The sequence below is a fragment of the Zootoca vivipara genome, chromosome 8 (assembly GCF_965207765.1).
Source record: "Zootoca vivipara chromosome 8, rZooViv2.hap1.1, whole genome shotgun sequence".
Taxonomy (NCBI): Eukaryota; Metazoa; Chordata; class Lepidosauria; order Squamata; family Lacertidae; genus Zootoca; species Zootoca vivipara.
Window position 1 is genome coordinate 53,822,643 of NC_142591.1, and position 144,179 is coordinate 53,966,821.

At 42.6% G+C, this 144,179-nt stretch overlaps 2 protein-coding genes across 2 annotated transcripts; one reads left to right on the forward strand and one right to left on the reverse strand.

Annotated features, from left to right (window-relative positions):
- The first annotated feature begins 1,280 nt into the window (after window positions 1-1,280).
- On the forward strand, window positions 1,281-4,305 carry BHLHE22 (basic helix-loop-helix family member e22). Its single transcript, XM_035126298.3, has one exon. The coding sequence runs from the start codon at window positions 1,281-1,283 to the stop codon at window positions 2,205-2,207; it is 927 nt and encodes a 308-aa protein (XP_034982189.1). The 3' UTR covers window positions 2,208-4,305.
- Window positions 4,306-15,170: 10,865 nt separating this feature from the next.
- Window positions 15,171-112,606, reverse strand: CYP7B1 (cytochrome P450 family 7 subfamily B member 1). Its single transcript, XM_035124415.3, has 6 exons — window positions 110,965-112,606; window positions 41,295-41,431; window positions 30,164-30,760; window positions 29,492-29,698; window positions 21,704-21,882; window positions 15,171-16,730 (listed from the first exon to the last, which is right to left on the reverse strand). Exons 1-6 carry the CDS (start codon window positions 111,429-111,431, stop codon window positions 16,443-16,445), a joined length of 1,875 nt encoding a protein of 624 aa, XP_034980306.2. The 5' UTR covers window positions 111,432-112,606; the 3' UTR covers window positions 15,171-16,442.
- Between the last annotated feature and the right edge of the window lie 31,573 nt (window positions 112,607-144,179).

Below are 144,179 nucleotides of genomic sequence, written 5' to 3' on the forward strand. Positions count from 1 at the left end.
TAGATAGGAAACATCACTTTGCCAAAACTGCGAGTAAGACTAGGGAGCGTGTGCTCAAAAGTGAACGGCAGTTGCGAGAAATGGGTTGAGCCCAAGGTGAAGTTCGAGGGCCAATAAACAAGCAAGCGGCTCCTTCCCGCTTCCCCACCCCCCTCCGCCTTCGCCACGAGCTGGACGTAAACAGCGCTGGCGTGGAGAGCGTCATTCTGGCTTGGGCGCAAAGTTCGCAGAAGTCCGCTGGCAGCCCTGGCAGGAAAAGTGTGCAGCCCGCCCGCCCACCGACCCCCTTTCTCCCCCCACCTCGGCCTCGCCGCTCTATAATTTGCTGAAGGAGGCTAAGAGCATTATTCGCCCTAAGTAGGGCTTTTAAGAGTGCTCATTGAGGAGTGAAAGTCGCCACACATGTCAAGCTTTAAAGGCAGTTGTTGGCTTCCTAATAGGACACAACGCCTTGCAAACATATGCGTGAAGCTGTGCCTACAGATGGCAGCGAGAAGAATGGAGCAGGCGCCTTTTATAAAGCGCGAGCTGCTGCCTGTCGTCTTCTCCTCCAGACCTGTGTGTGAAATGAAAACTCCTCCGACTCAGGGCCAAGCCTAGCGCCTGGGCTCGTTTGTTACCGTTTTAATCCTATTAATTAAAACGTTAACCTGATTGGGTAGAAAGCTCTGTCCCAACAGGCGAGGCTTCTTCATAATAACCTTCTCGGCGAGATAATGAGGTAAAAGACTCCCCCGTCTGTGGCGGCGGCGGCGGCAGCAGCAGCAGTAGTGGTGACGGGCGGGTGGCGGCAGAAGCAGCAGCAGCGAGCTAGCGAGAGCTGCTCCTTTCCCCCCCCCTCCCTCCCCTGCCTTTCTCCCCTCCCTTGATGGGTCCCGGAAATCTCTTGAAGGTGAATCCAAGCAAGATAAACGGTGCGAGAGGCTCGCTGGCAGCTCACAATGCCTGAGCCCTTCACAGGGTGAGAGGAGAGAGGCGCGCAGAGCGAGCGAGACCGAGAGCGAGCGACGCGCGCTGAGGGGAGAGGAAGAACGCGCGCCAAAGAGGCCGGCCGAGCTGCCTCGCCTCAGAAACACGCGAACGGCGGGAAGAAGAAGAAGAAGAAGAGGGAGCAGGCGGCGAAAGAGCCGCTTTCTGGGGGAAAGGGAAGCCACCTCAGAGCCCGCCGCAGCCCGACCCCCGGCCCGGCGCCTCGGCGGAGAGGAGAGGGGGGAGGGGGCCTGGGAGGGCGACAGCGGCACGAGGAGTTGGAGGAGGGGAGCCCGGCGGCGGCGGGGACCATGGAGCGGGCTCTGAACCTGCCCACCGATGAGGACATATTCCACAAGAGTTACAGCGCGTCGGCCAAGAGGATGGAGTCCGCCTTTCGCTCGCCGCCGGGGCTCGAGCTGGTCGCCCACCAGGCGCCTCTGCCGCGCGAGCCCCGCCAGGCGCCGCCGTCTCCCCTCGGCTGCTACGAGCCGGGCGACTCCGAGGTGCTGCTGAGGGAAGGCGCGGGGGCCGGCGACCCTCTGGGCGGCTCGGTGTGCGTCAAGTACGGGCCGGGTCCGACGACGAGCCGCAGCTCGGTGGCCGAGAGCAGCGGCGGCGAGCAGAGCCCCGACGACGACAGCGACGGGCGCTGCGAGTTGCTGCTGCGGGGCCCCGGCGGAGGCAGCGGCGCCGGCGTGGTGGTGGGCGCGGGGGGCGCCCTGCTCAAGGCGCCCGAGGGCGGCGCCTGCTCCAACAGCCACCACGGCCCGGGCGGCGGCGGCGGCAAGAAGTCCAAGGAGCAGAAGGCGCTGCGCCTCAACATCAACGCCCGCGAGCGGCGGCGCATGCACGACCTGAACGACGCGCTCGACGAGCTGCGGGCCGTCATCCCGTACGCGCACAGCCCCTCGGTAAGGAAGCTCTCCAAGATCGCCACGCTGCTGCTGGCCAAGAACTACATCCTCATGCAGGCGCAGGCCCTCGACGAGATGCGCCGCCTCGTCGCCTATCTCAACCAGGGCCAGGCCATCTCGGCTGCTTCGCTGCCCAGCTCGGCGGCGGCTGCGGCGGCTGCGGCGGCCGCCTTGCACCCGGCGCTCGGGGCCTACGAGCAGGCGGCGGCGGGCTACCCTTTCAGCGCCGGCCTGCCGCCCGCCACCTCGTGCCCGGATAAATGTGCCCTTTTCAACAGCGTCTCGTCCAGCCTCTGCAAACAGTGCACGGAGAAGCCTTAAAAAGAAAGAGACATGTCGCGGACTCCACAGCCCGATCCCTCTCCGTGGTGCTTCCTTCCCTCTGGGCAGGACTTTCGCTGCAGCAGCAGCCTTGATAGGGGGAGGAGGATCTGGGGGCAAAAGGGGGACTTGAGTGCAACCGAGACCTCAGCGAAATTTAGACACACGCACGCAAAATCGCAATTTTTGAGGGGTGTATGTTTTTGGGTGAGTGTGCGCAAAGAGAAATAGCAGATCGGGAGAAAAAACAAATCCTCTGTCCTCCACATGGTTTCTTAAAAACTTCCGAGTACTGTACTGGGAACTTTTTCGATAAGCAGCCAAGGGCGGGGAGTGGGGATTGATTGGGCTTGGGCAAGGGATAGATGTGGTGGAAGCAAGTTGGATTGTAAACTCAGACAAATCAAGAAGGGCACTTAAAAAGTTTTTTTTAATGTTGTTTTATTTTATTGCTTCTGAGCCAGGAAACAAGCAAACTTGAAATGTAGACTAATTGAGATTAGACGCGCGCAAAATTGCTCTGAAAATACTTGTATTTTTTTATTTTCTCTGAACTTTTGAACTTGTGAAAATGCACAAAGTTTGGGCGGGGAGTGAGCTTAAAATGATGCAACAAAACTGTTCGTGTGGCTGAAGTATTGCAGGTTTATTTTATTTTTTAAAAGACGTGCACCTTGTTTCTTTTCACTTTGCAATCCTGTGTACAAGAGGACACGCTATTTATTTCAATGGCCCTTTCACGCCAACAGTATCCATCCTGTGTTGAGGTCATGGGTCTTCTGTGAATTTTCTTTTAAATGCTTCTTAAAATTCCCATTAACTTAAAACTTTGTGCCAAGTGTTATAAAACGTTGATTTGCCAAGGACATGTGAACCAGAAATCTTGATGTATCGGAGCTGCTGAGGCTTATGAAAAGGTCATTCTGGGTTTTAAGTTGCATCATCCCTGTATTTATAAATTGAGCTTTAATAAATTGCTTCAGTCCAAAAATGAGAGGAGAGGTGTATTCTTAATTGCTTAATGAACTGGACTGTTGGTGACTAGAAATTCTTTGCAGCATGAAGGGATTTGTTTCTAGTTATTTACTGTGATAACAAGGCATCAGACAATAGTTCCTGTCAGGAATTTGCAAAACATGGTTTTGTTTTGTTTTTCAGATGGTAGTGTTTGGTTTCTCAAAAGGAGTGGATAAGGCGAATTTTTGACTATTGCTTATGAAAGTTATTTAAGCTGAAGGTGGTCATCTACCTTAGCTGTTGTTTCACATGCATTTCACCCAGAATGATGATATAAGGCCCAGGAGTAAATGAATTTCTGTTTCCCTCAAATGTGGAATTCAAAATGAGTTTGTACATGGGTGGCTTCCTTAACCAGCCCACAACCCTTTCAAGTTGACGTACTGGGGGTGAAGGTGCTTAACAGAACAACTCAGTTAAGTGGAAGTCTGTTTTTCCACAGTTTGCACCCTAACTCTAACCACACTTACCTGGAGGAGAATCCCAATAGTTCAGTAGATTTTTCTTTTGCCTAAGAGTGCTCAACATTGCAGAGTGAAACAGGTTTAAATCTGTTCTAGCCAGACGGGGTTGGAGTAGACGGGGGGGGGCAACCAGCCTCTGCAGAGGCTGTACAATCTTGCTTTAAACACACTGTCTTGAAAGTCAATCCCTTCGGAAGTCAAATAAACTTATTTCTAAGGAAAATGTGTAGTTTGGAGTCTGGGCCTTAATATCAGCATTTAAACTTCTGCATTGTGGGTAGGATGAGCATCAATAGGACTTGAGACGCCTTATCTCTTAACTTTGACAAAACTGGCTTGTGAATCATGGTGCCAATCAAGCGTAGATCCCGAAAATCTTTATTTTCCCCTCCCCACGCTTTCTTCCCACCTCGACGGGGCTTGGTATTTTCCACTACTTGCTGATAATCCAAATTCAGTCTGTCAGCTCTGGATGGCAAAACGAGAGCCGTGTTGGATCTGTTGGCAGGTCATGGATGTGTAAAGAGTGATATATGTTAAATAGGTCAATCAGATGATGACAGCGATGTATGATGGTTTGTATGTGTATCTATGTCGGAAAGAATCTTTATTAAAATATTTTGAACAAATCCTTACCTCCCTGTGCTTTGTAAGAGGGGCGAAAGAATACACCCCCCATTCAGCCCTCTTCCTATTTGCTTTGTGCAGATCAAAAAAGGGGGAGACCCCTGTTGTATGAAGGCATAAGGCGTCGAGGTGACCTTGTTGTTTGCCTATTTTTGGTCCATATTTAGAAGGGAGGTAAGGCTTCTTGTCAGGACGCATTCAGGAGCAGGGGATAAAGGCCGTCAGTTTCTTGCTTTTAGGAAGATTGAAGGCTGTCCTCACACTACCTATGGGAAGGAGACTCTCTGGGGTGGAAAAACTCCACCTTTTTTTGTATGGTCCTCAAATGCCCGTAGATAATACGGCTAAGATCTCGAATCAGGTACAGGTATTAAAAGGCACCTCCAAAACGCTCTAGGTGGTGGCTCTGCCCTACCTGTAGCTCGCAGGTGCTTGACCCCCCCCCAAACGCCAGCAAGCCTTCCCCTTTCCCACAGAGCAGCTAATACATCTCTTCTGTCGGGGAGGCTGCTCTGGCAGTGTGAACGTCCCGCATGTGTTGGTGCCTGCGGGGCACAGATTCCGGATTGCAGCTGCGCTGGGTGCCCGGTGCCACTGCCCGCTCCTAAGTGCAGGTCTCTGTTTGTGGCGCCCTTCTGTTGTCTCCCCGCGAATGCCCTCAGATGGCGCGACAGGCGAAGGCGCGCGGGGGGTAGGTGGGCAGCGGATAAATATTTTCTGCCCCACTTGGCCTCGAGAGAGAGAGAGATTAATCAGAACCTGTAACTTTTCAGGATTCATAACTGTCCAGCGCGGTTAAGGCAGGCCAGACAGGGTAGGCAGGCAGCTCCCTCGCCCCCAGGCGCCGGGAGGAACCGTCTCTCAGTATTTACTAGACAAAGCCTGGGTGCGTCTAATTATGATTATTAAAACAATTTCCATGACGATGTCTAATATTATGTTAATTTGAAAACAACTGTGTATGAAAACTGTCGACTATAATACCTAAATTCATTTAATGAAACACATCGTTAAGGCAATTAGACCTCCTGGATGTGATTAAGGAACATAATTACGACACTGTTCTGCGCCATAATTGGGTGTCTTTAATCAAGGGGTAAAGTGATCAGCAACACAGCCATTAGTTTGTATTGTTCTGTCTCTGCTGTCCATCATCCTGATTAGGAATTAAGCACAGCCAGAAACCAGACTATCCCTCCTTCTCCTCCTCCTCCACCACCACCAACACCACCATCAGTTCCCCACGCACACTTCTTTCTAGATGTGCGAGTGTGAGCATCGCCAGGCTCCTTGGATGAGAGCACCGCGCAGGCTTTCCCCTTCGCACAAAAAGGGTGCCCTCCAAAGGAGCAGGCAGCCTTTTCCTTCCCTTCTTGCCAGGGACAGGAAGGAGGACAATATTAGGCAAAGGATGGGGGTTTGATAAACGTGCAACCTGATCAGGCAAAAATGACTCCGGGGTGTTTTAATTCAGCGGCGCGTAAATGTGTCCAGTGACGCTGCTTGACGCGCGGCTGGAGTCCTCATCAGCACACTTTCAAGAAAGTGAGTCCCACTTTGGGATTTGCTCCCAAAGAAAGTCGGATTAGGAGCGGGGTATATCTTATACCCCAAATAAGGAAGCAACCATCCCTATCCCATTTCCCCTGAATCCCATTACGAAGGGAATTTGGACAGCGTTAGATCACCAGCTTTTACTTCGAAGCCTGCAGCTAAGCGTTTACACTGCTTGGCACTGACTGCCTGAGTTGCTGCGCTTCTCGATTCAAACAAGGGAAGTGTAGCCCAACCAGTTCAGGACTTTGGGCTTCGACTTTCACGCGGTGCAGATCGCACCTGTGGCGGAAGCAGGATGGGCGAAATTCCCCCTGGCTTTGGCTTTTTCTAACAGCAGCTGGACAGCCAAAGTCTGAGATGTTGGTGGGAACAGTTCGGCGTGTTGCTTCTTGGAATAAACGATCGTTTCTTCCTTTCTTCGCTAAAAAAGTGCTCCAACCACTTGTTTGGCCTCCCCTTGGCGATGGTGGAGCCCTCTGGCTTTTGACATTTCGGCGACGGAGTTTGTCAGCTGAGATAAGGAAGAGCCCCCTCTCTGACAAATGTCACCGACCTTAAGTAACTCGGCTTAGGCGTCGCCGAATTCCAGTAAGTTTCGATGAAGAGTGGAATGGGCCGAGGAGAATTCCCCTTTCCGGTCGCACCTTTTGCTGCGCGTCAACTTTTAGCCCTTACTCCGGTTGATCTACCTAGAGAGCGAAAGTATTCTCTAGGATTCGGGTCTCTTCCCCAGGGCCAGCCAGGGTTGAAGACTCTCCCCACCCACAATAACCCTCGTGTAATTATTTGCGTTTTACTTCCCTTGTGTGCGAGAGAGACAGCGAGAGAAAGAGGAACCCGAGACTGTTGCAGAGACTCTGGTGCGTTTTAACACTTCGCTCCTATTACTTTGTATAATCAGCAGCGTCGCTGGGAATTGACAGGGAACCAAAGGCTCGTCGATGCACTCACTGAACCGGGAGCGAGCATTGAGAATTGCGTGGCGCATCTGATCTCTCTCCTCCCTCCCTCTCCACGCGTCTCTCTCTGCGTGTGGCTCCTGCTGCCCCCTCCCATTTCTTGCTTGATGGATCACTTAATCAGAAATGAATATTCCCCTCGAAGAGCTTTTGTTTCATTTCAAGCCACCCCTCCAAACCAGGACCGTTTAGTCCGTCCAAGCGTCGCCCCCGCTACTTCTTCTTCTTCTTCCTTTTTCACCTTGGTTGCCAAGGCAAGCTTCCCCTCCCTCCCTCCTTCTCTCCCCCTCCCTCCTTAGCCCCAGTTCTAATCCTGCGATTGTCCCAGCATGAGTGACATTGACTTTCCTAATGTAATGACTTATGAAAGATATAATCATGTGTTAAATTGAATCCTCCGTTTAACTGTTAATGGTGTGCTCTGGGCACATTTACGTATTAGATGCTATGGTAACTAATTACCACTAGAAAAAGGGATAATACACTTTGCAGACTTTGACAAATAATTATGAGTGTTCACATCCCTGCTAGCAGTCAGTTGCGGCGGATCTGCTGGAATGAGTAAGTGAATAAATGAACGGATGGGTAAGTGAACTAGTGCGCGTAGAAGGGATGAGATAATGAATAGCGGTCGAGCTTTCTTATTAAGAAATCCTTTAATGAAAATGTGATTTAGGATACGGGGAGGGGGGCCGTTTGGGAGAAGAGAACGAGACCCGCGGAATGCTGCCTCTAAACATAATTAAAAGTGCAATATAAGCAGCAGAACATAAATATAGATGCTTTAATTTAAAAAATAAAGAAAGCCAGCAAAAGGCAGTAAGGTGAATTATCCACGTGCCAGGCCACCTCGCAGCAATTAGCAGCAATCCTGTCCCTGCCCCCGGGAAAAGGAAGGAGAGTGAGGTGGATGGTTTCTGGGCATAATATGAGGGCGATCCGAATCCTCGTGCTTTTGCAAGGTTCGACTGCTATAGTAAATTTCGCCGATTTTGCACCTTTGGTCTTGAAAGGCCTTTTGGAACCAGGAAGCCTAGCAACGCCCAGACAAGAAGAAACTTTACAGACACCTTTCACTTTCTATTGATACCATCATTTTTTGACTTCTTATGGGCATCAGGAGGCTGTTAGGAGGTGGCGAAGCAGTTTTCATTAACTCCTCGGCTTCCGATCTCCTGCTTTCCATGGAGGCGTGTTAGGCACGGTCCGTGTGGATCCGCACCTGCAGAAGAAGCGCTGCGCCAGCGAGCGGAGCCCATTGCGGCTCCCCAGGAAGCGATTAGTGGCCGCTTCCTTCCCCGCTGGCGGCGCTGCTAATTGCCCTGGGATTCGGAGATTCCCCTCGGGCTCCTCCTCCTCCTCCAATGAGGGGCCGGAAAGCGCCTCCTTCCCGCCCCTTGGAACGCTCGCCGAGCCACCCTTTCGCTCCCGTCGCCTTGGCGCACGGCTCGTCCATTATTTCCCTCTTGGGCTGGATAGCTGAGGGGTGCGTTTTTCCTTTTCTTTCCAGCGCCGCCTACGAGACTTGCCAGCCTAGCAAAGGCCAGGCCAAAAGGGCAGCTCTCTTCGTTGCTGTAGATCTTCCTAACTTTCCCCCTCTAAGCTTCGCGTTCAGCTCACAGCTCCCACTTTGCAAAGCGCAGGGGATCTCACTTTCGTTCTTGCAACGATGAGTCTATTCTCCTCTCTCGGGCCCCGTCCTCTAATAAGTACAGTATAAGTAACCCCGCGCTAGCAGGCTTAACACGTGGGACACCGACTTACCCCCCGCGACGACCCCCCAAGTGCCTTGCACCGGACTAAGCACAGCTGATTCCAATGGAATTCATGCCTAAACCTAAAGGAAAGGAAACCCCAACACTGAAGGAGCCACATTGGCTTCCCAGTCCAGGCCAGCTACGCCCTCCTTTACTTCGGTGGGTTGGAAATGGTCACTGTATAGTTTACTTTACTTTCTTGTCCCCCACAGCCTTACTTCTTGCATTGTTTTGCAAACTCTATTGACGCTCGCTGCCAGAAGCCAAAGTATTAAAAACGTGACGTTACTGAAATCAGGAGGACTAGTAACCAGGTTCAGGGCAAGGACCGCAACTGAACTTGGTTAGGGTGGTAGTAAAGGAAGAGGTGGCGAAGTGTAAGCCAGAGATCAGCTCAATTGCAAAGTGCCATTAGGAGAAAGCGTCTCTTAATGGGCTTAGCTTTCCTGAGAAACGCCCTGCCTCGGAAGGAGTTAAATCCCCCCCCAATAGCCCTACGGTTGCCCTTGTCGGCTCAACACGATTCAGAGCTATGCAGTAAAATAGCAAGTAAATTTATGATGTGTTCCAAGCACTTTTATTGCTGCATTTTAAAATTCATACACACACACACACATAAGAACTAAGATGTGTGAATAATTTGAAATGGTAGGTGGCAGGGGGAAATAGTTTAGCTGAAAGGGAAGCATGTCTCATGTAATTGTTTAAAATGTTTAAAAACACATTTCGAAAAAGGTCACAAACATTAAGCAAGTTGGAGGCTGCAATTCTGTGCTCACTCGCTGGAGAGCCAGACACATTGAGCTCCATAGGATTTACTTTTGAGGAAAAGGACATAGAATTGGGCTGTAGATTTGCTAGTCATCTGCCAACCAAATATTAAGAAAGGATCAAGCACTTAAGAGCTATTTTGTTATTGGGGTTATGGCAATAGGGTCCTCTAGGTGGGGCAGGGGAAATATTTCCTACTATTGTCATTTTAACTCACCCACTTCTCATCCATGTCAGTTTTTAAAATTTAGGAATTCAGGGATAACATTCTGGAAGGTCAAGTCTGTTAAAATTATTCCATGCTACTAAATAAAAGTGGTATGTTTTGGAATGACTGACAATGTATCCTAATATTGCAGTATACAACAATACGCAAAGTATTGGAGAAAACATTGAGCTTGCATAACTGGAAAACATGCTATACCTTGAGATGCAAGTGCTGTTTTGCTACATAGCAATTTATAGGAGTAAATTATCATTTAACTATTAGTTCCTAGAACTGAGAGTAAATTTATCAGAATGTTGCATTGCAAGTTATGACATTTCCTCTGTAAAAAGGAGACAGGGAAGCGCTGCTGAAAATCTCATAAAGGTTATTAAGACACTTTCATGTTACATTTTAAACAAATCATACATGTCCGTTCCGTATATAATTCACTTTTAGAAATCAACTGGGGCCAAATTGATGGTGTTGAGTGGATATTAGGGTAGTTCATAAGGCAAGAAATAGCAAAAGTATTGACTTCCTGTCTACTTGAGATTAAAACAGCAATTATTTGGTGAAGTGATAAGAGCAAGTGCTGAAAATATATCACCCATAGCGGTGTGATATACTTACCAATCTGTATCTGACCTGTTCTCACTCCTGTTCCAGAAAGGAGGCCAAGCATCTACACCCATTTTAAAATAGATTGACATTCTAAATGAGAGCTGTGGTTTCAAAAGACATTTCTTTCATGTACTTGCACCACAAGTTAGAAATGAAGTTTGTTTTTTAGGTACTACAAAATATGCAGGCACAAACAGATCTGCTATCATAGAGACCAGATTAATGTTTGAACATGCAGAGACTTCACAGTGAGAGATGTGATCCATAGTAAAATATGGATAGAATTGTTTTAATATGATTGCCTAATTATGACCACATTGCCTTCTCCATATTTTTACCCAGTCATTCCTGGCATAGAATAAATGGTAAGCTAGAAATTATAAAGCCTTTAAAAAGTGAAAAATGATTTTTACCTGCTTATATGACACATTTGACGAATGCTTATGTAAAGCCATCATTTTGAGGGGAAATATCCTATAACTAGGAAACTTCCAACTCTTAAATATAAATGCACCCAGTGTAAATTTTTTATTCGTGGTATTGTAAGCTATTTAGACCTTTAGTTTCAGTGAATGAAAGTAAAGCTATCTTGCGCATAACATATACTTTACTACACTTTGTAAACATGATGTCAAGGCAAATATTAGCTATGAATATCATACAGGGAAATTACTATTATGTTTATTTCTGCCTTGGCTGTATGATTAGGATCTTGGCTGTATGATTAAGACCAAAATACATTGGCTATATGAATAGGACCAAAATATGCAGTTTGTTAAGAATTCACTAGCATTTCATGCTTTAGTATAAAGTTACAGTGGTAGCTTAATGACTTGCTTAGCATGAAATCATTTTCAAAATGTAAGTCCATCTATTAATTGTTGCAAAGTTATGCATGGTGTTTGGCAAACAAATAATTTTTCTATCAGCTCACCTGGCATACACAAATGGTATATTTTTAAATGGCTAAGTGATATCTAGTCCTGCGTGCCTTGATCAGTAAAGGCTATATTTTATTACGGAGGCCACAAGATTACAGGCATGGGAGAGATTATGGAATGGCTCATCAATAGCTGGATTCTCACCATTTATTGTATGAGGCTACCTGGATTTAAGTAATCAGTCTATTAAAGTCAATGGGATTAAGCAGGCTGGAGTCACAACTATTCCCAACTAAACTAGTTTGTGGATTGTACAGGTATATATGTATGCTTATGGTATAAGAACTGCAAGTAAATGTTATTTTTTATTTTACTGACTTATATGGCAGAATGTAACACATGTACCATCAACAGCAAAATGTCCACAGGTAAAGGATGCAGAAAGATAACCTTTATATTGAAGTGATCCCTGGAAGGCAGAAGCACATATATGCCCCCATTGAGATTTCTCTAAGTGGAAGATCGCTCAGCCAGCAGCCTTGGACCCTGCTCCTCCACCCAAATGGAGTACTTTTTTCCTCATCCAAGGGCATACCAGTTGTTTATTTTTCAAAGTATCTTTTAATCTCCTCCTTGCATCATATTCTCAGGGTAATTCACAAGTCTCCAGCCATTTTTGGACTACAACTCCCATCTTCCCTAGCTAGCAGGAACAATGGTCAGGGGTGATGGGAATTGTAGTCCAAATACAGCTGGAGCCCAAAGTTTGGGAAACTATGTGCTAGAGTATGATCACCATCACTACTACCTCCAGAAACTGGTTATATTTCATGCTATCTGCCTATATATTGCTGCATATAAATATTATATTGACACATTAATAGTGGTATGGAGGAATTGGTCAGTCGGCTGGCATTTTAAAATAGATAATTAGCATCTCAGATGTGTATGTCAGTTTCAGCCTAGTTTGTCAGAAATGTTCAAGTATACCTTTTTGTCATGATACCAATGAAAAGTAAAATCAAATGGCATTGTTTAGAAATGCCGGTTTGTGATGGGGTCTACTAATGGCAGAACAGTTAATAATAATGAGGCAAACTTTTTATGAGGTCAGAGATACTTTATTAGTAGAAAAAACAGTAAGCCATTGATTGATTTAGCTTTAAAGATTTGATACAACTTATGTCAGTTTGTAAGAACATTCTGCTAGAGATGTGGCGAACATAAACACATAAAACTCTAGAGGAAGATGCAGTCAAAGGAAGGCACTATTGAGTCCAATGAAAACTAAGCCAAAGCATATATTTGCTACATTCTCCTACTGAAATAAATGACTTAATACGTACTCCGCATTTTGTGCCTTTCATTTTCATAAGACTAAGCAAATATCCCAAAATAAGTTTGGGCTGTAATCCTATGCTCGCATATCTGGGAGTAAGTCCTGATAAACACAGTGGGTCTCCAGAGTAGATGTGCTTAGAGTTACACTGCCTATGAAAAGTTTTAGGACAACTGTTTTGCTAGCATCTGTACATTCTTACTGTTTCAAAAAGTTTTACTTTCCCTTACACTGGACTTCTTGATTTTTGTGAATGCTCAAGGGAATGTTAATAATAATAAATTTCTGTCATTTAGCTTCATTGCTCTGCGAGGCTGGCAGATGCTCACCTGGAATGTGTTCCTGTATCCTTAAGAGGACACACATGCCAGGGAATAGGAAAGACCCTCCCAAAAAATTCCTCTCGTGAAACTCCTCTCCCTTACCACCCCTTCATTCTGTCAAAGGACAGGCTCTTGCCATAAACTGGCTGCCATGGAAAACAACAACAACAGAAGACCAGTCCTGGAATTTAAGTTACAGAGCATGGGCGTAGGCAGGGGGGGCAGGAGGGGGCAATTGCCCCCCCTAGAAGCAAAGGCTGAGGGGCGCAGTGTAGCAGCCCCAGGCTCCTGCTCCTGGCGCGAAGCTCCAGAGTCGCGCAGGGAACGCGAGCCTGTGGCTGCCTCCTCCGCGCCTCCCAGGTCTTCGGAGGAGGCGGCCCCAGGCTACCGCTCCCGACGCGAAGCTCCAGAGTCACGCAGGGAATGCGAGCCTGGGGCCGCATCCTCCAAAGACCTGGGAGGCACGGAGGAGGCAGCCACAGGCTCGCGTTCCCTGCGCGACTCTGGAGCTTTGCGCCGGGAGCGGGAGCCTGGGGCTGCCTCCTCTGAAGACCTGGGAGGCGCAGGGCACGTGGCCCCGCCCACATTTCCGCTGTGGCCCCTCCCCTCCCGCCCCTTGCCCCCGCCCCTTGCCCCCTCTAATTTTGATCCTGGCTACGCCCCTGTTACAGAGAAAGGTTGTTGAAAGAATTTCCACAAACTTAGTAATTCATGAGCTGGCAAACTGGTAGCAGTTATAAAAATACAAGACTCAGCCATAAGCACTTCAGCAAAATCTATTTTGAGATCTGATGAGTCTATTCTGTAGGGTTGGGGCTCTGTCTAGCACTTCCCAGTATGTTTCTATGTGCAGAGAGGGTTTGAATGGCAGCTGGGCACCTAGCAGCCAATTGTGCTTTCAGAGATCTCTTCTCTAGTTTTCATTTGCACATTTACAAATGCTCTACTATTGGTTCCCACAGAGGCACTTCAGATTCAGAGCAGTGATTAATCTGATGTATGCTTTGCCTTTGACAAAGTGCCATAACATCCTATCATATTATATTATATTAAAATTCAAAATCCTAAAAGCACAGCATGAATCAAAATACAGGTTGTGCTGAAAACAAATACCTGCTTTCATTTTTCACAGTTGCTAACAAAAAGGATGCCAAAGAAGGATTGATCATAACTCTAGTAAGAGACATCTTAGAGCCCACACTGACACAACAGTGTCTGTGCTCAACATAATAGGGTGTAACAGATGTGAGCTATTATTGGATATGTAGTGGTAGAACTTATTTGTCCATAGACTTACAACACCATCAGTGTCTAATATGATCATGAAAGTTATATGAAAAAAGCAAAGCCTATTTCATAGTGCAAGTGTCTCAAAAGCCACAGATAGATTTTCCATCAATTCAGAAGTTCCCCAATCTTGTGTTGACGATTGCTTTTTAGACAACAAAAGTTTCTAATGTTACTCCCCACAAGGAAGAGCCATTGGAGATGGTTCCAAGTTAAAACTTAGCTCCTCCTGCAAGCTGATGTAACTGCATTGAATGGGCAGGTTAAAGGGGGAAGAGAAGGCCTGCTTAGTAATATGCACAACTGTGTGTGATCTGCACCAAATGTCTGTGAAGGCACTATGATGAATCAGTTCTGAGTTTAAATTTAGTGGATATACACTTAGTATAGTTTTGTTTCCATAAGGGCTGGTTATCACAATAGTTTTTTTTAGATCCACACAATCAATATTTAATCTTCTGGTTATACATTTACAAGGAGAAATGTTAGGAATGGGTTGGACAATCATATATATATATATATATATATATATATATATATATATATATATATATATACATATACATATAGATATATATATATGTCAATCACTGCCCCCAAATATTTATTTATTTTTTTTTTTTTCAATTTAAAAAGTAAACTTTATTGAATCATTTTTAAAAGCATGTACAATAAAATTATATGTTCACAAAATCCAAACAACAAATATGAAAATAAAACCACTTCCCAACTCTTAACGTGTCGCTTATTTCTCCTATTCACTATATTCTTGCGTTGTCATTTCTCCATTTATATCATATTAATATAAATCCCTTTCCTTTTCACTTGATTCTTTTAACAAAAAACCCCTATTCTCTTCTAACCTAAACAGACCCTTAACTCCGTTTGGATATTCTTCTTCCTAAAATATTCTTCCACATATTCCCACTTTTTAATCAATTTCTGTTTCGATACATTTCTAATTACGGCAGTCATTTTGTCAAGATTCATAAATTCAACTAGCTTTATCTGCCAATCTGCTACCCCTGGTGCCTCTTCCTTTTTCCAATTCTGACCTATCAATAATCGTGCTGCTGCACATCCATAAAGAAAAATGTCTCTTCTATCCTTAGGGAGGTTATCTGGAAGCAAACTTAATAAAAAATATTCCGGTTTTCTTTTAAAAGTGACTTTCACTATTTTTTTTAATTCCTCATAGACCTCCCCCCAAAATTTTTTAATTTTTATGCAACCCCACCAGCAATGCATATAATCCCCTATCCTGTTACTGCACTTCCAACAATTTTTATCGGTATTTTTATATATTTTGGCAATCTTATCCGGAGCGAGGTGCCAACGATAAAGCATTTTCAGCATATTTTCTTTGATTCCTTCGCAGGCCGTGAATTTCATTGTTCTCTTAAACAAATTTTCCCATTGTACTTTATAGATTGGTTTGCCCAGATCCTGTGCCCATTTAATCATAACACAAATATTTAAAGGTAAAGGTAAAGGGGCCCCTGACCATCAGGTCCAGTCGTGTCCGACTCTGGGGTTGCGGCGCTCATCTCGCTCTATAGGCCGAGGGAGCCGGCGTTTGTCCGCAGACAGCTTCCGGGTCATGTGGCCAGCATGACAAAGCTGCTTCTGGCGAACCAGAGCAGCGCACGGAAACGCCGTTTACCTTCCTGCCGGAGCGGTACCTATTTATCTACTTGCACTTTGATGTGCTTTCGAACTGCTAGGTGGGCAGGAGCTGGGACCGAGCAACAGGAGCTCACCCCGTTGCAGGGATTCGAACCGCCGACCTTCTGATCAGCAAGCCCTAGACTCTGTGATTTAACCCACAGCGCCACCTGGGTCCCTTAATCAATCACTGCCCCCAAATTTTTAGGGTAAAGCAAAACAAAACCCCCAGTCCCTCCACTATATTAATTTCCAACTAGAAAAGTGCTCAAAATCCCAAATGAGATTCTATGTGAATTTGATTCTTTGATGAATTTGTGTAAAAGGACTGAATGGGCATTAGAAACAAGTTTTGTTGATGTCGAGTAGTGTTCTTATGGATAATAGCAAGTGCCAAAATAAGAGAGGCTGTTTGAGGAAGAGGCAGACAACGGTACTTTGCCAGCCCAAGCAGCTATGCCACACAATCCAATAGGTGCACCTTCTGATCTCCTGCACTGCCATACAGCATTGTGCTACAAAAAAGTAGCCACACTGAGGGCACTGATGTAGATAGAAAACTTGTAGAAATAGAATATTTCACCCATCCCATCAAAAGTTTAACTTAAAATGGCAGCAATATGAAAAGAATATTCATCAAAATGTGGCAGGCCTCATCCACAATTGTAAGGACACCAGAAAGATATGGCAACCGTAGTGCAAAAAGACAGAACAAAACCTGAGCAAGTTATTTGTAATGTTGGAAACTGTATTAGAGTATTAATTTCTTAGTTTGTAACGAAAGGCAATGTCAGTGTCTGGCAAAAGTATACCAAGACCTATTCTACTCTTGTCTTGTCCAACTTGCTTATCTTCTGTTATTTCCACATCAAAATATGTTAACAATAAAACCAAGAACACCTTAATTTCATTCATTGCAAAGAACCTGCCAGGACACATGCTGACTCCAGAGCCAAAAGGCATCAGAAAGTATTTCAACTTCCTTCCCTGTTTGTAGAAGGTGGTTTTCTTCTTGCCATCCTCTATGTAACGATCAAATTTATACTTCTGAAAAGTAGAGAATGTGAACATTAATACAGTTGTATAACTACAGTATAGTGATTACAACGATGCCAAGATTGATCTGAAAAGCAAAAAAGAATAAGCTGTGGGTTTCTTTTTTACTCATCCTGCTTTTAGAAGGCAAGGTTGTACCTCTGTCTTAAGCACTGTGAAAATGCTCTGGGGAGACAGCTATGAGTCCAACTCTGGAATCACATCCAGAGGCTGCACATTTTGCCATATTACTTTCCCCACATATCTTAGACTCAACTCATGCACTTTTGTTTCCCAGAATGTGGTCAACACAAGTTGACTCTTACTGACTTTGTTCCTTCTGATCCTGAGTTGAGGGCACACATACAGTTGATGACAAGATACATCCAGCGGCATAACTAGCCACTCGGGTGCCCAGTGCGGCACGCACGTTCTGCAGTCGGGGACGGGGTGAGCTGCCTGTGGGGGTGGGGCCTGCTGCATGGAGCCTCTCCGCCTCCTCCCCCTCAGCTGTAGGGTGGCTTAGGGAGAGGCAGTGGGCAGATGCAAGCCCCACACTGCTGTTTCAGACACCGTGGAGCCTGTAGGCACCCAAGCCACCACGTCACTCCCAGGAGAGACGCATGGCTTGGGCAAGTTGCAGGCCCCACGGTAAGTGTAGGCCCCTGCGGTGTGGTGCCCAGTGCCAGCCGTGATTCGTTACGTTTGTTGACTGAACTAAAAAGATTAGTGAGCACATTTTTTTTAAAAAAAATAACCCTCATATTTTTGTCATTTTGTCACCCCCCTCAGTGATGACACCTGAGGCGGCCCACACACACCGCACCCCCTTCCTCTGCCACTGGCTACATCCTTTCATTTTCCCAACACAACCAGATGCATATCATTCCACAATTAAGCTGAATAGCACTTTCAGGGATGTGTGCATAGGACTGCAGCCCTAGTACACTATTTATAGGCTGCATTAGTCCATTCATGACAAATGATGTTGGGCAGAAAGGCTATTGAGCTGTGATGATCCTGGTTTTATCAGATCCTTTCCAGAACTAAAAACTATGATTTGCTAGATTAGTATTCCAAAAATTATAATACATCCTTGTAATAAAAAAGGAGAATTGACTCTACTTAATGTCACTTATTAAGGGACCCAGGTGGCGCTGTGGGTTAAACCACTGAGCCTAGGGCTTGCTGATCAGAAGGTCAGCGGTTCAAATCCCTGTGATGGGGTGAGCTGCCGTTGCTTGGTCCCAGCTCCTGCGAACCTAGCAGTTCGAAAGCATGTCAAAATGCAAGTAGATAAATAGGAACCGCTACAGCGGGAAGGTAAACGGCGTTTCCATGTGCTGCTCTGGTTTTCCAGAAGTGGCTTTGTCATGCTGGCCACATGACCTGGAAGCTATACGCCGGCTCCCTCGGCCAATAATGCAAGATGAGCGCGCAACCTCAGAGTCGGTCACGACTGGACCTAATGGTCAGGGGCCCTTTACCTTTACCTAATGTCACTTACCGGTATTAGAATTCATTTTACATGAAAAGATGGAACACAACACCCAAAGAAGTAATGGAAAACAGTTACAATAGTTGTACAACCCTGTAAACACACATGTGTCCACAGACAAGAATTTTTATGTGAAAAGGGTGTATTGAAGTGACTCTCTGTGAAGTAGCTAGGAAAATCCAAAGTGGGGGCTAATTTCCCCTCAACAATCCAAGTTAGTTAATTTTAAATTAGAAAAGTAGTTACTGCAAAATTAGAAAACTTAAGGATTCGGGGTGGAATAACATTGAGCATAAGGAACTCTGAGACTTTTGCCCAAATTAAGTAAGGGCTAGTACCTCTTTATTGGAGAACTTTCATGTTAAATAATCAGGAAGCAAAGTGATAATCACAAATTATCAGAGACAGGACACAGAAGGAAGTTGACTTCTCTAGTTCCTTATGTCAGCGCCAGTTTGTGTGAAAAATGAGCTACTGTAAATATATATAAAAGTAATAGCCCAGATTGAAGCACCATATTTCCCTCTATTGGAGCCTAAAGCCTACAAATACTAAATGGCTCTAGTCTGATCTCCATTTGTCCTGTTTTCAGGAACCTAATTTAAAGCAATTAAAGAATTAAAGAATAATTCAAATTTGATCGATTATACACAAATTCAACTTAAGCAGAAGTGGCAATGGTGTACCGCCCATAGTGGCTCTTACAGTAGGAACTTTGAGAGATTTTTTTAAAAATGTAAACAATGTGTATCCTTCAAGATGTTCTGAAAGATGCAGACTTCCTCTGTCCAGGAAGTGCTTCGTTAGTGAGGAAAGTCGAATTCCCATTGCAATAACCACAATATGTGTTTATTTATTATCAATTTTCAATTGTACTCACAGCTAGCTTTTGTGGGTTTATCCAGAAGTTGACTCTTGAAAGGGAGAATTGCATTTAAATCAAGTTTACCTATGTATGTGACATTTTGCTGTTTTTGTGTGTTGAATATATGCTATATGGTAATTTATGGACCTAATAGGTATCTAAAGCCATTTGCACATACCAAAAAAGTATTTTATCAAAGCAGGCGGGGCCCATTACTTACATCGTAGGAGCCTACACAACAAAAAACACTTGCTGTATGTAGGTTTTATTTTATTTGGTTTTTTGTCTTATATTTTGGAAAAGTACATCCAGTTTTTTCCCTTTAATTTTTTGGGGTGCCCCCAAGAGAGTGGGGCCCAAAGCTATAGCTTGTTTAGCTTATACGTAAATCCGACACTGTTGCTGTGTGAATAAACCTAACTGTTTTGTTATAAGGTCTGTTGCTTGGACCAAAATGAATCATTTAGCGTGGCAGAACGTACTCTGAAACTCTGCCTATTGACACCAAGCAGGAACCTTCACTGTACAGTCATACCTTGGTTTTTGAAACAGCTTAGTTCTCGAATGTTTTGGCTCCTGAACGGCGCAAACCCGAAGTGAGTGTTCTGGTTTGCAAACTATTTTTGGAAGCCGAACATCCGATGGGGCTTCCACGCTTTGGTTTTTGAATGTTGTGGAAGTCGAACGGACCTAAGGAACGGATTGTGTTCAACTTCCAAGGTACAGCTGTACTCTTTTTGGCATCTGCTGGAAACATTTTTGTTTAGACAAGCCTCCCCAGACATGTAGAAGATGGATGCATGTGAATATATCTGTTTTTAGTTTATTGCTGATTTTAGCATTTGAATGTCTCAAAGTTGTTGGGGTTTTTTTTTTTTACTGATAATTTTATTGTTTTATTTTCTTTGTATACCAGGTCAAGGTGGTTTTTGTTTTTACAATTAAGCAGTGTCTTAATTTTATGAAATAAATAAATAAATAAATAAATAAATAAAAGTGTTAAGTAATGCTACTGGTATGTTCATATGCCATAACTAGTGTGATTGCAGACTCAGCCAAAAAGCCACACAGAGGCAGTAGTAAGAATGTAAGAAGAGCTTTTTCTGCCTTCTGAGTTTAAGCAAGAACAATGGTGGAAAATAATAATAATTTAATTTATCACTTGCCTTTCACCCGGGGCTCAGGGCACGTTACCATCTTAAAACACAACATTAAAAACCTTTTGAAACAACTTATAATGCCTATTTTCAGATCAAAGCCCTGTGATGCCACAAGTAAAATTTCCCCAGATAATCCAAGTGATTTTACAAGTCTATACAGTGGCAGGCAGTCTTTCAAGTAACCTGGTGCCAAGTTGTTTAGGGTTTTACATGTCAGTATATTGTATATTGTATAAGGGACCCAGGTGGCGCTGTGGGTTAAACCACAGAGCCTTGGGCTTGCTGATCAGAAGGTTGGCGGTTTGAATCCCTGCAACGGGGTGAGCTCCCGTTGCTCGGTCCTGCCCACCTAGCAGTTCGAAAGCACATCAAAGTGCAAGTAGATAAATAGGGACCGCTCCGGAGGGAAGGTAAACGGCGTTTCCGTGTGCTGCTCTGGTTCGCCAGAAGCAGCTTTGTCATGCTGGCCACATGACCCAGAAGCTGTCTGCGGACAAGCGCCGGCTCCCTCGGCCTATAGAGCGAGATGAGCGCCGCAACCCCAGAGTCGGACACGACTGGACCTGATGGCCAGGGGCCCCTTTACCTTCATATTGTATATAATCAGTTATTTTATGTATCATAAAAGGGAAAAAAACTCTTCAGAGTCATACATGACATATGTAAATCCACAATAGTCATTTCATGGCTCTGTTTGTTTCATAAATACATAAATCTTTGTCTGCCTGTGGTCATCTTCCTCCAACTAGCAAGAATTTCTCAGTCAAAATCTAGGGAACATGACTATGCAATTTGCATGCAGGTGATGAACTTCTGGAGCTGTATTAAGGCTGAGCCAGGGTGGATTAATTTCCAGCCTTTGATATTCATTAACTTTAGCTTCAGATGGGGGAAAAAAGACAAGGAGATGACACAATTACCCTCAAAGCTTCACTGCAGAGCAACAGCTTTACAATCTTGAGTTCACAACTCCATACTAATTGACCACTAAAGGGCCAATCCCTATAAAGAGAGGTGAAAAAGCATAAGGCTCAAGAAGACACCGCTATTACAGGGGCTTTAGAGAGTCAATGATGCTTTGGGGGCACTTAGCTAAATGGCCGACATTATTTGCTCTTTAAGCCACCTTCTATTATCCAGCCTTCTTTGGGCATCCAATGATCCACTTCCAAACAAAGCCTACATTTAGCCTGAAGTTTATGGTAGTCAAGGCACAATTGTCAGTTTCTCTCAAAGGGGTAGCAGTCAGCCTCATCACCATATTTCTCTCTTTGGGCCACAAATCCTTTGACCTGAAGGCACCTTGAAAAGATCTGAAAGTAGGAAGATTTGTTCCACAAGAAGGAACAGCACTCTCCCCCCCCCCACTTTCTTCTTTTTATTTAAAGCTCTCTATATTACAAAATGCCTGGCTGCTGAAATGTGCCTGAAGTGGTATGTCTAATAGCAGCTGAATGTTTACCTTGGGATCTTCGTAGACCTCGGGGTCCATGTGCAGAGTTGGAGGATAAATTGCTACCCAATCTCCTTTTCTCAAGCTGACTTCCTGGTTCCCTTCAAGCTTGAGAATAAAATCTTCGCTGGCAATGCGGATGTTTGTGGAAGATGAGCAAAATCGGAAACTCTCGTTGATAGCACTTTCTGAATATAAATAAAGAGGAATTGGGGGGGGGGTGGAGAGAGAAAGAACCCCAAAGCATTAAAGATATAGAAGGAGATTGGAAGTTATAAGCAGCTACAGCTGCCAACAATTGACAGGTCTACTAAAGCAGGCTAGCAATGAAAGCAGTCTCTCTCTCTCTCTTGTAATGCAGCCATGCATTACAAAACCATCTACTCTACTTGAATACGGTGTACAGTCATATGCGAGGCAAGAATATTGGGAATTAAGGAACCCTTCGTAATATCTACTGCCGGCTGAGCAAATTCAAATTAGGTGTGGAGCTTTGACAAGTTAATGGGGGGAAGCCCATATACAGCACAACGTTTTGACACAAATCCCAAACCTTTTTCCAGAAGCCCACCTTAACTTGGAAGGCTCTAGAAGGCAAATGTCCTTGCTTTCCCAGTGGCCTTCACCTCTTGCTCCTAGCACGACAGATTTTATGGCTAATTTCCGGCAATTTATCCTGGCAGTTTGAGGAGGAATTCCTTTGGGAATAATATGCATAATTTGCATAAATCATTCTGATAGCATGCATGCCAGCATGTAGCTGCTGTCTGGGCCTGCATCTCTGACTTTATAATCAAAACTGACTATCTTTCCACCAGCGAGGCTGGGCGCCGTAATAGGCGGCATGACTCCTTCAAGCCATCAGTGTGAAAATTAGTATTTACAAAAAAAAAAAAAACCCTATGAAAAGCCCGAAAGCAGAGCTTCCTTCTCACCAAAGATTCAATAGATGGTTGCTTTCATTTTTTAATTTGGAATATATGAGAAACCTAAGTGGTATGTGAAGCCCTGCGACCTACCCACTCAGTTAGCTTACTAGAGATGGTAGACCCCAACAGCTAGTTTACTAGAGATAGTAGCATCCCCAGCATGGAAACATCTGAAAAAGATAATAACAAACGTTCTTTCACTAAAAATTAAATCTGTTGCAGGGCGCATAGCAAATAAAGTGGCCTTGGATGCTTTCTCGCAGGAGTTTTTTCCTTAAGCGTGCATTTGTCTAAAGAAATGAGGCTGCGGTCAGCTCTGTGTGGCCAGCGCCGTGATTCAATGTGACGTACAGTGAGGCTGTGCATATTCTTTTGGACTGCCTTCGTTACTATAATCAGGGAGAGTCAAATCGGCTTGTTGGTGACGAAGCCAGAAAAGAACTCTGGTTCCAGAACACGGCCTCCACTGCAGATAGCCACAAGGCACCTGACACGATAGATTTCAACTGGCAGCACTCTGGCAACAAAAAACTTTACGCAGTACAAAGGAAAAAGGTCCAGACTCCACTCCTCGGCTGTCTCCCGCCGAGGAAATGCGAAGCCAATAACACCCTTTTAAGTCGGCAGTGTGGAAATGGTAGCTGACATACGTAACACCATTGTGCGCTGATGGGTCCAAACCGGTGGGAGGGGAATGAAGAAAGAGGACAACAACAGCCGTAGCAGCAGCGAACAAGCAAAACACAGCAAAAGTGCCACCGCTAAAATAGGTTTTATGCTGAGTAGCACGAGCAACGCAGCCATGTCAGATTGGCCGACAGCCTCTCAGGAAGCATGGCAAGTCGCGTTGCCCATTGCGGTATCGCAAATGACAATGGGGCAAGCACATCCGATGCGGGAGCTAATCACAATAATGGAGCTCAGAGTGTGGCTTAGTGGTCAGATCATAAATGACAAATCTGTTTTACCTTCCAGGACCAGCTATGTGGGGGGAGGCGAGCTTGGCTCTAGCTCTGAGCGATCATGCCGATAATCCTTAGATGACAAAAGTAATGAGTCACATTATGATCAACAAAGGAGGATGGAGCTTGTGTGGCTCTGCGGCAGCCCACCATTAAAATAAACAAACAAAAAGGATGTTTGTTTCGATGTTTCCCCCCCCAAACCCCCCTTCCCCGACAGCCTCTGTACGGATGCCCAAAATCCACGTCGAGAAGAATGACAACTGGATGATAAAACTGCAGCCTGTACTTGCTGTTGTCATACTTCAGTAGCCATAAGCCAGTGCTCCTGTCAGACCAGCTGGGTAGCTGGGGAGGCCTTCCATTCTGCACCATGAGGTACAGTAAATTATCCAGCACGGTAGAGCAACATCTGTTTCTGTGCTAGTGCCGAACAAACAAGGCAATTTAAAGCATACCAAGGGATAACCAAGCAGCAAATGAACATGACCCTCATCTTCCCCCCTTCCTACACACACAGACACACAAGATGCCGAAACTTTCGATGCACACAAAAAGGGGTTTTCAGGAAAGTCGGCATTTTCTATGCATCGAGAGACCACCGGCACCTCACAGTGTTTTTGGAATTTTCCCACTTGTCTCTCCCCCCCAAACTCCCCTCACTCTTATATACTCTTTCAGTTTCACCCTGGATCTTTTTTTAAAAGTTGAAGCCGTTTCAATATACTTATAAATATTCAGTCTTTAAACCTAATTTGCTATACTTAGTTCACATGCCTTCAAGCATTTGTCTTCCAATTTCCACTGAATAAATGCGTACTAATGAGAAATAGAGCAAGCTGCTGAGGCAAAGCTGGGCGACTTGCGCCTGGCCTGCCACCAGCTTGTGATAGGCAGGCAAATTGAGTTAAAATGAAAAGTCTTGTCAGCTGAAATACAACACGGTAGCCAAACAGCAAGCTGTCAATCATCCAGCCAAAACAAGGGACTGCAGGTAATAAAAGGTCATTGCGAATCATTAGTGCATTTGGCTTTTGCAAGCAAGTTAATTTTAATTAAACATGATCTAGATCTGTAACTGTTTAATAATAACAATAATAAACCTTACAGCAGATAATGGAGAGTTAATTTTATACTAAGCATTCAGCAGGTAAATAGGAGGACCCTGTGGAAGAAAAAAAGTTGTTTGGGCATGCATACCGTATATTCCGGCATATAAGACGACTGGGCATATAAGACGACCCCCAACTTTTCCAGTTAAAATATAGAGTTTGGGATATACTCGCCGTATAAGAAATACGACCCGGCGTATAAGACGACCCCCGACTTTTGAGAAGATTTTCCTGGGTTAAAAGTAGTCTTATACGCAGGAATATACAGTATATTCTAGATATGTATTTTGTTCATCCAGGATGATGTGACTCCATAATGTTGAGAGAGAGAAGTGATTCTGTAGCTGAGAACTGGAAAAACCTAAGTACATTACAGCATACAGATGTATCCCCATAACATGTCCGTTCAGTCTTTCGGAAGTGTTTGCACCCTGACATACCGGCTGGTTTTTGTTCTTCTACATCTTGCTGAAAATAAAGTCATTATTGAAGTAGCACTCTCTTTTTTTTGATGGAAATGCCTGGAATGCAATAATGCTCCAGGGAAAGAATAATTCACAATAGGAATGTATGCAGCAATTAAAATTTATGCAAATAAAACATGACCCAAGCTAAATGCGCAGTGACAAGGCATAACTGTTTAGTCTGTTTTGCTTCCTTAAATCTTGGTGGTAGTTGTAAAAAAAAAAAAGACCATTTCTGTGTATCAGTTTCTAAATTAAAGCTCTGCAGCCAGTCATAGTGGCCAGTAATACATGTCACTGGGAATGCAAAAGTCATTTTCTGATTTCTTTGCAAAAGAACATGTAGCACCAAAAAAGTTGACTGGAGAGTTATGGAGATCCCTGAAAGGGGGGGGGGGAATGTAAGCTAGCAAATGGGATCTGGTGAAGTAATATTTTCCTGACACTTTTAATTCTGTGATAAAGCTGGCTACAGCGATTCCTAAAAAACAATGTGCTTGCACCTGGAAGATTGCTCCTGATCTGCTTCAAGAATATATATTATTTGTACCAAGAAGTAATTCTGTAGTGGCTCTCAAGCAATTTAGAAACACTTGGGAGTAAATAATCAACAGAAGACTGCTTTTTTTCTTTTCTTTTCTTTTCACTAGCTTTCAGCATCACCCATGTGGTGATTTGATAGTTGACGCACAGTGCTCCCCACAGCTCAGTGGTGAGCATGGATTCACCATCTTTTTAGTCATAGACTGTTATGTCTAGAGGGGTGGAATGGAGATGAAGGAATCACAGCGTGGAAAACTAAAAACAAAGGGCAAAAATGCTGTTTGAATTCTTTATATATACAAACAAGAACATGTACGTAAGGAGGATTATTTTGATAGAAGAAAAGCTTTGACTGAAGAGTTGCACAGTGTTTCTAACTGTTTTTATATATGGTTACTTGTACACCACTTAAAAGATTATCGTAGTTAAGTGGTATATAAATTGTGAAAAACAATGACAAATGATCATCTGTACTGTTTTATTGTTTATTTATAAAAAATATTTGGATACCGCTGTGTCTTTTTAAAAGATCAAATAAAACTATAAAATCTAAACCATAAAAAAGTTTGAAACAGACATGTTTTATATGGGATTCTATATGGAATTGCTTTAAACTGCTTTCAATGATTTTTACACTTTTCTTGTTTTATGGTTGTAACTGTTTGATAATTGTATATATTGTTGTGATGTGCCCTGGGAACATATGGTAAAGGGGAATGTGTGCATTCAGGGTCTTGCAAAATGGAAACACTGATTTAGGCAGCAATACATGAGGTCTCTCAGTGGGTGGCGCTTTGGGTTAAACCACAGAGCCTAGGGCTTGCCGATCGGAAGGTCGGTGGTTCAAATCCCCGTGACGGGGTGAGCTCCCGTTGCTCGGTCCCAGCTCCTGCCAACCTAGCAGTTCGAAAGCACATCAAAATGCAAGTAGATAAATAGGTACCGCTCCGGTGGGAAGGTAAACGGCGTTTCTGTGTGCTGCTCTGGTTCGCCAGAAGTGGCTTTGTCATGCTGGCCACATGACCTGGAAGCTGTACGTCGGCTCCCTCGGCCAATAATGCGAGATGAGCGCACAACCCCAGAGTCGGTCACGACTGGACCTCATGGTCAGGGGTCCCTTTACCTTTACATGAGGTCTCTATGGGACGCGGGTGGTGCTGTGGGTTAAACCACAGAGTCGAGGGCTTGCCAATCAGAAGGTCTGTGGTTCGAATCCCCACGATGGGGTGAGTTCCCGTTGCTCGGTCCCTGCTCCTGCCAACCTAGCAGTTTGAAAGCACATCAAAGTGCTAGTAGGTAAATAGGTACTGCTCTGGTGGGAAGGTAAACGGCGTTTCCATGCGCTGCTCTGGTTCGCCAGAAGCGGCTTAGTCATGCTGGCCACATGACCCGGAAGCTGTACGCCAGTTCCCTCGGCCAGTAAAGCGAGATGAGCGCTACAACCCCAGAGTCATCTGCGACTGGACCTAACGGTCAGGGGTCCCTTTACCTTTATCTTACATGAGGTCTCTACAAGTTCTTCTGCAAACAAAACAAATCTGACTCTATTTGTATGGTCAGGAACCTTGCTCCTGATTGTAGCTATACTGTGGACCGCAGAGTACTATCACTCATTAAGCCAGAGAAGCAAGACTGGTGTTATACAATTGTACACATCTTAAGACACATACCCTTACACAGATATTTGCATGTCCCAACAGTTATGCTTTATTTGATGCCAAAGGTCTTTATATAGAGAGGGTATATTACAAGTCCTGATGAGTATTAGATCACTTGCCCCATGAAGAATGTATCACAGTCCAGTCTCATTGCTCCCTCTCACATTTTTCACTTGTCTTCTCTTACAATACAGGCTAATTACACTCTGGCGTTAGCCTTCATTGGCAGATTTCTTATAATCCTATGAACTTGCTCGAAATAGTTTTATGTAAGCCCCCATATAAAGTATATTTTATCTTTAGCTAGTCAAATACTTAAGTAATAGCTGGGATAGCATTCCCCATCTTCTCCAGAAGCAAAGAAGAAGCGTTTATTTATTTCAGGGCCAATACACTGTGGGAAAATCATTCCTTGAGGGCATGTTTTGAACAGCACTTCTCATCAAGTGCATAAAATATTATATTAGAGCCATTAAATCAAATCTTATTTGCATTGTAATAGAAAGCTCAAACTATTTATTTATTAGAGTTAGCCTGTTTAGTATATATATTTAACAGACTTACTCAAATAAATAAATAAACTGATTAACCCCTAAAAATACAGAGAATGAGCTAATTCTTCAGTACATAAAGAATAGCATAGAATGAGTGACAGTGGTGTAAACTTGTTGCTAAAATGTCTCAGTCCAGAGGCGGTCCTGAGTTGTGGAGTCTGCAATGCACCCATGATCTTGGTTGATCCCATGGCTACACCACCAAGCATATTTGGTGTAGTACCAAATACGGTGCTACGGACATTTGGTGTAGTACCAAGTACCAAAGTACCTAGGCATAACTGTGTTGAACATCAGAGTTGTTGAGCTGTACTGAGATTACCAGGAAAAGTTGTTTCTGGAGATATACCTGAGTACTTGAATTGAGGCTACATTCCTACCCTACTTACTTGCAATTGGTTCTTTGAACCAATTCAAATACTTAGAACGGCACTGCACTACTTCAGAATGCAAGAGGTCAGCGGCGGAGGAAGCTGCTCAGGCGCCTGGGGCAGTGCGCCCAGAAGCGGGGCGAGGGCGGGGCTGCCTCCTCCCACTCAGCCATCCTACAGCTGGGGGGAGGCAGCGGGCGGACCGTTTGGGCAGTGTGGAGCCTGCGCACGCCCAAGCGCCCCCAGCATTTTGTCACCCCCCTCAGTGGTGACAACCGGGGTGATCCGCACCCACCGCACACCCATTCCTCAGGCTCCGCCCCTACAAGAGGTGACAGGAATTAGTCATTGAAAAGTGACCTGACAGGGGGAAAAACCCCTCCTTACTTATCAGACCTCCTGACCTAGTTTTGTGCATGCTAAACATGGTTTCTCACATGCAGTGGTGTGTGTGTGTCTCTGTGTGTGGTTTTTTTTCGTATTTCCATTGCGTCACATTTCATGCTAATTATTTATTGCTTAAAGACAGATGAGGATTGTACTGTACATAATCCCTTTCTATCTAGAAAAGCTACAAAGCAAAAAAAAAAAAACAGAACAAAAACCCTTCCCCTCCAAGTAACCATGCTTAAAAAAATGGGAGGCTAGCCAAGTTTCCTCACACTCTGCACACACCTAATGTTTGTAAATAGCTATTTTTGTCCTGAAGATATTTCCTTCTCTTTCTTCTGCTAAGCTTGCGAGCTGCCAATCTGTGGCTCAATTAGAAAACACACTTTCTTTTATGACTTAAAAGCTATCATCGTAAAATGTAATTATATTTTTTGGGCTAAATTGATAGCTCCAAATACTTCTTTTCAGTTTGTCTTCCCAGTATAGCACTGATGTCTCTGAAATGCATTACCACTTCAGCAGATGTTTAGAATCAAACTTCATGTGCATAAACTTTTGGTAAATAACTGCAAAGCTTTGATTCAGCCTTTTCCATACCTTGCCTAGTTAATTACCTGGGATTTTTATGTTTACATGCAGCAAGTGTATCTCCAGCTATAAACTACATAATTCATAATTGATGTAAATGGTTGTTATTATGTCAATTAAGCAGCTGTGTTCTCCACCTTCTCACTAAATAGAACGAGTGATAAACGGAGTTTACAGGGAAATACCTACTGTACTTTTCTTCAGGAGGGATAAAATAAATTACCTAGGTAGACCAGGTTGTCCAATTGTTCTCTGGTGAGGTGGATGCTGTATCCAGGCTTCCTTTCTTGACCTGTTGACTGCAGCAAATGGTCAATTTCGTCACGCACCACTGCAAGAGCTTCTGGGTGCCGCAGAAGATAATACATGGCCCAGAATGTAGCTGGAATCGTGTTTCCTACAGAGGCCCACATGAAGGCAAAATGATGTGCTGGGAGAAAATAAGTGAAAAGGAAGATTAATAGCGTTTATTACACTGATTAGATTTGCAGTGTGCTAATTAAAAGATGTTAGGACACAGACCCAGCCAAGGATCAGTGAATGCTAATGAGGACCAATAGGCTTCTGAAGTCTAATTTTCTGCTTAATGAGAATAGTTTGAAATGTAATTTCAGGGTGGGGGCGAAATACAGGGAGGAAATGCAGCTGAGTTATAATCTCTCTCATTATCACCATTAAGTATCTTGTTTTACCACCTCAGCCAAAAAGAGAGAGAGAAAGAAAGACAGAGAGAGAATCAATTATCATACAGGGTTGTTTAAGAGTAAAACATTTTATCATTAGCCAATTAGAAAAAACATTAAAAATGTTCAAGGTCGCCATTTTGCCGTTTTATTTCAAAGGTCTCTAGTAAATTATCTGATTCTAGACAAGTAATCATTAAAAAGTTTGCTACCTGCTTTGTCGTAATCTCTGAGTACTTCATACATCTCAAATAAATCTTTTCTGAATTCGACCACTTCGGAAGTCCCCAACCATCTTGCCATGTTTTCAGGTAAAAACACATTGATAAGTTCTTTCCGGATTCTCTTGGCCGCACCTAATAACTCAATGGGTACATTGGTAGCTAAATAGGAAAATCTGGCGTCAAACTTATTAAACTTGTCGCCAATTGCTTCCGTAATGCTGTAGTCAGCTGCACCAGGATCCTTTCCGTACAGTGTTAAAAAGCTGGCTTCGAACATTAAGGAGAAGCAGAACTTGTTCACGTCCCCCATTTCCCAGTCTGTTGCTTGTGAGCACATCTTCTCAAATAGACCCTGGAGGTTTCCCATCATGCTGTCCGAGAGCACGTCCAATGGCCTGCCCATAAGATACTGATAAGCCTTGTGTACATTCTCATGCAGGTCTGGGAGATTGTGATCGAGGGTGGTTGGATGGTCAAATGCATTGGTCGATATCTGATCAGAAAGTTCTTTAAATTGCAGGTACTTGCTGCTTTTGGCCACAGAAACAAACTGCAGGGGGTTCATTATAAATGTAAGATATCTGCCTGAATGAGAGAGAGAGAGAGAGAGAGAGAGAGAGAGAGAGAGAGAGAGAGAGAGAGAGAACGGTTAAACTCAGTGGGACAGTTTAAGGCAACCATTCTTGTTTGAGGATTTGCCTATGTGGCAGTGGTGGAATAATCACTATCTTCCACGTGTGAGAAGTGAGATCATATGCAAGATGTGTGCCACAGATACAGTGCATTCAAATAAAATACATTGAATTAATACAGAGGCTGACATCTAATAATAAATAAAACAGTATATACAAATGGATGCCTAATCAACAAACTAATGTGACAAACTATAAATTGTGCCTAAAAACAAATGTATTTCAAGCATTTAAGTATTCCTCAGCAGTAAAAAATAAAATAAAAATTTCCACCATACAATTTGCCACAGTAAATCTTGCCATTTAGCTAATTAGCCGGGATGATATGGTGAGCTAACCACTCACGACAGTGAAATATCTATGCACAAATAATAGTCATACTAGTATTAAGGAAAGCATTATTATAATGGTTGTACTCCGACACATGTACTTTTAGAAAATCTTCCACTTTCACATGTCAGCTATAGGCCTCAAAACATAACTTCATTACTTGCATGTTGCACCTGTTGACAAGCTATGAATTTTCTCTTGCACGAGTTCTGTACCAGACCCTTCAAATGTCCCTTATTTTCCAGGGACAGACCCAGATTTACAGAAACTGTCCCGTTTCAGATTCCATCCTGGAATATCCCTCTTTTCCTTAGTACATCCCTATTTTCATCAGGGAAATGTTGGAGGGTATGGAGTTACGTGACCCCCTTGCCAAGAAGGCAAGCAACTATACAACCTTTAGAAGAACCTGAAGGCAGCCTTTTAAAGGGAAGGTTTTTTTTTAATGATTAGTGTTTAATTATGTTTTTATGTATGTTGGAAGCTGCCCAGAATAGTTGTGGCAACCCAGTCAGCTGGGCAGGGTATAAATAATAAAGTTGTTGTTGTTGTTGTTGTTGTTGTTGTTGTTGTTATGGAATAGGACAGGGGTCCCCAAACTAAGGCCCGGGGGCCGGATGTGGCCCAATTGCCTTCTAAATCCGGCCCGCGGACGGTCCAGAAATCAGCATGTTTTTACATGAGTAGAATGTGTCCTTTTATTTAAAATGCATCTCTAGGTTATTTGTGGGGCATAGGAATTCGTTCATATTTTTTTCCAAAATATAGTCCGGCCCCCCACAAGGTCTGAGCGACAGTGGACCGGCCCCCTGCTGAAAAAGTTTGCTGACCCCTGGAATAGGACATCCCTATTTTCATTGGAGAAATGTTGGAGGGTGTGCTATCCTTTCTGAACTTGACACCTCCAACACACACACACACACACACACACACACACACACACACACACACACTGCTACATGGCATAAATGAGGTTTAGAATATTCTGCCAGTTAGTAAGTGCTAAATTCTTATTTCTAAGTAAATAGCCCTCAGCAAGTACTGTGTGCCTTCAAGCAGGTAGACCCCAGCAACAAAGTTTATTGCCTCCCCCTCCATACTTTGTTTTCCTCCTGATTTTCTCTGAACAGTGTAGTTATGTCTATCTTAAAATAATAAAGGTTCTGGTTGGGGTTGGTGGAAGATTTAGCACAGGATATTGGGACACTGCTACAGTTTCTAGACATAGGATGAGAGGTGCAAAAAGAGAACCCCTGTATCCTACCATTTATCCCTTCACCTCCTGAAGTGCAAGTTATTCAGACCATTCCCTACCCCTCTTCTATGCAACCCTGGGATCCTGACCACTAATTCTGTTGTGCAAAATGACTCAAACTGGTACAAGCAACCTTTCAAATACAATCTCAGTGCATATGAACAATAAAAAAAAAAATACTCATCTCTGAACAGTTTGTATTCAGAAAAAAAATAAAGAAGAAACATCTTCAGAGTTTTGCCCAAAACTCTTGAGAGACTTGAGCATTATTATTTTTTCCTGGCTCCAACCCAATCTTTTACAATGAATTCATCCTGGAGTCGCTTTTTATTATAGGCATTAAAGTTGTGACCAAGAGACTGAAAATACTACATTCTGCTCTGGTATTTAACAAGCTGATTTTGAATGCTATTAACCTGAAGATGTCAGCTAGCTTCCCAACTTTGAGCATTCAGGGTAAACAATTTAAGATTTCTTTAAAAATTAATTAATATTAATTTAAACCATCTGTCCACCATCTGCTATTTTCAGATGAAAAAAATGAGCTGCTTTTTTGTGATCTTCACTCCAACATTTTGCAAAACAATTCCCAATTCTTATATATTTAAATATCAACATAATTTCAAGTGAATAATCATTCCAGGATGGGTAACTATTCTAGTACAGTATCACCCCTGTTTTGAATGCACTTGCTTGTAATAAGGTCCTATATGATACTAATATGAGCCCCTAAACTGTATTCCCCTAGGAAATATCTGAAACAGTTTCCAAGTAAATTTGTTTAGGATGGAGCTTTCAGTATCTTTATAAACACTTGTTCATTGTAAGTACATTCAAAAGCATGCAATGCAATCCTGACAAAGAGAATACAACCCACAACCATAGCATTTGGGGACAATCTCCCTGCACAATCTCTCTGCACAAAGTTACACAGATCAAATCCTTTATTATAAACCAATTACATGAAAAGGGTAAGGCTACAACGCTACATACTCCTGTGTAAATATGTCCAGGAAATTGCTGCATGGTCAATTCATTTAAAGGCTTTGATCAGAATCATACCCATATGGTTTATAATTGTATTTGTTTTGACACAAAGAAGCAAACTTCACATTACCCCAGCCCTAAATTTGAAAGCACAAGCATGTTAGGGGCAAGGTCTGCTGGACTGAGCATGTGAATAATAATGCACACTGCACTCTGTGAGTCCTGCCTGGCTCTCAGGGTTGAAGCCAGCACATTCTGGACTGGGCAAATCAGCCTGTTTAAAACAGTCCTTTATGTCAACCTGACCATTCTGCTTTGCATTACAGAATTGAGTGGGCACCACAGTAATCTCATTATTGCTTTTATTTACACATAAAAACCTGTCACAGCAGACACTAGATACTGTATTTATTCCACCCCAAATAATGTAATTAAAAATAATTTAATTAATTTTAACAATTTTAAAACATTATAATACAGTTATAGTATATGCATTTTCCATAGCTCATGGTGATTCACATAAAAAGATATAGCATAAAAATGAGCCCAGGCAATAGAAAGCATACACAAACATAACTTAGCCATGCTTATTTCTGTTGGCTGCAAAGACTTTGTTCCACTCCACTCCACTCCCCACCAGGAAATAGGTGAAAATAGATTCTTTTCCCTACATTTACTTCAAAACAAGCCCATTCCTTTCAAACTCATCCTGCCACTTGGCCAGTCCAGTCTCAGCCACAAATACCTCAGAGGAGCTCTGTTTTGTGCTTTAAAACACCGAAATCCATCACCGCAAGCTCACAAGCCACAGTACCCATCTGACTGGTTGTGGGAGCAGGTTCCCACATCTGCCAAGGAATTCAAGGGATCAGAGCACAAGTCTTCCTAAAAGCAGCCTGCTTTCCATGGGCGTAGGCAGGGGGGGCAGGAGGGGGCAGCTGCCCCCCCCTAGAAGCAAAAAAATTAATGTATTTTACAGACCATAACCAGCACTTTTCCCCTCCAAAAACTGAAGTGGAAAGGGCTTTGCTTTAGCAAGAGCAGCTAAGTCTCCGCTTGCTGGGGGGGAGTGGCTACCAGTAGTTAAGCAGTTAAGACAATGGAGCATATATCCCCAGGCAAGATTCGATAGCTGACCATTTCACCCTATTGTTCTTAAGTGGCAGTTGTTAATGAGCATTCAGGAGCATTAAGAGTTCTATTGGCGATTTAATGAGGGTGCAGACTCAGAGGATTCAATTTGAATAAGGTGGCTCTGCAAGGCTAAAAAGAAGTGAATAAGAAAGGGGGGGGGCTGTAGCTTTGACAGACACAGTGATGTTTATAAAAAGCATTGGTGTTCTAGTCTGCCCCTCCTCCTGCATCTGTATACTGTAAATCAGGGGTGGCCACCTCCCAAGAGACTCTGATCTACTCAGAGTTTAAAACTGGGGGTGATCTACCCCCTTTGGGGGGGTTCAGGTCAAAGCTATTGAGTTTTTTTTAAAAGGAAGGGAAGCCCTGTTTTTTGGGGTTTAGGTCAAACTTGTTGAGCTTCTTTTAGGAGGGAGGCCCATTTTTGATTAGGGCTTCAGGTCATAGTTCAACTTTTTTGAGGGAGGAGGAAAATTTTGGGTGAGCTTTTTTTAGGGGTGCCAGTGACCTACCAGTAATCTACCACAGACATCCAGTGATCTACTGGTAGATCACAATCTACCTGTTGGACGTGCCTGCTGTAAATCAAGCAGAGCGAAAGCTGCTTACAAGGCTCCTGTACATGCAGAGTTCCAGCATCACAGCGTCACCCAGAGGCACCCACAAATATGAGTTATCCCTCTCTCTATTTCTTCCTTCCTTCCCTCCCTCTTCCATCCTTAATAAAATACGGGGGGCAGATAAGCCCCACATAGAAAGCCCATCAACATGGGGGGATGACTCTTTCAAATACGGTATTTACCAGTAATTTGGGGGGGGGGGGAGAGGCACCTAGGCCTCTAGGAGTTGGCTGCTATGCCTAGGAGTAGGACAATTCAAGAAAGCAGAACGATGCATATGGTATGGTAATATATCAATAGAATCATAGAATTGTAGTCGGAAGGGACCACAAGGGTCATCTAGTCCAACCCACTGCAATGCAGGATTTTTTTCCTAAGGTGGGGCTTGAACCATGGTTGAAATATTATGCTGATATGCAGCAACGCCTCGGAGCCGTCGTGGCTGCGGCCATGTCTTGCCTCGCCCTCGCCCGCCCTGCCACCCCCTCTCGCCTGCCCGACCCTCCCGTCCTCTCCAGCCAAGCAGGGTAGCCGCCAACGCTACCAGCCCCAGAAGCACAAGGTGGCCGCTGCTGCCACCGCCACGATGTCATCAGGCCCGTTGGCCCTTTAGCCCCGCCCACTTTGTGGCCCCTCCCCTTCTGTGCCTTGGCCCCGCCCCTGAACGACCATGGCTTGCCCCCCCTAGTTTTGATCCTGGCTACGCCCCTGCTGCTTTCTGTATTAGATCCATTTATACTAGGTCCACAGTGACAGTTTAATGAAGTTCCCCTTAAGTTCCCCTTACGAGTCTGGCAATGTCTGCTGATGCTAAAATCTCTTCTCCCCAGTGGAATATGAAGAGACATGTCTGTATGGGACAGCCATGTAGAAACTCCTTACTGCCTAATAAGCAGAGTCAGCGCTTCTATTTAATTGCATGAAAAGAAGCAAGGAAGAAAAAAAGGAAAGCCACTTCTAATCCTGGATACTAAATGGCTCTTAAGGGGTTTTGTGTTTTGGTTTGTTTCTGTTTATTGACGCTGCCCATTTGCTCCCAAACCTCTGACTTCTGCTACAGTCTCTGTTACAAAGACTTCACAACTGCTAGTTTGTATTGTATCTTTGTAGCAAAAAAAGCATAGGGTGCAAGATAGGAAAAACGAAGTCACAGGAGAATCCTGTCATTTTGTAGTGCAGTATTTTAATACAGTCACACCTCGGGTTACATACGCTGCGGGTTGCGTACTTTCGGGTTGCGTACTCGGCGGACCTGGAAGTGTTTACTTCCAGGTTCCGCCACGTCCGCATGCGCAGAAACACTCTATTGGTCTTTGCGCATGCGCTAAAGTGCCACTTGGGTTGAGTACTTTTTGGGATGCGAACGGCACCCCGGAGCAGATTGGGTACTCAACCCGAGGTACCACTGTACAGTCATACCTTGGTTTGCGACTGCCTCCGTTTGCGACCACTTCAGTTTCCGACCACCGCGGACCCAGAAGTGTTTACATCCGGGTTCCACGGCACTCAGATGCGCAGAAGCGATCTGCACAGCATGTGTGTGTGCAGAAGCACTTTATTGGTGCTTCGCACATGTACAGAAGCATGCATCGGAGAGTGATCGATTCGGGGAGCGACCGGCTCCGCGGAACGGATTGCGGTCGCAAACCGAGGTATGACTGTACTGCTAAGAATAACACCACATATAGCATATAGTTGTAGCTATATAGTTGATAGATAGATGCTAGATAGAGATGATAGATATAGTTGTTGTTGTTGTTGTTGTTGTTGTTGTTGTTGTTGTTGTTGTTGTTGTTGTTGTTGTTTAGTCGTTTAGTCATGTCCAACTCTTCGTGACCCCATGGACCAGAGCACGCCAGGCACTCCTGTCTTCCACTGCCTCCCGCAGTTTGGTCAGACTCATGTTGGTGACTTTGAGAACACTGTCCAACCATCTCGTTCTCTGTCGTCCCCTTCTCCTTGTGCCCTCAATCTTTCCCAACATCAGGGTCTATATATAATGGAATGTTTGGTATGGACATGATCAAGCTGGCCCATTCCTGAACAACTTGATAGGACACGCTCCCTAGCACAAAGCAAGCTAACTTGGAAGTAAAGTCTTTATGGTTGCAGAAAGAGTTACAATTCAAGGTAAGAAGGACAAACTCTCAGAGAATGAACCACAAAATGGCATCCCCATCTCTGCCAGTGAAGAAGGGTTGGGTGAAGACCTACATCAGGAATAAGGAGGGAATAAATATCTGTGTTGGGAGCTGCTGACCCTGTGGATCCTGCCACCTGAGGCACTCTCTCTCTCTCTCACACACACACACCCCTCATGACTGGCCAACCCTGTTTCAGGCAGATACAACAGCAAAGGTGTTTTAAAAATATCAGGTGACAAAGTGCACTTTTGTCAAGGCTGTAATGAAAGGCTTGATTTATGCAAAATATGCAATAGGTTCATCACAAATACTGCATCTGAGAAAATGGGCTCCAGTTCACGAATGCTTGTGCCAACATACATTTATTACTCTTTTAACAAACCACAGGACTCTTCAGGAGTGCCAGCTTGGCCCTGCGACTGTGGGTGCCCAGTGCTGTGGGTGTCATGCAGCATGCATGGGTGCCCGGCCCCTTCAAGGGGAATTTTGTGGAGTGGAGGCTTGGGCACCTAGGGCCCCAGAGAGTTGGCACCTATGGGGCTCTTGGTTGCTTTTCTTATGACAGATTAACTTGTCTTCCCCTTTGAGATTCTTCGCAACATTTCAGTAGGCAGACATGGCTTTATGACAAACAGAGCAAACTTTTAAGATTTGCAGCGCTGTCATCTACCTGGAGGATCAAGAAGTACAGGTTGAGTCTTTAAGTACCATTGTATAGAAATGACAGGGGTTTTTTTTGGAGGGGAGATAGGGAAGATGATCACATTTATGTAATAGTGGTCTTATTAGGAAGATTTTGCTGAACTGCTGACAATGATGTACAGTAGCGATTCGTTGGAATGACGTTTGGAGAAAACGATTCTGCTGCACCACCACACAAAACCAATTAGAGAACTATTTTCTGCGACAGGTCAGGAATTTACATTGTTTCTTGTGGAAAGATGTGCTTTTTAATTTCTTTATTAAGATGACATCCATGTCCCTTGAGACTTTTCGGGATGACAATCATTTGCTCATCACACGGGAAAGTACAATCAGTGAAATCATGTTACCAGTCCAGGGCAACGCCAGAAACTCCAAGCATCGTTCCACATTTTCCAAATGAACTACTCCAGGAACCAATAATTAGAACAATATATATTGACAGTATTTTTTGACAGGACCTTTAGCTACACACCAGGCAGAGAAAGTAATGATAGAGCATACACATCAGTACTGCTGTAGATTATTTGATTGTTCTGTATCTGTCAATTTTGCCAATTCAAAAAGACATCACGAGATGCTGCGTATATTGGTATTGAGGGTCATGGTGCACCATCTATAACTCAGTCTATTCTGCTTACATGGCATCATAATGCAATACTTTAAAAAGTGACTTGGCTTAACAATGAGAAATTAAATCATTATGTTTGAAAGTGTAACTATACAAAAAAAAGGAGGAGGATGCTGTCACACACCTATAGTGTGTTTACATCATTTCTTTCTCACTCGCCTATATTAAAAAGGAAATGCTACTCTTGGAGATTTGGGGATATGGAGTTGAGTTTCTAAAACAAATTTACTGACCAACATTTCATAATTTGCAATTAAAATTAATTTAAAATAGTTTATTAAAGATATGTTCAGAAGTACAAAATGTTTTTGTTTTGTCTGGTTGTCAATTCTTACATTAGATACCTTGCTGGAGTGTTTATTTAGCAGCCTGATGAAAATTTGCAAGCTGAACTTTGGCTTATATTTTGTAGTTTTGCCCACAACATTATCTGCCCCCTTTTCCTCCCCACAGCTGATGAGGAGACCTTAGCCTCTCCACAGGAGAACAGATGTGGAGCACCCAAGGGACCACTGCTGACTCCCCCTTCTATCCACAAAGCCTGCTTCCTTTAAATCACTAAATCCCCACCACCATCATTTTGTGCCCACCAAAACAAAGCACTGGATTAGTAGACTGCTTATTTTATGATGCATGCTGAATACAGAGTGTTCCCTGTGATAAGCACTTCAGCTGCAACCCTGTGCAATGTTGTTGTTGTTGTTTAGTCATGTCCGACTCTTCGTGACCCCATGGACCAGAGCACGGCAGGCACTCCTGTCTTCTACTGCCTCCCGCAGTTTGGTCAGACTCATGTTTGTGACTTTGAGAACACTGTCCAACCATCTTGTCCTCTGTCGTCCCCTTCTCCTAGTGCCCTCTATCTTTCCCAACATCAGGGTCTTTTCCAGTGAGTCTTCTCTTCTCATGAGGTGGCCAAAGTATTGGAGCCTCAACTTCAGGATCTGTCCTTCCAGTGAGCACTCAGGGCTGATTTCTTTCAGAATGGATAGGTTTGATCTTCTTGCAGTCCATGGGACTCTCAAGAGTCTCCTCCAGCACCATAATTCAAAAGCATCAATTCTTCGGCGATCAGCCTTCTTTGTGGTCCAGCTCTCGCTTCCATCCATCACTACTAGGAAAGCCATAGCTTTAACTATATGGACCTTTGTTGGCAAGGTGATGTCTCTGCTTTTTAAGATGCTGTCTAGGTTTGTCATTTCTTTTCTCCCAAGAAGCAGGCGTCTTTTAATTTTGTGACTGCTGTCACCATCTGCAATGATCATGGAAGCCAAGAAAGTAAAATCTCTCACTGCCTCCATTTCTTCCCCTTCTATTTGCCAGGAGGTGACGGGACCAGTGGCCATGATCTTGGTTTTTTTGATGTTGAGCATCAGACCATATTTTGTGCTCTCCTCTTTCACCCTCATTAAAAGGTTCTTTAATTCCTCCTCACTTTCTGCCATCAAGGTTGTGTCATCAGCAATGTGCAATGTTAGGATGCTTAAATTCCATTGTTGTCAGTAAATTTAAGCAGGTTTTTTTTTTTGGATCACAGCTCTGATATTTGGGGTGGGGTGGGGAGAGCAAATCCAAGTTTGCAAACCTAGGTGCACCCTCAGACAGTAAAACTTGTGTAACTTTGATGCATGATGGTGTGTAACTACAGAATTGTGTATAAAGTAAAGCTTACAGAGATAGGAGCAGCTCCTGTTATTCTGCATTTATGAAGATGTGTGTTCAGAGCTATGGGTCATTGGAGAAGTAGTTTCGCTGTTCTCATTCTAATGAATCAATGAATTAATGTGTCAGTCACTTTTCTGTGCTACTGTCAACTCCACTGTAAAAAATTAGACAGAAAGACATTTTGCTTTTTTTAAATAAAAAATAGCCATTGTCTAAATATGATCTAGCATTTTCTGCTGTAGATGATGTAATTTATCACTTTAGCAGAGAGCAGAATGTAAAGAAAATACAGTACAGATAATTCATGTTTGGTAGACCAAGTATACAAAATATATTGTGTATCTATACATTTTATGCATATGTGGTGTATATGTGCAAATACCCAACTATACAGTTAGTTTTGCATATCCTATTGTGTTCTGCTCTGATGTTCGTTAAAGAGTACAATACAAAATAGACTCAGTGTAAAGGTAACTAATGGCAAATAGCATAAAGCAGCCATGGGCTCTATTCAAACTGACCTCATCAAATCATACCTCCTCATCTTCAAAGTGCAGGCATGTCCAAAGTCTGGCCTGGGGGCCTAATCCAGCCCACCATTTGGTTTAATCTGGCCCCTGTGGCAGTTCAGTTTATTTCTTGGGTTAAAATCCTAAAATAAAAAAGCTCAGCAACTTTGGAGAAAAATCCCAACAACTTCAAATCCTAAAAAAAGGTCAACAACTTTAGTCGGCCCTCATGCATGTTCACTTCATCAAATCTGGCCCTCTTTGAAAAAAGTTTGGACATCCCTGGCCTAGTGGAAGAAGTACATCTTCACCTGCCTCTTGTAAGAGCACTGAGGAAAGATACACCTGAGGAGACTGGCATCTCAATGAGGCGATTACTCCAAAGTTTCTCATGTACTTAAGCATATCATCTTCACACACTCTTAAAGAACTAAATAGCATGTTTCTCACCAGCAAGGTAGACGGTAAAAACATCTCCGTATTTCTGTTGCAAAGATAACAAAAACTTGGTAGGATCGTTTCTAAAATTCAGGGCTTCTCCCAGGAAAGGAATCCAACCGTTTATTAAGGGTGCCTCTCCTGGTCTCCTGTAAAATAAATAGATACATAGAAAGCATTGTTAATTCATTTGCTTAAGGAGATGAACATTTCATAAATTTCTGAGTTGGGCGTGGAGAATCTAGTCCAAAGCTCTTTGTGTTTACAGCCAGTATCAGGGGGCAGAGAGCAGGCGGGGGCGGGGCTGGCATGCATCCTGGGGGCAGGGGGTGCCGCCCGCAGGGGCATGCCACACATCCTGGGGGCATGGCACACCACCTGCAGGGATGTGGCGCACTTCCTGGTGGCGTGGCGCACTGCTCGCAGGGGTGGGGCACGCGTCCTGGGGCGGGGCATGCCACCTGCATGGGCGTGCTGCCCAGCGTAGGCAGGGGGCAGCTATGATGGTGCACTCCTCTTCCTCCGCCAGTGGTTTCCAGGTGTGCATAAGAGAAGTCCTATACATACAAGGAAGAAGCATGTATGGGGCAGCCCCACAGAGGAATTCCCATGTGATTGTGGGAGTTGCATATACATCAAAGCTTCTAAGAGTGTCAAGGATTGGGTCGATTATCTTCAGTGTAAAGTAAACATTGGAAGAAGAGAGAGCTTGATTCTCTAGGGGACCAATTCAAGGGGAGGAAATATAACTGCAATTAACCCACAGCTTCTTTTAAAAATCTATCTAAGGGAACGAGATAGCCCCGTTGTATATCGGGGGGGGGGCTGTGTGGAGAGAGTCTCTTCCTTTAAATACCTGGGAGTCCATCTTAGTGAAGACCTAACTTGGAAGGTCAATACAGCCCAGGTGGTTAGGAAGGCCCAACAGAGACTTCATTTCCTTAGGATCTTGCAGAAGAACAAGGTTGGACAGCAACTGGTGATTTCCTTCTATTGGTCCACAATAGAAAGTGTTCTCTCATACTGCATTACGGTGTGGTGTGCTGGTTTGACAGCCATGGACAGAGAGTCCCTACGGAGGGTGGTGATGACAGCACACAATATTGTGGGCTGTCCCCTGAGTCCGCTAGATGTTATCACGGGAGACTGTTGCCTCAGAAGAGTGAGGAACATTCTCAGGGATTACTCACACCTTGGCCAACACCCTTTTAATCTCCTGCCCTCGGGCAGGAGATATAGAGGCATGATAAATCGCACCAACAGGTTAAAGAACAGTTTCTACCGATGGACCATGAGGCTGCTGAATGGAAAACAGCAACATTGCAGCTGACATTCAAGGTTCAAGGTTGGTGGTCGTAGGACAGAACACAGTGTAAGAAGGACTGAGAGATTGTGGGGGGAGGGGCTCGTTTAATCTCACTGTAAACAAGTGGTGCAGTGACAATAAAGTATTTCTATTTCTATTACTTTCCAAGTTAAAGTAAAATATGCAAATGTAGACAATCAGGTTTCTTGATAATTTTTTATCTGCATAGACGTACAAACCATACCTGCTTGATTTTTAAAATATCTGAACATATAAATTTCAATGGGATTAAAACAAATATCCAACTTGAATACAATTAAAATAGAAATGTGATAGCTAAATAACACAATAGCTAACAATCCTGAGTCATTATCTAGTTCACATTTGTCTCCTGAGTAGCCCTGCTTAGCTTCCTGAACCTGATTTTTTTTTTACAAAGATGCCAAGTCTTTTATAGAAAGGATTTGAACATATATTTAATGCATTAAAAAGCCTCTGATACTATAGTCCCATCTGGAAAAGTGACTTACACTACATACAGAGCAATTCAATTTGATTAATCGCAAGATATTTACTAGCTTGAATCTAATCAAAGATCAAGGGATGACAAGCATTATTACTACCATACATGGCATGGAAATTTATGTGGCTGGATTAACCCTATCATAGCCTCTCATGAAATCATAGATTTTTTAAAAAAATAAAAAGTAAACATTTTACTTAATATTGCTATTATTTAGTTTAAAAAACAATATAGGTGAAAGATGAAACTCGATATTATTTCTATTTTAAAAACTTTGGTGATCAATTAACAAAAACAAAAATGATTTACTAGATTAATTCTGCATAAATTTGCATATGAGAAACACAATAGTTCTAAGGTACTTTGTAGATGATACAAATAATCATAGAAGATTCATTATTTCTTGTTCACACAATCCTCTTTTAAGATGGCATTTCACAATTAGACTTTCAGTAAGTACTTGTAGTAAAAATAGAATTTAAACAAAAATCTGTTACCCAATTAATTTGGGGCAGCTTTCTGGTTGAGCAAAATGGCTAAATGAATCAATAGCTCAAATCAAGCTATTGATTTAAACATTCCTGCCCTAAATATTTTATTAAAATATAACTGTCAGTGTACTGGATTTTCACAATGAAACCGAGAACAGCTGTGCCCCAATAAGCTTACAATACATAGTCTGAGAGTTGGGAAAGATGGAACGGGACAACAGAAGTGGGAGGTTTCAAAGGGGTGTGTAGGGGGAACACAAGAACTAGTAAACTAACTGCCAACTTTGGATCACCAAATGTTTAGGGAGTGCCTCAGAATATTTTTCATTTGGGTGGCTGTACTCTAAGGCTGACTGTTGACTAGCAGATGCAGGAAAAAAACAAGCTGTTTTGTTGTTTTTGACACTTTGAGTTTATAGAGCTAGTATACTAGAAAATCTCTAGCAGTTACTGTCTGTTGATTTGGCACAAATATTGCCCTGGACACAGAAAACTTGCTAATGGTTAATTCTCCGTGAAATGACAAAATCGAGAGAAAAAGCAGAGAATAGATGGAATCATCTCTGCCGCGTTATGGCAGCCCACATCCGACCTACAATTAGTGTCTCAAAGCTACTAACCTATTCAGATGGTATACCTGTTATTCCTTTTGGGTGTGTGTGTGTGTGTGTGTGGCAATGGCCAACATTCGCTTTCGGACAATACATTGCTCAAGTAACATCGTGACAAATCCATTTAGATTGGCGGTTTGTCATATTCTAATTTAATGCACCTCGTTTCAACCTCCCTGCTCTGTCATCCGGTCAAAAGCTGTATTCTTCACAGGCTTTCCACCGGGTAGAAAAGACGCAGCTCAGAAATCCAGGAGGAAATTAACTTAATGCTCCAAGTCTGGAAGATCACATCGGGGAGACATCTTGCCATTGCAAAGACGTGAGGGCCATCGTTTGCATCCGACAAGCTTAGCTCAGCAGCGATAAGCTTAATACTGTAAAGCAAGGAGGGCCTGCAACAAAATATGGTAGTGTGTTGGACTCACTTTCAGTGCTCACATCCAGTAAGTCAAACCCTCTCTCAGGACACTCCGTTCTGCCCCACTTCCCTTCCCTGTTTCTGTATCCCAGTACCACCACAGACACATAGCACTTTGTGGCCGTTGTGCAGACTAGGTCATCATGTGCCTTCTTTTCCTCATTAGTTTCCTCCTCTAAATAACTTGGAAACGCGGGTGGCACTGTGGTCTAAACCACAGAGTCGAGGGCTTGCCGATCAGAAGGTCGGCGGTTCGAATCCCCGCGACGGAGTGAGCTCCTGTTGTTTGGTCACTGTTCCTGCCAACCTAGCAGTTCGAAAGCACACAGTGCAAGTAGATAAATAGCTACTGCTCCGGCGGGAAGGTAAACAGCATTTCCGTGCACTGCTCTGGTTTGCCAGAAGCGGCTTAGTCATGCTGGCCACATGACCTGGAAGCTGTCTGTGGACAAACGCCGGCTCCCTTGGCCGGTAAAGTGAGATGAGAGCTGCAACCCCAGAGTCATCCGCGAATGGACCTAATGGTCAGGGGTACCTTAACCTTTACCTAAATAACTTTGGTGTTCCCTTGTGCATGCTGATCTCTCTTATTTCTTGTAGCTCCTTTTTTTGCTACAATCCTGGCAGCACTCACTGACCGATATTCACTATTAGGTGGAGCAATACCATGTCAAGGCTTTGCATATTTCAAGAGGAAGGTACAATACTGTACTGGTACCGCTTATGACCCATAATAGACTGATAACAGAAATGCATCTTCATTTCTGTCTTTGCTTAGGAGGATAGAGGTCATTTTGATGACTTATGGCTGCCTGCCAACTGAGCCGAGATGGCATGCTACTATATCAATAATATATTAATATATTAGCCTTCAAGTATGTGCGCTAGAATTAGATGTTTCACTGTACAAAACTTATAAAGCACATCCTGATTCAGTTTCTTATGCCCTCCTATTATTCCTATACTTCTTTGAAAGTATAACACAAAATCCATGTATTTAATATAGAATTTAGGAGCTTGGCTGACAACATCTGCTGGCCTATGTTTTTGTTAATGTTGTGAAGCTGTTGGTTCTATAATGGGAAAATACTCTGAAGAAACAGCCGCAACATGTACCAGGTGCAATAATTTATTCCCAGGGAGAATTGAATAGAACATTTCTAAAACAGGCAATGCTAGCCTATGCATATTTACTCTGAAATAAGTGTCAAAGTATTTAATGGGGACTTTCCCCTAGTAAATGTGTTCAGAGTTGCAGCCTTCCAATGCAACGCTTGCTTCTACTCAGATGTAAGTCTTACTATATTGTGTGGGAATTACTCCCAGGTATTAAATATATAAAATTTGTATACCATTCTTCAGCCAAATATCTCAGGGCAGTTCACAGCATCATAGCTGCCAAGTTATCCCTTTTTTACAGGGATTTTCCCTTAAGCTGAATAGGCTTCCTCGCGAGAAAAGTGAAAACTTGGCAGCTATGCACAGCATAAAAATACAAGATAAAAACACAAAATACATAATAAAAACAAGAACAAAAAACTCCAGAACAATAACCTCCCACCCCAGCACATTATAAAGGTTAATAAGCAGGATGAATTGATTTATTTCAGTCGCTAGCCGGAGTGGAGCAGCAGGTTAGGTAGATACTTGCACCATAAAGCAATTTGGGAAATTCCTCTGCGGAACTATATTTTATTGATCTATTACAGAGTAGTTTTTTTTTTTTTACGATGCAAGTATAGAAGTCACTACTCAATACAGTAATCCTCCAGATGCTACAAACTCCATTGCCCATCAGCCCCAGCCAGCATGGCCAGTAGCCAGGGATGATGGCAATTGTAGTCTAGCAAAATCGAAAGGTCACCAGACTGGAAGGGAAGGCTGTAACAGAGATAGAGACAGGGCTTACAATATTTAGTACAATATAAACATGCATGTATTTCCTTCTCATAATTGATATGCCACATTTATTTATTTACAGAAGTATTTATATACTGACCTCTCATAAAACAGCATGCAACAGTATACATAATATAAAATAACAAAACTATTAAAATGGCTGGCTCGTGAGTCAAAAGGCTTTAAACAGCTGCCTAGGCCTGTTGGCATAGACAAGTCTTCCAGAGACACCTGAAAGTCAAAAGAGAAGATGCCTGGTGATTATTTGCTGGAAAAGTGTTCCATGGCTTGGGACTGGTGACACTAAATGGTGGACTTCTGCTCATACCTGCCAAGTCCTGGACTGCAAAATCTGGGATCGGCAGCCGTGTGACAATGGAAGTTGTGTAGATGCAACTTCCGGTGTCGCTTTGGCCATCTATGGGCACCGAAAATGGCCGGCGCCGGAAGTCGCGTCTATGCACTTCCGGACATGCGTAGACGCGACTTCCGGCGCCAGCCATTTTCGGTGCCCATAGATGGGCAAAGCAGCAAAAAAGAAAAAGAAAAAAGGCCACTGACAGGAGCAGAATAAGGGAGAATAATGGGAGAGGAACCAATACGGGGGACCGCTGGGAAATGGTACGAAAAAACGGGGGTTTCCCGGGGAAAACGAGGTACTTGGCAGCTATGCTTCTGATTGAGGCCAGCCGGGTCTCTGTAACACAGGGGACAACTAATACCCCTCTTCCAAATGATCTCAGTGATCAAGCTGGGATAGAAAAGCTCAGGAAGTCTTTAAGGTATCCTGATCCAGATATGTCGATATCTGCCATATCAGCCGGTAAAAGACACTCCTAACCACACAGCTCACTTGGGCCTCTGACGACAACTATGCATCTAGCGGCTATGAACCTAGAATCATAGAATTGTAGAGTTGGAAGGGACCCTGAGGGTCATTTAGTCCAACCTGCTAATTTAGAGAGAGTGCAACTCCCTCCAATGCAGGCAACTAGCCAGTTTTCCAGTTTTTTTTATGCATGTCTAAGATGCTGAAGTTACAGGTAGGTAGTGTTGGTCTGGCGTAGCCAAAACAAAACAAACAAAAAAAAATTCCCCCCCTTCCAGTAGCACCTTAGAGACCAACTAAGTTTGTCATTTCGTGTGCATGCAAAGCTCATACCAATGACAAACTTAGTTGGTCTCTAAGGTGCTACTGGAAGGGGATTTTTTTTTATTTTGTTTTAAGATGCTGAAGTATTTATAGCTCAGGGCTGCCCAGGCAAATAGTTTCATCAAAGATTTTAGAGCTTTATGGAAACTATTTATTTGATCTGTGTAGAAGGACCATAGCTTAGCAGAAAAGAATCTATTTGCATGCAGAAGGTCTCAGGTTCAATCCATGCCATCTCCAGATAGGAAAGACTCTGCTATCTTTCCTACTTAAGTTTCCTCAAAGAGGAAATGGTGTTTGTAATTCACTTCCAATATAATTCTCGGAGCAGGAACTGAACAGGTGAATTCTTCCCATGGAATATAATACATCATAAATGCACAACACCTGTAGTTGCCATTCATGAACATAAACCTTCTGTTTAATAATGTCTGTTTACAGCCAGAAACAGACATATAGTAATCTCTTGTTTGGGATAAACATTAATCCAGATCTGTCTACAAATTGTCTACAATACATATACACACAATCTCTCTCTCTCACTCTCTCTCTCACTCACTCACTCACACACACACACACACACAAGTTCATTACTTATGATAATCTCTGTTGTGCCCTGTTCTTAACCTTCATTCTCCTGCCTGTCCTAAATCTAGCAAATCCACTCGTGGTGAGTGATGATTGACATCTGCTCTTAACATAACTTTTGCGGTATGAAAAATAACTGAAACTGCCCACCATGGAGATGCCACCCTGTTGGGGACCAGTGATCTCTCTGAATAGTTTTCAGGAGGGAAAAACAAAGATGCAAAGGGCCTGAAAAAGAGCCAGTAAAAAGGCATTTCCATGGAGAATATCTTTTTCATTTTACAAACTTGCACTGGCATCACACGGGTTGAAAAGAGTTGGTGGAAAAGATCACTCTTGTGTAGAATTCCAGTTCAGGAGGCAGGCAAGGCATTTCCTCTCCTCATCAAAAAATGACGCAAACATAAATCTAGCAATCTAGAGTATTTTCCCCTCTCTTTTAAAAGGGGTATGTTTGGGGTGGGGGCAATGCACTGGTACAGATGTATTGCAAAAGCTAATGCGAACATGTCAGAACAGTTTGCATATTTTCACTCACTATCATAATATTTAAACAGCTTCAACATGACATGCGGTAAGAGACCCGAGGGCTTCTAACATTATTGAACACTTGGGACTGTAATGTGTACAAAGAACCCAGAGGCTTTATGCCCCGGAAAGGTACGCCATAGAAACACGATGCAGAGCCTTTTGTTTTTTTAATATGATATTTTGGAAGCATGGACACTGAAGAGAATGGATTTTAAAGCAGTGGACAATGCTTTGTATTTTCTGAAATGTGTCTGAAATGTATGCAGTACTCAAAAAGAAGGGCATAATATTAGTTATGTTATGTTTCCTTTCCTACCTGCTAGTGTGTATCGCAGAATCATAGAACTGTAGAGTTGGAAGGGACCCCAAGAGTCACCTGGTCCAACCCCCTGCAACGCAGAAATCACAGCTGAAGAATCCCTGACAGGTGGGCCATTCAGCCTCTGTTTAAAAACTTCCAGGGAAGGAGGGCCCACCACCTTTCAAGGGAGCCTGTTCCACTGCCAAACAGCTCTCAACCATGGGTACAGCCAAGGGGTAGCGGGGTGGGGCAGTTACCCCCTCCCCCCAGATAAAATACAGTGGTACCTTGGTTCTCAAATGCCTCGGTACTCAAACGCCTTGGTTTTCAAATGCTGTAAACGCGGAATTAAGTGTTCCGGTTTTCAAACGTTTTTCAGCCGCCAAATGTCTGGTGCGGTTGTCGGCTATTGTTTCCGGGGCACCTGCACCAATCAGAAGCTGCGCCTTGGTTTTTGAACATTTTGGAAGTCAAACGTACTTCCGGAATGGATTAAGGTTGGCACTTTTGCTTTTGCTATTTATTTTGCGTTTTTGTTTTTGTGGCTTTTTCAGTTAATTTGTTTTTGTGACTGTGTGAAACCCAGTTCAGCTACTGATTGATTGATTGGATTGTGTGACTGTGGAAATGGATAAAAGCCCCTCCCCCCACCATCCAAACAATGACTGTCATCAGTGCACGACAGAAAAAAAAATAATTTTAATTTTTATCATCTACAATACTGTCTTATTTATTTTATCGTACAGTACATTGATTATTGCCTTTCATTTTATGGATCAGTGGTCTCGTTAGATAGTAAAATTCATGTTACAGTAATTGCTGTTTTGGGGGTTGTTTTTAAAAGTCTGGAACAGACTAATCCGTTTTGCATTACTTTCTATGGGAAAGCATGCCTTGTTTTGGAATGCTTTGGTTTTGGAATGGACTTCTGGAACGATTAAGTTTGAGAACCAAGGTACCACCGTAGACAAATAGAAATACTTGACTAACTGACCAATCACGTTGGTTCTCCCCCCCCACAAAAGTCCTGCCCCCCCATCACAGTCCTGCCCCCTCCTCAACAAAAATCATGGCTATGCCCATGCTCTCAGCATCAGAAAGTTCTTCCTAATCTTTATTCAGAATCTCCGTTCTTGTAATTTGAATCCATTGGTTCAGGTCTTGTCCTTTGGATCAGCAGAAAACAATATTTTTAATCATTTGATATTATGAGATATATTTTGTTGTGCACCTCCCTGAAATTCAAGTAGGATGAAGGTTGGTATATAGATGTTTTAATGAATAAATGTGTGTGTTTTTTAAAGGGGGGGGAGGAAGACACACTGGTTAACACCTGATATTTTGACAAGACCCTGGAAAGCAGCTTCCTTGATCACTTGTACCTCAGAAGTGATAATATCTCCCATCTATTGGTTAATTTCAGCATGTGTCTTGTCTAGTTGTATTAGAAGAAACGAGTTGGGGAGGAGGAGGGAGAGGGAATCTCGAGACAAACATGAAGCTAAGAGAAATGGGCAATCTAATAATAATAACAAAGCAGAATGGGGGGGAAAAGTGTAAGTTGCATTCATTGAGTTGGGAGTTAACCTAAATTAGTCACACTTCAGTGTGAAATCATGGCTAATTGATTTCAGTGGGGATAAGTGTGATTAACTTAATAATTGTTGTTGTTGTTTAGTCGTTTAGTCGTGTCCGACTCTTCGTGACCCCATGGACCATAGCACGCCAGGCACTCCTGTCTTGCACTGCCTCCCGCAGTTTGGTCAAACTCATGTTCGTAGCTTCGAGAACACTGTCCAACCATCTTGTCCTCTGTCGTCCCCTTCTCCTTGTGCCCTCCATCTTTCCCAGCATCAAGGTCTTTTCCAAGGATTCTTCTCTTCTCATGAGGTGGCCAAAGTATTGGAGCCTCAGCTTCACGATCTGTCCTTCCAGGGAGCACTCAGGGCTGATTTCCTTAAGAATGGAGAGGTTTGATCTTCTAGCAGTCCATGGGACTCTCAAGAGTCTCCTCCAGCACCATAATTCAAAAGCATCAATTCTTCGGCGATCAGCCTTCTTTATGGTCCAGCTCTCACTTCCATATATCACTACTGGGAAAACCATAGCTTTAACTATACGGACCTTTGTCGGCAAGGTGATGTCTCTGCTTTTTAAGATGCTGTCTAGGTTTGTCATTGCTTTTCTCCCAAGAAGCAGGCGTCTTTTAATTTCGTGACTGCTGTCACCATCTGCAGTGATCAAGGAGCCCAAGAAAGTAAAATCTCTCACTGCCTCCATTTCTTCCCCTTCTATTTGCCAGGAGGTGATGGGACCAGTGGCCATGATCTTGGTTTTTTTGATGTTGAGCTTCAGACCATATTTTGCGCTCTCCTCTTTCACCCTCATTAAAAGGTTCTTTAATTCCACCTCACTTTCTGCCATCAATAATAATTAGCAACTGATAATTATCTATATATATGCATCAAGGGCCAGCAGCAGCACACAGATGGTAATAAAAGCTACAAACAATGCAACAAGTTGAGCACCCAAAATCCTAAATAAATACAACTATTTGCATCTGTAATTATTTTTTATTTAGATTCATTTCCAGTCCTTGCCTGGAATATGAATCTAAATAAACGGCATCTTATAGTTAAGGTATTAGTAAAAAGAAAAAAAAGAAAAAAGAAACAGGACTGCAAATCCAACTGGTTTAATCTGAGAATTAAGGACACACTTGTTTATTTTATTTTATTTTAGCCCATTTACGTTTGGGTGTGTTAGGCCATTTTTAATCATTTATCATTTCCTATTGCACTAACAATAAGCATTAGCTTTTGGTAATATGAAAAGTTATTTAAATTTAGTTGATTTATCAGTTCATTAGTTTAAAAAGCCAGCAATTTATTATCCTAAAATACTTCAGTCAGAAAATAGTCCCAATAAAAGTGAATGCAATGTTGCATCTATGCATGTTAATACCTGCCTGGGTTGTGGCTGAGAGAACGTATGATTATTTAATTCATACAATTTTCCAGAGGGCAGCAACGACAGGCGGCCTTTTAAATTTCCCACTATGCCTCTGGATGCAGTGTCCATATCATAACTGGAAATTAAAATGCTCACTTCCCCATTGTTCAAATAAGCTTGTGGAGCAGGGGCATACTAAATTAGAAAGTGGCTTGTCCAAAGGCACATTTTGAGGGCCCCCCTCAGATCTGAAACCACCCCTTTATTATAGTCTGTGAAACACAGCAGCACCTTCATTCATCTAGCTCCTGTTTGTCTAATCTAGGAACATTTATTCTGCTTATGCAGAAGGGACACACACACACACATATAAATATAAAAGTTTGATAATCTAACTCCATGTGTGCAACAAGATGCATTTCCAAGGATGCTTTTTTCAGTTTTCTCACAATTTGCCTCCTGAACCTTTACTTTCCCAATTGCCCTCTGGTGCCACTTTAAAAAGTTCCGCACTCGCTTTTTTATTTCCACCCACAGCCATTTTATTTTTAGCCTGCACTCTTGTATGATTTGTAATTACTCCTATAGGAAAAGACAAACATTATAAGTGTATTCAGAAAAAAATGGATTTACAGACATCGGTTCTAATATACAAGGCCCTATGCTGCTCGAGAGGACCAGGGTACTTGAGAGACCACCTTATCCTTTATTTATCCAGTAGGTTACTTCTTAAGCTCCAAAGATCTCAGAAGCCTATTCCACAGTTAAGAATGGGGGTGGGGTGGGGTGGGCAGCTGAGTACATTCTGGGCCTAGGCATTCATTTTGGGTACCAGAACTCAACTGAGCCCCTAATTCTTTCACAAAAATCTCGCCTCCTGGTTAGCTCAAGCTTTCTTCATTTGACCATATTCAACAAGGTCAGCATCACTCCAAAGGAAAAGAGCTGGTTATCTTGAGTCCTATTGCACTTTCCAGATTACTGTCCCTCTGTGAGATGGTTGGCTAACATCCCTGGCCAACTAACTCCACTCAGGGGCAAGTGATTAAGCACCCCACTGGCACATTTTCGGTATCAACTGTCCCTTCAGAAGCAGCTTTCCATATTTAAGAAGGGGATAATGTGACCTATGCCAACACGAACAGTTTAGTTTGCAATTTCTCTTTGAAAAAACAACAGCTATGACCATCCTGAAGCTCAACATCAAAAAAACTAAGATCATGGCCACTGGTCCTATCACCCCCTGGCAAATAGAAGGAGAAGAAATGGAGGCAGTGAGAGATTTTACTTTCTTGGGTTCCACAATCACAGCAGATGGTGACAGCAGTCAAGAATTTAAAAGACGCCTGCTTCTTGGGAGAAAAACAATGACAAACCTAGACAGCATCTTAAAAAGCTGACAAAGGTCTGTATAGTTAAAGCTATGGTTTCCCCAGTAGTGATGTATGGAAGTGAGAGCTGGACCATAAAGAAGGCTGATTGCCGAAGAATTGATGCTTTTGCGTTATGGTGCTGGACTGCAAGAAGATCAAACCTATCCATTCTGAAGGAAATCAGCCCTGAGTGCTTACTGGAAGGACAGATCCTGAAGCTGAGGCTCCAATACTTTGGCCACCTCATGAGAAGAGAAGACTGCCTGGAAAAGACCCTGATGTTGAGAAAGATGGAGGGCACCAGGAGAAGGGGACGACAGAGGATGAGATGGTTGGATAGTGTTCTCGAAGCTACGAACATGAGTTTGACCAAACTGCGGGAGGCAGTGCAAGACAGGAGTGCCTGGCGTGCTATGGACCATGGGGTCACGAAGAGTCGGACATGACTGAACGACTGAACAACAACAACAACAACCATCCTTAGCTGAGCAAGGTTTCTTTCATTTAGATATCTCTTGCATTCTGACTGTACATCAGAAAGCCATAGCAAAAGGGCCATCTGCACTCTTTTTTTAAAGAAGCAATTGCTTTCCAAAACACCCTCACACCTATGCTACAATACTGGCAATATCTAAATTAATCTGTAGCGATAGGCAGTCACTGAAGGATTTATAATATACAACATAGATCACACTGCTTCTCAGAAATCGTGGTCATTTTTAAACAGTCCATGCTCCAAATATTTTTCCTTAACACATCAAGAATGATAGAAGCTTCTTTTTGCTGTCAAAGTGATCAAAGAGAGATTGAGAAAGCATCTATAAACAGATGCTGCCCAGTGACAAACCTTAAAGAACAAGATTGTGGGGCCAGATGTTTGAGTGACCTTCGGACTACGGAATATGTTGGCATGGTGTTGATTTAGATAGCTGTTGGCAGGGCCTTTCGATCTGGCAGATGAAAAAAAAACCCTAAACCTAAATTATGGAAATATTTCCCCCCCCCTTTTCTCTTTCCTAACTACAAAACCTGAAACTACTGGTCAGTGGGGCTGATGGCTGTCAAAGAAGTTGAATTCACCACACAACTCTGCCAGTAGGTATCACATCAAAAAGGAGTTAGTTGAATGAACACGGACATCTTGAGGCTGTGCCATTTTACATCCCCCTCAACTTTCAACAGCTGTTTCTTGAGTGAATACAGATGCAAATTAATTATACAAAAATGTTTTACATTTTCAATATTGAAAAACCGTGTAAAGCAACAGACACTACATAATTGCAAATCACTATAATTAGTAAGTGGGTATCTACCAATAGTGAACATTAAAACAAACTAATACTCTTATGATTGTTGAATGATATATAAAACCTAAGCTGAACTTTGAACAGGTCCTGATGAAGTGCATAAAATAAGAAATTCTGCCTGCCAATAAATTTGGCAATTTGGGTTGCCTCATATATTTTAGATCTCCATTCTATTTCAGAAAGGTTTCTGCAAGTTTTCAGTGCATTCAAAATTAATTTTTATATTTAATTTTGACCGTTCTGAAACTCAGGTTCCGACATGCTCTCCAGAACTAACTGCTACAAATTGCTCAAACAAATATAGAAAACATAAAAGGTTTTGCTTGGTAACATTAAATGTGATGGAAGACTGTACAGCTCTTCTTACGCTTTTAGACGTTTTGTCACTTTACCTGGAGAAATATACACTGCTTATTCTGAATTGCTGCTGATGTCCAGCACTTGTCAAAACTACTCTCTGTCAAGCATTTCACAAAGTGTTGCAAAATGACAGATCAGGATGTCTGAATAGATGGAGCCCCAGGAAAAACAGAACAGATAGAAAATTCATGACTCTAAACTACATCAAAGCGACTTCTGTCAACATCATGTCAAAAGAAGAAGGGGGGGGATGAACTGTTCATTTTAGACAGTTTTTTAAAAAAATATTATATAAACACTTTTTCAAGTATGAGCTAAGTGTAAGGAAAAAATCAACTTCACATACAGTATGATATCCCATATGTGCCAAAAAATACATTTGATATAATCTAGGAATAACAAAAATTTACAAGCAGATACTGTCTGGCAGTTAAATCACTGACATCCAAAAGAAATGTATGAAGTCTCTATCAGTTTAAAATAGGACAAACCATCTGTCTATAAAGAAACAGAAACTCTCTAGCCTGAGTGTTAGCTGGATTCTCAGAATCCCTTCTACAGGTTCACTCTCAATGTGTCTATTTCCCCCAGTGCTCTATTTAAGGAAACTAGCTGAGCAATCTTTTGATATTAGCAGGAAACATTACAGATATTTTTCTTTAAATTATAGCATTCCCCCCAGAAATTTGGTCCTGTTTATTTAAAACCAAGTTTCCTAAAGAGCTCTCAGCTATGTGTTAGCATGGCACAGGACCATTTAACTTCAGAGCCTGGGCAGGATCAGGGCGTTCCATTTGTTTCTTTAGACAGCGCTCTCTTAAAATGTGCAGTCCTTCATATTTAATATCCCATTAAAATTCAGTTCAATTAGAACTTGCAATTAACTCACAATCATAAAATAAAACAACACCAATATAGTAGCTTAACACAGAAAATAGGCTACAGCATTAATCAAACCGAGAGCTGATGAAAACATCATAAAGCCTGAAAGAACAAAGAGGTTTTGGCTTGATGGCAAACAGACGTAAGATTATGTGCCAAGCAAGTGCTTCTGGAGAAAGAGTTCCACAGGTAGGTGGGGAAGCCCTCTTTCCCATCATCAGCTGCCTCAGCTCACAATGAAGAAAGGGGGTTCTGAATTTGACGCATGTGGGAGTTAATCTAAAACCTTTGGGCCTCCATATGTTGGAGGACTTGGATAACCTCAAGCTCCAGACAACATAGCCAATGGTCAAGGATGATGACACCTTGGAGTCAGCAACATCCTGAGAACTATAGGTTTCCCACCCCTGATTTAAGGAATCCTCTATTCCTTTTAATCCGGAATTCATATCACACATACATGGACGAGAACCTCTGCCTCACACACCCCTTAAATACTGCTGCTCATAGCTGTCAACTTCCGGATTGGAAAATAAGGGATCAGCAGCGGTGCGGCACTGGAAGTCGCTTCTGCGCATGTCCAGACATGTGCAGAAGCGACTTCCAGTGCCGGGCTGCACTTGTCCGCATGTCTGGGCACCAGAAATTGCTTCTGCGCAAAATTGCTCTCTGCGGAAAGCGCAGAGGCGATTTCCGGCAGCACTCGGCACGCCAAGTGAGCGAGCAGCCAGCCGGGAGCCGGGACATTTATGCAGCTGAGGAACCTCCCTGGCCGGCAGGAGCTGCTTTCTTATAAATCCGGGGGATTTACGGGATATTTTGCAATTCGGGATAATAGCGGGAAACGGATTTAAATACGGAGGTTTCCCGCGAAAAACAGGAGAGTTGACAGCTATGCTGCTGCTAGTTCTACAGAAGCATCAGTGACAGGAAAAGCTCTTTCTGGTTGCCTACTATTATTTCTCCACAATTTCCCTTGGAACAATGTTCAATGATGATACAGCATCATTCCCAAAGAATTCAGTAGTGTGTGTGGCCATTAGGATAGCCTGGCGAGTATTAACCACTTTGTTTTAACCTGAGGATTGTCATTTGTCCAGTTTTAACTTTAACTTTAATTTATTTGAATTAAATTTGGGGTGCATTTTAATCTATTGATTGCTTGTTTTTACGCATATTGTATTATGTATATGATGTTAGCTGCTCTGAGAGCTGGGGAGGGCGGGATACAAATAAAAATGTATTATTCTTATTCTTCTTATTATTAACAACCCCCTTGTGAAATTCCTGATTTCCCCTACATTTTTTCCTCTCTTCCCGAAAAATAGCAGAAATACCACCCCTCCCCAATTTTACTAGTCACCAATGGGCATGAGAAAAGGTAGATCATTTTCGTTCAGCCCTAAGCAGTGCCGGATTTACGTATAAGCTAAATAAGCTATAGCTTAGGGCCCCACTCTCTTGCAGGCCCCCCCAAAATTTAAAGGTTAAAAAACCCTGGATGTACATTTCCAAAATATAAGATAATAAACAAATAAAACCTACATACAGCAACAGTGTTTTGTGTTGTGTAGGCTCCTATGATGTAAGTAATGGGCCCTGCCTGCTAGCCTACCCCCTAAAATATCACTGGTTTGCTCATTTCTATATATAGGGTGCCTACATTCTGCATGTGCAAATGGCTTTAGATTTATTAGGTCCATAAATTACCATATAGCATATATTCAACACGAAAAACAGCAACAATTTGTTATTGACAAAGGACAGCTGGATGTATAAAGGGCCCCATTACCTTCAGTAGCTTAGGGCCTCATCAAACCTAAATCCGGCCCTGACCTTAAGATTTGGTATCAAAATTTGACTCTTTTGCTAACATTGTTCACACTATATTCCACAAGGCATATGATTTTAAAAATAAATAAATAACGAAGCCTTTTATTTTGTAGCTGGGTCTTCTCTGATGAATGCAGGCTGTGATTTAAAGTGTTCCCTGCCAACATCTCAACATGCTCATTCATAAGGTGCTCTGTTGATTTGCATCTCCAAGTAGCTGTGCTGATCTGGAAAGCCTTGTGAGCTTCAGGAGCAAATGAGGGTGGCAAATAAATGGGTGGAGAGGTTTTGAGTAGCCCTAGTGTGAAAGCAAAAGACCACTTTTGTATCCCATCCCGCAATAAGCAATTTAACTATCTCTTTGTTGTTGTTTAGTCATTTAGTCGTGTCCGACTCTTCATGACCCCATGGACCAGAGCACGCCAGGCACTCCTGTCTTCCACTGCCTCCTTCAGCTTGGTCAAACTCATGTTCGTAGCTTCAAGAACACTGTCCAACCATCTCGTCCTCTGTCGTCCCCTTCTCCTAGTGCCCTCTATCTTTCCCAACATCAGGGTCGTTTCCAGGGAGTCTTCTCTTCTCATGAGGTGGCCAAAGTATTGGAGCCTCAGCTTCAGGATCTGTCCTTCCAGGGAGCACTCAGGGCTGATTTCCTTAAGAATGGGTAGGATTTATCTTCTTGCAGTCCATGGGACTCTCGAGAGTCTCCTCCAGCACCATAATTCAAAAACATCAATTCTTTGGCGATCAGCCTTCTTTATGGTTTAAAGGTTTTTTAAATATAAAAAAATCCCAAATAACCTTTGGGATCCAGAAGAGCTTAGGACAAGTTTCTAATCATGGGTTCACAGAACTCTGCTTGCTTATAACAATACAGAAAATAAACCACCTTGTAAATCACTTTTGGGTTTGTTTGTTTTAAATCAAACATTGTATAAATTTCATGAAAGAAAAGAAGAAAGAAAATTGCAGAACCAAGACTATTATAGTGCCTATGGGACAGTGTAGACTTAACCACAGCTAAGAATGGGGAAATGGCTTGCATGTTCTCTTTTAAAAAAACTAAAAACCCAACACAAAATGCCTGTTTTCAATCAATCAGTCTCTTTGTCAAATGATTTCCTCTAGGTGAGCTGTAGGAGTATGCTTCCCAAGAAACACTGAAGAAAATCCCTTGCCCCAAAGAATAATTCTCTAAACCTTAAATAGCTACTTGCACAGCTGTTTGCATGTACGTGGCCTGGTTCTCCAGCTGTTTTTGATCCTCCTTTGTCTTCTTACAAGCTCTTCCCCCTCCTTCCTTTTAATTCCCCTTCCGGAGAGAATGAAGGTTATCATTATGTGAGCCTTGTGTCAGAGGCCAACTAACCATACTCTGTTTCAGACCAGAGTTTGAACCTATGGTTGGAAAAGTGACTTTCAAACACAGGTTTTAAAATGGAGATGGAAACCTACCGTACTTCCAATCATGGTTTCAAACTCAGATTTAAAGCAGGAGCCTTTAGTTCGCTCTACATAGCATTGCAAAAGAGAGGGAGGGGATTTAAGTTGGGGAGCGGAGAAGGAGAACATGAGTGAGAGAGGGAAGAAGGATGAAAGCGGAGGGGAAGGAGGAGGTGGGAGGAACGTGGAAGCCAGAAGACTTGAGAGGTCTCTTGGGGAATACCGTAGGAAGTCTGCAGAGAGCCATTGCCACACATGTTTCCTAATTGCCATCTGAAATATGGGATCCATTAGCCGGAAAAAGTTTCATTGGATTCAATACTGTGTGAAATATATGGTTCCAAGCTGTTGTTGTTGTTTTAACAAAATGCTTTTTGGGTGCCCTGTTGAATGTGTAACTTGTGCAAGCATCGCTGTCTGTTGATCCTTGAGTATGCTCGAAAGGACCCCCGTTTTACTGTATGCAGAGCTCCATATATCTTGCTTCCTACTTATGAAAAGATGTTTATTACCTGTAACTGTACAGAGGTATGTGCTTCACAGCAGCAGAGATTGGTAATAAGCCTCCTTTCCTCATTTACATTGATGGCAAGCATTAGTGAAGATATATGCATTTCATTTCATGGTTCAGAAAGAACAAAGTATATGTATATGTGATAGCAGTGGGTGGTTAATGAAATGGTCTGACAAACATAAGCTAATACATAAGCACACCAGAATGCGGACAGGAACACCTGTTCCCGCTTCCTAGACTTGCGTTTCTTAGAGAAAGTTACTGTATGCAGGAACTGAAACTGCTACTATTTAGACATCAATATGCTCCAAGGAAATTTTAAGCCTTATTTTATCCAAAACACTAAAGGAACGGAGGGAGGTGGGGGGGTTTAATGATATGAAATCTCTTTTGCTCGTGTCCTAAGAGTAATGAAAACTTCACACATGCATGAAGCTCCAGTAATTATTTTAAACTGCCTTCTGTTGTCCCCCTGAGGAACACGGTGGTATTTGTTTGATGCAGTTTAATTAGTGTCAGGGTAATTAATGCTACGCTATCTACATGAGATCAAAACCCTTCCTTTGTAACGTTCTAGTAACTAAGAACCAAGGTAAGGCATAGATTTGAAAATAGGGAAGGTATGATAGGTAGGAGAGATTCAGAAGAGCCAGCATGTTAGAAACAACACTCTTGACTCAGACATCAGAAACTATCCATACGGGGCGCAAACAGTCATGTACCGTTGCTGTGCAAGTACCATTCATTTCCATGGGGCCGCCCACTCCAGCCCCACTGAAAATGGGACAGGTTGCTTGTCGACATCTACATTCGTTGCTTTCAAATCCAGGGCTAAAATTCAAATGTACTCAAATCACAATATGAAGATACAAGATCTGCTGCTTTCAGCACAAGTCAAATTCTTTCTCTATGGCTGTAATCAAATTAACCGAAACATTCATGGACACCATGCACCTTGTCAATCGTCAAAATCCTTTAATAATTAAATTATATACTTTTGCAGAGCCAGATACCCACAGCTATTTTTAAGAGACATGAGGAGATATAGTGTTGAGCTGCATGTCATTCTAGACAAAAGCAGCGTTTATTTTAACAATTTAGTGCATTTTTTCCTTAATGCCTGAAGAAAATCTGTCTTTCATGGTACACATGCACACACAACACACTCAAATGCCATCATGGTAGAAAAGTAAAGAAAATACATGCGCACGCACACAACACACACACACACACAGAGAGAGAGAGACACAAAATATGATCTTCATAAATTATCTTAAGCTTCCCCTCTCCTCTTGGTCACCAGCAATATATATATATACTGTATATAAATCTCACGACATACAAACTCAGGCTGATTACAGGCTTAAGGAAATAGCTACAGCTATCTTTACTGGATAAATTATATCCTAAAGGTTGTTCCAGATTTTCTAATAAAGCTTCAGTTTGTGGACGGGGGCTAGGCGGGCAGTGAAGCAAAAGGGAGGGAGGGAAAATGCTTAAGAATTTCACTCTCTTTTGCAACCATGAAATTACAAGCTTGACATAATGCCTTTGTGATTGCTTTGACGTCAAAAGAAAGAGTGGGGGAAAAAAACCTTGACATGTTTAAAGGAGAAGAGTCACTGATCTGGCACCAAATGATTGTCCGTGAGAAATAAAATACTATCATTAATGCATTAATAATGGCATCCTACAATATTAATTTGAGATGTGTAAACCTTATTTGAGATGTGTAAACCAAAAGGGATTGGTTCCTACTACAGAAATGCCCTAGGATGAAAACAATAGCCATCCTATTCAGATTTAGTGACTATCTTTCCCTATGGCTTGTTTGAAAAACTGGACTGGTGCCCACTGCTATGGAATGAAAGTGTTGCTTTCTTGCAAAGAATTCCACTTAGGCTTGTGGCATATATCATCATCTACGAAGGAAGGTCTATACTGAACACCTCCACCTTCAAGTCATTCATTACTAGGTGCCTGCTGGGATCAGCTGACTAGCAAAATATGCTTTTCCACATCTTTAGCTATGCTTCCTGCAACCCAGTTGTTTATCAATTAAAGTGATAAATATAAGTGACTTTGATAACACAAGCAACACATTATGGAGTAAAGTAACCCCTGGAAACCCTGCCATAAGAACTGTATGCAAAGTTCAACAACTGTGAAAGAACTATTAAAGAGGACACACAAACAAGTGACCTTGACTGACAAGCGCACTTCATTCAAGCAATAAACAGCGGCGGTGCTGATAAGTGTTCATTGGCGCAGAGAGTAATTACCTATCTGTCAGCATTGCTGGTGTATGCGAAATAGTATAAATGAAACATACATAATGTACAGCAATAATATCAGGCATGCAGAACCTAATGTATTATCATCATTCTCAGGGCCCAGGTTTATGTGGCTGCCAGCACTGAGCAAATGGCTTCAAGCCATGATAATTTCATTCTAATCTCTGTTCCATATTATAATTTTCATAGCTAAAAGATACTGAGGAGCAATACGTTTCAATCAAGGACTAAATAGAACACAACCTGTAACCGGATATATTTTATACACCTATATCTTTATCTATCTATACATATATTGTTTTATTTATTTATTTTTGCCTCTCTCTTTTTTAAAAAAAGAAGAAGACCCAGTCAAGTTATGAATAGGGCAGAATAAGCTGTAAATTTATGGATGGCAAACACTGTCTGCAGCAGTGAGTGTCACAATGTCTGGAGATGGGCTTTACACATCATGCGTGAGAAATTCTCTCTCAGATCTTTAGAATACTATTCAGTCTTTCAGGAAATTTCGGCTCCCTCTCCCACTATTGTATCCTGACCAGAAGAAATGCTGTTTTGATTTTTTTAAAAGTGGGCTTAGAAATTAGGTGCACCCCTTTATTTAAGTGAGGCAAATTCATTATGAAAGAGACACAGCTGCTCTGTTACTGCCATCAAACACATTTCCTTCTTTTTTAGCCAAGACACTTTAAAAGCAAAGTTATCTTTTAAGATTTCCTCAGTTACCTGAGGGAGGAACAATGAATGGTTCAGTGGCGGAGTACATTTCTTTCAGACAAGGGACCCCAAGTTCAATGTCTGGCATCCCAAGTTGAAAGGTTCAGGCAGCAGGTGATGAAAAATACCCTGTGGCTGAGACCCTGGAGAGTTGTGGCCAGTAGACAATACTGGGATAGATGGACAAACAGTTTGGAACAGCAATGTCCTACCTTTTTCTCCCTATTTCATTGTTTAGAAAGTGTTATATAAAATACCAAACCATGTAGTATACTATAGTTTTCTGATGACTTCAGAATTACATTTTAGAACACATAAATGAGACCATTTGAAAGCTCTTATTTGGAGTCCATCTGATAAATGTTTTGACCTGTGGGGATCAAGGAGCCCACAGAGGACAAATATATGGAGATACTGTATAATGCCTATGCTTGGATCTTTACATATGCTGTAGGATGAAAAAGAGGCACCTGAAGTGATACAGAAGGTATCACATGTAACCTCCCAAGTCTGTTTTCTTCAGTGGCAAGACTCATGGGGCTTCAATGTAAAACCTACCACCCAAATCTGAGGCTAAGCTAAGCTATGAGCTACTGCACAGCCAAACAGATTTAGGGCAGCGACACTTGCATCTGCATAATGCCATTATGATGATAAAGGTAAAAGGACCCCTGACCATTAGGTCCAGTTGTGACCGACTCTGGGGTTGCGCGCTCATCTCGCATTATTGGCCGAGGGAGCCGGCGTACAGCTTCCAGGTCATGTGGCCAGCATGACAAAGCCGCTTCTGGCGAACCAGAGCAGCACATGGAAACGCCGTTTACCTTCCCGCTGTAGCAGTCCCTATTTATCTACTTGCACTTTGACGTGCTTTCGAACTGCTAGGTTGGCAGGAGCTGGGACCGAGCAACAGGAGCTCACCCCGTTGCAGGGATTCGAACTGCTGACCTTCTGATCAGCAAGCCCTAGGCTCTGTGGTTTGTTTAATTATCAGATTTGGATATCAGCTCAGTGCCACTGACAGGTTCAAGAGCTGGACCAGATTTTAGTTTATACTGAAGCTTCAACATTGGTTGATTCTGCCTGGGTGGAAGTTTCATTATGAAGCTTTCACCACCCCAATTTATAGCTCAATGGCAATATTAACTTTGCTTAAATGCCTCAGAACATCACGTTTGACAGAAGACAACAGACTGGAAAATTGCTTATTCAAAATGCAAGAGGGAGTTGCAGTATTTTCTGGCTGCAGCATTTCTTTCTAACTCCACTGACATCCATATTACTTGCTACATCATAAGTCCTGCTGCTCTCTCAATGAAGCTCAGCCACAAGGTGAGACTCTGTAAATAGTAGTAATGCAAGGACCAGCCTTCTCATATTAGATAAGTAAGTTTGGGTACTTCCCCAGCTTAATACTTTGCATGCAGACCTAGTACAATAGTGGCCAATTTTGATTTAAAGCCCATCTTGGAAACTTGGGTGGGCAACAAATATGAAACATACAAAATCATAACTGCAAAACTCCCATCAAAATCAGATTAAAATGAAAACAGCTGCATTAAAAAATGTACACCTTGCTAAACATTGCTTGCCTGGCAACCAAATGGCCAGTGAAGATTTGGTGGGTGGGGCGAGAGAACCTAATTATAAAACAGTTTGAATACAGTAGTTAACCAGGAAAGAAGATGGAAACAATGGAGGAAAAGGTATTCTGATAAACATAGTCTATCTACTACCCAAGTCAACACTTAGCAGACCTCCCATTCCTGGAGTCTGGATCTTCTGTAGTCCTCTGGTTTCTGATTTCAGCTGTTCTTTCTCCAGCAGTATTCATACTCCACCTCTATGTTGTATTTGCCAGCTTTATCTCTCCCCCCCCCCCCCGGCTCTCTCATATCTACTGCTCTTTCAACATCTTGGCCAATCAGAATGACAAGAGAGTTTGGTCTGAGTTTCGAGAGTTCATCCTACCCCTTCCTTTTAGTCTTTAGGATTCATTTCCCCCTTCAGGGTCAAAATCCTGGGCAGAACCTTTGACCCTCCTATGCTCATTTTAACCTCATGGTTGTAACAACTTCTGAAATGGAAAGGAACCACTTGACAATGAAGTACAGAACATAAAATGGCGGGTTATGTTTCTTCACAGTTGAAAAAGAAAAAATAAAGCAAACCTTCCAAGGGCAACCAGGTACCGACCAAAGAGGAATGGTTATGTAAATTATGTGAATATTTGGAACTGGCCAAATTGACAGATATAATAAGATTAAAGCCAATTAATACAGTCAAGAAGGAATGGAAGTGCTTGAATGATTATTTAGAAAGACAAGGTTCTAATGTAAAAATTTGGCTGTGTCTAGAATGACCTCGTGAATGGAAAAGGGGAAACATATATATATACACGCATCTATATATTAAGATGAAAATAATACTGGAATACAGATAAAATATGAAATGTGAAAGGAAGTGTTGTGAGAGTGATGGAAGTCTATTACTATTATATTATTTTGTAAAATAGTGTTTGTTGTATTGAAATATTATACTTTTCTTTATTCTTTTACTGTCTACTTTTCTTTACATTCCCCCCCTTTTATTCTCCCCCCACCTTTTTCTTTTTTTCTTTTTCATTACATTATTCTTTATGTATGGCTTGGTATTGATGTATTTACTTTGCAATAAAAATTCTAAATAAATAAATTCCGAGGTATCCTAAATATCCCAGTGGTGACAAACCACACTGAAGTAGCCTTGTGTCGAACTTACATAGGTGTGAATTAATCAGAGTACTAGAGCAAATGCATAAAATATGCTTAAAGAATTAATGCTTTTGCTTTATCCAATTTGATGCATATGTTGTACTTTTTTGTGACAAGCTCTATTTATTTTTTTACATAGAAAATAAATCCTTTTATTTCACATTGTTCTTCTTAAACCCATGGACATCCTGCCATCTTACAACATGCTTTGGGAGTGGACTAGGGCAAATCAGACTCAAGCCAAGAATATGCTTGTGCTGGCTATAAACTTCATATTTGAGGTCAAGGGCATTCTGTAGAGTAGCTGCAAGCTAGAAGGGAGATGCCAAACAACTGCATTTTGTCGAACATAAGAAAATAATGCATGAGTATGCAAATAATTTGAGCTCTTGACTCCTCCACCACACCCCAAACAATACTTCACAACAGAAGGTAATCTATGTTTCCTATGTTTAGAATAAACCCTATTTTTCATCTACTCAAATTAAATTACTTGCAGAATCTGAAGCCTCTACATCGTTAACATTGACTTAACCTTTAGCATTATCACAGGCAGAACATTCCTATTTATTTATTTTCATTATTTCTGGAATTTAAATCATTGCAAGTGATCTCAGTGTGAGTCAAATAATAATGATGCACTATGCACAATATTATAACAATTAAAACCACATGAACAGAACACTTAACACTCAATTTGCTCCTTTATAAACAAAACAAAACGCTGAATATATCAATTCTCACCTCCATGAAAGGCCTTGAGGAAGAGAGATGTTTTCAGCTGGTGCTGAGAGCTAAGCCACTTTGTTGCCAGCTGTACCTCTGATTCCACATCTAGGGCACCACTACTGAGAAGGCCCTATCGTACCATTGGAATATTTTGACCATAATCCCGCACAGAGCTAAAGGCAACAAAGCCTAACAAAATCAATGTGATGTACTGTCACAATTATGATGGTTTCAGAAGAAGGCTGTGAAGGCCAGTGGTTTCTTATCCCTGATTTAGTTCTAAGTCTCCCAGCCGCAGGTCTTGTCTATAGTCACTAAACTACCAAATGCATATTCCTCCAATACCTTTAGCATAACTATCTTGTCCTTGGTGATTTTGATACCAGATTATTTGGGGTTAATGTGGTCCGAACATCAAATGCAATTCGGAAGTGCTCCATCCACAAAAAGTAAACGTCTGGTTTATGCCATATTTAGCACAAGCATAACAGAGAAACTTGTGAACCACCTTGAAATCTTTGGATGAAGGGCAGGACAGTCGTACCTAGGTTGTTGAATGGAATCCATTCTAGAAGTCCATTCAACTTCCGAAAATGTTTCACAACCAAGCTGTGGCTTCTGATTGGCTGCAGGAGCTTCCTGAAAGCAATCAGAAGCCACGGGAACCACGTCGGACGTTCAGCTCCCAAAGAACGTTCACAAACCGGAACACTCATTTCTAGGTTTGCGGTGTTCAGGAGCCAAAATGTTCGACTCGCGAGGCATCCGGCTTCCAAGGTATGACTGTATATAAATTTAATATATGATAAAACAACAACAACAACAACAACAACAACAACAACAACAACAACAACTCTTAGCATGCTCCACAAGGATTTAGTTGTATTCTTTGCGCAAAACTTTAGCCCTCTTCAGGTAATTCAATGTGCTGAACAAATAGCATCATGTGGGGCAGTTGGGAATAAAGGAATAAAGGTGCTCAGTCTCACCCTCCTACCATAATCCTTGTAGCCTTCTATGTGATTTACAACCCTGATACTTTGGGGTTTTAATTTGCACAGGGACCCTCCATGAGTACAGCATCATCCTTGCTTCAAATGTTTACCCTCCAGTTTGCAGAGGGCAGCAGAGGGCATGTGTTTATCCCCACTTTTTTCCACATAATGTTACTCATTTCGGAGATTATTACACTTGAAGCCAGCTAGCAACACTAGATAACTCATTTCTTGGTTATAATGGCTAGACAAACTTTCTTTAAAACAAAAACAAAGAAATAAAACACACACACCCCATCCCCAAAAGGTAGGTGAGCCAAAACAAATAAGAAGACATTCTGAAGGAAATACTAATATGAAGTTTCATTCATAGGTTTTGGAGATATACAGATAGAAGAGCCCAAACTTTTTCAATGACAACAAAATTAATAAATTAGGCATCAAAGTGTAAAATGCCTGTCTAATCCTTTTTGCCCTCTCATTGTATTGAAAGGCAAACCTTTCAAGCAAACATATTCTCAGAGGAGTGAGGATTTCAAGCCACTCTGAAGCTTTCAAATGAGCTACCGAGCCCTTTTCTGTTTGGGTAGAGTCTTCAGGGCCTTGTGGGCCTGCCAGATTGCAGTTTGCCTCTGGCTAGAAGGCCATTATTTGAAGCGGGGTAAATTGTTTAGAAATAAACTGGGGTTTAGATGCAAAACATTTATAGTTCCTCTTAAGCTTACGCTTGCCTAATATCAAAAGTATCCTAAAGGTTAGTCTTATAGTGAGGAAGTAGTAACATGGACATTATGTGCTTTATTCAGATAAAAAAATAAACAAACTCAAATCAATTAGGAGAATAACAAATGGCTTGATCAAGACTCACCAGATGACACCACACCTGACAGTCACTTGATCTTTGAGCTTTTGCTATGTGAAAAATGGAACAAACTCTAAACACATAGTAGTGCAGTTTGCTAATCCAAAATGAAGAATTTTGCATTGGATAGGTCAGATCCTTTGGCCACCAAACCCTGTTCACTGGCCAACCACAGTTTTCCTTTAACCATGCAGTTTGAAATCAAATCATGTGGGGAAAAAGGCACGGGGCTTTGCAAGGACTGGTGATCAGCTGGTTGGCAGTGCCAGCAAACCTCGCTGCATTGGCCCAGTGAAGCTTGAAATCAAAACACATAGGCAAAGGCACAGCGTTTTCCAGGGGTTTGGTGATCACCTGACTGGCACTGCCTGGAAACCCCACACCTGATGCCCTATGCAGGACAGGTGGGCATGGCTTAGGGTCTGCTATTCTGTGCAATGAAGGTGGCAGGAACAATTGGATTGCAAGTGCACACATCCTCACTTGTTAAAATATATGTATGGAATCATTTTTTTATTTTACATTGACACATGACATACCCTCCAAGTGTCCCATTTTTTTAGTCCCAGAATTATTAAAGCCATCCTGGCTTCTAATTTGATCCCAGAATGTCTCTATTTTCCCCACCATCAAGCTTGGAGAGCAATATGAGCCAGCACGTGTCTTGAGTGGCGGCTGTGAGGGAACATCACGTTGCCTTTCCATGGCATCTTCATGGCAGAAGAGGCTGCCGCTGCCAGTCTCCTCCCTTGGGCAGCTTGGAGCAGCTGCTGGAGAGCAGGTGAGGAGGAGGAGAGGCTGTGGCTGTCGAGGCCCAGCCCTGTGTGATGTGCCAGCTCTGAGGGGCAAGCAGAGGAAAGGGCTGCCCTCGACGAGAAGAAAGGGTGAGTAGAGGGGAGCCCAAGAAGTCTTGGTTTTTGGTTTTGGTTTTTTTAAATGCTGTGTTTGTCCATGTCTAACCTTGCCCCTTTCTAAAATTTGTTTATTGGTCTGTGTTTTTCTTTTTGCAACTCTACCAAAGCATAAAATAAAATTGGAATTAAGGGGTGTTCTCAGGACGGCGGAGAGCATGTGTACTGTTTCCTGTTGGTGTAGTGGATGTGGGTGGCGCTGTGGTCTAAACCACTGAGCCTCTTGGCCTTGCCGATCAGAAGGTCGGTGGTTCGAATCCCTGTGACGGGGTGAGCTCCTGTTGCTCTGACCCAGCTCCTGCCAACCTAGCAGTTTGAAAGCATGCCAGTGCAAGTAGATAAAAAGGTACAGCTGCAGCGGAAGGTGAACGGCATTTCTGTGAGCTCTGGTTTCCGTCACGGTGTTCCGTTGCACCAGAAGCGGTTTAGGCATGACCTGGAAAGCTGTCTGTGGACAAACACCAGCTCCCTCTCCTTGAAGCAAGATGAGTGCGGCAGTCCCCTTTGACTGAACTTAACCGTCCAGGGGTCTGTTACCTTCACCTTCACCTAGTGCTGAAGCCACTCGCTCTTCTTTTGATAGGAAATGCTCTGTGCAGGGGAGAGGAAGATAAAAATGGGGTGGAGTTCGAGGAGGGTCAGTTGGAGGGGAGTGAAAAACGTCCCTATTTTCATCTGGGGAATGTTGGAGGATGTGACATGACTTTTTTGGGGATAGACAACACAGCCACCAGGAAAGGGAGAGAGAGAGCACTGTTGATGAAGGAAGTCGCCAAATATGGACTGCAAATGAGTTTAGCACCATGGTGTGAAATCAGTGACCCTTCATGTATCTTTGCACTCCCATCAGTCCCAGCCAGCATAGCCAAGGGTCAGGGGTTCTGGAAGCTGTAATCAAGCAACATCTGGAGGGCCACACACACTCCCCATGCCTGGTTTAGGGGACCCGGGTGCTAAGACATTACGATGGAAGTGTAGCCCCAAACAGATTAGTCAGGAGTCTGTCACCTGTCTAGCAACACTTGTTTCCACTTGCCGTGCCAATATAGTCTCTTCCAAATGAATCGAAACCAAGTGAGGTGGTGCCAAAAAAAAAAAGGTTGCCTGCCTGACTCCAATCGCTCCAACTGTCACTCCCTGAACTGAAACGCTGCTTTGAAGAGGTCACGGCTAAGAGGATATGAATGCTCTTGTTTATTCCTGGGAGGTGAATATGTGATTTCTCCTTGTGTTGCTGCTTCTCATTTAGCTTTGTAAAATAAACCTCAAAAGTGTGGTGCAGTTTTGCTCTCCAAATTGAGAGCAAAGGAAAACAAACTCTGTCTTAGAAATTATGCTTCCTCTCTCTCCCCTCCACCCCAACTGATAGATTCAGTTTCAGGAGGGAAAGCAAAAAGCATTTTGCATTACTTTTAAGGCCTGGGGCAGAGCAGCTTGGAGCACTCCTCAAAAGACTGCAGAAATACACAAAAGGATAAAGAAAGTAAATGTAAGCAGACAAAAGTGCCAAATGAACAAAACAAAAGTTGAAAAAGACTCCCTTGAAAACATAAACAAAAAGTTGTACAAAGTGAGGAAAAAGTAGCTACAGATAAAACTGCTACATAGTAAAAACAAAATAAAAAAATTCCTTCCAGCAGCACCTTAGAGACCAACCAAGTTTGTCATTGGTATGAGCTTTCGTGGGCATGCACACTTCTTCATCTGAAGAAGTGTGCATGCCCATGAAAGCTCATACCAATGATAAACTTAGTTGATCTCTAAGGTGCTACTGGAAGGATTTTTTAAAATTTTGTTTCTACTACGGCAGACCAACATGTCTACCTACCTGCTACATAGTAAGTTAGAAGATAAGAGGAGAAGTATACAAATGTTGTGAATGGTAGTTTGTATCAGCCTGGTCACTTTATTTATCTGAATAAAAATAAATGTGGTGTAAATTAATGACAACAAATCTTGGGATTAATGGAAGTTTTGTCACTCAAGATTGTTGCATCTGAACCAGGCATGCTCGGGTTTGTAAGCAGTGATTAAATCACAGTTTCACAGTGTGCACCTCATTCAACTGTAATGCAGTTTTACAATTCAGGTTAGAAGCACCAAAGCTGGGCATGTAGGGGGATAGCTATGCAGGCAATGTGCAGGTATCTAGCTCATTCTTAGGCTGCTAAATCATGGTCATGTCAGTGACTGGTTCTGCAACAGTTGCATTTTATGAAGGGTTAAGGAGTTGCAATGCTCCTCACGCTCTCATTTTTATTTCATTGATTGTGGTTGGAACGTTGGCAAAGCTGCACATAAGGAATTTAAAACAACAATGGGAGAAGCTACTATTTTACCCAGAGGTAAAGCCCACAAAAGATTATATGCTCCCAAAACGATCAAAAAGAAGAATGCATGACAGTTAAGTGTATGACCACATTCTAAGTTCAGTTGCAATGTATAAGTGATTAATGATTAAAATGATTAACTAGGGACTAATCCCCAATAAAGTCAATGGGATTTCCTTCTGAGCATGTGCTCCAGATTAATTAGGCTGCAAAACTATTTATTATAAAAAAAATTATTATTATTATTATTATTATTATTATTATTATTATTATTATTATTTGCTTCTGCTGCTGCTGCTGCTGTTGTAATTTGTACTGTTACAATGTAGAGTGCCACAAAAGTGTGTCATGCATTAAGGAGAAGAGATAACATCAAAGGTTGTGATGGCATATTCAGGTCTCAATATGTGTCAACCCTGGAAACATATAAATACATGAAGGAGGGAAGAAATGAGCATGTCTCAGAGCTGATGCAGAGTGTATTCCACTTATTACTAGGCAACTAAAATAGCCCCTAGAAGTTAAAAATTTACAGGAAGGATTGTGTTTCCGCACAGACTTGAATCCTGGTATTTATTTTTCTACAAATTATGCACTGGGAGTATTACTTGCATAGAAAAAGAGGAAACAAGCACTGGGGATATTACTTACAAAAGCAAAGAACAGCAGCGGGAGATGTGCCTGGCTACAAGGGTTTTAAATAATCAAGCAAAATGTACAATTAGGCAGACAGCTTGGGACTAAAAACATTTGACTTATGAGAAAACATGCCTAGGATTGCATTGCTACTTTAGGAACGGTCCTGTATTTCTCCCTGCTTTTCTAAAATACCCCAGTGGCCACAAGTCCCTGTCTACTTGTGATAAAACCTAGACTGATAGACTTTGGGAGGGTTCCTTTGAGATCCTCTAGTCTGGCCCCTGATCACTGCAGGAATCCTGGAACCCCAGTATCCTTGACAGATGGCTGCCTATCCTCTGCTTAAATAGCTCCAGCAAAGGAAAGCTCATAATGTTTCAAGGCAGTCTGGTCCACTGCAGAACAGTTCTTACCATTTAGCTCTTACTGCTTAGCCAAAGAGGGCAAGGCTATTGGTATTAATGGATGGCAGGCTCCAGCGGGCCTATTTTGCCTCTAAAGGCTTATAAGCTTTACCACAAATGACAGGTTACTGAATTCCAAAATAGCATCTGCTTTATGGAAGGGAACAAAATACATATCTAACCCTATGAACTGCTGTTTTGAAGCTGGTAAACCCATGTTAAGTCAGCCGATGTATCTACGGTATGTCTATATTTTACTGAAACATACCCCAAGTTAACCCCTTTACATCAGCAGTTGGGATCTTGTTGCCCATCCCAGGCACTTTCTGCTAGGAAAATTGGAACCAGCTGGCGCTGCATAGTTAAAATGGGGATAACAACAAAACTCTGCAGTTCTGTAGCCTCAAATCATATGAAAACACAGCCAAATGTTTCCCGACAATTCCATGACTCAAGTATATCAAGTATTCCTCATGGGCATAATAATGAAATCATGCAAAGAATTAATTCTGCAGCACTGAGTTTCTCCCCAAATAATTACCACGCACCTCCTATCATGGAAAGTCTGGGGGCATAAGAGCGTGTATTGTTGGAGAGAACAGGGAAAAGGCGAAACAGGCAAATAGGGGTAAGTATAGACAGGCAATATGCAGTTTTGCAACCAGGCTGAGTTGTGGCTGTCATATGCAGCCTCTGCTTGCCCTTTGTCATGTATGCATTTCACCTCAAAAACTGTCAGTGACTTGTCAGAATCAATCAGAAAATCTGATGCTGTTCTGCAGTGATGTACAAGGTTGGACAGCACGACACCAAATTTCTGGTGGTCTGTGTCAAGAACCATATGAAAACAGATGTCCTCGTTATTCCATTGCTTGGGTGCAAAGGAGGACCAGTCTTACCTTTTTGACCCACATTTGTCATCAATAAGAGCCGAGTAGGAGAAAAGCAATGCAGCACACAGGGGTGGGGTGGGCTATCACAGTCTAAACACACCAGCATATAACTTTTTGTCTTTTCAGAGTGATCAGAAGAATGCCATGGCTCCTGAAAGGATTTTCTAAACAAAATGATTATTATTTTCAGAAAAAGCAAAATGTAGTCTTTTGTGTTTATAAAAGAGGGAAAAAACTCAGATTATTTCCTTTCATTTGCAAGTACAAAAAATCCCCCATATGATGCACATTTGATTTGCACAGTTTCAACACTACACCGTCGGAAGCAGGCTGGTTGAAATTGCACAAGTTAGGTCCTAAGGAGGGCAGAGAGCTTAAAAGCTCTTTTTGCGCCAGGTCTCTTTGGGGTTACCCAGCATATTCTCAAATAGTGTTCATTAGCATTTTATGTAATTATACACAATCCCGCTGCGGTTGTGTTCTGAGGAGACAAAGGCCTTGTGGATGTGTTTCCTGGGTCCAGGAATTGAGCTGTATTTTAATTTGCCCTTTCTATATAGGGATGCACTCTCTATAGAGGAGCAGGTGCATACTTGGGCTAGAGAGAGAGATATCCTTTGCCCAACATCATCACTGGCAGCCTGACTGGCTAAGATCACCATTTCCCAGCTATGGCTAGATCCATTTGTGGGCAGGGGTAGCCTGGCTGCAGAAAGCAATGCATTGGAAGCTTCAGCAATATAAAGCATTACATGCGGGGCTGCCCTTCAGGTTGGTCCAGAAGTTGCACATATACCACTTCTGGCAAACTCATCCTTGTCTCCATGCTTCTTTGGGTTCAAAGGAAAGCACAGGAGAACCTTCCTCTACTACTTCAAGGATGGCCCACATGGTGCTTTCCATGAGCACCCAGCCCCAGCCAGCATGGCCAAGGGTCAGGGTTGGGAACTATAGTCCATTAACATCTAGAGAGTACCACATTGACCACCCCTGTCCTATGTCTTTTCCTCCTTGGCTTATAGACAGCTCTCCAAGCAACATGCTTTTCTGTTTCACCTTAATCTCCTACATGTGATTAGGCCCTCACTTACAAGCAGGCTACAGTCACTCCTCACAGACAGTGTTTTTGTGGAATAGTTGATACTGAATGCATTCTAAAAACACTGTCTATCTATCTATCTATCTATCTATCATCTATCTATCTATCTATCTATCATCTCTATCATCTATCTATCTAATCATCTATCTAAACTCAGTTGTATGCCCACAGAAAAAGAAAAGACACAAAAAGGAATTGACATTTTGATATATTTCTCCTTGAGTTCCTTGTCATTAGTATTGGGGGGGGGGGACGACTCTCAAAAACAACCAAAGGAGAAAACTTTGCCTGCTTAAACATTTTTCAAGGCTAGTTAAAGGTCTAAACAGTAGAGCTATTTATTCAAATTTAACTTGGAAGACTACTGGTTCAAAGCTAATGAATGTATGGTTTATTAATCAAATGTATGTAGCTGAAAGGAGCGAACCACTGTTCACTTACAATTGAGATTTAACCCCGTTTTTAACATATTTTAATGAGCTACAGATTTGAATGTGGGCTTTGTTCATCTGTTGCTTCCACTCAATTGCAGTCTCGCCCTAAGAAGACACAAGACAGATTGATCAGGCTTCCCTTCATTGTGAGACTTAAATGAAGTGAACAGGGCCTTATGTTTCAAAACTAAATGAGACAATTGAAAAAACACCCTATCTGTCTGATGTTCTTACATTTGATTAAGCTACTGGTACTAAATGTTTTTGCTGTACTGTAAATAGTCTCTAGAAACACTTTTTTGTTACCACTGCGGCCAATGAATAAGTGTGGCAGGGTAAAATTTGCACAATGAAGTGATTGTTTCACAATGGAAAACTTATTTTTCCAAAGCAGAATATGATAAAGATAGATGATTTCTCACACATACTTGTTGGAAGCAGTCATCAAGTGAGGATCAGTACCTGGAACACACCTAGGAATTCAGAATTAAGTGATACCTCTGGTAGGTTTGGTTTTGGAAACAAGAGTTGTTAAGTTTCCTTCTGTAGAAAGTATTATGAGAAATAATGGTTATCCATTAGGAGAGGGATAGCCAACATGGTGACCTCCATTTTGATCCGTAAACCACCTTATGTCCCATTAGGGGAAAAGACAGAGTATTATTACTAACAATAGCAACAGCAACAGCAATAACATTGTTGCTCACCCACTTACCAGTCTCTGAGCAATAAAAAGATTTGTGATTCTAGTATGGAATGAAGAGCAATGTAGACAGAACATAAGATTAGGGAGCTCACTGCATTAACATTCCAGCAGATCTTGCCTCCCTATGAAGTTTTTAGGAAAGTCGCAAACTCGGCTTTAGGTCTAGCACAGAGTAAGACATGTCCCTGTGTCTCCAGTTCCCAGTATTAGCTAACACTCTATTATCTCACAAGGTGATGTCACTATCAACTCAGTAAGGGCAACATAAATGGCAGTACTTAACAAAGGAACTGCTTTGGATTATTTCCTCTTATATACCTATTCTACCATCACCTACACATGATCACAGGTTTGGAAGAGATCCATGGATATCATCCAGACTGAATCCCAAATCTATAACTATGTTCCTTCATCTCAGTGCCCAAATTACTTTTTGTTCCACCCCCAGTTTACTGGGGATACTAATCTTGCCACCTTTTCCCTGTTTGTTCTACCTGTACTAAGTATCTGACTCCAACTAAAGGAGTCTATTGGGACCTCCCTCTTTTATACATTTCTAAAGCATCTCATGGTAACACCCAAACTTTGCTGCTGCGCCACGTTTATGAATGGTACGCAATATACAGCCTGGGCTGTCCAGAGACCTAGAGGCGAGTCCCCTGATCATGATGTGCTTCTGTGATGCCCTCTGTGATGCCCAGCCCAGGACAAGCTGAGATATATTCGTCATAGTAATAGATCCCATGGAGCAAATGATGTGCAATCCTATGTTTGGTTTTTGCATATCTGAACCATTTTCTTCTAACTGTTGACAGAAGATTCTCTGTTACATGCTTGCTCCCACGCTGGCTATGGGCTATGATAAAACTCCAATCTCCAGCTGGTTTTTCTTTTTCTTCCACATGAAATCCTGAGTAACCCCCAAACCCTGTGATAAAGTTATAGTATTTAGAAATATCTAAACCAGGGCTTTTTCTATCTCCAACTTCTACCTCTGCACTCTAGAGCAGGCTTCCTCAAACTCGGCCCTCCAGATGTTTTGAGACTACAATTCCCATCATCCCTGACCACTGGTCCTGCTAGCTGGGGATCATGGGAGTTGTAGGCCAAAAACATCTGGAGGGCAGAGTTTGAAGAAGCCTGCTCTAGAGTACCATTTTAAGGCTGGGACTGTACCAATGCTAGACTGTTGGCAGGTTTAAAGTTGTGTTAATACTGGTAAGAGAAACTGAGAAGCAACCAGAAGCTTGATAATCCTACAGTCACAATTTAGCTGGCCACAAACTGAGCTTGAACAAAAAAATGCAATCTTGGACTGCAGTAACAGAAGCTTAGTGTCCAGATCATGAGAAGGAATCATTCCACTGGGTAACAGTTTGGAAAGAATGAAGAGCCTGGAACTTGGAGTCAGGATCCGAGGGCAATCAGAATCCAAGGGAAAACCAGAAGGTAGGATCAGTAATACTAAGCCAGAAGTCAGGATCATATTCAGAGTCAGATGGCAAACCAGAAAGCCGGACCAGTAGAACAAGTCAGGAGTCAGGACTGAATCAAGGCCAGAAACACAAGACATGCTAGAAGACATTGATGCTCAAGCAAAGTTCCATTGAGTCAGCAAGGCATCTTCTACACCTTCCTGCCCAGAAGGAGCCAATGGCCAGACTGAGAAGCAGTAGTGACACTTTTTGCCACACAGGGCAGCGGTAAGCAGTTCCTGGAGTGTTTACTTTTTATTATCTCTTGTTCCGCTTTAGGAAATAATATATAGATTTATATTAAAATAGAATTGGAATATCCTATTAACCTTCCAGATCTATTTACTTTTGAAAATGTGTGTTGTACAGAGTACAGTATTTTATTTTGGCCTTGGATGTTGTCAAAAAGTTGAATTTGCTGTATTATATTTTAGCAGTTTTGTGTCTTCAAAGTCAATGGCAATGTTACACAGCCGGCTGGTTAGCAAACCGGTTTGGTTCTGAATTCTTGATGAAGTCATTTTATAGCATTGCAGTGAACTGATCCTGTTGCCTAATAGTGTGTTTGGGCTGAGTATATATTTTATATAATGAGGTTTGAAAGCAAGACTTTGAAAAAGATTGTAATTGCTTACAATCGACTAGCAGTGGACTTAAGAGTCTGTATATTGAAAGGCATCTGAACACATAAGGACATGATGTAATGATTTTTTAAATAATGTTTTTGGATTCATTTTCCTCCACTGTCAGTCTCTTTAGTAGCAGACTCAGTGAATATTTCTTTGTAGCTGCACAGTGTTAAACAAATTTCCCTTGACATTCAGTATATGTATGTAACTGAGAATATAGTTCATTTCATTTAGTGTTCAATCATCTCCTTCGAAGGCAATTGGAATATTATTACTTAGCTTTGATCATGCTTTGTAGATTGCACACTTACAGGCATGCTGTGTGTTAAATAAAAGTTTCCATGTAGCGCAGGTTACCAAGTGTGGTTTTTATATTATTATTGCCCTCATAATAAGTTCAAGGTGAGGTTTTCAGGCAGTAAGCTGCAAGTCAGTTTGCATATAAACACTTCAGAAAAGCTATCTTGACGTCTACCGCTTATGCAGTCTTCCATCTATAATGCAAATGACTATACCTGGGTTATGTTTAGCTTCCTCTACTATTTAGAGGGCATCCATCTAATTTGGAAGAACGTTTAAAAATCTGTACAAATACATGTGAAAGCAGCCCCGTTGTTCTTTCCCCAGTCACCCAGATAAAAGAGATGTCGCCGAAATGATAAACATAAAAGGTCCCTGAGTTGTTGTTATAAGGTTTACACTGTCTGCAGTAAGGATTGAATTCTCATTGTGCTCTGAAAGCCTCAAAAAGACATGGGAAGGAACCAAAGTTTGAAGTCAAATAGAAAGCACTTAAGCCAAGACCACATGAATGTATAGCTGGGTAATGGACCTTTCATCTCCGAAATAAAAACAGTTCAATTCAATTGGAACGGAGGTTTTCCCCCTTTTGAAAAAGTCCATTTTAATGAGTTTCCATTTTATGCGTGGGTTGCTCTTTAATCGATGCTGCTCCATTGAAGTTTTACCCCAATGAAGACACAAGACAGATTGTCCAAGCTTGCGGCTATTGTTGAGGGTTGATGAAGTGTGCGGGCCCTTATGGTTGATAACAGAAGTAGATGGTCAAAGCCAATAAATAAAACTTTAATTCAGATTGTTGGGAGCTTTCCACTGAAAAGCTTTCTATTAGCATGAATCTTTGGTTTTGAAGGACTTGTGAACCCAAAGGCAGCTCGTAGCTCTGTCACACAAACTAAGTCAGTCAGACAAGCAGCAATCTGTCCCATCTGATAAACACCGTTTTGTCTTTTAAAAATTCTCGACTTCTCTTCAGGAATCAACATTGTTAATGTCTTGACAGACTATTAACTTCATAATACATGCCTGTTGGACTGCTGTTTTTATCAGAAACGTGTTTTTTTTATGCTTGCAGAAATAAAATTGTTTTGCCCTTGACAGGATCGTAATGCTGTAAATACAAAAATAAACAATTTAGCCATTGCATTGGGGGGCACAATGGTAGCATACCCTCAATGATGGCACTAACAAGTGTAGCAAGTTCAGAGACCTCTTAGGAAACTATTTTTGCTGTGATTGCAGCAGGAAATCCTAAAGTTAACCTATTTTTTTCAATGACAGATGCGGTTCATCCTGTGGAGGCAGCCATGCTAGAGCTGGTCAGTTTTGCTTGTCACTTGGATTGACTAGATCACTGCAGACAGGAGGAAAAATACAAATGCGGTTAAATACACTGCCACATTGATTGAAGAACTTTTCTATTTTAATTGCTCAACGAGTCAGTTTCTCAATTATTTGCTGCATATCACAGTCTCCCCTTTGAAACGGCAGATAATGTTTTGGTTATGGTTATTTCTGACTCACAATCAGAGTTGCTTTGGGAAACATTCAGCCCCTGAAAGGCACTGCACATCTGCTTTTGGTACCCTCTGATTGATATAGAAGAATGCCACTGTTGCAGCTCCCAAACTTGATGGGTAAAAGGAGAGGTGGGAGAAAAGGAAAGACAAAAGGAAGCAATGGGGACCACCAACTTAAATGGCTTTAAAAGAGAAGTTCATGGACGATAGGGATATCAGTAGATACTAGCCATGATGGCTATGCGCTGCCTCCAAGGTCAGAGGCAGTAATGCCTCTGAATACCAGTTGCTGGAAAACACAGTGGAGGGGGGGGGACTTTTCTTGTGCTGTGTCCTGCTTGCAGGGCCCTTCCAGGCATCTAGTTGGCCTGTGTGAGAGCAGGATGTTGGACTAGATGGGCTACTGGCCTGATCAGAAAGGCTTGTCTTATGTTTTTATGTCATTAAAATTATTTTTACTTCCTTCTGCCTGTTCACTCGTGATAATGCAATTGTGTATAGCAGCGACATTCTAAAACTAAACTCTCTTAATTGATTTTATATCTTGTTACATTCACACTGTTGTTGTTATCCTATTTGAGATAGCAAGGAGTGTGTCTAGTTGTAGGAATATGTGAGACAACACATGACATGTAAGAGACATTCTACAAAGGAAGTAGTCCTAGAACCCAAGGACCCTCCAGATGGGGAACATGTGGGCCTCCAGATGTTATTGGATTACAACTCCCATCATTCGTGATCATTATTATCCATGCTGGCTGGGGCTGATGGAGTTTGGAGTCCCAAAACATCTGTGGGGCCATGCGTTTCTCATTCCTGCTTCACCACAACTTGTTTCAGGGACGGTGGATCACATTCCACCCCTAGAGGTGAAATGGGAAGTGCTACTCACTCCCCAATTCTATGCTTACTGAGCTATCTCTTGTATGCAAGGGCCGAGTAGATTTATGGATATAATGCTGCTGTCTTCGATAGAGGGACATGGGTGCTAACCCCAGAAAATGTGCTGTGTTCTTGTTCCAGTACTACTGGGACCCTTCCGTCCTACTTTTTTACTAAGATCATTTGTTTACTATTGTTACTCTTATTTCGGCTGAGTAAGAATGCTACGAGGTAAAGCTACCATTGTGTCAGCCAGTTTAGCAGTGTGGTTGAGAATATTAGAATTTCACTTGCATATTGGATGCAAGAACAACAAATGCATTGTAAGTGGAAAGAAATCCTTGGTGGCTGAATGTAAATAACTCCATGGCTGTAGGTCTCCCCACCCCCATGAGTCACTTGCCTACCTCTGCTAGACACATCCAAGCTTTGGGGAAGGCCTCATTCCTGATTAGTAGCTTGGTGGCTACAAGCATTTCATTCTTGGTATATAATCTGACTAGAGCACTTAGAGAGATACAGTTTAATTTCGAGCTATTCCACTTTCCAGACAACCAACACACTAATGCTTATTTTGGGAAGCTTCATTTCATATCAGGCCATATCTGTTGGCCACCCCCAGTTTTCATTTGTACTTTCCATTGTGTATTGTTTTCATTGTGTATTGTTTTCTATGGCTATGGTTTTCCCAGTAGCGATGTATGGAAGTGAGAGCTGGACCATAAAGAAGGCTGATCGCCGAAGAATTTATGCTTTTGAATTATGGTGCTGGAGGAGACTCTTGAGAGTCCCATGGACTGCAAGAAGATCAAACCTATCCATTCTGAAGGAAATCAGCCCTGAGTGCTCACTGGAAGGACAGATCCTGAAGCTGAGGCTCCAATACTTTGGCCACCTCATGAGAAGAGAAGACTCCCTGGAAAAGACCCTGACGCTGGGAAAGATTGAGGGCACTAGGAGAAGGGGATGACAGAGGACGAGATGGTTGGACAGTGTTCTCGAAGCTACAAACATGAGTTTGACCAAACTGCGGGAGGCAGTGGAAGACAGGAATGTCTGGTGTGCTCTGGTCCATGGGGTCACGAAGAGTTGGACATGACTAAATGACTAAACAACAACAACAACAATTTTGTATTGTAAATTTCTGACAGGACATCCATTGCACCTTAAAATGTGTTGGGATACCCTTCAAGTAACAGCTTTTCTCTTCATATCAAAAATATTCTTTGAAATGATTGCTATTCAACTTTGTTGAGAATTAATTTCTCAGTTCAGAAACACTGGAAATCTGTGCAGATACAACATTGTACATGTGTTTCATGTATGTAAAATTAACTACATGTTAGTTAATATCAAATGTGTTTACCTGCTTATGTGTGCCGATATCATCAAGTCCCTAGATGTCATTCCCCTATGCCTGGATTTGTTCTTCAAATAGCAGTGCTTCTTCATGAGTCTAAATCATATCCCATTGGCTAAGGAGCATTCCAGGAAATCTGAGTGATGTCAGGGTATGAGCAAGAGATGTGTTTATACATCTGGAATGAGTTTATACAGAACATAGTAGACTATTAACATATATATATATATATATATATATATGTTTTGGGATAATGACACTATATCAGTTTATGTAAGAATGTATGGGAGTATATTGTGTGTGTGTGTGTGTGTGTGTGCACGCGCGCGCACACACACACACACACATCTTTGTTCTTTTCCACCCTTACTTTATTTGTAATTCTTTCAATAAAAAATATTAATAAAAACAAGCAAGCAAATGCAAATTAGGCTCTCTCAAAAACATTATTTGCAACCCCCCTTCAAACTATGGCTTCAACGTCCAATTCATGAAGAAGATGCCAGGATACGTGTTGGTGCATGTACAACATGCAGCCATGATTTAGGCTGCAAGAGAAGTCTCAGGACCTGGGCCAAAGTGGACCTCTGGGCCTCTCCATGTAGCCTGTGTGATTCTTCTCAGGCCACACCCCCTTTGTAGGTCACACCTCTCACTGCTCCTACTCTATGCTTGTTTGGATGAAGAATGGAGCTGTATGCGTGTATCTCTATCCAAAAACCTCTAACTCTTGCAGGGCTAACTTTTGTCACATCTGTTGCTGTACGTACTGGTATACAACCCTCAGATGGTTGACCAGCAGATGATGCAGCCCCTGGGGTGAAAAAAAAGTCCCTCACCCCTGAGAGTGTGCAAGAAAGGGCATGGTTCTTGACTTGCATCCACCTGTTGTCTTCTAAGCCATGGTGTGCATAAGTACTGCTTCACCTGACTTTCTGAAGCTGCTGTCTGCTTCTTCCAGGCAGTGACTGCAGACAGATGGGACAGTGTGGTTACTAGAGTAATATACAGATAAAGGGATAGAGGACTGGCACCCTCTCCAACCTGGCTGGTTCTGGGCTTTTCTCTCTGCATCAGGCTGTTAGCTTCATTTGCTTTTCTAAAGCCAAAACTGGAGATCTCCTAGAAATATGGTGGCTGGTTTCACTAGACTTCTGGTGCATAGTTTCCTACCATAATTTCAATTCAATTTCAATTCACAATTCAATTTCAGTGCATTCAATTCATGCACCACTGCCAGAAAGAATCCCAAAGCAAATTACAGAAACTACAACATACAAGATATAATGTACAATAAAATGCATTAAAACAAAACAAGAATACAGTAGGTGTTCATCCACTTTTGGTTAGAGTTGTAACCAGAAATGTTTCTTACTTTTAAGTACAGAGCGGTTATTCTCCAAGTTTCCTTTTTCTTTTTCTTAAGGGATATTAGCTCTTCCAGAATGCATTCTTTAGACTGGGGGCCAGGCAGGGAACACCAAGCAAGAGTTGGGATGGGGGAAGGGGTTGCTGAAGGGAATTTTTGACAGTGGACAAGAAAATTCCCTAGGTAATGCACTAATGATGTAAAAATTGGCAGGAAAGGTGGGGGACATACACAGTGGTGTAGCAAGGTCAGGTGGTACCCAGCATGGAAAATTTATTGTCATCCCCCCACATGGATTTTTTTTTTTACTTTCTTTCATATTTTGGGGGGAGCCAGAGTTGTTGAGCTTTTTGCGACGAGGAGTCTGCCTGTCACCCTAAAGCTGAGGGGGAGCTGGCAGGCGGACCGAAAGCCACAGCATCTCTCACAGACATTGAGTGCCGCACAGTATTTTGTCACCCCCCTCAGAGGTGACACCCGGGACGGACTGCACCCACCTTGCTCCGCCCCTGGATATACAAGGGGTGGGAGAATGGAACATCTCAGCTAGGAATGCTCCAATTATTTGATTGATTGGCTGTACTTATATCCCAGCTTTTTCTCTAGGTCCAAGTCAGAGGTTGAATCCCTGGCATCTCAAGGTAGCAGTGGGAATACCCCCCATGTGAAACCTTGGAGAGCCATTGGGGGCAAGTGTAGACTATGATGAGCTTAATGGACCAATGGGCTGACTTGATACAAGGCAGTTTTATATGTTCCTATATCTCATATGAAGAACTAAAGGATTACCAGTGACATTATCAAGTATCTCATCAGCTGGGAGCCCCACTGGTAACAGACGATGCTGGTGGGAAAATGAAGTACAACCAATGGCAACAGATAAAAGGATAACCCAAACAAATCTGCAAATCATGACACTCTCCCTACAGAAACTGATATAAACAGACTAGACGAGGCAGAAAGCATTAGCAAAGCTATTTTAATGCCATGTTAGTCAGTGCAGATGGTCATCATTTTAGTACATCCCACCTTCCTTATTTAGTGTTACCAACACAAAGTTGTTCGTACTTTAAATTTTTACTGCTGCACTTATATTGTATAGCTTTCAGTTCTTTATTGCTGGCAAGATACAGCCGATCTAGGCCATGTGGCCCATGCTTCCTGATGGTCACTTGAACATACCATCCATTATCTGCATTCTGAGATGCTACCATTCAAATAAGAATTTGCCATGTGCTTTTCCCTGACTTAGCAGAACTGGGTACAGTGTGGTGAACAGTCCGCTACAATTTGGTTACTAAAAGATTATTGGTTAATTTAACCTCAGTGTACATTACCTAACTACAATTGGAGTCAGGTTTGTGGGACTCATTTCTGCCTTTGGATTTTCATTCAACAACAAATAAAGTCTGGTAGTGGAAATCTGTGAGAAAACAAGTAAGTTACAACTTGGGGTCAGAATTGCATGATTATTTTGATTTTTGGTTTGGAAGACGACTGGTAACTTCATCCATTCCAATGAAATTTGTTGATTTTTATGGTATAGTTATAGTTACCAAGTCATTACTGCCATTTTAATTGGAGCTTAAAATATGAAATATTCAGAACTAAATAAAAACAAGATGTCCTCATGTATAGTAATTGCCTGATCATACAAATACTTATTAAATATAAACACATATGCTTTTGTAGATTTGTTAGAAAGATTTGTTAATTGCTTAATGAAAGATGTCTTTCAGCTACTAATGTCTTCATTTAGTTCGACAGATTAAATTTTATATGAGGAGATATTAGTATGCAAGCAATGAAGTGACAAGGCCAACTGAAAAAGCTTAGATGTTAATGGATGAAGTGCAGCTATATTCTAAACTAAAATCTATAACCTTCATTGAATAAGCTGAAGATGATCTTTCATGGATTTTGATTTATTTATAAAAGCCATATTTAATAGAGCAACGAACATGACAATATGTTTTGATTCAGTCGCTGTTTCTATCATAAATAAATTATGAAATCTTTAAATTGTGCATGAAACTGGAGTGAATGGTTCTTAATGAGTAATAAAAAAATGTCATTTTCCGATGCTGGGGGGGGGGGGAAACCACCACCCTCCACTTCGCTGACATTTAGAAGTCCAAGCAAATATATTTAGTAATTATCCTGCTTATAGCAATTCCAGTTTGCATTTAGCAAAACCAATCCGCTTTAATTGATTAATAAGTGCTAATGTCAACAATTTTTGCAAAGGGAAACTGCTGGCAATGCCAGCAGACCTGGATCTTCAGTTTTTTTGCTTCGAGCTAGAGCTTAGTCTGGCATGATCTTCTCTCTCTCTCTCTCTCTCTCTCTCTCTCTCTCTCTCTCTCTCTCTCTCTCTCTCCCCCCCCCCACCGGGTGCATGAGCCCTCTAGCTTCCAAGTGTGTTTCCTACTGCGGTTACATCTTGGCCAGGATACAGATGCTCTGAACAAGACTTTGCATCGACAATGGGGTCATCCCACCACCTTCTTTTCAGTTCAGTATGATCGGTACAAACAATAGTTTGATTTTGATTGCTCCATAGCACGCTTGGGTAGAGCCTCTGAATGCAAGAGAATTGCTCCGAAACAATGGTCTGGTTCATCATCCAAAGCGTCCCTTTTCAGACAGCTGCCTCTGCCACACTCACCCTGACAAACGTCCAGAAAAACAGATGGTTTCAGCATTCATGGGCAGTTTAGTGAAAACCCCAGAGTCAACTATTCAAGACATTGTATCACAAAGCTGAGAAAAAGAGCATTTTTGATGCAAAAAAATAAAAAATACATGTTAAAATTCTGCTCATACACAGTGACATCAGACTGGTTTTTTAAAGTTTTTTTTTAAAAAAAAATGTCTTGTTGTAACAAAACCCTTTCACTGAATAAAGAATTTTGTTACAACACGACCTGGTTTTTTTTATAAAAAAAAGAAGAAGAAGAAGCCACTGTATGTGAACAGAATTTTTAAATGCATTTTTAGCATCAACCAATGACCCTTTTTAGCATTTTAATGATACGTCTTGAGGAACCAAGGTAGTGTTGTGAGCGCACTGCACACAAAGACATTCTGCCTAAAACATACAACCACAATGTTCAACTGCAAAATAGTGACGCTGACAAGGAAAAATTTGTCTTGGCTTCAACTACACTGCTTGTGTGTTGCCCATTAAAAGGAAGCTGGGTCCACTTACCATCTTTTATCGGTTACAGGTAGGTAGCCGTGTTGGTCTGGATCGAAGTAAAATAAAAAAATTCCTTCAGTAGCACCTTAAAGACCAACTAAGTTTTTATTTTGGTATGAGCTTTCGTGTGCATGCACACTTCTTCAGATATTAGGGTTGCCATGCATCCGGAATTTCCCAGATATATCCAGAATACTGCAGCCGCAAGCAGTGTCCAGGCGGAAATCGGCTAAATGTGCATGCACACGAAGTGTGCATGCACACGAAAGCTCATACCAAAATAAAAACTTAGTTGGTCTTTAAGGTGCTACTGAAGGAATTTTTTTATTTTTCATCTTTTATCGATTTGCATTTAAATGACTCGACTGTTACACAAGTTGGCTAAATAGAAACATGTCCTCCAAGCAAGATTCTCCCCACTCCTGCTCTATAGAATTTTTTCTGCTGTGATGGGGGCTGCCCACCCAGTATCTACTGAGAGGGGATGTGAGCTCAGAGCAGGGGTAGGCAACCTAAGGCCCGTGGGCCAGATGCGGCCCAATCGCCTTCTTAATCTGGCCCATGGATGGTCTGGGAATCAGCGTGTTTTCACATAAGTAGAATGTGTCCTTTTATTTAAAATGCATCTCTGGGTTATTTGTGGGGCATAGGAATTCGTTCAATTCCCCCCCCCATATAGTCCAGCCCACCACATGGTCTGAGGGACGGTGGACTGGCCCACAGCTGAAAAGGTTGCTGACCCCTGGCTCAGAGGATGCCCACCTTTGTCAGTCCAATGTCCTCTATTTTCTCAGTTCATTCAACAGCAAAGGAATAGTTCCACTTCACTACCAAAGGATGAAAGATCTGGCACCCAAATCTACTGAACAAACATCCACCAACAAGAGAACCTACAAGCAAGAAGGCATTGCCAACATTGGTCCCATATCCCATGAGCTCTTGAAACATGGGTATTGCTACCCCAGAGTTACTTCCATACTGCCCTCTGCTGCCAGGAGAGAACAGGATCTGTCAGAATGAGAAAGACTGCATGCAGCTGCCCCGTTTAGAAGTAGTTTCGGGGTAGCAAGAGGAAAGTTGTTTGGATCCCTTGCTATTTTCTGCACCTCAGACTTCTTTCTCCAATATTCTTGCACACACAGCAGCCAGACAGAACGAAAGACAGAGAGACAAACATTGTTCTCATTTAGGGGGATCTGAAATGGTGCTCTTTAAAATACCAACAGGGAAGGCCTTTCACCCATATCAGCCCCTACTCCCAGTCTGGATGGGTGGCAGGAGGGTTCAGCACAGACTGTGCACATTGATGAAAACTATACTTGCTTTTTATTGCAAAATTTCTTACACTTCCTGATATGCATTATCCTATTAAGGTGGCACTGTGGTTAAACCACTGAGCCCAGGGCTTGCTGATCAGAAGGTCAGCGGTTCGAATACCTGTGACGGGGTGAGCTCCCGTTGCTTGGTCCCAGCTCCTGCCAACCTAGCAGTTCAAAAGCACGTCAAAATGCAAGTAGATAAATAGGAACCACTACAGCGGGAAGGTAAACGGTGTTTCCATGTGCTGCTCTGGTTTGCCAGAAGCGGCTTTGTCATGCTGGCCACATGACCTGGAAGCTATACACCGGCTCCCTCGGCCAATAATGCGAGATGAGCGCGCAACCCCAGAGTCGGTCACGACTGGACCTAATGGTCAAGGGTCCCTTTACCTTTATTAAGGCTTAAAAAAGCACATAAAACAGAATCATATTAAAATAAATGGTAATCCTTTTCTAACCAATTTAGTTCTACCGAAATCAGTGAGCCTTCCTTCCAAGGACCTTACTTCCTAATAATGCTTATCTTTTAGTGTGTGGGGTTATATCTTTAAAAATATTTTTTTACTTATGTATTTTAGTTTGTTTTATACTTGGCTTTAAATGTGCATTTTTTTTATTTTTTTAAGTTTCTTTGGGGGGAGGGGGCAGTGACTAATAAGTACAACTAATAAGGCGCATACAAAGTTAAAGTACACTTATGAGGAAGTAGCTTCAACGAAATCAGATGAGCCACTTCCTTTTAAGTGTGCTCAAATTCTTAGAAAATTTATTGGGAAGTAAAATACTTGGAGGGAAATGTTCATTGATTTCAGACAGCTTGTATTTAGGGAAAGAAAACTCTACCATTTAATTTTTTAAAAAAAGAATATAACAATACTGTACATGCCATTTACCTTCATTGCAAATGTGCATTCCATGCCTAATGCCTCTTAATTTTTCTTAAGGAAATCAAGGAAATCATGCTTTAATTCAGGCATCCCCAAACTTCGGCCCTCCAGATGTTTTGGATTACAATTCCCATCATCCCTGACCACTGGTCCTGTTAGCTAGGGATCATGGGAGTTGTAGGCCAAAACATCTGGAGGGCCGCAGTTTGGGATGCTTGCTTTAATTGAACCCACAAAGTTCTTCAGGACAGATACTGCAGGAGTAAAATGTGTGGGGTGTTCACATTCAACAAGTGTACAATTTGTGTGCACAGCAGGTGAGCTGTACAAATCAGTATGTGTGAGGGTTGCCATATTTCAAAATCAGGACAGAAAAGTTTTCGAGCTATTTCTGAGGAAAATCGGCAAAAACGACACTGCGTCATGGGCTGCCATACGTTTGGATTTTCCCAGACATTTAGCCGATTTCCGCCTGGACACTGCTTGCGGCTGCAGTATTCTGGATATATCTGGGAAATTCCGGATGCATGGCAACCCTAATATCTGTGCCCTTTTTCACATAAACACTTGTGCATGCATAGACACAACTGTGTTCATTGTAACATCTGAACAAGCCTTCGCCATCATCTTTCCAGGGATTGTTCAGTCATAAGCAGCCATATGTTCCCTTTTCTGAAAAAGAGGGATTCAAGGCTTGCTGGTAAGAACTGGAGTGATGTCATGCAGCCAGCAGTTTTCTTCATCCTCATTCTGCAACTCCTGGCAATCTTGAATCCCTTTCTTCATTTCCCTAAAAAGACTGGTAGTTGATAGTTCTTCTGTTGGTTTCTGATGATTGTGCGCTTCTCCAGGCATGGAACACCCAGACCCCCTAAATCTATAAGCTTCCCACCCTCTGTCTCTCACCCCTTCAGCTCTTTTGACCTCTTTCTTTTTCTTCTACAGTCTTGCACATCCTCCTCTGGGGCCAAGATTGTCCACCTTTGTCACCCCCTCCCATAGGATTGCCTGCTCCACCTCTGGCTCCAGATTCTCTCGGGGGACACTGCCACCTCCTGTTGCTGTCAGGTCAAAGCAACAGCAGTCGCAGCCAAGACAGGTGGCTCCACCCTCAACAAGGGAGTAGAGATGAGCTATAGCAAATGTCAAGTTGCCCCTCGCTAAACGGCCACGTAAATCCCCTCTTCAGGTCCAAAAAGAATGACTGATCAAAGGACATTCTGCTTTACTTAATAAATGTGTGTGCCTGTGTGGGTGATTTTGAATTGCGACTTTTACCCTTCTCTCCTCAGCTGTGATTTCTGACCCCCAAAAGGACATATTTGCATTGCAATTAGCAATGGGGCAGGGAGCTCCCATTGAAGCCTCCCCACCCCCATCACTTATTGCAGCACAGGGAGCTTTTTTTTTTTTTTGCAGAAACTGCAGCTTGGAAGATAATGTTAAATGTTCCCTTGTGCCGCAGTCCCAATTAGAAACCATTCCTCCCCAGAGAAGGGTCTGAAGCTTTGCCTACCAATCTTATGCCTTTTCAGTACCCCTGAACCCTGTCCTTTCAATAACTCATCCATGTGACTCCCTAGCACCAACTCTTATACACCAAAACCTTCTATGCCCTAGGGGGCTAATTCTGCACAGAAGTATTCACTGAATATTCACAGAGAAGCTGCCATATTAGCACTGGTAACAATCTGTATCAAATTTCTATTCCTTGTAAAATTTGATGTGCATATATGTTACCCTATTTCCAAAAAATCTTGCTTTTCCTTAACCATTGAAAATTAACAGGTAAATTTTGCTACCTGAAAATCCAGCTTCTTTATACAAAAGTTTTCCCAATAATTGGTAATATCCATTATAGAACCTTGGAAGACATAGACGTATGAATAATTAACTTCATTAAAGTTGTGATTCCTTATTTTTAGTGATTTATTAGATGTGTATACTTCCTTTTATCCATAGATCTCAGGGCAGTTCACAACATAAATATACGAGATAAAAACTCAAAATACATAACAAGAACAAGGAAAAAACCACTACCACAAACCAATAAAACCCCTCACCCCACCCCCTGCCACAAACACATTTATAAGTTGTTGTTGTTTAATTACTGAGTACTGCTTACCAGCAGAAAGCCTGGCCCAAAATCACAAATAACTTTTCTTTAGAAAAACAAGGTTCTGTAGATCTGTTGGCATGGGTAAGACAAGAGTCCTTTAACAAGCAGTCTCCTTTTGATTTCTCATGTATTTGGAGGAAGAGAGAAAGTAGGGGAATTAAGAAGAATACTCCTTTAAACCTCCACCATTTCCCCCCCCCCCTGTTGAGTTAATCACATGTGACAATGATTTGAGCCTGTATTCAGAACCTGTTAAGTATTCTGTCCAGCTGAAATACAAACACTGTTTCAATTACTACAGGAGGCAGGTACGTATTAAAAAGACAGTGACTTCCTTCAGTTCAAAATAGACCCTTGAATTTACATGCATCTATGCAAGCGTGGATGTATAGGCAGGCTGGTGATCAAGTGGTCATAAACAGTTTCTCCTATTGTGCCTAAGATTTAAACAAACAATCATGACTTTCCAGACTACAACTCCAATCCATTAGTGATATAGGAGTTCAGAGCAGGAAGAATGATGGCACGTTACAAAATTCAGCAGAGAGATAATAATTTTCATGCTACTCGATAGCTGCAGTTCAGGGTGGGTTTTTCTTTTATGCTGTGGGTTTTACAATCTAAACACAGAAATTAAATTCCCATAGTCATAACTCATATCCTCCAATTGCTCCAAAATGGACATTAAGCTCCTCAAAGGGGTTGACAATGTCCTTTTAAATTATAGCTGCTGATTTAGAACACTGTAATATGACAAAATAGACCTCAAGTCCTCAAGACTGGTGGAGACAGGGCAATTCCAAGAAGGAGGATTTCTGTATGATCTGCCCTCTGCCGTTCATTCAAGAAACAGCTGCCACTGCTCTATTCACCATTGGTGCTAAGAATGGGACGCAGGTGGCGCTGTGGGTTAAACCACAGAGCCTAGGGCTTGCTGATCAGAAGGTCGGCAGTTAGACTCCCCGCAACGGGGTGAGCTCCCGTTGCTCGGTCCCAGCTCCTGCCCACCTAGCAGTTCGAAAGCATGTCAAGGTGCAAGCAGATAAATAGGTACTGCTACGACGGGAAGGTAAACGGTGTTTCCGTGTGCTGCTCTGGTTCACCAGAAGTGGCTTTGTCATGTTGGCCACATGACCTGGAAGCTGTACACCGGCTCCCTCGGCTATTAATGTGAGATGAGCACTGCAACCCCAGAGTTGGTCACGACTGGACCTAATGGTCAGGGGTCCCTTTACCTTTACCTTTAAGAATGTGCTAGGTACATTGTATAGGACACAGAAGTGGCGTGGTCATTCATAGGAACAGCAGATTGTATTAGGTCAGGGATAGAGAGTCTGTGGCTCTCCAGAAGTTGAACTACAATACCCAACATCCTTCAACATTGGCCATGGTGGCTGGGATTACTAAGAACGGGAGTACAACAACATCTGGAGGGCCACATACCTGCATTGGGTGAACAAGGAAGGAATGGGAAGAGAGGTCAGCTACTGACAACAGAGAACAAGGGATGTCTTGGGAAGCATTGGCTGCCAATTAGTTTCTAGGCCCAATTCAAGGTGCTGGTTTTGACCTATACTGACTTAAGTAGCTCAAAACCACAATAGCTTGACTGCCTCTCCCCATATGAACCAGCCCAGACCCTGCTATCATCTTCTGAGGCCCTTCTTTGTGTGCCTCCTTCCCAAGAGGTCTGGAGTGTGGCAACACGAGAGCAGGTCTTTTCCCATTTGAGGAAAGCTCTCCTCAGAGAGGCTCGCCTAGTGTCTTCATTTAGGCAGCAGGAAAAAATATTCCTCTTCAACCAGACCTTTGGCTGATTAACATCCTATATCATTTTAAATGCATTTGTGGGAGATTGGTTATTGTTTTGCTTTGCTTTTGTTTTATTATGTATTTTATCTTGCATTTTTATGCTGTGAACAGCCTCAAGATTTTCAAATGAAGGGTGGTATACTATTTAACAAAACAAACAAACAACAAGCACCCATCCCAATTTGCTTGTGCAATGCTTACCATATAAGTCTTCCCATTATGCATTTTCCAGTGCATTTTGCCAGCACTCTCCTAACCACAAAAGGTCTGGTTTCTTGGTTGGTTTTAAGTAGATTTGTTAAATTAAAGTAACTGAGTGCTTCAATTCACTTTAATTTCAGAAACTTAAGTTTCTGATATCTGCTTGAATCCCTCCTGCAAAATACAAGCAACCTGGAGGTGACCCCAAGACACAGCGGTACAGACAGACAGAAGGAAGCTGTTCCAGTATTGCACCATGGAGGAATACAGAGGAAGAGATACAAAATCTTTTACTTGTGCCAAGGCTGTAAGAGAAGACAAGGTGGGAAACACAGGGTGCAATTGAACACAACACCACTGTGGGGGTGCTGCAGGAAATGGTAGCTGCAGATTATTTCCCCTGTCTCTGTCCAACTCCAATCTACTTTAGCAAGGAGGATGGATGGCAGCTAACAGATCAAGATTGAATCCTGACAAGACAGAAGTACTGTTTGTGGGGGACAGGAGGCAGGCAGGTGTGGAGGACTCCCTGGTCCTGAATGGGGTAACTGTGCCCCTGAAGGACCAGATGCGCAGCCTGGGAGTCATTTTGGACTCACAGCTGTCCATGGAGGGGCAGGTCAATTCTGTGTCCAGGGCAGCAGTTTATCAACTCCATCTGGTACGCAGGCTGAGACCCTACCTGCCCGTGGACTGTCTCGCCAGAGTGGTGCATGCTCTAGTTATCTCTCGCTTGGACTACTGCAATGCACTCTATGTGGGGCTACCTTTGAAGGTGACCCGGAAACGACAACTAACCCAGAATGCGGCAGCTAGACTGGTGACTGGGAGCGGCCGCCGAGACCACATAACACCGGTCCTGAAAGACCTACACTTGCTCCCAGTACGTTTCCGAGCACAGTTCAAAGTGTTGGTGCTGACCTTTAAAGCCCTAAATGGCCTCGGTCCAGTATACCTGAAGCAGCGTCTCCACCCCCATCGTTCTGCCCGGACACTGAGGTCCAGCGCTGAGGGCCTTCTGGTGGTTCCATCGCTACGAGAAGCCAAGTTACAGGGAACCAGGCAGAGGGCCTTCTTGGTAGTGGCACCCACCCTGTGGAATGCCCTCCCACCAGAGGTCAAAGAGAACAACAATTACCAGGCCAAGGAAAATTACTGCCAAGTCAATGAAAGTCAATGACAAATCACAAAGCAGGGTCCAGTATCAAAAATCTGACTAAGGAATAAGCAAGGATGCAGGAACATATGAGAGCTCAATGAGTTGCTTAAGCAAAGCTCAGTAGAACAAGAAGCCCCATATATACTCTGTCCTGCCCAGAAGAATCAATTGGCCAGCCTGGGTGGGTGAGGGGAGTGAACCCAGTAAGTTCTTCACCAGTCAAGTTGCCAGCTTCAATTCACTGATCCATCACATTGGGCAGCTGCAGTTCCTGGTCCAGCAGTTCCTGAACCCATGATCATACTAGTTCTATCCACAATTGGGGAAAGGATATTGAAAGGTTTCAAAGCAATAACTAAATGTGTCAGATTCAAACAGTATCAGGGAGCACATCTTTTTTAAACAACAAAAACCTGAAAGTTTTATGAATTACCCGGGAAATCACAGGTGGCCACTTGAAGGGGATGGTGTGGTCTTAAAAACCTGAAGCATTTTATGTAGACAGTTTAAAAGCATCTAGCATTTGTCTGATTTCCACCAAGACCATGGTGTTTGTGGGAGGTCTAGATAAGAGACATGCTATAAATGAACTATCAAGATTCTCTATACTGTTCACCATTAATTCCTGCAGCACATATAGCCAGCTGGGATGCAATGCTCTCTTCCACCAAAAGTCAATTTGAGACTCACCATCATTTTATTGTTTCCATGTCTTCTTCAACAGGTCTCAGTGCCATGTAGTGTAGGTTTGGATTTGCAGGTGGACTGGGGGACAATTTCTTGGAGAAGAGGGGGAAAGATTTAAACTCCTGGCCAACACAATTTCTCCAAGTAGTTGGATGAAACCTCTCAAAATTCCTCACTTGCGCAAGTTGCTATATGCTTTAAAAGCAACTGTTGCTATAACAGTCATCTGGGAAAAGTGGTTAGAGAGACTGTGTTGTTCCAAAGTTCAAAATCTGACTGCCTGCCCAGAATTTGTAATGTAAAATATCATTTTGTTTGCAGCGGCTGTTACAAATAAAAAAGCAATTATGTTTGCAAGATATTCACTGTGTGACTTTTTATCCTAAGGGGAATCCACAAAAATAGCTGTGTTAAGAGATTTGTTTGTGAGTGAGTTTTTCGGGGGGGTTGTTGTTTTGTTTTTGAAAACTTGCATGAGAAAACAAGATCGCCTGAAACAGTTTCCTTCCTTTCAGTTGAAACTTTTACACATCTCACATAAGTGCAACACAGAAATACAATGGCAATGTATGTTTCCTACATGGTTACATTGTTCTCCTGACCCATTCTCACGTTCTACCCAAAAAGATTCCATGGGCTTGGAGCTTCTTCTACCATATGATACAAAGAGGACTTCTACTGTCCAGGAAATGCAACCTTGGATATGAACCAGAAACACAATTTAAGTGAATGGAACAGAATGGAATAGAATAACTATTTCTCTAATCATGTTTTCCAGACTCCCCCCCCCCAAAAAAACTTATTTTTTACTGTCTCAAGTACAAGATCATCTGTCTGCTCTACTTGCCCCTCAAAACTCCCAGGCACCATGCTGCTTACTGCTACTCTAAACACTCCAATATAGAAATCCTTAACCTGAGCAGAGACTCGCTTGACCTAACACAGCAAGTTACATAGAGTTCCTGGCACTCTATGTTGCTCCTGTGCAACCTTTCACTTTTTTATTTATTATCCTCTAATGGCATGATAACCCATGGCATTCCTCCCAAGCCTGGAGCTGAGAGTGTGGCATGTGTCAGCCTGACAGTTCTTATATAATCCCCAGCCTTTTAGGAAAAGGGCCATAGCTCAATAGGGCATCCGCATTGCATGCAGATGGTCCCAGATTTAATCTCTGACAGCTCCATGTTTGAAATCCTGGAAAGTCACTGCCAGCCAGTGTAGACAATACTGGGCATGATGGACCATTGGTCCAATTCTGTTTAAGGCAGCTTCCTGTTTTCCCTCCCCAGCTTCAAGGTTGGAAGGAAGGTTGAGGTTACGAGGTTCCTGCATTTTACCAGGCACCAAAGCAGTGCAGGGCCAATGTAGGGGCCCACTGACTCCCCTTCCCCTTTCCTTGATTGCACAGCAGCCAAACCAGCATGCCTCTACCAATTTTGGTTTTGCTTCCAAGAACAACCACAGATGTTGCCCCTACTCTTGTCTTGGATTGGCTAATCTTTCTTGATGTTTCTGCTGATCATCAAAACACTATGGGGGAAAGAGACAGAAAGACTTACCTCTGTCTGCCTCAGACCCAATGCTGCTTCTAATTCAAGCTCCATTTTCTTCTTCTTAACTTTCTGCTTGAGGTTTATAACTGATCTTGAATGAATACCCTGTTCTCAACTCATATCTCTTGGCCTGGCTCTTGCCTTTCCAACTTTGAAGACTGCTCTTTTCCTTCAGTTCCAGGCTTGGACCTTCAATATCTTTCTCTAACTGTCGTGTCCAAGATTTCCTGCAACTGTGGATTCCAGGTTCCATCATAAGTCCCAAGTCCAACTCCATGCTTAGTTAGATGGCCCATGTTGGGCTTTCCATCAGCCTCCTGATTCTGAGGAAGGATCTGCTAGAAATGCCCATGAATTCACACTAGGACTATTAAATAAATACTTTAGCTGATTTATTTAGCCTCCAAAATGCAAATGTTTCCTCAATTACATTTAAATAAAACTGTTCACTCTCGTTCCCTGTTCTCTTCCTTCCTTCATATACCCAGGGGAGACTTCATGGTTTTTTAAACCATAACTTCCCATGACATCTAGACCAGTAGTTCGTCTGCTCCCTGCAAACCTGGTTTGCAATCCTGGGCATGAGAAGATTAGGGTTTGCTTGAGCAAATCATAAAATTACATCTGAACTGGGTCTATATGTGTGTTTATGTATGTACATGCAAGAACACACTATAAGCTAGCCTTCCATTTTTGTTATGAGGAATAAATGAAAGACATCTGAAGCCAGAAAACACTTTTAAAATCAATTTCTTAAAGGCCTCAAATGAACATAATTTGAACAGATTTAGTTCAGTGTGGAAATCAGATTTAAATTCATGTAGCTTCTTTTCTAAAATTATCATCATGCATTTAATAACCAGTGTTATGCCACAGAATTGTAAATAATCTGGGAAGGAGTAGCAAGTAAGATGCAGATAATGGCAAACATTTGAATCTACCATGTGGGATAAATCGCCCTTTCCAGCCTTCAGAGAGATACAGTATATTTTCCAGATAATAGCTTTAAATAGCAACCCCAAGAGAATGTGTTGGGCTGATGTCCATGGCTATCTAATGCCAATGCTGAGAACCCAAATCATCTACTAAAATTGAATATATTATTGGATCAAGAAGAGGACATAAAGGAGAAGGCACCTTTGCTATTGTCATGAGCTGCAATATCAAAAGTAATTACAGTAAAACTTTAGATATATGGAAAGATGTTCCCCAGGGGCAGAAGCTGGTTCATCATTATGCTCTTTTAAAGTCCCACAAATCCAAGATATAATTAACTGCAAGATCAGATCTTATGAATGTGTGGGGATCCAAGGACAGAAATAAAGGAGGGAAACCTTTCACAATGACTTCTTGGCTGTGCTGAGTGCACAGCAGAATCCAACCACGTGCACTTTGAGCCTCATTTCTGCATGCCTCAGAGGAGGCCTAGTACAATTGTGTCTTTGTGCAAAGAATACACCAAAATATTCTATGGGCAATGCAGCTGATTTGCCTTGTAAACCTCTCCTCCAGAATATGCCAAGGGGCTTGGCACTTGCTCTTTGTGCTGGAAGCATGACTTAAACCAAAAGTAAAAGGAGAAGGTTCTGAAAAGCCTGAAAGCATATCAGAAGTAGTTTGGATCAGCAAGCTTACATTTTCCCCACCTCATCCAGCAAAGTGACAAGGAGTAAAGCACAAAAAGGTATAGCAGCAGAAGGAACGGGAGAAGCAAAGGTTTATTTATTTTCATTTGTTTATTTTCAACATATGTATGGTACCAATAATGCCAAGTTTGCTGGGGGATAGTCCCCAGCATAGTCCCTCTCCCCTATGTGTAACTAAAGCACCTATCAATTATGGTTGCCCAAACTGGATGTGTGTGTGTGTGCGCGCACACAATGCTTTAAATGTATGGTGCTTTAAATGTATAGTGCTTTAAATGTATGGTGCATACACACCCTGGATTCAAGACAGCAAAGGCCTTGTCATGGGTGCCAGGTGTGATTCTATCTAAAGGTAAAGGTAAAGGTAAAGGGTAAAGGGACCCCTGACCATTAGATCCAGTCGCAGACGACTCTGGGGTTGCGGCATTCATCTTGCTTTACTGGCTGAGGGAGCTGGCGTCCTGCTTCCGGGTCATGTGGCCAGCATGACAAAACCGCTTCTGGCGAACCAGAGTAGCGCACAGAAACGCCATTTACCTTCCCGATTGGAGTGATACCTATTTATCTACTTGCACTTTGACGTGCTTTCGAACTGCTAGGTTGGCAGGAGCTGGGACCGAGCAATGGGAGCTCATCCCATCTCGGGGATTTGAACCACCGACCTTCTGATCGGCAAGCCCTAGACTCTGTGGTTTAAATCTCCCAAAACTACCACCCAGGGTTCATACTCCAAGATGATTTAAAATGTGTTAATACGTTGTCTATTGTTTATGTTTCCCTTCTCATTTTGTACTTTAAGCAGAACCAGACAGTCATGCTCACTGGATCAACACACACTATGCTTCATTTGCAATCTGTTTTTTATACACCAGAAAATGTGCAGCATTTCTATACAAATTAAATTGTAACACATATGGATAAATTATCCAGAGTGCACATAAAGGAAAATTCACTAGACAGCAGTAACAGGGAATCACCTTCCTTCTTCTGTTGGGGCCTGTTCATTCATTACCTCAGTGTTTTATTAATGTTTGAAAGCCTGGCACCATCATGGCGGAACCAGTTTCACAGGTCTTGTCCAAGCAATTGCTGTCTGATTTGAAATAGGAAATTGTCTTCTACTAATCCAGACCATTGGTCTCTCTAGCTCAGTAATCTCTAAACCGTTTGGCAGTGGTTTCCCAGTATTTCAGATTGAGCGTCTTTTCTAGTTCTGCTTGGGAATGACAGAAAGTGAACACAGGGAATTGCTTTATACTGAGCCGGACCATTGGTCTAGTTAGCTTAGTATTGTCTCCACTGACTGGCAGCAGTCATCTTCTGCATGCCAAGCAGATATTCTGACACTGAGCTACAGCCATGTTCCCAGCTCTTCTAAAACATCACCCTGAACAAGCTAGACAGGTTTGTTTAGGGATAGAGTTGCAGGACCGGCCTTATTATTGTTAGTGGCATTTATTTATATACTGCCTTAAAATATATTTCCCCTGCTCAAGGCAGCTCAGAGAACACAGTATCAAGCATTTAAAGCAGAGCTTTCCCAACTTTTCATGTTGGTGACACACTTGTTAGGCATGCATCATTTCGCAATGCAGTAATTCAGTTTTACTAACAAACCGGAGGTTAAACGTACCCCTTTCCAGCCCCAGGAGGAGCATAACACATTTACACACTGCAGCCGGCACAATAATGTGTCGTGACACACAGTTTGGAAAACTCTGACTTGAAGCATGGGGGGAAAGATTAGTTCTACATACTCACAGATCTCGTCCCAAGGAAGAATATCCACTGACAGTATGATCGCAACTAGTGTTAAAACCCGTTCAAAGAGATTCCTATCCTGCATAGGCACTTACGGTGGAATTCACTGAAGACAACTTCTTGTTGAAACTTGTATTGAACCTGGCTCTTACTCTTAACCCATTCACTTCTGTTTTAACCTCACTAAGATTTCAATTAAAATTAATGTTCACCTCAGAAAGAATTGGTGCTTAGAGCCAACATATCTTGCCCAGGAGAATAAGACAAATTTGTCTAAGCTCAAGTATTTCAGCAAGACAGCCTTCTTCAGACTAAGCACTCACCAAGGAAGAAGTAAATTATACATGGAGCTGGGTTTAAAAAAGACAATCAAAAGAGGAGGAGGAGTGTTAATAAATCTGCCCTCTGATGAGGATATTCTATTAGAAAATCATTTGTAAGTATATTAACCTGTAAAAACAAATTGCTGATGGGTTCATGGGTTGAATGAAAATATTATGGAGGCCATTAAATACTGAAGAGAATGAACAGGGCACACACCTTCCAGAGAGCAGAGTCAAAATTATTATTATATATATTTCTGCCATCACCAGTATCAGCAGTGCTCAGAAGACTGTACTGGCATCAGCAGGTTTTTATATAACTCATGCCAGACTTTCAACATAGAGGGCAACATGAACTTCAGTATTTCTCCTTGCTTCCACATCTAAATGAATATAAAAATACAAATGAACATCTTAAAATAATAACAATAAAATTATTTCTACCAAACCTTACCCTACAAGAAGCTCAGAGAGGAGCCCAAGTGTCCCATGATGTACATTTGGGCCAATCGCAGGCTCTCAGACTAAGCCAACTAGTGAACTTCATGGCTGACTGGGAACTGAAAGCTGGATTTCCCTGTTCCTATTTTGAGCATAGCTGCAAAGTCTCCCGTTTTTCGTGGGAAACCCCCATATTTTGTTACCCTTTCCCACTGTTATCCCGAATTGATTATATCCCATAAATATCCCGTAAAGCTCCTGCCGGCGGCAATGTCCCAGCTCCCGTCTGTCTGCGCATGTCTGGACATGCCCAGAAGCGATTTCTGGTGCCCAGATATGCAGACACAGGCAGCCCAGCACCGGAAGTCACTTCTACACATGTCTGGACATGCATAGAAGCGACCTACGGTGCTGCGCCGCCGCTGATCCCAGATTTTTCAATCCAGGAGTTGGAGGGAATGATTTTGACTAACCACTATACCTCATAGCTGCCAAATCTCCCGTTTTCCCCGGGAAATCCCTGTTTTTTCCAGCTGTTCCTAGCTGAAAAAATGGATTTTCTTGTTTTCCCCCGGTTTATTCTGGCGCGGTGGCCATTTTGGAACTGGGCGGAGCCTGATCAGAAGCGACTTTTGATGCTGCTCTGCCCAGTTCCAAAATGGCTGCAGTGTGACTTCTGGCGCGGTAGCCATTTTGGAACTGGGCAAAGCAGCATCAAAAGTCACTTCTGAGCATGCTCCGCCCAGTTCCAAAATGGCGGCAGCGCTACTTCCGGCCTGCTATTTCCAGCCCGGTCCCTTATTTCTCTGACAGCAACTTGGCAGGTATGCTATACCTCACTGGGTTGCTTTAATTTCACAGGAAAGTAAGAATGTACAGCTTACCTATCATGCTAGCTGCAGGGCCCTTCACCCAAACAACTTTGTGAAGCATGAAAAGTGGCCATGGACAATTTGGCAACATCTGCATGCAAATATGCCTTCTCCTGATTAGCCACAAAAATATATGGGAAGCCTAGTAGACTCAGTGTCAGGCTCTGTAAGTTCATCAGATCACAAACCATCCCTGTAGTTTGTGGGTCTGGGCCTACAAGAATGAATTTTGGGGGCACCTTATTGATTGACACTTTGTGGGTTTTCCCTCTCTCCCCTGGGACCAGAGACTGTGAAGAACAGGTTAATTATTTTCTTTGTCACAACTTGTACCTTGTTTTGGAATAAAAATGCACCATTGACAAAAATGAGTACAGTAATTACGGAAGAATGAGAAGACTAATACAGCAAGACCGAGATTATTTTTTTCCCTCTGCAAAGAAATTTCATTATAATATGGCTTGTAAATGCATTTGCTTTGCATTTTTAGGGAGGAAGAAATATTAAAGGAATGTGTTTAAGGAAATCACGAGACACAGGATGTCCTCTTGGACAAACCTTTGCTGCTCCAAAATGCACACAAGTGCTAAAAATAACGCAAAAAGCCCACAAGCATTTGGTCAAGAAGCATCACCCTTCTTGAACCGACTGCTAGTTTCCTATGTTCCCGGAATATTTTTATCAACTGGCATACAGCTCTGTACCATATGGCATGGCATACTAACGAGTAAAGAACGAGATTTAAATATACATGGAAATAAAAATAAATGTTATACCTATACAGGCACAAATAAAGATACACAGACATAGGCTCCAAAACTCTTCTTGCAGGGAGAATGTTAGGGTTATTCCAAAATAAAACAAAAGCAATGCAAATCTGTGGCACCTTACGAGGTGTCACCACTAAATATAACAGACATTTTAATCACTATTTAAAGCTTCTTTCTCCTATCTCCATAGTTATGTATGGATTGGTACATGTTCCTTAGGAGGAAAAGAAAAAGCAATGGAGGTTTCAGCTTGGGGATCTAAAAAGCAGTGACTCAAGATTTAGTTTCTGTCAACCACTATCTCAGGTTATATTCTGTGACTGGAAAAGCTGGGTTAAATATTACCTTGTATTTATTTGTTGGTTAAAACATTCGTACACTACCCTTCAATCCAGTGAAAATAACACATAATGTATAGCATAAAAGATACCATTTTAGCATTTTGTCTTGCTAAATATTGTGAGCCACAAGGAATAGGTTTGTGATAGGAAGGCAGGGTATGGATATTTCAATCTTCAAGATAGTAGAGAGCGCATAAACCATCTTGCTGCCCTGCCTTGTAAGAATGAGATAAATTCAGAGAATCTAGAAAAGCCACATGCACAAAACCATTGGCTGGTATAGAACTCCGGCCCAGCTAGCTAATATGATACCAGGACTGAACCCTAACTGCTGGCACTGTGAACAAGCCAAAGGATGGTTCTCCCATATGTATTGGGAATGCCCAGAGGTAGGGGGATTTTGGAATAAAATCCTTAAGGTTATTAATGAAGTTTTAAAAGTGAAGTTACCTATAGACTTCAATCTTATGACAATGGGTATACTAGGAAACACGGCCATAGAGAAAGGTGACCAGCACACCTTCAAAGCAATGATACTAGCAGGAAAGGCAACAATAGCTTTAGGTTGGAAAGATGGACAGTAGAGGTCTGGACTAATTATTTGTTTGAATTTATTCAGTCAGACATTGTGGCAGTAATGCCACAGGAAATAACCTGGAGGGCCAAGTCTACTATTATAAGGACCAGATGGAACCCCAATCTTCGATGGATAAGAACTACTGGATCAGAAGACATTCAGTGGAAATTAAAGACATTGTGCCCGTGGCTGAGGACAACTGTTTGAACCCTTCCAATGGATTATGGGTGGGGGAGGGGGTGGGAAGAGAAAGGAAAAATGGTACGGGAAATTAAAAATTGGAAGGGGAGAATATAATGTATGTAAAAATTATCGTACTTTAATAAAAAATCTTTTAAAAAAACAAAAAACCATTGGCTAACTTGATGTCAGTACTGTACAGAGGAATTTTAAATGTATATTTTGTTTCCAAAAGATTTCCTGTGTAGATGGGTTTAAATGGTGAGCATCTCAAAAACATGGTTCCAAAACATGGTCAGCATGTATTAAAAGGTGTTTATCATAGACTCTCGTATGCAAGCATACCAGGGGACACAGACTGCTGTCATATCAAGATGGCAAGACTATGAACCAGTGGTGCTTAAATTTGACACTGGCCACATGGTTTATGTGTGGTGACATCATGCCTATAGAGGGCAAAAGACCTCTTCAGGACGAACAAGACTGCCAGGGTTTAAACCAGGACTGAAAGCCTTTGGAATTTACCCATTAATGGATTAATAGTGCATTGTTATAAAAAGTGATCATCCTATCAACTCACTTTCCAGAAGCATCTTACAGGTCAAAACCTGAACCTACCATTCAAAATAAACAAAAGGATCTATTACAAACAATCCCACAGAAAACTGAATTCCTGGATGTGAATTCACAAGTACAAGTTAGTACTGCAAATCAAGAAGCAGCACTCTTCTCAGTTTTGATTTGTGCAAACACAAAAGCATAGCATGCTAGATGTCAGCCAAGTAGTTTATTTAATGTGAATTATTTTTATAGCTACTATTAAAAGCAAAATGGCAAGAGACACTTGTTTTCCTGCCGTAAAAATAGGGTACCTTGAAAGATTCCTTTAAAAAATTACCAACAAAAGTTCAGAGAGAGAAATAACCAGAGAACTGGTTGAATGGGAGATTCCCTGAAACTCAGCAGAACAAAAACAACGAAGGCAGATAAGGACATAGATATGTCACTTCAAAGAACATTGCCCAACAGCGTGTTTGTTTGTTACTTTAAATGTGGTGTTTATAATTATATATATTGCAACATAATTAATCTACTTAGCCTTAGATTTTAAAAGGCTGTGGACAATGTTATTAGAGAATGAAGAAATCAAAACTGGCATCACTTTCTAGGTATAAATCACCTACTTTGTAATTGTCAGTAGACATTAAAGCAAGCCGCAATAGAAATATTTATTAAATACGTACTTTAATTAAATTGTGGTAATATATGTGATCAGAATTGAGAAACGTGTCTCAAGATGTTTACAAGCCATTGGAGATGTTCTCCTAATTCTATCAAAAATATCCCTTTGCCCAAATAATGGGTTATTTGGGGACACCGTTTTGTCCCCCAGAAATTTCAAGTGGGTGCATCAGGGATGGTAGCCTGTGGCCACCCAGATGCTACTGAACTACAACTTCCATCATCCCAGACCATTGGCCATGCTGGCTGGGAGTGATGGGAGTTGTGGTACAACACTATTTGGTGGGCCTCAGGTTTTCCACTGTTTATATAAACAGGGCTAATTCCATACACGTTAATCTTGTAGCAGTTTAACAGACTAAGAAATATACTATAACATAACATTTCATGGGTCAGAACTCATTTTGTCGCTTGAATGAAAAGTCAGGTTCATTCAGAAGAGAGGCAGAGGAGAACTTGACTGGCTGAACAGGAGAAACTATGAAGATGTCATTTAGCCACCTGATTAAAGCGGAGGGCGGGGGATGCAGAGAGAACTGATTTGTTAAAGAGGTTTGCTGCGGAGATACTGTGTGAAATGGTGCTGTCCTTTTTATAACACTTTTCAAGTTGTCCCTCAAACTTCTAGCACATAATTATCTTGCAGGACATCCAAGTGTCATCTAATATATCTGCCTATGTTAGCCACATTCTATTATGGCCCAGAGCACTCAGGATCCTTAGTTAAATTCCCCTCACTGCCTCCTTTTTTCTTCCTTGGAAAGTGTCTAAAGCTGAAGGAGGAAGTTGAAAGAATGCCACTCAATCCCACTTCCTTTTTCAGTCTAAGTGTTTTTAAGGGTCAGACCAGTTGAACGGAGGGAAGAGTGACCAGGAAAAGGGGATAGGGTGGAGTAGGAAGGAAAAGAGGGTGATCTTGGAGAAAATTATTATTATTATTATTATTATTATTATTATTATTATTATTATTATTTACCGGTATACCCCGCCCATCTGGCTGGGTTTCCCCAGCCACTCTGGGCGGCTGCCAACAAAATATTAAAAATACAACAAAACATCAAACATTAAAAACTTCCCTAAACAGGATTGCCTTCAGATGTCTTCTAAAAGTCAGATAGTTGTTTATTTCCTTGACATCTGATGGGAGGGTGTAATGAGAGACTGAGAGTGGCAAAGGGAAGAAAGTGAGATGCTAAGTGAGAGAGATTTGCATGTGTGCGCACGCATACACGCAGACTGGATTCAGTTAAATGAATCATCTTGAAGTTGTGTAGTTTTCACACACACACATATAGCCCAACTAACATTGAACAAACATTTAAAAATTACTGATATGGTACTCTTCAGTGTTGCCATGCAGCAAAAACATGGGATCTTATGGGTCATCAGGTCACCTCTTGACCCACAAATGTGTTCTGTGGCTTTTTGTGTGTGGTTTTCTTGCCTTCTTGTGTAAAAAATGTGTGCCTTTTGTTAGTGTTTTTGTGGTGCTGGCAAGTTCTGAAATTTTTACTGTGCGATCTACCAATGTATAGTTTAATTTGATGGTGTTCTTTTGGGTAGGGGATAGCTCTGTGTAAAATCATGCAAATTCAAGAGGATCCATTTTATTTCTCCTGGATCTCACTTCTCCCCATGCTTCATAAAATACTTAAATCATTTTTTGTGTGCATATATGCATGTACACTTTGTCTAGGTGGGGAGGGAGGGAGAAACCAGAGGTGGTGGCGCCTTCTTTCAAAATTCCAGCTGTGCCCTTGGGCTGAAAAATGTTGGAGACCCCTTCTCTAGGTGGATGTTCCTACCAAAATCTAATCTCTCGAGCATAAACGACCTAGCATGAAAAGCAATAAGCTACTGAATGAGAACGATCATGAAAAAGGCAATAAGTAGTGTACATTACTATGGCATGGCAACGAAAATAGAGTGTTTTCAGTGCTACACTCTCTTCTGCCGTTAACATTTTATAACCTAGTAAAACCTTCTTGCTATTTTCCTTTCAATTAAAAACATCTAACATCCTTTTAGGTATAGAATTAGTCATTTTCCATTCACATCCTTCCTCTAAATGGGCCATTTGAGCCTCTGAAGATATTAAAAGACACAATTTGAAAGGTAAAAATGGCAGAAGCGTTCTTGGCTCAAAAGTAATACCAATAGCCCAGACACTCTCCAAAGGCTGCAAAAATATACAAACAGGATTTCCAAATGTGTGCACTAAACCAGAATGAGGCAATAGTTTATCTAACTCACTCTAATACATCCTGAAACAATTACATATTCATAGATGGATTTTTTTTAAGAGTCCCTGGCACGTGTGAAACAAAAAAAAAGTAAGCAGAAAACATGGCAATCTCCCTTTAAGAATAAGACCACAATGTATTTGCTGGATAAATGCTCATAGTTGAGAACACAGAATGGTGTTTTCACTGAGATGGTACACAACTCTGCTCTCTCAAAAACACAGTGTTATGTTTTTGGTTTCAAGCTTTATACCCAAAGCTATTGAGGCAATGAGATCTATGAATATATTTGGAGAGGTTGCAGTATTCCTACCTATAGTAGGATTCTGGTGTTCTTCAAGAGCCACCATCAGAGATGATGTCAAAAAGTACTTCTTCACACAGCACAGAGTTAAACTATGGCATCTGCTACCACAAGAGGCAGTGAGGGCCACAATCTTGGAGTGGTCTTAAAAGAGGAGCAGACAAATTCAGAGAGGCTATCAATGGCCACAAACCATATATTTACATTTGGTATTCTGGCAATAAAAACGAAGGCATAAAAATGAAAAGACAGAAGGCTACATCTTTCCACGATTTCTGAGATTGGATCAAAACAGAAAAACTATCCTATATGAATACAGACGCAGATGTTTTATATAAGTGGAGTTTGACTTTTGGCTCATTTGGTTTAAAAGAGATGTTAGTAGACCTATAATTTGTCACAAAGAAGGAAATGTTCTAGGGCAGGAATGGGGAAACTCTTGTCGTCCAAATGTTGTTGGATATAACCAGCTCCAGCTGCCTTTTTCTGGATGGTGCAGCAAAGAAGGTGGGTCCCACATGGCCAAATCCCTACCACTGCTCTGACCAGAGGGAGACAGAAGCAGCTGCTCATGCAAGGAGCAAACCTCTCATCTTTTCTCATCCTCTGGGCAAGAGCACAGAGGAAGAAGCAGAGCCACCTCTGTAGCATGGAGGTGTGGACATGGCCTATTCTCATTGGCCCACTCTAGGATGTGTGCAGGGAAACCTCTGGCTCCAATCCTTTCCCCTCTGCATCCCCACAACAGAAGGTAAGCAAGCGTGGATAATAAGCAGAGTCAAGTACATTTCCAGAAGCAAGACTTCCTTTAGAAAATGGAATGGGAATAAAAAGAAGCTAACACTTGCAAAAGAAATGCACGCAGACTTCCATGGACAGGGAGTGGCATGGTGTGAAGATAGCATGGGCAATGCTCTCACGCGCTCACAGCAGTGCGATAAAAGGCTGGCAGGCAGGCATGGGGGCGTGTGATTGCAGCAGGAGCAAAACCACAAGGAGGCAGGTGAGGTGAAAGAAAGGAGAGATAAGTAGCTAGGAGAAGCAGCCCAGAGAGAGACAAGAAAAACAAGGGAAACACCTGCCAGAGGATCGCTGAAGGAGGAAGTCCGAGGTTATACAATTCAGAGGCAAGCCGGGGAAGTAGAGCAAACTTATAAAAGGGATCCTGTGATGAGAATCACAAAAGCAAAACCTAGACTAAGGAATCATTACGGGTCCCTAAGGCTTTCCTGGGGGGGGGGGGTGAGGTGTTATAGGGAACACAAATAAATAAATAAATAAATTATTATTTATAACCCGCCCATCTGGCTGGGTTTATCCAGCCACTCTGCGCGGCTTCCAACAGAGTATTAAAATACAATAATCTATTAAACATTAAAAGCTTCCCTAAACAGGGCTGCCTTCAGATGTCTTCTAAACGTCTGGTAGTTGTTTTTCTCTTTGACATCTGATGGGAGGGCGTTCCACAGGGCGGGTGCCACTACTGAAAAGGCCCTCTGCCTGGTTCCCTGTAATGGCATCTCGCAACGAGAGAACTGCTAGAAGGCCCTCGGCGCTGAACCTCAGTGGAACGATGGGGGTGGAGATGCTCCTTCAGGTATATTGGACCGAGGTATAAAGGTAAAGGTAAAGGGACCCCTGACCATTAGGTCCAGTCGTGACCAACTCTGGGGTTGCAGTGCTCATTATTGGCGAGGGAGCAGACGTACAGCTTCCAGGTCATGTGGCCAGCATGACAAAGCCGCTTCTGGCGAACCAGAGCAGCACACGGAAACGTCGTTTACCTTCCCGCCAGAGCAGTACCTATTTATCTACTTGCACTTTGACATGCTTTCAAACTGCTAGGTTGGCAGGAGCTGGGACTGAGCAACAGGAGCTCACCCTGTCGTGGGGATTCGAACTGCCGACCTTCTGATCGACAAACCCTAGGCTCTGTGGTTTAACCCACAGTGCCACTCGCGTCCTGGATGCTAAATATGAAGAGCACATTGCTAAAATTATAGAAGCTGAACCAGAAAAAAATGCTTTAAATACATCAGCAATAGATTATCATCTAGGAAGGGAGCTGGGCCTTTGGATGACAAAAGAGTGAAAGGTGTGATAAAGGAGGATAAGGAGAATGCAGAGAAGCATTTGTCAGATTGCTGTGCCTGAACTAACTTTTGCAGAGAGGGTCTGAGGAACTGCAACAAAAAGTGGTGACAAGGAATGATGTTCTAGGCCTAATAGATGAATTGTTAAAGATAAAATAACCAAGCACACAGAAGAACAAGCTTTGCCAAAAGTAAAATTCCTGACACCCGTGAAATAAGCTTTTTGGGGGGAAATCTAAGCTTTTTGAACTGCTTTTTCCATCGCGTTGCCATATATCCAGGTTTTCCATGACATTTTGCCAATTCAGCATAATTTTTCCCTGACACATTTTTTACACCCGAAAGCAAGGACATGTCAAGAATTTTCGTAATGTATGGCAAGCCTACCAAAGCACAGCCAACATGGCTTCTGCAGGTCCTGGCTCACTATCTCTGTAGAATGCTTTAAGAATGTCAACAAGCATATAGAAGATATGTTTGGTGGAAAAACATATTCCACCTAAACATTAGGAAGAACTTCCTGACAGTAAGAGCTGTTCAGCAGTGGAATTTGCTACCAAGGAGTGTGGTGGAGTCTCCTTCTTTGGAGGTCTTTAAGCAGAGGCTTGACAGGTATATGTCAAGAATTATTTGATGGTGTTTCCTGCTCGGCAGGGGGTTGGACTGGATGGCCCTTGTGGTCTCTTCCAACTCTATGATTCTAAGATTCTATATAGCTAGGTGTGACTCGGTTGACATATAGTGTAGTAGAACTTCCGAAAAGCTTTAGACAAAATGTCTCATCAAATATCCTGAGCAACCTTGGCAGTCTTGGAATATGAGGAGCGGTCCTCTTATAGATCAGGAAGTAGTTAAGAATCAGGAAGCACAGAATAGAACCATATGGACAGTTCTCCCAATGGAGAGGTGTAGAAAGTGGAGTCCCACAAGTATTGGTAGACAAATGTATGGATGATAAGGTCATCTGTGGCCACAATAGCTATGTTCTACCTCCCCTTTCAGAGACAGTATGCATTTGAATAGCAGTTACTGAGAATCACAAGTGGGGAGAGCACTGTAGCACTGCTGCCCGGTTTGTGGGTTTCCCATGGGCATCCAATGATTGGTATTAGGACCTGTGTTTTATAACTTGTCCATAAATTATATAGATTTCAAGGTGAACAGGGTGAGCAGTGAGGCAGCCAAGTTTGCTGATTAAATTGTTCAGGATGATTAAAACAAAAAAATTAAAAGAAAAATGGAATTGCAATGTGCTCCAAAAGGATCTCTCCAACCCAGGTGAATGGACAGGAAAATGGCAAATGCAATTCAATGTAAACAAATGCACATTGGATCTGAGCTGGCAGTGACTGACCAGGAACGAGATCATGGGGTCACAGCAAATAGACTGATGAAGAGGCCAACCAGTGTGCAGCAGATGTGAAGAAGGCAAATTCCATGCTAGGAGTCATCAGGAAAGGAACTGAAATAAAAAGACCAGAGGAGGGGCACACAAGCAAGTGGGCCACTACAGCTTCACTTGGGGATGGGTGCTTATTTTGGGATGGTTGCTTCTCATGCATTCACCAACTTTGTTGCAGCAACATTGCTGGCATCAAAATGCCAGGCTGCATTCGGCACACTCCATCCAGTTTTGCCCTTTCATGGGGAAATCTGATATGTTAAAGAAAACCTGTTGCCAACGCCCCTTTTGACCATTGAGCAACCGTCTGGAATCCCTCTCATTCACTCTCTCGCGGTGGTGTAGCTCTGGGGATTTGTGGAAAGGTGAAGGCCGGGCCACCCAAATCATGTTGCCAGGCCCCCACAACCTACAACACTCCATGGTAAAACCTGGAGCCTCTTTGTAGGAAACGTCCCAGCAGAGAGATCGCCCCCGGTCGTTGCAGGAAACTCAAAATAAGAGAGAGCATGCGTGTGTGTGGTGCCAGTTTAAAAAGATAACAGCGTTAAGTGGATCTATAAATTTGCTAATCTTTACGGGGCACAATCGCTCTCTTTCCCCCTTCCTTTTCTGCAAAGTTAACCTTGGTGCATCAGAGTCAACTTTGAAACAGGATCCAAGTTCGCCTCCGCTCTGCCGGGTCTTCCAGTCCTGCAGGATCTCAACAACCCTGCTGCGATCCCCTGTAGCCAGGAGAGCGACGGCTTTTCTTACCTTTTCCGCCTGCAGAAAACACAGAGCGCCCAGAGCGCCAGAGCAGTAGCGAGCGCCAGGCCGTAGGTGCCAGGGGACAGCAGCTCGAGGAGGCCCATTTTGGGGGTGATCGGCTCCTTCGACGTGCTTCTGTCGCTCTTCCCGCCGCAGAGACCTCCCCCTCTGCCAGCAAACTTCAGGCATCTCCCGCCAGGGAACTCCCGCTCCCGGTTCCCTCCCGCAGCGTTACAGGAAGTTTGGACAGCGACGGGAAAAAAAAAAAAAACAGCGAGCAGCGACGGCGTTCCGATTGGAAGGCGAGCGTGGTGGGGCGGCCCCAAGGAAAATCCCAGCCCCGCCCCACCGTCGAAAGAGAGCGACTGGAAGAGCCGCTTGGGAAGCGCGGAGGAGATGGGCAAAGACCCCGTGCGCCCTCCTCGCGCGCTCCCTTCCCCAGGGAAGTTGGATCTCTGGGTCCGGCTTCCCATTGGAGGAGAGAAGGGAGGAAGCTAGGGAGATCTGCCCGCGAGGAGCGAAGGAGGATTATTGTTATTCCACAGAAGCTGCTCCAGAAAGGAAAGAAGGCAGATCGTCGCCCTGATGTCTGGGGAAAGCGGCGGCCTGAGAAAGAATCAGTTTCTGGGTGTATTTTTTTTTTACGGGATTTTGTTGAATCTCGCCTGTTGTATTCAGGCTCAGCTACTGATCTGGTTATTTATTTACTAGCTAGAATACAAGCTCCTAATCCTGACCTGCGATTTTTTTCAGTGCAAAGGTAAAGGGAAGAGAGAAGGCTGGCTGGTGGTCCTGAGTCAATATAACACAATGCGTCACTATTTGAAAGTAAAATAGATTCCGTTCGGTGTAGCTGAAGTTGGATTTTAGCCTTAGTGTACACACACACACACACACACACACACACACACACACACACACACCAAAAGGACATCAGATAAGGCTCCAGACCTGAGCACTGGAAAGTAACCAATGTAACACTCATCTTTTAAAAAGGGATCTGTATATTACAGGATGCTCAGCTTAATGTCTGTCCCAGAAAACTGGTGGAAAGTAGGGATACAGATAAAATAGCCATGCATATAAAAGAAGTCTTGCTGAAGCAGAAGCAGCACAGCTTCTGCAAGGGCAAGTCATGTCTCACAAATTTCTTAAAGAGTTCTTTGAGAGTGTCAACAAGCAGGGCCATCTTTTACCAGGGGCACTGGGCGCCAAATTCTGGGGGGCGTCAGGCGCCCACCATTGAAGCCGCCTAAGCTCTTAACTATCTACCTGTTATGAAATAATAAATAATTTTGATCAAGCTAGAAAAACAAAATACATATATACCTAGGTATTACCGAAATGTATACCTACTGTTTCACTAAAGGACTTTCGACTTTGTGCACTAATTTACCAATGGCGCACCAGCAGCGGCGCTTTTCATTCACAACGGCGCCGTGCACGCAAAATTAACTCTTACATCAAAATATTATGTTACACATTGTTTTGAGCTGCTATACGGTAGCGGGGTCAGCGGCACCTGTGACACGACTGATGTTTCTCCTAAGTAGGTGCCTAAACAATACTTATAAGTTTAAGTGTGGTGGTGTTGTATACTTAAGTATAAGTGTATTGTAAATAAATGAGTAAATAAAAAAGTTTGTTTCTTTTCCCTCCCTTCTTTCATAAACAAGAGATAAGGCGTAAGCATGGTGTCTGACATAAGCATAATAAAAGTTAATTTGGGGGCTAAACTAAATTCGGGGGCACTGGGGGGATCTTTGCACCCCGGCGGCACATATGCTAAAGACTGTGCTGTCAACAAGCATATAGATAAGAGGTGATCCAGCGAACATAGCGTACTTGGACTTTCAAAAAGCCTTTAATGAGGGCCAATTTGATATACCAGTAAACATGAGTTAAGTGGAGTCTGAACCGGCAGTAACTGACCAGGAGCGAGACCTGGGGGGTCATAGCAGAGCTCAGCGAACATCTCAACCTAGTGTGCAGAAAGAGGGGTAAAATCTTTTCTCTGGCCACTTTCTCAATGCCTTGCATAATCTTATACATGTCACCTCTGACTCCTCTTTCCTCTAAACCAAAAAAAGTCCCAAATGTTGCAACCTTTCCTCATGGGGGAGTCACTTTGGTTGCCCCTTTCTGAACCCTTTCCAGCTCTACAATGTCATTTTAGAGTTGAAGTGACCAGAAATATACACTGCATCCCAAACACCATAGCACTTTTATTTTCCCTTAGCATAGAAAGAGTCCATACGTTTGGTAACTTGAAAAAGGTTTACTTACAATCCCTTCAAAGGTCAGATTCATGTGCTTTTCCATATATGGTAGCAGCAAGAAAAGACTACAGTGGTACCTCTACTTACAAATAACTCTTCTTACGAATTTTTCTACTTACAAATGGAGCTCCATCCGCCATCTTGGATGCGGTTTGGATAGGATTTTTTCTACTTACGAATTTTTAGATAGGGTTGCTTCGACTTACAAATTTTTTTCTCCCAATGCATTCCTATGGGTTTCAACTTACAATTTTTTTCGACTTACAAATGTGTGTTCGGAACGCATTAAATTCGTAAGTAGAGGTACCACTGTATCTCAGCCAGATTGATTAGGGATGCCACTGGGCAACAGCGTGCTTGGTAGACCAGTAGCATATTTGATCCGTCTTTCTGGCCAAGCACCAGGTTTGATTCCTCATTGCTCTTTATCTCCAGTACTATTCACATTGACAGCCAGGTTTTCCAAAAAGAGTACACTCGCTAGGAGTTGCAGCTGCTCCTAATTCTGTTTGATACACAGAATTATATATGATATGATACACAGGTTTGCATGGACACATTACATCAGGGTTTACCAGCCTTTCAGGCTCTCCAAGTATATTTACAAACTAACGAAGCCTTCTATTGGCCACAGAAGGCTTTTTTCAAGCCTAATTTTGGGGTGATAGGGGGCTGAGTGCACCAGGGAAGGATTCCCCACAGGAGCCACATTTTCAGGTGTGCTGAAGAGATTGAGTTAAAGGGTTGGGAACAGCAACCAGATTTTCTTCTTATGAAATGATGGCAGATCTAGCAGATAACCTTCATATATCTGTGTAGAAAGAATTTGCTCTGTTATGAGATTAAGATCTTGTCACTTTAGAGATCAGGCCTAATGCATTTTTCTTGTTTTGTATCTGAAAATATAACCTGTCTTGCATAAGTAGCCAGAATACTGACCATCTCCCCCCCCCCAATTGTGTAGCATTTCAAGTTTATGTTTAGCATAGGAAAACTGATCATCTCTGCAAATATTTCCATCTCCTAAAATCAGAGATAATAATATGCCTTTGGGTGAGGAATGTAGAAATATTTCTCCTTCAATGGCTCTTCTGTGTTTGCCTGCCTTTCATCATCTTGCTGAGGAAAGAGGGCAATTGGGGGCCCAGACAGCATTCCTCAGTGGGCTATATTTGGCCTGTGGGCTACCAGCTGCAAACCCCTATGCATAAATATGTGCAACATTGGATATTGCTATGGTTCTTTTTGGCTGCAACCCTCTTTGAAAGAGCCAAATACAGGCTCTGTGTAAATTGATAGTTTTGCTTTAATTAGACTTGAATTGGGATATGGCTCTTGTTGATACAATTTAAACACTGGGAACCATCTGTATCAGAGACAGTGAATCTGTGGTTCTCTAGATATTGCTCCCAGAATTCCTGTGCATTGCTCCTTCTTGCTGGGGCTTAAGGGAGTTGGAGTCCAACAACATCTGGAGAGCCAGAAGTTCCCAATCCCTAATCTATATGCGGCAACTTCAGTTTCAAAGGTAAAATTTGAAATAACTTGAAGTGAGATGGCAGGTGAAAGAAGCTCTCTAGCTGCCTTTCCTGTCTTGTCTCTCACATTAGATGACCACCTGTGCTTCCTGCATAAAAGCAAAGATGTTGGGATGTCCCTTCCATCCATTTGTCTTTGTGGGGGCAGTTTTCTTAATCTGGCCTCTAATTTCTTCCTTTTGTGAGCTGATCTTACTTTGGCAGTATTCTTTTTGTGTGGATATAACGTTTTTGAAGTTAGGTTAAGATGCTGAATTGTTCAATGGCAGTGTGCAAAAGGACTGGTTTGGGGAATCAAGCAACAGAAAGCAAAACCATATTTAGACCCAGATCTGCACAAGTGGATGATTTTAAACATGAATCTGAATAATCATATATTTATATGCTTTTAGGTAGGTTTTCAGGTTTTGTTCAGGTTTGTTTGGGGAAGATTATATGGATGCAGAGGGAACATATTTAAGTACAATAAGTAACATTATTATATGTCACAGTATAACATATATATAGGGACGTAGGTGGCGCTGTGGTCTAAACCACAAAGCCTAGGGCTTGCCAATCAGAAGGTAAGCGGTTTGAATCCCCGTGACGGAGTGAGCTCCCATTGTTCAGTCCCAGCTCCTAACATAGCAGTTCAAAAGCACATCAAAGTGCAAGTAGATAAATAGGTACCACTCTGGTAGGAAGGTAAACAGCATTCCCGTGCACTGCTCTGGTTTCGCCAGAAGCGACTTAGTCATGCTGGCCACATGACCCGGAAAAACTGTCTGTGGACAAACATCAGCTCCCTCGGCCAGTAATGCGAGATGAGTGCCGCAACCCCAGAGTCATTCACGACTGGACTTAACTGTCAGGGGTCCTTTATCTTTTTTAAATAACATATATATGATATAGTATATCATACTATACATTGTTATTATATCTTACACACATGTATTTAAAATGTATGATTGAAAATATAAATGTATATGGAAATTATATGTATAAATATATAGAAAACTGTGAAGAGCCTTCCATGAAATGCCAACAGTGTTGACACCAGCCAGACTGCCAGGGGGAGGGCATTCAATATTTAACCTTTTCCTGTGTGAAGCTATTAGGTCAATAAATTACCATATAGCATATATTCAACACAAAAAACCAGCTACAATTTGTTGTTGACAAAGGACAGCTGGACATAAAGGGCCCCATTACCTTCAGTGGCTTAGGGCCTCATCAAACCTAAATCAGGCCCTGTTCAAATCCCAGGGAACTTGGAGAATTGTAGTACTGTGAGGGGGATAGGAATCTCCCAACATATCCCCACACCTTCAACAAATGACACTTCCCAGAATTATTTGGGTAAAACCATGGCTTTTAAAGTGCTGTAGTGTGGGGCAGGCCCAACTCCGATCTATAGGGCTACAGCTTCCCTATCTGTCCCATAGATCAAACCACTGAGCAGGTGAACCAAAAGTATGACAGTGATTTCTGGGTCAAGGAAAGCCCCGTTCAGCCTACTGTACTTCTCCCCTTTTTGCTGAATATATTTTTGGCAGCTCCATTCATGTAATGGCAGCAGGAGTTGCTTCTAGGGCTGCAGCATGTGGAAGCGGGTGGGAGGTGAGGTTGGGACCTGCAGCTCTTTGGAATGTTTTTGGTTCATTGAATATTTTAGCAGGCTGCCAACATCCCCCTGGGGAATTCAAGAGAGAGAGAGAGCAAAGGGAAAAGGAGGTTTTAACACCTCACACTCAATGTAAACCTGAATGAAATGTTAACTTTGTGTCAAATGCAGAATGTCAGCTGCAAATAACAAGCAAGAGTTTCAAGGATGTAAGGAGGTGTTTTTTGTTTTTGCCAGTCTGCAATCAAGTGTGGCTTTTGCCCTTCCTGTTCCAGTTGACTTTTTCAGTTGAATTGTGTAACATAGTCTGCATTGAGCCAAGTCACTTGTGATGTATAACTGATTTAAACTTACTTGACCCATTCTGCAAAATAGCTAATGGTATTTCCATACAAGGCAGAAGAATAGGAAGACAACAGAAAAGATATTTTTAAAATACAACTAAAGTTTCCCCTGTAATTGTCACACAATGTTTCCAACAAATGAAGAAATAATGAATCACCTATGGAAAAGGTTTCACTTTGGCAGTTCTCCAAAGGGAAGCATTAAACACGGAAATTCTCCACATCCTGCTTTACAGTGGTACCTCGGGTTACAAACACCTTGGGTTACAAACACTTCAGGTTACAGACTCTGCTAACCCCTAAGTAGTTAAGGTTAAGAACTTTGTCTCAGGATGAGAACAGAAATCGTGCGGCGGTGGTGCGGCGGCAGTGGGAGGCCACATTAGCTATGGTGGTACCTCAGGTTAAGAATGGTTTCAGGTTAAGAATGGACCTCTGGAATGAATCAAGTTTGTAACCAGAGGTACCACTGTATATGGCAATTAGGACAGATGCATAACAAGAAATGTATAGAAATTGTGGGGTGTTTATTTGTGTGTGTGTGGGGGGGTTAAATCATGATAAATTTTTAATTTTGATTTCCTGGTACCACAAATTAACAGGGGCTGCTCACAATTCTGCTCTACAGGGCAAGGTAAGTGGTATTATAACAAACCTGCCATAATACAGTTCTGGTCTTCAAGAGGGAGAAAAAACTGAAATATTTCCCCTGTAAAGCTAGCATCCAGGTGTCTTTTCTATAGTATCAGAGGGGAATATAGCTAAAAAGTCCCTGCCACACAGTTGCCCTCCAGAATACCTTGTACATCATGGAATTTTAAAAGCAAGGCTCATACAAATTTATGGCTAGAACATGCCTAGGGAAGCCACATCTCTTGTTTGCGTGCCTGTGCTTTCAGACCCTGCAATCAGCAGATGAGGCCTTGTTAATTGTGCCACCACTGGGGCATCCCTGGTTGGTGTTGACCTGTGACAGGCAGAGCTGCTAACTTGAAAGAAATATTGTGGGGGAGGTAAGTCCTGCCCCACATAATCGATCACATGACATGCTGCACATACACCATTTGAATGGCAATGTCCATCAACCTGGGGGGGGGCAAGCCCTCTTGGCCCCTAGGAGTTGGCTCCTCTGGTGACAGGAATGATACTCTGCTTCTGGAACGGCCTCCCTCCCTGGTGAGGTATGTCTGTCTCCCTCGTTCTTGACTTTCAGGAAGAATTAAAAAAAACATTCCTGTTTAACAAGGCATTTCATGGCTGAAAGATTTTGTTCCAGCAACACTGAACTCATTGACTGAGATGATGTGGTTGTTTTTAAACTGTTTCTAGAAGGTTTTTTTTTAAAGGATAATTGCTGTCCTGGGATCCTCTGAGAGGAAGGCTGGAATATAGGGAAGAAGAAGTTAAAAGCCATGACTTCCTCCATATTATCCTGGGAACTATAGTTTATTAAAAGTCTCTTAACAACTCTCAGCATTCTTAAAAACTACAGCTCCCAGCATTCTTTTGGGGAAACCACACCCCTTAAAGTGGCATAAGAGGGCTTTGAATATATGGTGTGGGTGAGGAATTTTCACCAAACGGAGGCTTCCCTGGGACCAATTGTGTGGTCATTCCAGTGCCAGATGAAGGAGACATTTTTATTATTATTTGCCCAGGCATTGCAGCACACTGTGTGGCCTGCTCGCATTACATTTTTCTGCTATTTTATTTTAGAATAAAAATAACAACAATCAGAACAAATCCAAACTACAGTTACCAATGAAAACACAATTTATCCTTCATTGAGCAGTTGCTACACTTTATCTGTTTGTGCAAAGTTACACTTCATATGTTTGTTTGTTTGTTTTTAAATTTAAGTCCCAATCCTACCTCTGGCATTTTTGTGTTACACTTTCATCCTGCTACATTTGTTCCACTTTTGCATTTAAATTTATATTGACCTTTTAATTATGTAACCCTATCTGAAGGGCAGTCTAAACACACACACACACACACACACACACACACACACACACACTTTTATTTGCGCACTTTGCTTCCAGAGCAGCTCTAGTTCTAGGAATGAGGACAGGGTTGAAAAGTTCTTGAGATAAAGGAGTACAGGAACATAAGGTTACCTTAAGGTCACCGCCCCCTCACCTGTTCACTTCTCTTGATGTTAAAGCCCCACTCCTCATTCCCATCCTATACGTTACATGCAATTAAACAAATATGGATGCCCACAGCACAGCAATTTTGGCTCTTGTGAGTGCTGTGCTCGGCCAAGTTTAAGCATGTCTATATGCCAGGCATCCCCAAACTGCAGCCCTCCAGATGTTTTGGCCTACAACTCCCATGATCCCTAGCTAAGAGGACCGGTGGTCAGGGATGATGGGAATTGTAGTCCAAAACATCTGGAGGGCCGAAGTTTGGGGATGCCTGCTATATGCATTATGACCTTCTGCCAGCCTTCATTTCAGCCTCACGAGTTGCTGAAGTTTCATGCCTTTTTTAATGGTAACACATAAATTGTCTGAGATTTTGAATTACATTCTCTCCTCCCCCACCCCCACAAAAACCCCACCATGTGCCTTTTGGCTATTCTCCTAGAGCTACTTGTTCGGCTGGAACCTCATAATTATCAGCAGGATTCTGTCAGCCGAAGTGCTTTTAGGCCAGCAGTTGTAGCATTCAACACTTAAAAAAAAAAAAGTAGTGCATACTATAAAATGATCAATGCTGTTTTGAAACATTCAGATGAAACTGCACTGCAGGAATCAATGAGTTACAATAGGAATCTGTAAGCCCTTTAGGGCTACACACATACGGTCTCTCCCTCTGCACTGTTTTGAAACTTTACGATAAAAATTGCAAAAAAAAAGTGATTTGTGTTTTGGGATGCTCATTCCTTTTGAGAAACTTTTTTTCATCAACTGCTGAAAATGGGCTGGAGCCAGTTGTGTCTGAATTGAAACCAAAAGCCTCCAGAGCAGATGGCATAGCATGTTCAGCAAAGGACTGTCTGGAAATGTGATGCATTCTTTGCTAATGAAGAACCTCAAGGACTAGCTCCTCTGCTTATCATCAACCTTTGAATTTGCCCCATTCCCTTATTCTCACAGGCGCTCCAGCAAATGAGAAAGAACAAGAGCCAAAGTGATATGAAAGTCACATCGCAGCTACATTTTTTATGTCCTCTATTGTTAACACTTGCCTTTGCAAAGATTTAGTTGTTTGAGCTCTTAAACAGTCCAATCCAAGACATAGCCACTCAAAAATAAGTCTCACTGAGTGCAGTGGGACTTATCCTCAGGTGATTGCAGCACAAAAGTAATTTAACAGTTTACATGCCGGAAGATGGATACTTTAAGTCTCTATCTTTTCCTATTTTGAAATTGGAAATAAAGGCTGTGGGGTACACACAGCACTTTTTTTTCCTTAAAAAAATGTTTAGGGGTACTCTAGTTTTCCTACTCATTTGGAAAACTGCCCCTCAATGAGGCCAAACTTAGATTCACAAAATGTTTAGGGGTATGCTTACCCCTGCGTACACCCAGAAAAAAAGCACTGGGTACACATATAATGCTGCACATGAAGACTTCTGTACATGCTGCTGAAAAGCAGAATGTCGTTGCTGTAAGTGGTGGCAGAACCAGTTCTCTCTCTCTCTCTCTCTCTCTCTCTCTCTCTCTCTCTCTCTCTCTCTCTCTCTCTCTCTGTGTGTGTGTGTGTGTGTGTGTGTGTTTGTGTGTGTGTGTGTGTGAGAGAGAGAGAGAGAGAGAGAGAAATACACAGTCCAGTACAATTATTATTATTACTACTTCTATTACTACTACCTCTGCAACCACTGTGGCTTTCATCTTGCTTTATCCTAGGCTATCTGTTATGTACTAAGCTTGGATCCTAGAACAATAGGCAAGTAGGATCATAGAATGCAACAACTGATTGGCCTGCAGGAAAAGACCAATCAGGTTCCAGGAGGGAAGCAGAATCAGCCAATCAGATGGGTCTCGTTGTGTAAAGAATGTATATAAAAGCCTGAGGTTTGGGGGGGGGGCATTTCATTCATTGTTTTACAAGCCTGAAGTCACTACAGTATTCTGAGTATATTTCGCTATCCTTCCGGCTCTTCCCCTCAGTCTCCAACTGCTGTCTCATACACTTGCATGGAACAGGAAATATCAGGCCTATTGTCTTTCCTTGGGAATTTTCTCTTTTAGTGTTAAGGTCAGCCCTAGCACATGTCCTCTTGAGGCTGCATGTGATCACTGACTCCTCTAACTTTCATTGCATCTGCAGCAAAGCCAGTGTGGGTTCTTCTTCCAGTATCTCATCAAAACTGCACTGTTCTGTTCCCCCTACAGCTAAAAGATTTGTTTATGCCTGGGTAAATTCCACCTTGTGTTCCTCTTCTTAATATGATAGAAAAGGAAAAGACACCAGATGCCCTTGCTAGCCATATGCATTTTTATAACTCATACTCAATGCAACATTCTGTTCTTTCTTATTTGCATGTGATTCATGCTCTCTCACCTTAGTTTATTTCTTCGGTATAAATTTCTCCAGTTTTAAAAATGGGTAACTTAGAGCCAATCCATATGGTCATCTTTCTACATGGTGAAATTAGTATGTAGTGGCTTTTTCAGCGCATGAAAGTGAGGTGAGTTGGTTCTGTCAACACTACAGCATGTGCCTAGATTGAATCTCATCATCTTGCAGTTCAGCTTCCTTTTCAAAGATTTTTTGAGTTGTGTTGATAGGTTCATGTGCCAATAGTCAGAAAAGGGATGGTGTGAATTTGCTTCTTCAAATTGGTTTTCCACATCCCCTTTTCCATCATTCACCTTTTTTTCTCTGCTGCTTCCTCCCTCCCTCCCTTTCTCAGTGTGCTTTTCTCTCCACATAGACATGTATCCTCCTTCTCCAACTCAAATGGAAATGTCTCCTACATGAACTATAAGGAAGGGTAGGAGTGGTGGAGGACATTTTCTATGAAGGTCTATTGACCCACATTAAAAGTCAATTGCTTTCATGTAGCCAGAGAGAGAGATAGAGAGAGAGCGCATGGAAGAGGAATTGGTTCCCAGAGTAGTGTTCCAAAGAACAAGAATGGGCTCAGTGTTCAGATGCATGAAATTAGGCCACAGGTTCCCCATCTGTACTACAGGTGGTGGGATACTTTCCTTTCATGAAGATTTGTGACTAACCCATAGAACAACTGCTTTAACTGCTGTTATTGCCACTGGTGCCTTAAGCCAACCAATCCTCCATCATCTGGATGGCTCCAACCACAGCAGGACATAACTGCTCCCATGTATGTTTCAAAACTGTTTAGCGCATACTCCAAACAAGGCACAGTTGTGGCTATGTTTTGCTCTATTACCACTTAGGTTTGGGGGATCATGTCTAGATATTAGATTCTACCTGACTCTTGCATGTTGGAAAAACCCACACAATTAATCAGCTGAGTCATAAAATTTCCCACACAGATGCCACCATAGGAATCATTCCAAAGAGAGGAAGAACTGTGAGGAGAGAAAGACCCTGTCCTGGCCAGCAGGTAATGGTTTTTTCCCACCTGCCTTGCCCCACCCTCCACAGCTGAGAACCTTCAGAAGGAAATTGCTGCCGCAGGGAATTACAGTCATACCTCAGTTTAAGTACGCTTCGGTTTGAGTACTTTCAGTTTAAGTACTCCATGGACCCGTCTGGAACAGATTAATCCACTTTCCATTACTTTCAATGGGAAAGTTCGCTTCAGGTTAAGTATGCTTCAGGTTAAGTATGGACTTCCAGAACCAATTACACTCATACGTCGGGTTAAGTACGCTTCAGGTTGAGTACTCTGCGGACCCGTCTGGAATGGATTAATCCATTTTCCATTACTTTCAATGAGAAAGTTCGCTTTAGGTTAAGTACGGACTTCCAAAACCAATTACACTCATACCTCAGGTTAAGTACTCTTCAGGTTGAGTACTCTGCGGACCCGTCTGGAATGGATTAATCCATTTTCCATTACTTTCAATGAGAAAGTTCGCTTTAGGTTAAGTACGCTTCAGGATAAGTACAGACTTCCGGAACCAATTGTGTACTTAAACCGAGGTACCACTGTATGTGTATGTGTATTTTAATGAGCTGAAAAGAGTGAAGGATTATGAATCGTGTGGGTGTGTGGAGAATATGGTAAGCACTTAACAGTGCTTAGTTTATTTTTTGGGCTGCTATTTTGTCAATGACTTTCACTTTGATTGTGATGATTAGTTGCTGCTTTGTTAACAGTGTTCTTATATTGACAAAATGGGAGGTCAATTTTAGGTGTTGTACCAGGCAAAAACAAACAAACTGAAACAAAAAACCAATTCAAGCTAAATTAAGTAGATTTACCTAGCAGTCAGAGTGAATATTCCCTCAGAAAATAAAACCCCATTTGCAGGTGGTATACCAACCTGTTCTTCCATCATAGGTGCCTTCTGCTGATTGGCTAAACAATGATGGAATTGGCTCTTGGACCCTACTTTGGCTCAAGTTGAATTAGTTTGGAATCAGAATCTGCTTCTGCGCTCGTTTCATTGGCAAGGTCAGCCATATTGACCTAAAGCTTATGGAGGTAAGCAAAACCTGTCACAAAGAGTGTGCTCACAATGGAACAGATGCAAACACCTGACTTTAAGCAGACTTTAAAAAACTGCATCTCTTACTAAACCTTTTGGTTCTTTCAGTATCTCAGGGCATAGCTAGTTAAGCAAGGTAAGTTATCTTGACACAACCCCTGGAGCAGCTTGTGTTTGGGGGGTGGGTTTAAACAAAAACTGGCTTTTTACCAGTTAGATCACACAATGCATCCTTGAAAAGTACATCTGAGGTTAGGGGAAGTTCTGAAGACAGCTTTTTATGTATTTATAGCCCTCCAAAGGCAAAGCAGTTGCATTCTTTTAGAGCATATGGGCTGTGATCACAAACCACTTAAGTGGGCACATTTGCTTTTAAACTGATGGACAAATCAATCCTCTCAAATGGCTGGTGTGGGTCCCGGCTAGGAATGGGGGACAATTTCCCATTGGTTCACATTTTAATATGAACTCAGCTAATTTGCATCTAACCAAACAATGCACAAAGCGAAGCACAGGTATCCTTTGAAATGTGCACTTCTCTGAATTTTGTGAAGCTCTGTGTTCCCCATTCACAGTAACAGGCATCTAAAAATCACTATAAATTTAGAGGCACAAGAACCCCCTCCAGAGTATGCTGATCTCACTTGAGGGGGGAATTGACATCTCTCTTTGACTCAGAGGGGTAGGGAAGACCACCAAATCACCTCAATTTGCCGCACAGAACTGATGTACACCCACAGTATATACATTGGCTTAAGCGGCATTAAGCAGCTTACAGATTGGCAAGAATTTCTTGAATACATGTTCTGATTCCCACAAAGTGAGCACTATTAAATGCACAATGCAAAACCTAAGAAATAACAAAGATACTATCTCTTCATGAATCTTTCTTTCCAGTTCTGTACAATTCATCACCTGAACAATAGCAACCAAACCTACACTGATTTGAAACGTACACACATGTAGTCAGTATATAACCCGCAAAACTTAGGATATTCATTGAATTCTGGCATAATTGCTGTGACACCCCTGCAGACACATGCCTGAATCGAAACAATACCCCAGTTGACCAGATGGCCAAGAGAAATAAATCTGTATTGCAACTAGGGAAACAAAGACTTTTTATCTCAGAGTTCTGATTTCTCATTAAATAGTAAGTTGCTTTTGACAGATGTGCTGTAGTTGTATTCATTTTTAATCTCAGCCATATGGTGGCATAGTCTAATGATATTTCAGACATCTTTCTGATTTGTTATTAAAGACTGGATAGCTCAACAGCCATGAAAATTGATAAGAACTGGAAGGGGGAGATTTTCTACAAATCAGACTGAAAAACCAAACCAGATTTCCCCTGGTCCATAAATTGCAGAAGAAAATGGCTTCCAAATTGCTATAGGGCAAAGAAATATGATGGAGAGCTCTGGTTTTTTTTTTTACAATGGAAGATAGAAAGACCTGCTATACAACGAGTCAGGCCACTGGTCCATTTAACTCAATATTATCTATTATCTGACTGGCAATAGCATTCAAATGTCTCAAGAGGAGTTTCATTCTTGATCCGCAGCCACCATCCTTTAATCCATGACAACCTAGATCTTCTTTGCTACACGGTGATCTAGCTGAGGGTGCTCCTGGCCAAGAAGAGTTTGATTAATAGTGGCTGCTATGTGCTGCCATCATTGGATCTCTTGTCTCCATGTTGTCCCCAAAATAGTAGAACCAGGACTGCTGAATTGCTCACAAGATCTTGGGCATGTGCTACCCATCTGATCCTGAAAAAAGCAGGCTGCAGGATTTGGGGATGGCTGGTTTCACCAAGTAATTTTACCTGGCTTCACAAGAATAGGCTCACTTCTCCATCTCAATGATGCAAGTGATTGCTCACAATGACTGTTTTACCTTAAGTGGACTGGTAAGGCAGGGCTTTTTTGTTTCATGAGCATGAGAGTTTTTGTGCAGGTTTTCAATGGGTAGAAGAAACCCTGTATTCCCCATTAGAAGCCACTCAAACCCCAGGGTTAATTTATAAACTCGGTGAGTTAAAGTGCTTGCCAAAAAAAGGGGGTGAAATGTGTTGCTGAGAAAGATGCTTTTAAGACACAACAGGAGTGGAGTGAGCATTCATGTGCTCCCATGCCTCATCACAGCCCCCACAGCAGTGCAATTGCACGAGTCCCAACAATTTTAAATCAAAATTTTTCCTGTTTGTTTACGGCATCCAAGAGAGCAGTTTTCTCAGTTGTTTGTTAAACGAAACAGCTGTCTACCAAACAGCTGTTCTCCCCCCCCCCTCCCCAAATTAGCAGATTGTGCAATAAAGGATAGGGGAAGCTATTCAAATGTAGAAGGAGTTAGTGAGTCAGTGTTATTAAAGGAAGGAAGTGGCAGACAGACTCTTACGTTCACTGTTTATTCAACATGTTGTGCCTCAAGATGATTGGGGTGAAATATGTTAATTTCACTTCACCCCAATGACTGCTGTGAAAGGTTTTGTGCAATCTTGACATGAGGTTTATATTCTATCTGTGGCAGGAAAATTAGGGGCTTTCACATGAACCCCCATCATTTAATGCAAGCAGGCATACGTAGTATTGCATGGATCAGCAATACTCATGGCTGCCCATTTGCAAGCCATGTCAAGGGGATCAACATGATGTACTCATGTATGTACATAGGACAAATCCTGACCCAATGAGGATTTCCCCCTCATGTAGAGGAACCCTATGGAGCGCTGGTAGGACAAGACTACCCCTTACACTTACACCATTTTGCACCATCTAGAGACACTAGGCTAGGGGGCTTCTGTATTCAGTACCATATCACAATGAAATTAATACAACTGAACTGGGAGCTATCATATGCAAAGTGGTTGTCTGTACTAGCTGTTTTTAAGCAGAGAGACTAAACATATTTTACGAATTTAAATTTAAGTGTGTGTCTGTGTTTAAATACACTGCATTCTATATTGAAATTAGTACTCCGCCCCAATTCAATGGAATCTGAGAATTTTACACACTTCCACATCCACCCATATTCAGATTAAACTTCTTGTTACTCTTCCGTGTCTTTTTCCAATGCTAAAGGAAGACTGCTGACTAACCACAAAGCCACGGCTTATTTTCTGTAAAAAAACAAACTTAGCTCTTTTGTCATGGAAAATCCCCTAAAATCCACACTTCCCAGGGGGATTTTGAGACATGTCAAGTGAACATTCTTCAAAAGAACATCTGTTTATTCATACTAATGGAACAAAAACATCTTCATAGTCATATAAATTTGGAGTATATACTTTTGTGCTTTCCAGCCATTAATTACAGAGTATATTACAGTCTCATTTTACCCTGCATTAAACATCTGGTGCCAACAGAAGAAACAAGGAAAAATGCATGATTATATTGTCAGACTTAATAATTCAGAAATATTAATCAGCTCTCATAATTGTCAGTAATATTTCACATGCAAATGGCTCTTGATATTCATTTCTCCCCTTGATGTTCTCCTTCCATAAAACAATAAACACATTTAACGAACAAATATTAAATCATATCGGCAGATTTTTATTAGTCTCCAGGAATTTCTGCCAGATGTACTTTTGCAGCATACATGTGAAACATGATCCAAAGGAGCTGCTTATACAAATGGAATGAAACTACTGGTATGCAAGCAGCCAGAATTTGTGAGTACATATGAATGCATTAGGAGTGTGACTGGTCACAGAATTCAGTTCACACTGCAATTCAGTGGTTTTTTAAAACAGTCCACAGGCTTCCTGATTTAACTCAGGGTTCATCCAAGCCTTCTTGGGTTGCCACACACACATTTGCCATTGAGAAATTTAGATAACAGCTATCACCTTTCTTCCTTTGGCCAAAAGTGGATGAAATTTGCATAATAGTTCCTCAGTTGATAAAAATTGCCAAATTATGCTAAAAGCACCTCTTTCCTTTGACCTTTGACACTTGATGTTTATATTTTGGGGGCCCATCTTACTTTTGTGATTCTAAGTTGTTGTAAACTTATTTAAATGTTTTGTTCTAATGTTGTAACCTTCCCTGGGACCTGAGGGTTAAGGTCAGGTAAACAACAACAACAACATACAGGCAAATAGATATAGGAGTTTTTGTACTGGACTGTGATGATTCAGTTGCAATTATGTATATTTTGCATTAATATTTAGTGTGATGATGGTTTAAAGGAGAGGGGATGGTTGGAGGAAGAGAGAGAGGGATTTGGTTTTATTTGACTTGGTTTTAATGAAACTAAAGCTATCATGTCACCTCTTTGGGGATGACAGACTATATGTAAAGATAATCAATATGAAAACATGCACATTAATTCCATTCAGACAATTTATGGCATATATAATTTAACATCAACCTATAAGAGTAGTGGGCTGACCCGAGATTGATCACATGAATTATCACCAAAATTAAGCTAAATTGTGAACTCTAATTTACTGAAAACCTGCTAAATCCGAAGCTCATCCTGTGGTGACTCTTTTCTAAGAGCCTCCTTTAATCTTGCATCCCAGAATTCAGCAACTACAGAAGTCACCACTCAGTAGGAATAAATTGGTGGCCTGGATGTATCCACAGCGAAATATCAATGCAGCCATACGTATCCGGAAAGACCACAAGCATTTTGCTACACAAAGCTGCCCCTTTATTGGAACCCAGCATCTGCTTTTCTACATTAGGAGTTACCCAAAGCAGTTTCTGTTCCAATCTGCAGAACGGTGCTACCTTAAAATGTCTTCTATTATGCTGTTACATTCTGCTGTGCATTCAACATCTGGTATCAACAGCCTAAACAACAAAAAGGCATGATTATGCTGTCAGACTTAATAATTCAGAAATATTAACCAGCTCTCATACCATCAGTGGTTTTTCATGTGTAATTGGCCCTTGATGTGTATTTTGTACTTAGGAGACTCTCTGCATACCAGCGTAAGAGAATAAGTGTTCCATCTTTCATGTAACTAACAGGGATCATTTTGAGCTAAATGAAATCACTTCATCAGCAATAGCTTTTTGCCTTGAGGGGGAGAGAAAGAAAGTTCTAACCAGCCAAACACTGAGTTGGAAAACAATAGGGGGCAGGATGCTCTGAGGAAGCCACTTTGTGGGCAATTGCAGATTAGGAAACCTATTTCGTTTTAAGCAAACTTGAGATCTACAAAGAATGAACTGTGTATAAGGTAGACAGGAAACAACACCTTTCACAATGCCTTCCCTTTTCAGTAATCCAATGACTACTGTTCAGTTAGCTGCAGGTTTCTGGTGTACCCCTCCCACTTTAATTCTAATATTATTGTCCCCTCCTGTGTGTATTGAGCTAGAATATCACATGCTTATTCTCAGAGCTTTTTTTTTCAGGGGGAATTCACAGGAACTCAGTTCCGGCACCTCTCAGGTGGGTGCTATTGCCTTTCTTAGAGAATGACGCAGGTATTCATCATGAGTTCTGGCACCTCTTTTTCTAGAGAAATAGCACTGCTTCCCCTTCGCTGGTATTAAATAGATTAATTACAATTCTAAGTGGAAAGTAAGATCCCTGGATCCAGCGGTCCCTTTACCTTTACCTTTATCCTTAATTTGCTCTAAAACTCTTATCAACCAAGGCTATCACTTCAGCCAGATCCAGGTGAAAAGTCACAGTGGCAGGAGTTCAGCAGGCTATATGTGTGCACACAGAAGTATGCACAATTGGAGACCTTACCATTTTATAGATTTTTGTTTATATTATCTTCTTCATAGTCATTCTGAATTCACAGATTGCTCTCACATGCATTCTTCACTGACACACAACCTGTTGTTCACGAGGGTGGTAGTGCTGCCTGTCTCACTGTAATAGTAACAGTGTCAATACCTCTTGCCGTCAAATGCAGGTCACCTCTTCAGGCGTGTATGAACACCCCGATACATTCTAAGTGTCTCAGCCTTTGATTCAACTCTGTTGTGTCTGTGGCACTAAGTCTGCTACCCATTTGTAGACAAGACTGTAGACAAGCTTCCTTTGCTGGACCTGGTATGAAGTGGGTAGGTAGAACCATGAGAAGGTATGTTGACAGCCACTTCATTCATTCATTCATTCATTCATTCATTCATTCATTCATTCATTCATTTTATTTGTAAATGCCTCTTTTCCACCAAAAAAATATGCTTAAAGTGACTTACAAAAAAGAAACAAAAATGAATGTCAAAGAAATACTACAATAACAATTTCATGATAACAAAGCAAATCAATAGCATAGTAACAATGTCATAATAACATAGCAAAGAAAACTACAATAACATAAAAAACACATTTTGATATTACAAATATAACAAGATGACTTAAACAACATGCAGCATCCAAGAACAAACATAACAAGGGAATTTCAAAGTTTCCCCTTAGTCTTAGAAACACCCCACAGTTGCTCTTCTTACAAGACTTCCAAGGACTTGGCTGAGTGTGTGAGAGAGGACTTCTAAGAGTCCAAAGTTTGGGACACACCAGTCACCCAGGCCCCAGGTTCAGCTTGGTATGCAGTTGGCAAGAATATTCGGTTTTAGAGCAGGGCTAGGAAATTTGTGTTCTACAGTGGTACCTCAGGTTAAGAACTTAATTAGTTCTGGAGGTCTGTTCTTAACCTGAAACTGTTCTTAACCTGAGGTACCACTTTAGCTAATGGGGCCTCCACACAATTTCTGTTCTCATCCTAAAGTAAAGTTCTTAACCCAAGGTACTATTTCTGGGTTAGTGGAGTCTGTAATGTGAAGCGTCTGTAACCTGAAGCGTCTGTAACCCGAGGTACCACTGTACCAGATGTTGTTGGAGTCACCAGGCCCAACCGGCTGGTCAAAAATTATGGAAGTTGTAGTTCAGCAACATCTAGAGAGCCACAGAAGCTCAGTCTTGCCTCATTTATTGTTTTGTTTTATTTGACCTCTCCTGACAATATGGAGGATGTGTTTGAGACATGAGAATCGCCCTGTTTGAGCTGGGCCTAGCCTGGGTCTGTCTAGCACAGGGGGCCCCAAACTTACCCAGCTTTGGGCTGGTTCGTCCGGCGCCGATCATGTGGCGGGCCGGAGGGCGGGGGAACACGCTCCCATATGCATGCACACTTGCTTTTTCTGGCATGGCTCAGAAATGGCTTCTGTGCATGCGCAGACGTCATTTCCGGTGCACTTCTGGGTCAGCACGGCACCAGAAATAGCTTGTGCGTGTACGTATTGGAGCACGTTCCCCCACCCTCCGGCCCGCGTGTGCGCACAAGCTATTTCTGGTGCCGCGCCGACCTGGAGATGGGCAACCGCACCGCAGTGTGCCGATAAGAGCGGGAGGCGGTGGGGGTTGTCAGGGGCCACACAATTGGCTCGCGTGGGTCACATCTGGCCCCCGGGCCTCAGTTTGGGGACCCTGGTCTAGCAGAAGTCAGTCAAGTAATGCTGGGGCCTTCGTTAGTCTTGGCATTTAACATTCAGTTCAGGGAGATACGGTGCTGCTTGGCTTCAACGTGGTGCCTGTTTTGTTTGGTTTGTTTTAACAAAAAAAAAATCAATTTGACAAGCTGGAATGTGTCCAGAAGAGGGCAACCAAAATGGTCAAAGGCTTGGAAACAATGCCTTATGAGGAACGGCTTAGGAAGCTGGGTATGTTTACCCTGGAGAAGAGAAGGTTAAGGGGTGATATGATAGCCATGTTCAAATATATAAAAGATGTCATATAGAGGAGGTTGAAAGGTTGTTTTCTGCTGCTCCAGAGAAGTGGACACGGAGCAATGGATTCAAACTACAAGAAAGAAGATTCCACCTAAACATTAGGAAGAACTTCCTGACAGTAAGGGCTGTTCGATAGTGGAATTTGCTCCCAAGAAGTGTGGTGGAGTCTCCTTCTTTGGAGGTCTTTAAGCAGAGGCTTGACAGGCATATGTCAAGAACACTTTGATGGTGTTTCCTGCTTGGCAGGGGGTTGGACTGGATGGCCCTTGTGGTCTCTTCCAACTCTATGATTCTATGGGTACAGATTTTCCTGTTACTTATTACATTGTCTTTGCCAGCTTGTTTCCAGCCTTTCATTTGTGGGGTAAGGGCTGCTGAGTAGTTGTTTGCTGCTTGGCTCCAAGCACACCAGGAAAATATCCTGCTGAACTCCTGCCACTGTGACTTTTCACCTGGATCTGTCTGAAGTGATAGCCTTGGTTGATAAGAGTTTTAGAGCAAATTAAGGGTAAAGGTAAAGGTAAAGGAATCCCTGACCATTAGGTCCAGTCATGACCGACTCTGGGGTTGCGGCACTCATCTCACATTATTGGCCAAGGGAGCCGGCGTGCAGCTTCTAGGTCATGTAGCCAGCATGACAAAGCCGCTTCTGGAGAACCAGAGCGATGCACGGAAACACCGATTACGTTCCCGCTGTAGCGGTACCTATTTATCTACTTGCACGCTTCTGAACTGCTCAGTTGGCAGGAGCTGGGACCGAGCAACGGGAGCTCACCCCGTCGTGGGGATTTGAACCGCCGACCTTCTGATCGGCAAGCCCTTGGCTCTGTGGTTTAACCCACAGCGCCATCCGTGTCCCCCAAATTAAAGGTATATAGAAGCTTTGCAGCATACCAGCCCTGTTAGATTCCTTTTTAACCTTAGATACAGTTGACAATGAGACCTGGATGATGTGACTACATGATCTTGTGGGTATCCATGGGGCTGCTCTCTGATAATTCGGGTCATTCATGATAAAGGATAAAAGGCAGCTCTCCTCAACTTGGTGCTCTTCAGATGGTGTTGTATTCCAAGTAAGGCATTTGCACCCGCTGGAGTTTTTGGGTCAGCTTCAAGGGCAGCCCCACGCAGAGTGAATTACAATAATCAAGTCTGGAGGTGCCCGTTGCATGTGTCACAGTGTCAAGATCATGGTGAGAAAGGACCAACTGTTTAACACGGCGGAGATGGAAAAATGCCACCTTTGTTGTAGCAGTAACTAGCGCCTCCATAGAAATTATCATAAAGAAAAGAAAAGAAAGGGAGGTGTCGAAGATTACACCCAAACTCTTGACAGAAGGCGCTGGCACTAATTATGCTGGGACCATGATATGGGACTATGTCTTGAGCTCTCATAATCATGTAGCTTGTGTTGGCTTCTTCATGTTCTAGTGTGAGTTTTTTTCTATCCATGGAGGCTCCCCACATGATCTTCCAGGGTTCTTCATGGTGCAGGGAAGCTCCACAAGTAGAAAAGGCTTCCCACAGCAGAAGGTACACTAGAACAAGGGAAAGCCAGCACAAGCCTTGAAACAATGGCTTGACTCATTGCGTCACCTGCCCCCTGATCAGTTGGCAGATGCAGTACCCAGTGATGGAGGAAGGGGGTGCGGGGCGTGCAGTCCGCCCCAGGTGTCATCACTGTGTGTGTGTGTGTGTGTGTGTGTGTGTGTGTGTGTGACAAAATGAGGTTTTTTTAAAAAAATAAAAAATTGGGCTCACAAAACTTTTTAGGAATTATGTGGTGCCTTAGGCGCCTGCAGGTTCTGCACTGCCTGAAACGGCAGCGTGGGACTTGGGCCTGCCTACTGCCTCTCCCTCAGCTGCCCTACAGCTGAGGGAGAGACAGTGGAGAGGCTCCAAGCATCAGAGAGGCTTGCCCCCCCCCCCGGCAGATTGCCCCGCCCCCAATTGCAGGACATGCCCCTGCACCAGGCACCCAAGTGGCTAGCTATGCTGCTGACAATACCACCCTCTGGAATTATGCAGTAGTGACACTGCTGAACCCCATGCACCCCCTAAATCTGTTCAAGTATTTCCTCCCAACATTCCAAAGCAGATTTGGGGAGCACACAGAGAGAGGAGGAGTGGGGAGTTCCATTGTACAAGCAGAAATATTAGTACTGATGGAACACATTAGTTGGATACCACCCTTTGTAAGACCTAACTGCTTACATCAGTCTTTGGAAGCCAAGGGTAAGTTGACCAAGAGATCTGTGGTGTAGTGGTTAAGAGCAGTAGATTCGTAATCTGGTGAACCGGATTTGCTTCCTGGCTCCTCCACATGCAGCTGCTGGGTGACCTTGGGCTAGTCAAACTTCTCTGAAGTCTCTCAGCCCCACTCACCTCACAGAGTGTTTGTTGTGGGGGAGGAAGGGAAAGGAGATTGTTAGCTGCTTTAAGACTCCTTAGGGTAGTGATAAAGCAGGATATCATATCCAAACTCCTCCTCCTCCTCCTCCTCCTCCTCCTCCTCCTCCTCCTCCTCCTCCTCCTCCTCCTCCTCCTCTTATTCTTCTTCCATTTTAATAGGATTTAAAAGGTTTTTTTTTTATAAAAAAAAATCCATCACCAAACCCTGTCTTTGGCACGGTGCTGATTATTCACTTAAATGGAAGTGGATATGCTTGTGTATATGAAGGTCTTACAAACAAGATCAGCTTCCAAGAAAGGGTTTTCCTTTGAAAGAGCCAAAGCTAACTTTTAATGAATCACACTTCATAGAGTGTGCAAAAGTGTTAAAAACACTGTGGGCTATAGCATGGGATGTGCTTGTAGCCTATAGCAAAGCTGCTGTCTCCTAGAACTCTCCAAAGTGCCAACTGAGCACATGCTCATGTCTCTCTGCCTCGGGGGCACGTAGCTCACTCATTGCTTCAGCACTCAAAGAGGAATTAAGCCACACATCTTCAAAGCTCATGGAAAGGCATGTGGCTATTTCTGCATTTTTCAAAGTCTGTGGATGTGGAATTACGATACACTGCAACACCACGGGAGATCAGTCTATAAGAAGTCTCTTGAAATGGAAAACAAATCCCAAGTGTCATCAACAACATCATATTGTCCTCCTCTTCCTGGCTGGCCCTACCTTGAGGCATAGTAAGGCAACTGCCTCAGGTGGTAGAAGCTGAGGGACAGCAATAATAGCTCCACAGTTGTTCCTCTTGAGCTCTCTGACCATATCCTTTTTGTGGAAGGACAGAGATCTGTGTACCATGCGGTCTACCTTGTACTGAAATACTCCCATACCTAACCTATTGCTCTTAGATGCTGTGAATGAAATAATCCCTTTGTCAGTACTGGAATAAGATTAATCACTTGGGAAGACAGGCAAACTAATATCAGTGTATTGGAAGAAGCAAAGATCACCAGTGTTGAAGCAATGATTCTTCAACATCAGCTTTGTTGGGCTGGTCATGTTGTGCGGATCCCTGATGATCGTCTTCCAAAGCAACTACTCTATTCCGAACTTAAAAATGGAAAGCGTAATGCTGGTGGTCAACAAAAGAGGGTTAAAGACTGTCTCAAGGCAAATCTAAAAAAATGTAGTATAAACACTGACAACTGGGAAACACTGGCCTGCGAGCGCTCCAGTTGGAGAACAGCCTTTACCAAAGGTGTCATGGGCTTTGAAGAAACTCGATCTCAGGACGCAAGGGAGAAACATGCTAAGAGGAAGGCACGCTTGGCAAATCCACACCGTGATCAACTCCCGCCTGGAAACCAATGTCCCCACTGTGGAAGGATGTGTGGATCCAGAATTGGCCTCCAGTTTCACTTATAGACCCATTGTTAAAACTGTGTTTATGGAAGACAATCTTACTCGGCTACGAGTGACTGCCAAAGAAGAAGAAGAAGATTCAGCTGCCAATCCACTTAGTATTCTATAAATGAAATATTAGGAAGGCACCATCTTACCCTTCACCTAAGGCAACAAAACGTCTTGAGCCAGTCCTGCTTCTTCGCCATCGCTGTCTTTTTCTCTGGCTGTTACTTGTTGTCCAATAGGAAAATGTGGACCTGCCTTTTGAACTGGTCATGGAACTGAGCTTGCCCTTACTGAAGAAGCCTTGGGAAGTATTTATGACCATGCTGATGTTTTTAGCACATTTAAGTTGTGTTGGGCCTGGTGCTCTGGAACGAAAAATTTAAATAAGAAAGGAGCTTAGTCTGTTCCTCAGTAACAGGTTGCTCAGATGGAGGGGCCAGTCCAAAGTCAGCACCTGTACAGGACACAATGGAACCCTGTTGACTCATTGTGTCACCTGCCCCTTGCTCAGTTGGGAGCTTCCCTGCCACCCTCTGGAATTATGCAGCAGTAGCACTGCTGAACAGCAGAGAGCAATCTAATGCAGTGTTCCTCTGCCTTGAATTGGATCATCCCTGACCATTGGCTAAGATAGCTAGGGATGATGGGAGTTCTAGTCCAAAAACATTGGAGGACACAAGCTTGAAGAACACTGATCTAGTGTATCCTTTCTTAAGCAAGTTGCTCTGGTGGCATAGAATGTCTTGGGCCCTACTGCTAGAATTCCCAGCTGGCTGGTGCCTTACAACTTGTTTTTAATTGTACTGCTACTATTGCTACTACTATTACTATTATGACATGATATTATTTGCTTATGCTGCTGTTGCCAGAGTTGGCACGGCATTGTGACTGCTACTGATGAACTCCAAATACTATTACTTTATGTTTTGTAGGTAGGATGTTACCCTTAACTAAGAGGACCTGCAAATCTTAGGTAACAAGACCTTTGAAGCAAATTATCCAGAAGGACTATAGCTGACAGCAGAGACATTGCAGAGAGAATCGAGAATTGTAGTTGAACACTATGGTGATAGTTACTTCCATTGTTGACTGTTTAAAAATATATGCCTAATATATTACTTAGATGGAGGCCATAGTTACATAATCTTCAGAGAGTCAAAGCAATTAAAACATTGAAGATACAGATTTCACATTAATGTTTTAAAAAGACCTGCATTTTTAATCCGCTTAGCCTGACATCTTCTGGAGCTGACATGTACATGTCATGAGCCCCATGGAGACATTGTGGAGAGGCCAGTCAGATGATGAGGATGAGCTGTAGATCAGGGAATTGGAGGAGTCCAACCTGGGTCCTAGCAGGTTAGGGTATGGGGATTCTGGACACTAGGAAGAGTCTGATCCTAGGGAGGTTCCCAGTGGATTAGGAGGTAGAGACCTGGATCCAGGGAAGTTCCGAGCGGGTTGTCAGAGGAACAGCCCACTTCCCTGTCATTCAGTACCCGAGTGCTATGTCACTGCCTGTGGAGATGACTTGCATGCCTTCCCATGTCAGTGTAAAGCCATCCCCTTCCAGGAAAGTAAAGGTAAAGGGGACCCCTGACCATTAGGTCCAGTCGTGACCGACTCTGGGGTTGTGCGCTCATCTCGCATTATTGGCCGAGGGAGCCAGCGTATAGCTTCCAGGTCATGTGGCCAGCATGACAAAGCCGCTTCTGGCAGACCAGAGCAGCACATGGAAACGCCGTTTACCTTCCCGCTGTAGCGGTACCTATTTATCTACTTGCACTTTGATGTGCTTTCATACTGCTAGGTTGGCAGTACATGGGGATAAATATGACAGCAAGCCAGCACCTTCAACTCTGCTTCCATCTATAAGATGCAGAGGTGACAGCAGTGGTATGAACAGACCTTGTATGACCAATGTCTACAAAAAAGTGCCCTTTTTGTTTGCCCAGTTCCAAGGCTTGGGACATCACCCACATGAAAGCTATCTTCAAAAGGAGAGCACAGGATGTGTGCCAATTGTAACAATGTATTAGCTTTCCTTTTTGCAAAAAACCTGAACTTTTGGTGAAGTGGGTTTGTTTTTCAAGCACTCCAAGTCAGCTTTAATTGTGCAGCCTGAAGTTGCTGGCATGTTGTTGAATCCCACCCAAAATAGTGACAGTCTGGAAGTGTCATGGGCAAGGAAGACCCAATTCAAATGCCTACTTGGCCATGACATTTATTGGGTGACTTTGGACCAGTCTCCCTCTCCCTCTCCCATCTCTGCCTAACCTGTCTCAGAGGGTTGGGGGGAGCAAAATCTGTTGGAGTTACTAGGTCATAACGGACTTACAAGAAGGATGGGATGAAGGTAATAACCCTACATTGCTTTTTTAAATATTATACTTAACAAGAGCTTTGCAAATACAAATAAACTAGCACTAATGTAAGTTCTCAATAATAGTTTTGTTTCTAATTTTGCATTAAATAGATAATGTTAAATAGTCTGTAGTTTGGTTTAATGGGTAGCATTAGAATTTACTTATACAGAAACAAAAACTTGAGAAAATGACAAAAACATTTCATAGATGTCTTTCTACCAACTGCTTGCAGCAACAACATATAGCACAAACAAATGCCCAGGAACTCGAACAGAACTGCAAAGAGCCTCTTTTGGAAGCTTTCTGGAGAAAACTTACTGTTGCATGCTTTGTATCTGAGGATTCTGTGCCATATTATTCCCCACATCTGGGTTTTGGCAGGTGGAGAGGTATGCTTAACTTCCTCCATCTCAGAGCCATTATGTTGCATTCGTTTTCCGTGTTTGCACAGATGTAACTGTAAAAACCTGATTCAAATGAGAGCTGTGAGAGCTTGGGAAAATCCACCTGGAAAGGCAGCTTGGAGATGTGCGTATTTGTGTGTATACAAGATTGCAGTGGAATTTTTTTTTAAAGAAGAAGAAGAATGGCATCAAAAAATCATTATAAAAATAAAATGACTGAGACCAGTTACCATTATTTAATGCATAAATTCAAGAATAGTGTAAAAAGCATGAAGTCTATTCCCTGGCTATTCTTGTTAGTAATTGAAAAGTTTGAAGAAGGACGTCTGCAGTTGCTTGATTACTGTGGAGATTTGAGATCCATGGTGGCTATAATGCTCATAAGGATATGAACTAGGAAGACCTAGGTTTATGCTGCTCCTTTTTTGGTCTTCTGGTAGGGGAGTGGTCAAGTCAACAAAGTTTTTGTGAATAACTGACAGGTAGATGTTGCCCAGCAGTGTCAGAAAGTCAGGGGGCTGGCCAAGAGCAAAGCAGAAGATGATCTGCCCAGAAGGCAGCTGGAAGGCACTTACTGTACACATGAAAATGTTGATCCAGTTCATAGCAGGGGGTTGGCCAATGTGGTGCACTCCAGATGCTGCTGGACTACAATGCCCATCGGCCCATCAGCCCCAGCTAATGTCACTAATGTTCAGGGATGATGGGAGTTGTAGTCCAATAACTTCTGGAAGGCACCATGTTTATGGAGTCAAACCTGGTTGCCTCATCATTCTTGGCATGCTAGTGGGTTCCCAAACTTGATCATTATTAAGGTAGGGGTTCTTCTTCTTTCTGATATGGGATGCTTCATGAGCATCGTGCAGTTGGGCTTGTTACTGCGCTGAGAATTGGTTTGACCAAATATACCAGGCATCCCCAAACTTCGGCCCTCCAGATGTTTTGAACTGCAATTCCCATCTTCCCAACCACTGGTCCTGTTAGCTAGGGATCATGGGAGTTGTAGGCCAAAACATATGGAGGGCTACAGTTTGGGGATGCCTGAAATATACATTACAAGTGCAGCCCTATTTCTACCTGTGAAATTCTGGCTAGCATGCCCTGCCCAACCATGAATCTTCTCTTGGGAATGGTGGTTTCACCATTAGTATGGATGCATTTGCTCCAACATGATCACCCTTACCTAAAGGGGACTCCAAAAGGAATTTTCCCAAGGAGAGGGAATGAAAAAGTCAGTTGAGGAGAGGTGACCAATCATGGAGAAACAGAGTTGGCCAATTATGGTCACTTCAACCGCTCCTTGTACTCTATCTCTCCTGCAGTGAACGTAGAAGGTCTAGGGCAGGGGTCAGCAACCTTTCTCAGCCGTGGGCCGGTCCACTGTCCCTCAGACAATGTGGTGGGCCAGACTATTTGGGGGGGGGGTTTGAACGAATTACCAATGCCCCACAAATAACCCAGAGATGCATTTTAAATAAAAGCACACATTCTACTCATGTTAAAACACACTGATTCCTGGACTGTCCGCTGACCAGATTGAGAAGGCGACTGGGCCGCATCCAGCCCACGGGCCTTAGGTTGCCTACCCCTGGTCTAGGGTGTATGATGCAGGTGGGCTTTTCACTCCACGTGGCTTTGAAGCGGGGTGGTGGTGGTTCCATCCCATTATTCTATCCTTCAGCATAGAGATGCCCCATAGCATCACCTGTTTGGGGGTGGCTGAAGCTTCTGCTTGGGGCTGAAGAGCAGAGGCAGGGACAGCAGGTATTCTCCTTCTGCTCGCCCAGAAGTAGAATTTGGCAGTCACATCTATGGCACAATCCAAGTAGAAGAGAGGGTTGCTTATCGGCCCTTTCATTAGAATCAATGGGCACCCATTGAGGAGCCTTTTCTACAGTGACAATACTGTAGGTATTTCACTGGTGCCATAATAGACTCCTTTACAGGGTGTGTGTGTGTGTGTGTGTGTGTGTGTGTATGTGTGGTTGGTTTATTGCTGAATTATATCTTGTATTGTTTTAAGAGATGGCTTGCATTGTTCTCAAGTAGAGCAACCAGGGTGATGAAAATGAAATAGATATTCCCGTTAAATTATTTGCTGGGTGTCCTCTCATTGATTAACATCCAATGAAAGAGCTAATCCATCTCTAAGTAAAACGCAGATCATTACGGAAAACAACAAACAGACTCATAGGAGAAAATGCAAGAAAAGCACAGAAAATGTTCTTTAAGGCTCCAAAGACATCCACATTGTTGTAACTTTTAAAACGCTGTTTGCTTGCAAAAGGCTTTTCAGCCCGATCTGTCTTTGTTGATTGCTGATATCAGTTGACATTTTAACATGATTCTGTGTTTGCCAAAGCATCTTACGGTGCCACTTTCAATATCAGAGTCGATCTCGATGAACATTTGAACGCTTTTGCAAACAAACTTTCTCCCAATGAATAATTGAAGAGAGGAACAGCTTGTGGTGTATGCTTGGAACTAATTTTACTATATATAGTTGGAGCGAATGAAGATGCAACCAAAGGCCGCTACCATTTAAATACTCAGTACTTCGTCTGTTACCTTGACTAGTGTAAAGTTGGTTCCCAAGGTAAAAACTAAGTGGTCTGCTGGCATATGGTATAACCTCCATTTGAGCGCTAAAAGCTGGATACTGTTTTTGTGAAACAGATGTTGTTGAGTGCAGCAATGCACAACTGACTCTATCTAACAGCTGGGAATCCTCCGTGACCCATATAGCTGGAAATAAACATGGTCCTATGCTTGGCAAAAGGAGAAGGAGGCAAATTTTCATTTGTTAAAAGGGCTTCTCAAAATGAAGAATAAACGTTTCTCTCTCTAACCTGATTTTTATTCACCAGAGCCATCTCTCCGGCAGTTTCATGCAATGGCCTCATATTATTAGAGGCCCCCTTTGCCAGATGACGGCTGCAGTTGCACTGACATATAGTGCAGATGGAAAATAAACATCTGCCTCAATCAAGAGAGGAGACCAACAGACAAGGCTGACGAATATTCCCTGGCATGCCTCTCTTTTTCAGGGAAGCACATAAATGCTACAGGACCAAAACCACTGGCATCGTCTGGTGCTGTCCTTATGTGGTTACTGACCATGAAGAGAGATGATTAGTATGCGCTCTCCAAGGAGGAGTGGTGCAGATGCTCAGAGTGATACGCTTCCAACTCGCTAGGATGGGGTTTGCTGTAGCCATGTATGCTAAGCTACAGAGCAGCTTGGGTTTGTTTTTTGCAATGTTTTTCAATGACATTTAGCACCCATAAATCCTCTCTGTTGTTGGGATAGGGAGGGGGGAGAGAAGGCATTCCAGCAAAAAAGAGATTGCACACACACAATATATATAGAGAGAGTGTGTGTTTGTGTGTGTGTGTTACCGTAGTATAGCTTTCCCCCCATAGCACCCAGGAAAAATGTCTATATAATTATTATTATTATTTAGACCCCGCCCTTCCCAGTCAAGACCGGGCTCAGGGCGGCTAACAACAAGAATATCAAAGCAAGCATAAAAGAAATAATTCAATTAAAATGCAGATTAAATACAACGTTAAAATTCAATTTTAAAATTAGGAATCTACAAGTGCAACCTCATTTAAATATCTGTAGGATAAAACCTGAGGGGAGGGGAACACCAGGGTCAGACTGAGTCAGTCCAAAGGCCAAGCAGAACAGCTCTGTCTTGCAGGCCCTACGAAAAGATGACAATTCCCGCTGGGCCCTAGTCTCCTGGGAGAGAGCGTTCCACCAGGTCAGGGCTAGTACTGAGAAGGCCCTGGTCCTGGTTGAGGCCAGTCTAACCACCTTGTGACTCGGGATCTCCAGTATGTTATTATGTCATGTTACAATTTATTTCTATGCTGCCTTTTGGCCAAAGATCCCAAGGTGGCCCACAAAGGGTTATACACAAATACCGGTACAAAGCTCAGGCAGCAAAATAAAATACAACTTAATAACAAAATTTACCATACTTTTCTGTGTATAAGACTATGTTTTTTTCCTTAGAAATCATGCTAAAAAGTTGAGGTTGTCTTATACATGGGTAGTGCATTTTTATTGGTTGCTGCCATGGCTGTTAGCGGCTATTGTGCATGTTATTGGTTGCTGTGTCAATGGTTGGTGTTGATTGGCCCACGCTGTGGCAGTTGGGCGGGCGATTTGCTGCTTCTGCCGGTGAGGGGACATATGGGAGTCAGATTTAGTGACGCGTGAGGGTGAGTGGTTTTTTACATTCCCCCCTAAAGAAAGCTCTACAACCCTCAGAAATCCCCCCCAAAAGCTCAACAACTCTGTGCATTCCTCCGCAAAACAAGCTCAACAACAATGTGCCCCCATTTTCATAAATTTCAGTCCCCAAAAATAGGAAAAGTACGGTAAATAGGAATAGCCCGATGGAGTATACAAGACAAAAGAACTGAAACTCAAACACATATACTCCCATGCTTAAGAGCAAAAATATGATTCCCCACAAGCCAAAAGAGAACCAGAAGTGGTGCATCCCATTTCAATGCTTCAGGCAAAACAGGAGCTGCCGCCTTGCCCTGCCCTGCCCTGCCACAGCCATTGCTGCCATACCTGCTGCCGCTGGCACTGTTCTCTGCCTGCCCTGCTGCCTCCACCACTGGCAGAGAGGCAGCAGTGGTATTGGTGCTAATTTGGGGTGAGATTTTGCCCAATTTGGGCAAGGTATTGCCAAAATTACATGAGATCTGGCGTGCTCTCAAGATCTCGTGCAATTTCAGATGTGGTTTCAGTCCAAATCAGCGCCAGTACTGGCGTCGCTTCTGCACCGGTGGCAGAGCAGGTGGGGCACCCACAGGCTGCCACTGTGGGGGCTCCTGTCACCTCAATCTGTCTAAAGGGTGAACTGACTCCGACTTACTCCCACTTCCTCTCCATTCACACAATTCTAAATACTCCACCCACACCCAGGCAAGTAAAAGGCAATATTCAGTTCAGGTTCATTACCCTGGCAAGTTCAAAGACATGCTTCAGCCAGGTAATCATAATAATAATAATAATAATAATAATAATAATAATAATAATAATAATAATTTATTATTTATACCCCGCCCATCTGGCCAGGTTCCCCCAGCCACTCTGGGCGGCTTCCAACAAAACATTAAAATACAGAAATCAAACATTAAAAGCTTCCCTAAACAGGGCTGCCTTGAGATGCCTTCTAAAGGTCTGGTAATTGTTGTTCTCTTTGACCTCTGATGGGAGGGCATTCCACAGGGTGGGTGCCACTACCGAGAAGGCCCTCTGCCTGGTTCCCTGTAACTTGGCTTCTCGTAGCGAGGGAACTGCCAGAAGACCCTCGGCACTGGACCTCAGTGTCCGGGCAGAACGATGGGGGTGGAGACGCTCCTTCAGGTATACTGGACTGAGGCCGTTTAGGGCTTTAAAGGTCAACACCAACACTTTGAATTGTGCTCGGAAACGTACTGGGAGCCAATGTAGGTATTTCAGGACCGGTGTTATGTGGTCTCGGCGGCCACTCCGAGTCACCAGTCTAGCTGCCGCATTCTGGGTTAGTTGTAGTTTCCGCGTCACCTTCAAAGGTAGCCCCACGTAGAGCGCATTGCAGTAGTCCAAGCGAGAGATAACTAGAGCATGCACCACTCTGGTGAGACAGTGAGTGGGCAGGTAGGGTCTCAGCCTGCGTACCAGATGGAGCTGATAAACAGCTGCCCTGGACACAGAATTGACCTGTGCCTCCATGGACAGCTGTGAGTTCAAAATGACTCCCAGGCTGCGCACCTGGTCCTTCAGGACCAGGGAGTCCTCCACACCCGCCCGCCTCCTGTCCCCCACAAACAGTACCTCTGTCTTGTCAGGATTCAATCTCAATCTCAATCTGTTAGCCGCCATCCATCCTCCAACCGCCTCCAGACACTCCAGACACAAAAAACACTGAATGAGAGTGCAAAACAGAGCTGGGAGTGAGGATGGTCTGAAGTGGGAATGAGGTTTGGAGAAAGTCTTGAGGGCCAGATAGAGAAAAGTTGAACCTAGTCATAAATTGTTTAAAATTTGTATTTGGGGATCTCTCTCTCTCTCTCTCTCTCTCTCTATATATATATATATAATCTTTTACTTTTAACGTTCATCTTTTACCCATGTATCATTTGCAATAAAAAGGCATTCATTGGCATTAGGACCATTGGGTTTGTAGGTTAAAAAAAATAGCATAGTTATTATTTATACTTTGTTCACCTCAATGTTGGTGCTTTACATGGTTGTTTAAATAGTCAGAGATATTTTCTCCCTGCTTTGGCTTCTTTTAGTAACATGACACATCCGTATGAAAATCTGTTGCACCCCAACCTGATCACCAATTTTCCAACGCATGCAAGTGAAATTATCTGATGGTCCTGCTATTGGAAATTTATGTTTTCTAGCATGTTAGAGAAAGTTGGGTGCCTGTAAAAAAAGATTCTGTTTTTTATAGTTTGTCGCTTCCTTCCCACTCCAGTTTAAATAACCAGCTGCTTTGTTTAGAGAATCTCCCTGATGACATTTCAATTTCTTGGTCTCCCAACTGCTGCTTACGTTCTG

What these genes read in the sequence shown, in the direction of transcription:
- BHLHE22 (XM_035126298.3), top strand. Translation starts at nt 1,281, where the DNA reads ATGGAGCGGGCTCTGAACCTGCCCACCGATGAGGACATATTCCACAAG.
- CYP7B1 (XM_035124415.3), bottom strand. Translation starts at nt 111,431, where the DNA reads ATGGGAAGCCGGACCCAGAGATCCAACTTCCCTGGGGAAGGGAGCGCG. An exon ending in TTTTACCGTCTACCTTGCTG is followed by an intron (nt 30,761 to 41,294) that starts GTGAGAAACATG and finishes TCTCTCATTCAG; the next exon opens with GCAGATATCTTACATTTATA. An exon ending in CAGAGATTACGACAAAGCAG is followed by an intron (nt 29,699 to 30,163) that starts GTAGCAAACTTT and finishes ATTTTCTCCCAG; the next exon opens with CACATCATTTTGCCTTCATG.